The 144,179-nt window shown below is 41.7% G+C and overlaps 10 protein-coding genes and 4 pseudogenes across 10 annotated transcripts; all 14 read left to right on the top strand.

The window, feature by feature from the left end:
- Positions 1-12,529: 12,529 nt before the first annotated feature.
- Positions 12,530-14,039, top strand: LOC110539160 (interferon a3-like). The gene is made up of 5 exons (XM_021626120.2): positions 12,530-12,714; positions 12,866-12,937; positions 13,423-13,575; positions 13,717-13,815; positions 13,933-14,039. The coding sequence occupies exons 1-5, from the start codon at positions 12,565-12,567 to the stop codon at positions 14,017-14,019; spliced, it is 561 nt and encodes a 186-aa protein (XP_021481795.1). The 5' UTR covers positions 12,530-12,564; the 3' UTR covers positions 14,020-14,039.
- A 2,096-nt stretch (positions 14,040-16,135) lies between these two features.
- Positions 16,136-19,673, top strand: LOC110517705 (interferon a3-like). The gene is made up of 5 exons (XM_036973853.1): positions 16,136-16,270; positions 16,562-16,636; positions 16,767-16,920; positions 19,007-19,121; positions 19,433-19,673. Exons 1-5 carry the CDS (start codon positions 16,136-16,138, stop codon positions 19,506-19,508), a joined length of 555 nt encoding a protein of 184 aa, XP_036829748.1. The 3' UTR covers positions 19,509-19,673.
- An 11,127-nt stretch (positions 19,674-30,800) lies between these two features.
- On the top strand, positions 30,801-32,489 carry LOC118951913 (interferon a3-like). Its single transcript, XM_036973856.1, has 5 exons — positions 30,801-31,144; positions 31,303-31,374; positions 31,536-31,685; positions 31,825-31,923; positions 32,038-32,489. Exons 1-5 carry the CDS (start codon positions 30,995-30,997, stop codon positions 32,125-32,127), a joined length of 561 nt encoding a protein of 186 aa, XP_036829751.1. The 5' UTR covers positions 30,801-30,994; the 3' UTR covers positions 32,128-32,489.
- A 7,737-nt stretch (positions 32,490-40,226) lies between these two features.
- LOC118951915 (interferon a3-like) lies at positions 40,227-41,732 on the top strand. Its single transcript, XM_036973858.1, has 5 exons — positions 40,227-40,419; positions 40,579-40,650; positions 41,136-41,288; positions 41,430-41,528; positions 41,646-41,732. Exons 1-5 carry the CDS (start codon positions 40,270-40,272, stop codon positions 41,730-41,732), a joined length of 561 nt encoding a protein of 186 aa, XP_036829753.1. The 5' UTR covers positions 40,227-40,269.
- Positions 41,733-43,762: 2,030 nt separating this feature from the next.
- Positions 43,763-46,812, top strand: LOC118951911 (annotated as a pseudogene).
- Positions 46,813-58,443: 11,631 nt separating this feature from the next.
- On the top strand, positions 58,444-60,132 carry LOC118951912 (interferon a3-like). Its single transcript, XM_036973855.1, has 5 exons — positions 58,444-58,787; positions 58,946-59,017; positions 59,179-59,328; positions 59,468-59,566; positions 59,681-60,132. Exons 1-5 carry the CDS (start codon positions 58,638-58,640, stop codon positions 59,768-59,770), a joined length of 561 nt encoding a protein of 186 aa, XP_036829750.1. The 5' UTR covers positions 58,444-58,637; the 3' UTR covers positions 59,771-60,132.
- A 12,802-nt stretch (positions 60,133-72,934) lies between these two features.
- Positions 72,935-74,405, top strand: LOC118951916 (interferon a3-like). The gene is made up of 5 exons (XM_036973859.1): positions 72,935-73,127; positions 73,252-73,323; positions 73,809-73,961; positions 74,103-74,201; positions 74,319-74,405. Exons 1-5 carry the CDS (start codon positions 72,978-72,980, stop codon positions 74,403-74,405), a joined length of 561 nt encoding a protein of 186 aa, XP_036829754.1. The 5' UTR covers positions 72,935-72,977.
- A 2,026-nt stretch (positions 74,406-76,431) lies between these two features.
- LOC118951910 lies at positions 76,432-79,481 on the top strand (annotated as a pseudogene).
- An 11,588-nt stretch (positions 79,482-91,069) lies between these two features.
- LOC118951914 (interferon a3-like) lies at positions 91,070-92,645 on the top strand. Its single transcript, XM_036973857.1, has 5 exons — positions 91,070-91,300; positions 91,459-91,530; positions 91,692-91,841; positions 91,981-92,079; positions 92,194-92,645. The coding sequence occupies exons 1-5, from the start codon at positions 91,151-91,153 to the stop codon at positions 92,281-92,283; spliced, it is 561 nt and encodes a 186-aa protein (XP_036829752.1). The 5' UTR covers positions 91,070-91,150; the 3' UTR covers positions 92,284-92,645.
- Positions 92,646-100,447: 7,802 nt separating this feature from the next.
- LOC118951917 (interferon a3-like) lies at positions 100,448-101,910 on the top strand. The gene is made up of 5 exons (XM_036973861.1): positions 100,448-100,597; positions 100,757-100,828; positions 101,314-101,466; positions 101,608-101,706; positions 101,824-101,910. Exons 1-5 carry the CDS (start codon positions 100,448-100,450, stop codon positions 101,908-101,910), a joined length of 561 nt encoding a protein of 186 aa, XP_036829756.1.
- Positions 101,911-103,930: 2,020 nt separating this feature from the next.
- Positions 103,931-106,980, top strand: LOC118951909 (annotated as a pseudogene).
- Positions 106,981-118,452: 11,472 nt separating this feature from the next.
- Positions 118,453-120,163, top strand: LOC110517824 (interferon a3-like). The gene is made up of 5 exons (XM_036973854.1): positions 118,453-118,818; positions 118,977-119,048; positions 119,210-119,359; positions 119,499-119,597; positions 119,712-120,163. The coding sequence occupies exons 1-5, from the start codon at positions 118,669-118,671 to the stop codon at positions 119,799-119,801; spliced, it is 561 nt and encodes a 186-aa protein (XP_036829749.1). The 5' UTR covers positions 118,453-118,668; the 3' UTR covers positions 119,802-120,163.
- A 7,801-nt stretch (positions 120,164-127,964) lies between these two features.
- On the top strand, positions 127,965-129,425 carry LOC110538940 (interferon a3-like). Its single transcript, XM_036973860.1, is given in 6 exon segments — positions 127,965-128,114; positions 128,273-128,344; positions 128,828-128,980; positions 129,122-129,157; positions 129,159-129,221; positions 129,339-129,425. Coding segments are annotated over 6 exon segments (561 nt in total).
- Positions 129,426-131,462: 2,037 nt separating this feature from the next.
- Positions 131,463-134,898, top strand: LOC118951908 (annotated as a pseudogene).
- The last annotated feature ends 9,281 nt before the right edge of the window (positions 134,899-144,179 follow it).

The raw sequence follows: 144,179 nt of genomic DNA, 5'->3' as shown, positions 1-144,179 counted from the left end.
GACATGATTACAGCAATCCTGAATGAATCGTGAATAATGATTAGTGAGAAAGTTAAAGACGCACAATATCATACCCCCCAGACATGTTAACAGCATTACAGTACTGCCGAGGTTTGCATTTTTTTGGAGATGGGTATGATATTTCAAATCAAATCAAACTTTATTTGTCACATGCACCGAATACAACAAGTGTTGAACTTACCGTGAAATGCTTACTTACAAGTCCTTACCAACAGTGCAGTTCAAGAAGAGTTAAGAAAATAGTTACCAAATAAACAAGTAACAAATAATTTCAAAGCAACACAATAAAAATAACAATAACTAGGAAATTTACAGGGGTACCGTTTCTGAGTCAGTGTGCCGGGGTACAGGTTAGTTGAAGTAATTTGTACATGTAGGTAGGGGTGAAGTGACTATGCATAGATATTAAACAGCGAGTAGCAGCAGTGTACAAAACAAATGGAGAGTGGGTGTCAATGTTCTGGCCATTTGATTAATTGTTCAGCAGTCTCATGGCTTGGGGTAAAAGCTGTTAAGGAGCCTTTTGGTCCTAGACTTGGCGCTCTGGTACCGCTTGCAGTGCGGTAGCAGTGAAACAGTCGATGACTTGAGCGACTGGCGTCTCGGACAATTTCATAGGCTTTCCTCTGATACTGTCTATTATTATATAGTTCTCGAAAGGCAGAAAGCTTTGCCCCAGTGATGTTCTGGGCCGTACCACTACTTCTGTAGCGTCTTACGGTTAGATAAAGACCAGTTGCCATACCAGGCGGTGATGCAACGGTCAGAATGCTCTCGATAGTGCAGCTGTAGAAATGATTGAGGATCTGGGGACACATGCCAAATCCTTTCAGTCTCCTTAGGGAGAAAAGGTTTTGTCGTGCCTCTTCACGACTGTCTTTGTGTATTTGAACATGATAGTTTTCTGGTGATCTGGACACCAAGGAATTTGAAACTCTCGACCCCGCTCCAATACAGACCATAGATTTAATGGGGCCTGTTTGGCCCGTGTCAGTGATTGGGTGCAGAGATTAGCGGAGTCAGGCGCAGGACACAGTTTTGAGCAACACAACTGAGTTTACTCACAAAAATTCTAGCAATATTTCAATAGGAAATACATACAACTAAACCTACAAAAACCACTAAGACACCAACAATCATGGACAGAACAGAAATGTATGCCAGAGGGATAATAAGGAACCTGATATGGGAATTGAAACTAGGTGTGTGTAATACAGAAAAAGAAAAAGAAAATGAAACATGGATCGTGGTAACTAGAAAGCCGTGACGTCGACCGCTGAACACCATCGAAAAATGAGAGTTGCCGGTTTCGGCAGAAGTCGTGACAGTACCGCCCCCAGACTCTAGATGTGAATTGGGGACCCCAATCAGAAACTATATCCTCAGGCGCCCCGTAGTGCCGATTACGTGGGTTTAACAGGGCCTCCGCAGTTTGTAGAGCCATTGGGAGACCGGGCAAAGGAAGGAGGCGGCAGGACTTAGAAAACCGATCCACATGACCCGGATCGTGGTGTTTCCCCGCGGCGGGGGAAGATCCGTCATGAATCCACCATAGGTGTGACCGCGGTCGGTGTGGAATGGGAAGGGTTGTAATTTTCCCTCGGGGCAGATGTCTAGGTGCCTTGCAAATGTGCGCATCCGAACAAGAGAAAACATAAACCCTCACGTCCTTATCTGAAGTGGGCCACCAGTACTTCCCAGCAAGGCAGCACCCCGTCCGACCATGCCAGGAATACCAAGGAGGGTGACACGTGAGCCCAACAGATCAAACGATCGAAGACATCAAACGGAACGTACAGACCCCAGCTGGACACTCAGGGAATGGGCTCTGCATGTGACTTCCGCTCGATGTTCTCGTCCACCTCAACAGCCAACAGCTCCCGGTCCCCCACATCATAGTTTCGCTCCGCCGGGCTGAGCTTCTTCGAAAAGAAGGGGCGGAGCTTTGGTGGCGTACCCGAGCGCTGAGACAGCTCAGCTCCTATCCCACCTCGGACGCGTCCCACCTTTACTATGAATGCCAAGGGATCAGGATGAGGCAGTACGGGAGCCGAAGTAAACAGAGCCTTCAGGTGACCAAAGCCCTGTCCGCCCCAGCTGACCACTGCAGTTGCACCGGTCCCCTTCCACAAGAGGTAATGTGAGCCACTCCTGACCAAAACCCTGATAACTCCGGTAGTAGTTGGCAAACCCTAAGAACTGCAGCACCTCCTTTACCGTGGTTGGAGTCGGCCAATTACGCATGGCTGAAATGCGGTTATTTTTCCATCTCCACCCTGACGTGGAAAAGAGGTACCCTAGGAAGGAGACGGACTGTTGGAAGAACAGACATTTCTCCCCTTGACGTATAGGTCATGTTCCAACAGTCGACCAGCACCCTGCGCACAAGGGACACATGCTTGGCGCGAGTAGCAAGTATATTAGAATGTCATCTATATACACCACTACACCCCTGTCCGTGCAGGTCCTGAAATCTCATCCACAAAGGATTGGAAGACTGATGAGCATTCATTAACCCATAACGGCATGACGAGGTACTCATAGTGCCCAGAATGGTACTAAGTGCCGTCTTCCACTCATCCCCCTCCCCCCGGATACGCACCATGTTTAACGCTCCCGAGATCCAATTTTGTGAAGAAGCGCGCCTCGTGCAATGACTCTGTCATACTGGCGATGAGAGGTAGCGGGTAACTGTATTTTCACCTAATCTGATTTAAACCTCGATAGTCAATACCGGGCGTAAACCTCCATCCTTCTTCTTCACAAAAATACACTCGAGGAGGCAGGTGAAGTGGAAGGCCGAATGCATCCCTGTCCCAAGAGATTCAGCGACAACGTTTTCATAGCCGGCGTCTCCTCCTGTGACAGAGGATACAACTCACTCCTGGAAGTGCGCACCTACCAGGAGATTTATCGCACAATCCCCTGTCGATGGGGTGGTAATTGAGTCGCCTCTTTTTACAGAAGGCGAGTGCCAAATTGCATATTCGGGGGAATGTGCATGGTGGAAACCTGGTTTGGACTTAGTTCACCTAAGAAACATAGTGGCACCTAAGGAAACACCTACACACCTCCCTGAACACTGACAGGCCAATCCCTTGAGAGCCCTCTGTTGCCACGAAATCTAGTATCATGAGAGGCCAACCAGGGAAGGCCCAACAAACAGGAAACGCAGGAGAGTCCTCGTTTCTCTCGTGACCCCCTGTGTTCCATAGCAATGGGAGCTGTGACCTCCTTAATTAGCCACAACCCCAAATGACGACTATCTAAGGCATGTACAGGTAAGGGAACATCAACATGAACAATAGGATCCTAATCTATGTCCAAGTAGAGGTCAATAAAGTTCCTAGCTGCGCCTGAATCTACTAGCGCCTTATGCTGGAATGAGGGGAAACTCGTAGTCATCCAGAGTCGGTGTTATGGTGAGTGAATGAGACCCCAAAGCGAACTAACTTAAACAGAGCTTCTTTAATAACCAAACATAGGTAGGCTCAGATAGACCGGCAGATTCCGACAGGACAGGACAAGGTTACAGCAAACATGACGATAGTCTGGCTCAGGCATGAATGACCAAACAAACAAGAATCCGACAAGGACAGGAGCAGAAACAGAGAGAGATATTGACCTAATCAGAGGAAAAAAGGGAACAGGTGGGGAACGGTGAATGGGTAGTTAGAGGAGCAAGGGACAGCTGGGGGAAGGCGGGGAGAAAAGGTAACCTAACACGACCAGCAGAGGACAGGGTGAAGGGAAAGGACAGAGACAAGACAACATGACAGTAACATGACAGTACCCCCCCCACTCACCGAGCGCCTTCCTGGCGCACTCGAGGAGGAAACCTGGCGGCAACGGAGGAAACATCATCAGCGCACGGTCCACACGTCCCGAGAGGGAACCCAACTCCTCTCCTCAGGACCGTACCCCTCCCAGTCAACTAGGTACTGATGACCACGGCCCCGGGACGCATGTCCAGATTTTACGGACCCTGTATATAGGTGCGCCCTCGACAAGGATGGGGGGGGGGGGGGAAGGACGAGCGGGGGCGCGAAGACGGGCTTAACCAGGAGACTGGAGACCGGGTGGACCGACGAAGATTCGCGGAGAAGAAGTCGCACTGCGACAGGATTAATGACCTGAGAGATCGGAATGGACCAATGAACCGCGGGGTCAACTTGCGAGAAGCCGTCTTAAGGGAAGGTTCTGAGTGGAGAGCCAAACTCTCTGCCGCACAATATCTAGGGCTCTAGTTCTACGCTTATTAGCAGCTCTCACAGTCTGCGCCCTATAACGGAAAGTGCAGACCTGACCCTCTTCCAGGTGCGTTCGCAACGTTGGACAAAAGCCTGAGCGGAGGGGACGCTGGACTTCGGCGAACTGAGATGAGAACAACGGAGGCTGGTACCCGAGGCTACTCTGAAAAGGAGATAGCCCGGTCGCAGACGAGGAAGCGAGTTGTGGGCTATTCTGCCCAGGGGAGCTGTTCTGACCAAGACGCAGGGTTGGCAAAAGAAAACTGCGTAAGATGCGACCAATAGTCTGATTGGCCCGTTCTGCTTGACCGTTAGACTGGGGTGAAAGCCGGAAGAGAGACTGACGGAAGCCCCAATCAAACGGCAAAAACTCACTCCAAAATTGAGACGTGAATTGCGGACCTCTGTCCGAAACGACGTCTGACGGAAGGCCATGAATTCCTGGAAACATTCTCGATGATGATTTGTGCCGTCTCTTAGCAGAAGGAAGCTTAGCAAGGGGAATGAAATGAGCCGCCTTAGAGAACCTATCGACAACCGTAAGAATAACAGTCCTTCCCCGCTGACGAAGGCAGTCCGGTGACAAAATCTAAGGCGATGTGAGACCACGGTCGAGAGGGAATAGGAAGCGGCCTGAGACGGCCGGCAGGAGGAGAGTTTACCGACTTAGTCCTGCGCGCAGACCGAACAAGCAGCCACGAAACGACGCGTGTCATGCTCCCGGGTGGGCCACCAGAAACGCTGGCGAATGGAAGCAAGCTTACCCCGAACGCCAGGGTGGCCGGCTAACTTGGGCAGAGTGAGCCCACTGAAGAACGGCCAGACGAGTAGTGAACCGGGAACGAAAAGAAGGTTCCTAGGACAAGCGTCGCGGCGACGGAGTTTGAGTGAGTGCTTGCTTTAACCTGCCTCTCATTCCCCAGACAGTCAACCCGACAACACGCCCCTCAGGGGAATCCCCTCGGGGTCAGTGGAGGCTACTGAAGAACTGAAGAGACGAGACAAAGCATCAGGCTTGGTGTTCTTAGAGCCCGGACGATAAGAAATCACCGAACTCGAAACGAGCGAAAAAACAGCGCCCAACGCGCCTGACGCGCATTAAGTCGTTTGGCAGAACGGATGTACTCAAGGTTCCTATGGTCAGTCCAAACGACAAAAGGAACGGTCGCCCCCTCCAACCACTGTCGCCATTCGCCTAGGGCTAACCGGATGGCGAGCAGTTCGCGGTTACCCACATCATAGTTACGTTCCGACGGCGACAGGCGATGAGAAAAATACGCGCATGGGTGGACCTTGTTCGTCAGAGAGGGAGCGCTGAGAAAGGATGGCTCCCACTCCACTCTGACGCGTCAACCTCGACAACGAACTGTCTAGAGACGTCAGGTGTAACAAGGATAGGAGCGGATGTAAAACGATTCTTGAGGAGATCAAAAGCTCCCTGGTCGGAACGGACCACTTAAAGCACGTCTTGACAGAAGTAAGGCTGTGAGAGGAGCTGCCCCCTGACCGGAAATTACGGATGAAACGACGATAGAAGTTCGCGAAGCCGAGAAGAAGCGCTGCAGCTCGACGCGTGACTTAGGGACGGGCCAAATCAATGACAGCTTGGACCTTAGGGGATCCATCTTAATGCTTCAGCGGAAATAACAGAACCGAGAAATGTGACGGAGGAGGCATGAAAAGTGCCTTCTCAGCCTTCACAAAAAGACAATTCTCTAAAAGGCGCTGGAGGACACGTCGAACGTGCTGAACATGAATCTGGAGTGACGGTGAAAAAAATCAGGATATCGTCAAGGTAAACGAAAACAAAGATGTTCAGCATGTCTCTCAGGACATCATTGACTAATGCCTGAAAGACAGCTGGAGCGTTAGCGAGGCCGAAAGGAAGAACCCGGTATTCAAAGTGCCCTAACGGAGTGTTAAACGCCGTCTTCCACTCGTCCCCCTCCCTGATGCGCACGAGATGGTAAGCGTTACGAAGGTCCAACTTAGTGAAAAACCTGGCTCCCTGCAGGATCTCGAAGGCTGAGACATAAGAGGAAGCGGATAACGATTCTTCACTGTTATGTCATTCAGCCCTCGATAATCTATGCAGGGGCGCAGAGACCCGTCCTTCTTCTTGACAAAAAAAAAAACCCGCTCCGGCGGGAGAGGAGGAGGGGACTATGGTACCGGCGTCAAGAGCTACAGACAAATAATCTTCGAGAGCCTTACGTTCGGGAGCCGACAGAGAGTATAGGTCTACCCCGGGGGTGGGGTGGTTCCCGGAAGGAGATCAATACTACAATCATACGACCGGTGTGGAGGAAGAGAGGTGGCCCTGGACCGACTGAACACCGTGCGCAGATCGTGATATTCCTCCGGCACCCCTGTCAAATCACCAGGCTCCTCCTGTGAAGAAGAGACAGAGGAAACAGGAGGGATAGCAGACATTAAACATTTCACATGACAAGAGACGTTCCAGGAGAGGATAGAATTACTAGACCAATTAATGGAAGGATTATGACAAAACTAGCCAGGGATGGCCCAAAACAACAGGTTGTAAAAGGTGAACGAAAAATTAAAAAAGAAATGGTTTCACTATGATTACCAGAAACAGTGAGGGTTAAAAGGTAGCGTCTCACGCTGAATCCTGGGGAGAGGACTACCATCCAGGGCGAACAAGGCCGTGGGCTCTTTAACTGTCTGAGAGGAATGTCATGTTCCCGAGCCCAGGTCTCGTCCATAAAACAGCCCTCCGCCCCAGAGTCTATTAAGGCACTGCAGGAAGCTGACGAACCGGTCCAGCGTAGATGGACCGACAAGGTAGTGCAGGATCTTGAAGGAGAGACAGGAGTAGTAGCGCTCACCAGTAGCCCTCCGCTTACTGATGAGCTCTGGCTTTTACTGGACATGAAGTGACAAAATGACCAGCAGAACCGCAATAGAGACAGAGGCGGTTGGTGATTCTCCGTTCCCTCTCCTTAGTCGAGATGCGGATACCTCCCAGCTGCATAGGCTCAGCTCCCGAGCCGGCAGAGGAAGATGGTAGTGATGCGGAGAGGGGGGCAACGGAGAACGCGAGCTCCTTTCCACGAGCTCGGTGACGAAGATCAACCCGTCGCTCAATGCGAATAGCGAGTTCAATCAGGGAATCCACGCTGGAAGGGACCTCCCGGGAGAGAATCTCATCCTTTACCTCTGCGCGGAGACCCTCCAGAAAACGAGCGAGCAAAGCCGGCTCGTTCCAGCCACTGGAGGCAGCAAGAGTGCGAAACTCAATAGAGTAGTCTGTTATGGATCGATTACCTTGACATAGGGAAGACAGGGCCCTGGAAGCCTCCTCCCCAAAAACAGATCGATCAAAACCCGTATCATCTCCTCCTTAAAGTCCTGATACTGGTTAGTACACTCAGCCCTTGCCTCCCAGATTGCCGTGCCCCACTCACGAGCCCGTCCAATAAGGAGAGATATGACGTAGGCGACACGAGCAGTGCTCCTGGAGTAAGTGTTGGGCTGGAGAGAAAACACAATTCACACTGGGTGAGGAACGAGCGGCATTCAGTGGGCTCCCCAGAGTAACACGGCGGGTTATTGATTCTGGGCTCCGGAGATTCGAAAGCCCTGAAGTGGCCGGTGGATCGAGGCGGAGATGGTGAACCTGTTCTGTGAGGTTGGAGACTTGGGTGGCCAGGGTCTCAACGGCATGTCGAGCAGCAGACAATTCCTGCTTGTGTCTGCCTAGCATCGCTCCCTGGATCTCGACGGCTGAGTGGAGAGGATCCGAAGTCGCTGGGTCCATTCTTGGTCGGATTCTTCTGTTATGGTGAGTGAATGAGGACCCAAAAGCGAACTAACTTAAACAGAGCTTCTTTAATAACCAAACATAGGTAGGCTCAGATAGACCGGCAGATTCCGACAGAACAGGACAAGGTTACAGCAAACATGACGATAGTCTGGCTCAGGCATGAATGACACAAACAAACAAGAATCCGACAAGGACAGGAGCAGAAACAGAGAGAGATATTGGGACCTAATCAGAGGGAAAAAAGGGAACAGGTGGGAACGGGGTGAATGGGTAGTTAGAGGAGACAAGGGACAGCTGGGGGAAAGCGGGGGAGAAAAGGTAACCTAACACGACCAGCAGAGGGAGACAGGGTGAAGGGAAAGGACAGAGACAAGACAACATGACAGTACATGACAGTCGGGCCTTCCCTTCCGCAGATGGTGTTGGCCCACTCCAGGTCTTTTCCAGTCAGGCAGGAGATGAAGGAGCTCACGTCCCAAAGAGGCCGGCTGAACAGCTGTCAGGTAGAGCTCCAGCTGGAGTAGGAACCCCTGGCACCCGGCAGCTGTTCCGTGATACACTCCGGGGGCGAGAACCCAGGTGTGTGTAATACAGACAAAACAAAATGAAAATGAAACATGGATCGGTGGTGATTAGAAAGCCGGTGACCACACTGCCAGTTCTCTGACCTCCTCCTTAGACTGGTCGTTGTGGGTGATCAGGCCAACCACTTTGTGTTGTCAGCAAACTTAATGATGGTGTTGGAGTCGTTTTGGCCACGCAGTTATTGGGTGAACAGGGAGTACAGGAGGGGACTAAGTACACACCCCTGAGGGGCCCCAGTGTTGAGGATCAGCGTGACAGATGTTTTGTTGCCTACCCTTACCACCTGGGGGCGGCCCATCAGGAAGTCCAGGATCCAGTTGCGGAGGGAGATGTTTAATCTCAGGGTCCTTAGCTTAGTGATGAGTTCCTGGGAAATCAGTATGTCTTTCTCGTCAGACTTGTAAAGAAAAAAGCTTCTTCCAGTTCGTTGTGAGTAATCGCTGTTCTGATGTCCAGTAGATATTTCCGGTCGTAAGAGATGGTAGGGAGAGGGAGAGGGAGAGGTGTGGTGCCAAGACAAGTAAAAAAATAAATGACAAACAACGCAAAAAAACAATCTATTTGTGCATCTGGGTAGGCATATAACGTGAACGTCTAGCAAACGAAAGGCAGCGAGTTTGTATCTCATCACAGACAACCTTATCATTTTAAGTAACGTTGTAATGGTAAGAGTTTATTTTGTCCTTGTGGTATAATATTTTAGCTTCTGTAACTTTCTCACTTATTATTCAAAGATTCATACACGATTATCAAAAATTATTGTAGAATCCACATAAATGTAGAAGTGCTTAGAAGCATATTCTTCTTTTGTTTACAGTAAAAGTGACTCCAAAATGACACAAAACATGATCTACCATTAATTTCTATTGGACACAAAATAAATCTGAAACTTAACCAAACAAACAGCAAATGCATCCAACTAGTTTGTAGAGTCGCAAACTGGATTTAGTCATTGGGAGCTATCAAAATGGGACCAAATACGTGTTACTACTTCAATACACATATAAGTTCATTTCTCCCAATACTTTTGGTCCCCTAAAATGGAGGGGGTATCTACAAAAAGTGTTGTAATTTCAGAAAATATGTCAGATCTCCCCAAGGAGATGTGGGTGTGGAGTCAGGCGCAGGAAAAACAAGTTCCGAAAGAAAAGGGCGTTTCATTTAACAAGTTCAAAATAACAGGACTCCGGACTACAACAGTAGCCACAAACCATACTAAAACACCTGTTAAAAAATGAACAAGAGAAAACGCAACCCAAAACTTACTGACAGTCAAACAAAAACAATCCCGCACATAACCCAAAGGAAATGGCGAGATTAAATATCCCCTCTAATTAACCAAAATGAAACCAGGTGAAACACAAAACAAACATAACCAAAAGAAAAGGAAAAAAAAAGGATCGGTGGCAGCTAGTAGACCGGTGACGACGACCTGCCGAGCGCCGCCCGAACAGAGAGAGGAGCCACCTTTGGTGGACGTTGACGCAGGCCTCGAGGACGACCCAGAGGGCGAGGTGCAGGGCTATCAGGATGGAGGCGGTGGAACTCACCCAGCAGAGATGGGTCCAAGATGCCCCCCACCGGTACCCAACACCTCTCCTCCGGACCGTAAACACGCACTGAAACGGCGACAGGTCCGTGGAGGAGTGGCGAAGTGAATTCTGGCCATCTCGGCCCATGGAACGAACCTCGCCCATTCTCCAGGCCGGTCCTGTCAATACGACCGCAGAAACCTGCCCAGATCCTGGTTCACTCTCTCCACCTGCCCATTACACTCAGGGTGAAAACCAGAGGTCAGGCTGATCGAGACCCCCAGACGCTTCATGAACGCCTTCCAAACCCGGGAAGTGAACTGGGGACCCCGATCAGAAACTATATCCTCAGGCACCCCGTAGTGCCGGAAGACTTCTGTAAACAGGGCCTTGCAGTCTGTAGGACCTTAGGGACACCGGGCAAAGGGAGGAGACTTGGTGATGTTGTATTTGTTCATTGCATTGGACAGTAGGCTATTACCTTATTAATCATATTATCCGTGTAATTCATTGTATTAATATTATTCACAAGGAAATTCATATTCAAGTTATTTGTTATGTTTACTATTTTTCCCGGGTTAGAAACATGAGTGTGCATCTTAACCCTCGCATTGGAGACAAGGTGAAGAACTACTTCAAACAGCTGGATGACTTTATTTCACATGAGGTAAAACATCTCCTATGTTTACTTTTTTGTTTGTTTTTGGGTCCCTATACCTATGATGTAACCCTGTGTGTGCCATGTTTAATTTTAAAATAAAATAAAATATATTCGTTTCCTGCTTTTTCTTTCAGAAATCAGTTCGTGCGCAGAGAGTTGAAATAGAGGGCATCCTGAGACATTCTCAGAAGAATTTAACAAAAATGCCAAGAATGTACGTGTCATGGTAGCATGTTGTAGTTACATTTTGCATAAGTTTATTAAAACATGTTTTATAAGTAATAGTGTTCTTTATAAGTAAAAAGTTCTAGATACAACCAAAAAATGTTTTATTGATTGTTTCATATATATCACCCCTGAAGGTTCTATATAGAACCCTTTTCTAGAGTGTGTATAATATTTGAATAAACACACGCACACACAGCTTATATTTGTTAGAAATGTGCTAGTAATTTTGTAAAGATGTGTGACCTGAATGAACCGATTAATGAAGACGAATTTCTCAATGAAATGTTACCATAATACCATACCAACATCATCTTCAATGAAAAACAACAAACGCCTTTACAATACACTTTTAAAAAAGACATCAAATAATTGTGGCATTTTATCACTGTTAAAAATGGTTTATTCATGTAGTTATTAATAATATAAAGTATATACTGCAACATAATCATTATTATATTTTGAATGTTAGTTCAATGGAGAGTACCAATCGCTCTTAAAACAAAGCCTATACTCTTCAGTCGCTGGGGAGGAAAGGTAATAGATGCAGAGGTCCCATCAACTTACATAACCGGAGGAATAAATAAAATATGTATTTACAAGCCCATTAAAGACAAGACTATTGAATACAGAGACAGATTATCTACGTGAAAGACCTATCATACGCACACATTCCTAATGGCCCAGATTCAAAAGCCCCCGCAATATAGGCTCAAATGTAAGCAGTATTCCCAAGGTCAGTACTGCCTGTGCACTTCATAGGCTACCAGTGTCTTTTTCTGAAAACCGGGAGCATATAGAATATATATCAAAATATTTCAGACCACCCAAACCTGTTTCTAAAACGAAATAAAGTAATGTTGAGTGTGTAATTCATACAACCCATACAAGGTTGATCTGTATCTTTACATAGACAGTTGGGGTCCACAAACCACAATTACCCTATAAGCAGGTGGTTACAACGTAGTTGACACCAAAGTTTCTGTGTGCAACTGAAAAGGTGTTGCGTTTTCAAACATTAAATACTTTGGTTTTCGAAGTGAAAGGCCAAACTAAATGTGTTCTATATGGTGATATTTATTTCGGCCATAGTCGAATCACATGTTTATTTTTTTCATCAAAATAATCCTGGTTGAAAGGTCAAAATTTCGTGATAAAATAGCAAATAGCTCAAGATGTAACAATTAGTCGAGCGATGCACCTGTCCTTTCGATGCATTTTCTCCACACGTACAACAACACTTAGGTATGAAAGTGTAAGGGAACTTCCACCTTTCACTTTTGGAACACCTTGCAGACTCGTTGAATAAAGGATCGACACAGGTTGGAGCATGGGAGAACTTGGGTGGCAGAACTGGTATTGATCAGTCAGGAAGAACACGTTATATCTTTATCCGTTGCGGACAACTTACTTTTGTCGGAATTATAGGAAGTAGTCTATCTTTCGGAAGTGCACCAACGTTGATTGCGGACAGACCGAGAACTACAGTAGACCTACGCTAAAATGGGTTCAATCAGCTTTTGGATGTGCTTGGTCATGACGATTTGCACCTGGAATAAAACCATCGGATGCACATGGATGAAGACACTGCCTCGGTCTCCGAGCATGTTCCAAGTGTTCAGCAACAACACCATAACGATGCTTCAGAAAATGGTAGAAAATGTTTAATCACTTGTTCCTGGTCATTGAGCTCTTGTCATCTTTTCAACATTTCATGAGCTGCTGTGTTTCATTGAAATTACCTGACTCCTTTTTGTACAATAATAATAATGCAATATTTTGTTTATATTTTTTGGCATCTCAGGGTCATGAAGTCTCTCGAGGACCTCAGATCACTTTCCCTGACAAACAATACAGACAAGTCAATAATTTCAAGGTAAGAAATATGCATAAAAAATGTTTTGTTCTATCCATAACTCTTTTTTTTCTAAGAGTGGATTAAACACTGAATTCGGGAAGTATTCAGACCCCTTCACCTTTTCAACATTTTGTTATGTTACAGACCACTTCTAAAATGGATTACAAATAAATAAAAAACCATCATCAATGTCCACACAATATCCCATAATGAAGAAGCAAAAAACAGTTTTTGTTTTTCATAAATTAGAAAAAATGTCGAAAAACATGTTTTGGCTTTGTCATTATGGGTTATTGTGTGTAGATTGATGAATTAAATCATATTTATTACATTTTAAATTGAGGCTGTAACGTAACAAAATGTACAGATAGTGAAGTGTTCTGAACACTTTCCGAATGCACTGTATATAATTAGGTTATAACGAATTTACAATTTGCTATAATTTTTCGATATTTGCCATCAATTCATAAGGCATATACTAATACAAATCACTCTTCTTCTAGGCTGACGAACAGATTGCCTTCATTTCGCATACTCTGAACGCTATAAAGAAATTGTACAGCAGTGGTAAATATGAGTCCACCGCCTGGGACCAGAAAGGAGTTGACAAGTTTATGAATGACCTCTATCGCCAGACCTCGGAGCTGGACCAATGCGTATGTCATTTGTGATTTTCGCCTCTTTAACAGTAATGCAAAAAGGAAAACATTATACTATCCTTCTTGATTATAATATAAGTAGCTACATGTTAATCAAAACATAATATTAAATGAATGATTTGTATTTTGTTCTAACAGGTAAAGGCTATGAAAACTAGACTGTCAAAATCTGTCAACAGAGTGAACAAAAAGATGAGCCTTCACTTCAAGTTCCTGAAGCATTTCTTGAAACGCGAGGTATGTTGATCCAGTTGTCTTACAAAGAGAGTACATTCACCAAATCTGGATGTTTTTATGTGATGATACAATATGTGTCTATTCTAAAAAATGAACAAGTGTATTTCGTTTATGCAGGATTACAGCGCGAGCGGCTGGGAAGACATAAGGACAGTGGTGCTGGCACACCTACAAAGACTAGACACAACATTAAGTAGCAAATGAGCGTTATGTGTGTGTTGTGTAGATATTTGTTATTTATATATCTATGTATCTATTCATATATCTAACTATATCTTTTTACATGTTTACTTATTTGCTTTTTTAACGTATTTATTTATTGTGTAGTCATGTATTCACAACTCCGAGGAGTAAATATTGTTTTATTCTGAATAGTTATGTGATTGACTTAGGCTATACATAGCCTAATGTATCAATGTTTCCGTGCATTTTTTTTTTATTCATGAAGGCCATTGCATACTGTATTTATTATTGCAACCTGATAGGAAATGTTTGTTATTGTAATAATGAAATATATTAAAATTAAATAAATGTGTCCTCTACAGCTGTAATCTTTTTTAATCAAATAAATTGTAATTTATCGCATACACACATTTAGCAGATATTTTAACGGCTGTAGCTATATGCTTGTTTTTCTAGCTCTACCACTGCAGTAATATCTGACAATACAAAACAATACACACACATCTAAAAGAAAATGAATGGACATAAGAAACATAGAAATATGTCGGAGTCCGGAGTATATATACACAGTACCAGTCAAAAGTTTGGACACACCTCAGGGTTTTTCTTTATCTTTACTATTTTCTACATTGTATAATAATAGTGAAGACATCAACACTATGAAATAACACATATGGAATCATGTAGTAACCAAAACATTGTTAAACAAATCCAAATATATGTTATATTTGAGATTATTCAAAGTACCCACCCAGCTTTGATGTCTGCTTTGCACACTCTTGGCATTCTCTGAACCAGCTTCAGGAGGTAGTCACCTGGAATGCATTTCAATTAACAGGTGTGCCTTGTTAAACGTAAATTTGTGGAATTTCTTTCCTTCTTAATGCGTTTTAGCCAATCAGTTGTGTTGTGACAAGGTAGGGGTGGTATACAAAAGATAGCACTATTTGCTAAAATACCAAGGCCATATTTCTGTCAGGAACAGCTCAAATAAGCAAGGAGAAGTGACAGTCCATCATTACTTTAAGACATGAATGTCAGTCAATGCGGGAAATTTCTAGAACATTGAATGTTTCTTTAAGTGCAGTTGCAAAATCCATCAAGCACTATGATGAAACTGGCTCTCACGAGGACAGCCACAGGAAAGGAAGACAGAGTTTATTAAGACCCTGATGGAACAGGTGTTTTCGAACTGGGTTGGAAAAAAGCCTGCACCTTCTCCTGCTGGTCTCCAGGGCCGTGCAGACAGTTTTGGTGACCACTTCCCTACAGTATAATATACTATGATCTTTACAGTTAAACAGACTTTGAAAATTATTTGAATTAATCCCAATATCAGACTTCCCAATCCCAATCCCAGACTTTGAATTAATCCCAATATTATTTAGAAAAAGGGAGAAATGAACCAATGCCAAGTTTTGACCTTGCAGAGTCAAAAACGTGCACAGCACTATGACACACACACACACACACACCCACACACACACACACACACACACACACACACACACACACACACACACACACACACACACACACACACACACACACACACACACAAAGAAAATAGAAAGTTCCAACAAATCATGTTGTCGTTGCTTGTCAACATTGCATACATAGCAGACAACAGTAAATTGAAAGTTGGTTACGTCATTGTGAAAATGAAAGTTGGGAGATGTGGGTATTGACGCTGACGTTTCCCATTCACTTTTCCGTTGTAGCGCAACAGCAGAGGACTACGGAACAATATTTCGGACTAACTTTGATCGAAAACCACTAAATGAATGTCTTATATGGCTACATTTCTTAAGAAGTTTGGGTTTTCGCCTTCGACGATATTATCATACTTTTTTTTCGTTTCAAGCGAAGTTATTAGCAGTTGAAAGCAAAGCTCGCGAATAGCCTATAGTCGCTAGTAATAGTCAAGCCGATATCTATCTATTTAAAGCTGATTTCAAGGAGAATGTGAATAGATTTTCTTGTTTTTTTTTTCGGAAGTCACCGCCTCCGGTAGGTTGATCGGTGGGAAATTCTCCATACAGTTTTCCCTTTCCCAATTCCACATAAAACTACTTAACACAATTAACATGTTCAAACTTATCTGGAACACTAACAGCGAAACAAATAGCTGTTTACAATGTATACAATGCAGAGCTGGACTTGTATTTGTCTTATTATTTGCAGTATGCAGAGCGTGTGTCATTGCTGTGACTGGAGCCGACACCACTACGGTCACTTGAGCGCAGAATACCTTTCCCTGCTGGACCAGATGGTGAGTTATTAGCACACTGTAAGATGAGACTGAATGCATGTATTAAGGACAGCAAAACAACCAACCAAGTAAAATAGTCATATGTTTCATGTTTAGCATCTGTGTTAGAAAACTGTTAGCCTATATTTGAATATACATACTAAAAGGGCGCTAAGGCTATAATGACAGAGATATCAAGAGACGCTATCTACATTAGGCCTACTGTACTTGCAGTATAAGCTATACTTTATGTCTGTCTTGATTGCTCTTGAAGTACACGTGACTTAACACCCTATATTGATTGTTTTCCAGGGAGGAGATATAACAAAGCAGAATGCCCCAGTCTTTTTCCCAACATCACTTTACAGACACATAGATGATGCCGAGGTAAAGGCTAGAATTTTTACTAATCATGTTCTGATATGCTTTGGTTTTGCGGTCTTGACCCAATGTTATATTGATGCCATAACGGAAGCCTATACTGTTTATAATCTTCTTTTTATATCTTCCTGTGTAGGTTGAGGACAAAGTCAGATTCCGGAACGAGGCCATCTATAAAATCACAAAACTGTTTGATGGGAATATGAAGTCCGTCACCTGGAACAAGAAAAACCTGGACGATTTCCTCAAAATTCTAGAAAACCAATTTGAGAACCTCAATTCCTGCGTAAGTAACGGGTCTATTTAAAGTATAATCCCTGTTCAGGTCAGGGTTCTCCAATCCCGTTTATGTCGAGGTACCCTCCTGTAAGTTTTCACTCCAACCCCAGTTGTAACTAACCTGGTTAAGTTGATCAACTACCTAATTAATCAGGTGTGGTAGATTAGGGTTGGAGTGAAAACCTAAAGCTAACAAGCTAAAAACCTAATGCAGTTCTCCAGGAACAGGGTTGGAGAGCCCTGGTTTAGCTGTAGCCTACTAACTCTACAAGTGGAGAAATTGACATGTAAAGTACACATATGTTCAACTTTTTCCACATTTTGTTACCTTACAGACGTTTTCTAAAATTGATCAAATTGATTTTTCCCCTCTTCAGCTTATACACAATACCCCATAATGACAAAGCAAAAACCGTGTTTTAGATATTTTGTCAAACATAATAACAATACAAAACTGAAATATCACATTTACGTAGGTATTCAGACCCTTTACTCAGAACTTTGTTGAAGCACCTTTGGAAGTGATTACAGGCTTGAGTCTTCTTGGCTATCATGCTACAAGCTTGGCACATCTGTATTTGAGGAGTTTCTGCCATTCTTCTCTGCAGATCCTCTCAAGTTCTATTCGGTTGGATAGGGAGCGTCGCTGCACAGCTATTTTCAGGTCACTCTAGAGATGTTCGATCATTTTAGCGTAAGTCCGGGCTCTTGCTGGGACACTCAAGGACATTCAGAGACTTGTCCCAAAGCAACTTCTGCGTTGTCTTGGCTGTATGCTTAGGGTCGTTGTCCTGATGGAAGGTGAACCCTCGCCCCAGTCTGAGGTCCTGTATGCTCTGGAGCAGGTTTTCATCAAGGATATCTCTGTTCTTTGCTCTGTTCATCTTTCCCTTGATCCTGACTAGTCGCCCAGTCCCTGCCAATGAAAAACATCCACAGCATGATGCTGCCACCACCATGCTTAACCGTAGGGATGGTGCAAGGTTTCCTCCAGACGTAATGCTTGGCATTCAGGCCAAATATATTTCATAAGACCAGAGACACTTGTTTCTCATGGTCTGAGAGTCCTTTTGTCAGGGAGGTGCCTTTTGGCAAACTCCAATCCGGCTGCAATGTGCCTTTTACTGAGGAGTGTCATCCGTCTGGTCATTCTACCAGAGATGGTTGTCTTTCTGGAAGGCTCTCCTATCCCCACAGTAGAAATCTGAAGCTCTGTCAGAGTGACCATCGGGTTCTTCGTCACCTCCCTGACCAAGGCCTTTCTCCCCCGATTGCTCAGTTGTGCCAGGCGGCCAGCTCTGGGAAGAGTCTTGGTGGTTACAAAGTTCTTCAATTTAAGAATGATGGAGCCCACTGTTTTCTTGGGGACCTTCAATGCTGCAGAAATGTTTTGGTACCCTACCCCAGATCTGTGCCTCGACACAATCTTGTCTCAGAGCTCTACGGACAATTTCTTCAACTTCATGTCCTGGTTTTTGCTCTGACATGAACTTTCAACTATAGGACCTTAAATAGCAGGGTGTGACTTTCTAAATCATGTCCAATCAGGTGATTTTACCTCCAATCAAATTGTAGAAACACCTCAAGGCTGATCAGTGGAAACAGGATGCACCTGAGCTGAATTTTGAGTCTCATAGCAAAGGGTCTGAATTCTTATGTAAATAAGGTATTTCTGTTTTTCCATTGTCATTATTGGGTATTGTGTGTAGGTTGATGAATCATTTTTTTCTTTAATCCATTTTAGAATAAGGCTGTAACGTAACAACATTTGGAAAAAGGGAAGGGGTATGAATACTTTCTAAACGCACTGGATATGGGTTATTACAGATTTTGAGCCCGTTTGCCACATCACATAAATAATATTGCAGCAATGAGAAATGTAAATTATTGTGGATTATAATTCATGGAACGTTTTCATGGGCTTTGATGCATTTTTCATTATGGCAAATCAAGTTTGATATTTTAAAGTGGAAATTACAATCTTTAGAATCCTTTTCAAACATTGAATACACATTAAATTTCAATTTCCTGCCGTGCAGAAAAATTCTCAGAAAAAAAGGGATCAAATGAAGATCCTACATCTGTATGATGCTAAAGTATTGTTTCATTTTGTCCGACATGTATCACCTGCCATGAAACCTGAGAGGAGACTGAAACGGTACTTCAAGAAGTTGAATAGGAAGGTTCTGAGAAAAATGGTGAGTTTGATTTCGTATGGAAATGTGTTTAATACATGTAATCATGAATATAAACTAGGGTAAACAGGGGCAGTGTTCTTTAAAAAAAATAGTGAGTACTGGGGACATATGTATTAAGCATCTCAGAAGTGCTGATCTTGTATCAGGTCTCCTCTGTACTTATTTATAGTGATCTTGAAGACAAAACTGATCCTAAATCAGCTCTCCTACTCCGAGAAGCTTAATGCATATGGCACCAGTTCATTCTATGTTGTTCAAGACAATATGGTCACTATTTTGCCAAGAAAGTTCACCCCACTAATATTTGAAATGTTCTGTTTTTCAGAACTACAGTGCTCATCAGGAAAGAGATGAAACGTCATCTGCAAATATTGGATATCCTTATGGCACAATTGTACTGACAATCCAGACTCATTTCAGAAGCTACACCCTTACCAGTTTATAAAGCATGAATACAATCATGTGGGACCCTGTCAGTCTATTTATTATATTTAAATAATAAATTATCGTTTTTTATTTTAATAATTTATTATTTATATTTTGTATTTCCGGCGACAAAAGCCTGCCATGGAAACAGGCGGCGGCAGATGGAGAGATCAGGAGTTACGGCAGAGACGGGAGCACGAGAGCCAACCCCCCCCCCCCCCAAAAAAAATTGGGGAGGGACACAGGTTGGCGAGCGGAGTTGGTCACGGTTCCAGTGCCATGTTTTACGCACTATTTCTTTGTTTTTGGCCGAGTGTGGCTCCCAATCAGCGGCAGCTGTCTATCGTTTTCTCTGATTGGGAATCATACTTATGCAGCCTTTTTTCCCACCTGTGTTTTTGGGGTATTTAGTTTCTGTTCAGTGTCTGCACCTGACAGAACTGTTTCGGTTTTTCACTTTGTTCGAGTGTTTTTTGAGAAATAAAATATGAACACTTACCATGCTGCGCTTTGGTCCGATCCTCATTCTGACGAAAGTCGTGACAGAACTACCCACCACAAAATGACCAAGCAGCATGGCCAGGCGGAGAAGGGATCCTGGGCACGGGAGAGAAGGGAGTTTAGGTCATCGTGGACATGGGAGGAGATCATGGCAGGCGACAAAAGCCTGCCCTGGAAACAGGCGGAGGCAGATGGAGAGATCAGGAGTTACGGCAGAGACGAGAGCACGAGAGGCAACCCCCCCCCCCCCCCAAAAAAAAAAAATTGGGGAGGGACACAGGTTGGCGAGCGGAGTTGGTCACGGTTCCAGTGCCATGTTTTACGCACCGTGCCTTCAGTGCACAGTCACAGCTCGGTGCGTGCAGTACATGCTCTCCGTACCTGCCCCGTAAAGAGGGGTATCCAGCCAGGAAAGGTGGTGCCGGCTCAGCGCTCCTGGTCTCCAGTGCGCCTCCTCGGGTCAGGATAACCTGCGCCTGCTCTGCGCAAGGTGTTTCCAGTGCACCTGCACAGCCCAGTGCATCCTGTACCAGCGCCTCGAACATGCCGGGCTAAAGTGGGGATTCAGCCAGGAGGGGTTGTGCTTGCTCTAAGCTCCAGACCTCAGTGTGCTTTCACAGCCCAATGCGTCCTGTGCTGGTCCCCTGCACTTGCTGGATTGAAGTGGGTATCCAGCCAGGATGGGTTGTGCTTGCTCCACAAACCAGGCCTCCAGTGTGTCTCTCCAGCCCGGTGAGTCCTGTGCCTGCTCCACGGACCAGGCCTCCGGTGTGTCTCTCCAGCCCGGTGAGTCCTAGTGAGTCCTACTAATGGTCAATAGTGAATTGTAAATTGGAGTTGGGTTTCAGTTCAACATCTGTTCGGATTCTGTGGAATGCCACTCCTGAACTCAGTGCCATATTGTCATAGGTCTGTACATTGAGTCGGGGGCAGGATGTGGCCATTGGCCACGTTGTACTGCAAGGACTTCTGATTGGTCAACCCCAGGCTGGGGAGGGGGGTTATAAAAGGCATCCTGTTCCTATGTTCAGTGGGGAAAAGCTGAGGACAGGGGAGATTGAACATCTACCTCCCAGCATAACATATTGATTTGTCGTCTCACAATAAACCAATTTTCTCCCCTGATTTGCTTTGGAGTTTCCGTTATTGAAGAAAAACATAAATTGCTAACAGATGCTGCCATAGAGTTACATTAGAAGTGCCCATCCAAGAAGGCTCAAGGTCATTGGCCACAGCTAAATGACCTTAAATCAAGATATATCTGCAAAAGCTTTGACTGGACTGATTTAGTCAACATCCAGCGTTCAAAATCTTAGCTCGCAAGCTAGACAAGCAGTCATCATCATGACTCACGTTGACAATCTACTGTCAAATGCTTTTCAAGCCTTGTCATATGAAGAGATGCTGTAGATAAAACGTATAAGTGCTCATCTGCCATTAGACATGAACATTACACAACAAGTTGGAAATTGCAAATTCAACAATGAGGTTTGTAAGGAATCAGTGGCTAATTTCAAATAACTAGCCTGCTATTCAGTAAACTTGTGTGTGTGGTCCAAGTATGGGTTTAAGGGTCTCTTTCCAAGATTAAAATTATAAACTTTCAACACCACGGGCCAGAAAAGGTTGAATACATTGGCCTTGCTGTCAATCCAGCATGACTTTTGCAGTGTTCAAAACAATTGGAAACTAGGAACTGGGAAATCTCAGACTTCAGTGAGTTCAAACAACTAGGAATTCTGTAGAGAAAAAGAGCTCCGACAGAGAAAATACGTTTTGAACAGTCATCCAGCTCGGAATTCCAAGTCGGGATCTCTAGAATTCCTACCTGAAGATTACTGACGTCATGATTCGACCAGTTTTTTCTTGAGTTCCCAGTGGTCTTGGAAGCACCATAAATCCAGAGAATGCCAGACTTTGATGACAAGATGTGCCCAAAAGATGGACCGCAGCGCCTCCTTCCTGTTCAAGTGAACGTAGCACGACAAGGTGAGTCCAGAAAAGTTTTGCATGCTGCTGCATAAATTATGTAATATGCCAGGGTGATATGTATACTAGTAGCCCATATGCCTCACCCTAATAAGTTTGTCCATTTCCTGTTCTGATCTGACGTGGTGGTGCATATGTAGCCTATAGCCTGTTGTAGAGAAATGTAATCATTGAATATTGTAAGAGCTTTCAATGTCTCCTCACATTCCCTTCTTTTTTATACTACGGTTCTGACTTGGTGCACAGGGAGAATACTGTAAGCATGGCCCATGTTCTGAATTCTGTCACTGTACATTTCAAAAGTGCTGAACAAATAGTTATATTGACTACGTCCCTCCTAGCTCGCTCATGAATGTCTTCATCAAAATTATGGATTGCCTCTTATCCGCTCATAGTCCCCTTATGCCGTAGTTTGCACATCTCAATTATCAGTAGAAATCACATTTGTTTAGGCAAGTCAGCCATATTAGCTATGTTATTTTAAGGCAGTAAATGAGGCTGAATGATCTGTTTCCCTGCTAGACAAGGCTCCGCTGATAGCCAGGTGTAGCAGCGTCATGGATTCACTCCATGGTGCTGAAAAGAGAGCTCTGCTGTTGGGACAGCTTTATGTAGGACCTAGCAGTTTGTCGGCACCATTTGTCATCGTTATTGTGCAAATATTGTACTCTTTAGTGTTATGTTGTATTCCTTTTGCTGACATGCATAAACATTTTTGGGGGAGTTTGCCCCACCAAGATTTAGATGCTAAAAGCCGACTGTCATGATAACCAGTTTGACATGGTGGAGTGGTCCATGTTGCATATATATGATTGGATGAACATGGAAGGACGCTCCTCTAAAAATCATAAATAACTTCTTATGCGCAGGTGGGATGCTAGCGTCCCACTGGGCAACATCCGGTGAAATTGCAGAGCGCCAAATTCAAAATAGTGAAATACTCAAAATGAACATTCATAAAATGTTACCATCTGAGGACAGCATACCATCTGAGAACAGCCCTCCGCTTACAAAAGCATACAAACATTTTAAAACCAAGTAAAGGAATTACAAAAGTCAGAAATGTCGATAAAATGAATCACTTACCTTTGATGATCTTCATATGTTTGTAGTCACAAGAGTTCATGTTACACATTAAATGTTTGTTTTGTTCGATAAAGTCCCTCTATGTCCCAAAAACTCAGTTTTCTTGGCTCGTTTTGTTCAGTAATCCACTGGCTCAAAGGCAGTCACGACATGCAGACGAAAACATCCTAATAGTACCTGTAAAGTTCGTTGAAACATGTCAAACGATGTTTGTAATTAATCCTCAGGTTGTCTATTGTCTAAATAATTGATATAATTTCAACGGGACAATAGCGTCTTCAATAGAAAGGAAAAACAACAAACGGTGCGCAATCAGTCACGCGCTCAAAGCTCTGGTTCATTTAGAGTCCACTGAAAGAATGGTCTAATTCTTCCTCGTATTTCAGAATATGAGCCAGAAACAATGTCTAAAGACTGTTGACATATAGTGGAAGCTGTAGGAACTGCAATTGGGGTCCTATCCAAATTCATACTGTATAGGCATTCAATAGAAAAGTACCCAGATCAAAAATATCCCACTTCCTGGATGGATTTTGCTCAGGTTGTCGCCTGCCATATGACTTCTGTTATACTCAGACATTATATTAACAGTTCTGGAAACTTTAGAATGTTTTCTATCCAATACTACCATGCATATGCATATCCCTGCTTCTGGGCCTGAGTAACAGGCAGATTACATTGGGCACCTCATTAATCCAAAATTCAAAATACTGCCCACAACCCAAGAGAGGATAAGCACAACATCAAACTTATTCAGGATTTGGTGAGTGGGCTGACATAAACCATTGATTATTGTTTCCGAGCATGAAATGTAGGCTCATTTCTCAATCTGGACACAATTGACAACTTGCATAACTATATATATATATTTTTTAAATACCTACAGGGGTCATTTTCGGGTGCAGTGCTTGCAAGAGAATGTGTACATCAACATTCAATAGTAATTTGTTATTTGAAGACACCCATTATCAACAGGTAGGTTAGTCTGTAACTTTTAAAGTAGCCAAAGAATCTCCTCTAACGGAATGATTGTGTAGCACATTGATTTACATTAATTTATTTTTCACAACAGAGAGAGATGATTTTTCATTTTAGGTCAAGTGAGAAAGATGCTGAATTTGCTAAACCTTGTCAGCCTCTGCATTCAAGTTGAAATGTCTTCCCTGATATGGCAATACCACCTACTACATTGAATTGTTTCGCACAGTTGAATGCAGATGTTAACTCTACCATTGGAAAGTCTGTTGGGTAGCCACATCTAACGCAGCCAAAGCGTGCAGTTTAACCTCGGTTTCCCCGGGAGCAATCAGTAAGCGGAGTTAGCCATCCCGTCCTTGTCGCCAAATTGCTAGAGAAATTCTATAAGAAGAGTGCAGATTCTTTCAAACAATTTTATAAGATTTGCAAAAATGAAGCAATCAATAACAACCACTTAATCAATGCATCATTAGGAAAGCCCAACAAGCAGAGATGTCTCTGCTTTAATAGAAAAAGTACAACCTATTTTGTCGAAGTGGCAGTTTAGCAGATTGGTGGAAAGAGAGACGCAACGTGGTGTGTAAAAGCTGAATTAGCTTGTCTTTTCACATTTAGATAGCTGACGTTGCCACCAATGTCTGTTCCTTTCTGCATGTTTCCACACATCTAAGTTCCTGTAGATTGTGGAAACAGTATGTCACATACTGAGGTCGCACCCAAACAACTCTTATTTGTACACACAGACTCACAGACTGAGTAAGATGTGGCTACCCAACAGTTATTGACTTGAATATTCGCATCATTCTTAACTTGGCTAAACAGTATAGTCGTTGTGCGTCCGGAGGCTTCGTAAATTCGCCCTGGCTATCTGCTCCGATTTCAGATCCCTGGCGGAGTGATGCCAGGAAAATATCATCTCCCTCATGGTCAACAAAACAAAGGAGCTGATCGTGGACTTCAGGAGACAGCAGAGGGAGCACGCCCCCATCCACATTGACAGGCCCTCAGTGAAGGTAACCAGCTTCAAGTTCCTCGGAGTACACATCACTGATGTTCCATCCATACCCACAGTGTGGCGAATAAGATTAGCCTGTATCAGCAAAATACTAACATATAACAATGGAAAATTATCTAACCAAAAACAGCATAGTAAGTCTAATTAAACAGTATAGTATGTCATGAATTTTACATTTCCACCACATAATGACGCAGTATAACAGTGGCGAGCAGAACGGCATCTCAGAAATAACCATTTGTGGCTCCTTGTCATGGATGGTCTATTGCAACAGACGACCAAAATGGGTTCTACTCCTACCAGCTATAAACAAGAAGCGGCTCCACTGGGAAAGCAATCACCAAAACTGGACAATTGAGAAGTGGAAAAAGGTTGCTTGGTCCGATGAATCCCGGTTCCTTTTGCATCATGCTGATGGCAGTCAGGATTGGTGTACCTAATTAACTGACCGCTGAGTGTATTTTACATGTTGATTACTGTGAGGGTGGGGGCATCTCTAAATATAATGTCCAAAAATATAAAACAATATTTTTTTTTTTTTTTTTATTGCTTAATATTGTTATTATTATTATTTGTTTTAAATAAATATTTGACCACTTTCCATAATGTCTGTGTTGTCATTAATTCTTATTAAACAAAGGTCCAAAGTTATGTTTTGATTTAGAGCTTTACACTTTAGTGGGATTCACACTAAAATGTTAAATAGTGCTTCCCTCTGGTTGATATTTGGGGTACATGAAATACTGGGAAAATAAATTCAATGTATTCCGTAGCTTAACTAAACAGCTTTAGTGAACTAATCATCTGGCAACCACAGCAAGGTGTCCGCAGAAGGAAGGCCAGAGAACACATACTTGGACTAGCTAAGGAGCAACACCAGACTGGAGGAGGAAGATGTATCTGCAGTGTAGGACAGGCACCTCCGGAGGACCCACCTTTCATCCGGTCGACCCAAATCCATAAGGTGAAGACTGTGTGTGTGTGTGTGTGTGTGTGGTGTGTGTGTATGTATATATATATATATACAATGTTGTTGGAGAAGAAAGGATGATGTTTTTTTTTAATCACACTGATTAATCATAAGTGGTTTGAATGATTTATATTACACAGATGTAGGACATTGAAATAAATGAGGCACACACCCATCTTTTAAACCCCCTGTGACAACGATTATGAAGCACTTGACTAACAAACCAATGGTTTAGCAGTGGAGAGATGTAAAATTCCCTATTTCTACATACAGTAGATTCCATCTATAGATTTGTAAGTCAGACAAGGCACAGCGGTGGGTTGAATTCCATTAGGGGGGAAAGGGCAGGTGGAAATGGCAGTCCTGTCCAGAAACAACCCCTACCCACTACAAACATATAGATCTGAAAGGCTTGGATAGGTAATTAACGTTAATTAATTAATTGGATCGGTACAAGCAATGTTCCCTCAAATCTGAGCACAGCTTCCCTTGGGCTGCCGAGCAGAATAAATATAAGCCTGCTCAGAGAAGTACTAGATTGAACATCACTCAACCTTCTAGAATTTTCCCTTTTAGTGACCTCTATTAACGTTTCACTCTACTGTGGGAATGCTCGAATCAACGGACTATGCAGAATCTAGACTGTCCGTTGCCTTTAATCTGAGTGCCTTTATAAACTGTCAAGTTGAGAAGCCACTTTCAATGTAACATACCGAAACAAAACGAACTATGCAAGACTTAGTATGCAAAACTAACTGTGCAATATATTTTCTTGTAGGCAGAGCGCATTGGAGTATGAATCTATTGTATTGACAGGCACGACGCAGGACCATACACTACGCAGACCAGTGCACCATAACCAATCAGAGCTGCATTAGACATATTTGCAAAAAGCCATTGCCATACATGGCTCTGAGCCATTCACTTTGAACTAGGGAAAATGCGCTTGCTTTGATATCGACGTGAGAGCTGCATGTAGCCACCTGTGTACATTTGTTCATATTCTTTGCTAGTTATTGAGCGATTATCCCAGTTTTAGCCAATGTCTGGTCAACAATGGGGGAGTAGTTGCTTCCTACAAGAGCACACAATGTGTGCATTTCTATCCATCTTTGAAAAGCCAGTCAGGTTCAGAGATTTTTGTATTCCTTAAAGGGGCAGTGTTGCATTTTGTTGCATTTTGAATGCGTCTTGAATAAGCTAAGTAGCCAATAGGTGGAGGGTAGCATAATGTGCATATTTCTCTCTAATAATGGTATGGGAATAATAATGCATTTTATTTTTTATGTAACAACACAACATTTTCAGTCACCTCCTTGTCTGATGGACAAGTGGATTAACCTTAACCTAAAGCCTTGCATGCTTTTTTCAAAATGTAGGCCTACTTTGAACACCACCCATTGGCTGCTATTAACAGAACATGCAATAAGCATGTAATAATGTTGAGTGAGCTAGCCTTGCACGCAAACAATGTTGTACCTGCTGGGAAAGATAGATGACGAAATGCAGTAATATGTAAAAACGTTGGTTTTCGAAAGTGAAAGCAATTACCTGCTACGTTAATTATCCTAACCTGCTGCGTAATTTCGGTTAAACCTGCTAAGAAAAATCAAAATTGACGTTAACGTTAACTTGGCCAAAGCTGGATCCCTTCTAGTCATGACCCTGTCCCACGTGCAGTCATACAAAATAACAAAGGACTTTAATCTGTATAGTAGCTCGCTGACAGTGAGCACTGAGCAGTCATTGTTCATGTTATTTTATTTGGCCTATAGAAACTGTAAGGAAAACACCTTCATGGCATTGTATCTAGCTCTTAACAATAGATTTACCTTTTTATACTCCAATGTCACTCTGTTTTACAATAAATAATGAAATGCCATGGATGCTACATGTAGTATATTAAGATAACTGCATTGGAGCAGCTGTGTGGAGTCCAACTATTATAATCATGTTCTTCTTTCTGAAACAGAGTAGCTATGCAAATAGTTACACGTTCCATCCCTTGAGAGAAGGGATGTTAAAAAAGTATGCTTTTAAACGCTTATACTGTAGGCTATCAACCCTACTCAATAAATATAAAATTGAAGTACAAAATGGATAGGCTACTGTGTTGAAAATACATTGCGTGATGCACAATGTGTATATACACACAGAAGACAAGAACGCAAAATGTCGTCAACAGCTTTGCAAGGTAGAGGAATGGAATTTTCAATGCTCTTTCACTTTCCCCAGTTGAACTTTCCTTGTTTAACAAATTACCTCATCCATGGCATATCAATGGGGGAGGCTATGAAGGTAGGGTAGGTAGCCGAACGTTTAGAAGCAGTGTTCAGGGATTTATCAACTCACCGGACACATGGCCACTCTTAATGTCTCCTTTGTGGTACATCTTCTGTGTGTTATTGTTATTTACCCGGTTGTTTATGCTAAATGCAGTGACCAAAAAGAGCAAATGCATTATCTTCATCAAACTCGCCAGACCCTCAATGATCTTTCCATGGTAGGTCAATTTATGTAACCTGTTACAAAGTGACCTTATAGGCAGACATATTTAGAAATATGGGTCTGAATATAGGCTTTAGCATACTGTGATATCACAATTTATTTATTCTAGATGAAAATTGATTATTGGAGCTTAATTCATTCATATATTTTGTTATTTTATTGAGATATGTGTATTATGTGTGTGGTATAGGAGAGGAGACCAAGAGGCTATATCCCAGAGGAGGAAATGATAATGGTCCAAAGTCCAACGCTTTCAAAAGAGGTGATGCTCAGGAGATCATGAGTGTCTACAATGTCTGTGTTAGTCACGTTCAATCGCATGGTTACACGAAGTGTTATTCTGATTACAGGAGGGGGAAAGGTTTAGACACGAGACTTGCGTTTCAACTAGCCAGCGAGCTCTTCCAACAAAACCTAACTCTTGTGAGTTAATCTCAGGGAGCTCCAAGACCTTCTCGCTCGACAATATATGACCTATTCGGAATGTGTACGTTCTTGGTTATGTTTCATTTGTTAACTGTAACTTGTTGCACAATAATTTTTTTATTTCTACTATTATTATTCAAGTAATCACATGGATATTGATTTGAATGTTGTTTGTTGTTTACTATTTCAGGTCAGAGACATGCTACTGCGTCAAAACATTCCAATTGGTGATATGGTTAAGAACTACTTCAAACAGCTGGACGACTTTTTTTCACCTGAGGTAAAGCATCTTATAGGTTGCATTTTACTGAGAGGGCTGGAGTGGGCCTAGCCTATACCTATGGTGTATAATGTATTATTTTCACTTAAGCGTTTTTCATTTCAGCGCTTCAGCTTGTGCTCGTGGGAGGTCGTGCGAGCTGAAATGTGGAGCATCCCGAGGGATTTTTACAAAGAAATAAAAAATGCCAAGAACACACGTGTGATTTTGATGATTAAATTAAATGTACCACTGTAAGCTTCATATGTTTATGTTATTTATCCGTGATGCAAATTATTTCCATGTAGGCTATGCTATTTAAATTAAGATACAAACACGCCTTACATTGGTTGAAATTGTGCTAGCAATTTTGTAAAATTCAATGGTGTGAAGCAACCTTGAAATACAACGACTTTTTCGTTTAAATGTTATACTAAATGAGATGTTATTCCTACTAACAATTGCATATCAACATCATCTTCAATGAAAAACAATAAACTCCTTTACAATACTCTGAATTCCAGCCATACTTTCCCGCCCTTTCAGACATCATCATATCACTGTAAAACATTGTTGATTCAGATAGTTATTACTTCTAGCAAGTGCATGATATCCAGTAAATATGTAACATAATTATAACTCCACATTCTGAATGTTAGTTCAATGGAGTATAGCAATCGCTAACCGTGCTGTTACTCTTCAGTCTCTACAGTGGAAAGATAATAGATGCAGAGGTAACATAAACTCACATATCTGGATAAAAGTCCAATAAAAACACATGAATACGGAATACTTTGACAAATGATCTACGTGATAGACATATTTTACTCACAAGTGCGTGTAGGCCCAGATTCAAAAGCACCCGAAATACAGTCTCCAATTTAAGCACTAATGTCAAGGTAAGCAGTATTGTCAAGGTCTATACTGCCTGTGCACTGCATAGGCTACCAGTGTCTTATTCTGAAAACCGGGTGCAGAAAGGAGCTCGTCTACGAAATTAAATAAGACCACTAAAACCCGTTTCTAAAACGAAATATAGTAATGTTGAATGTGTAGTTGATATAACCCATACAACGTTGATCTGTATCTTTAAAAAGGAAGTCGAGGTCCAGAAACCACGTTCACCCTTTAAGCAAGTGGTTCCAACGTAGTTGGATACCATAGTTTCCGTGTGTAAATGAAAAGGTGATGCGTTTGCGAAGACGAGATTTAAACACAAGGGTTTCCGAAGTGAAAGGACAACGAAATGTTTGAAAAGAAATGCATATTAATTTACGCTGTCGTCTGACTAAAATTGATTCACAAGTAAATGTTTTTAATCTAAAACATGTTCCTGGTTGGTAATCCAATATTTCAAAATAAAATAACAAATCAGTCAAGAATTGAACAAGTCTTCGAGAGATGCACCTGTCCTTTCGGTGCGTTGTCTCCAGGCCGAAAAATATACTGTCAGGTATGAAAGCGCCTGTCTACCGGGACTTCCACCTTTCACTTTCGGAACACCTTTCAAAATCTTTGTATAAAATATCGACACAGATTGCAGCATGACAGAACTCTGGATTTCGAGAAGAGGGTCGATCAGGAAGGACACTTTATCTCTTTGTCCTTTGAGGAAAACGTATTTTTTTCCGGAATTATACAAAGTATAGGCTGTCTTTCGGAAGTCTGCCTAATTTTGCACCTCGGTTGATAGCGAACAGTCAGCGAACTACAGTACACCTACGATAAAATGGGTTCAATAAGCTTTTGGATGTGCTTGATCCTGACGATTTGCACCTGGCATAAAACCTTCGGATGCACTTGGATGAGGACACTTCCTAAGTCTCGGAGCATGTTCCAAGTGTTCAGCAACAACACCATAACGGTGCTTCGGGAAATGGTAGGATACTGTAATGTTTATTAACTTGTTCCTGGTCATTGAGCAGTTGTCATCTATTCAACATTTAATGTGCTGCTGTGTTTCATTTGATTCAGTTACTCGTTTATGTATACAATAATAATATTGCAATCATTTGATTCTATTTTTTGCCATCTCAGGGTCATGTGGTCTCTCGAGAACCTCATATTACTTTCCCTTACGAGGAATACAGACATGTCGATCATTTCAAGGTAAGACATATGCATAGCCTACACTATTTAAAAAGGGTTTTGGTTCAACGTTTTTTCTCATAGTGTAGGCCATATAATTAGGTATTAACGAATAAGCTAAATTTGCTATACTTTTCTGATATTCATAAGGCATGTACTAAAACAAATCACTCTTCTTCTAGGATGACGACAAGATTGTCTTCATTTCGCAAACTCTGAACGCTATAGAGAAATTGTACAGAAGTGATAACTATGATTCTTTCTGGGACCAGGAAGTAGTTGACGAGTTTATGATTGACCTGCATCGCCAGACCTTGGAGCTGGACCAATGTGTAAGTCTATGTGATTTGTGATTTTCTATTAACATTAATGCCAAAAGGCAAACATTATCCTATATTTTTTAGATTGCCGTATAATGTGATTTAAACGAATCATAACATAACATTAATGACTTATATTTTGTTCCAACAGGTAAAGGCTATAAGAGCTACACTACCAACATCTGACAAAGGAGTGAACAAAAATATGAGCCTTCACTTCAAATTCCTGAAGAATTACTTGAAACGCGAGGTATGTCAATTTGTCTTACCAAGAGAGTGCATTCACCAAATAAGGATATATTCATATGTGATGACACAACATGTGTCTATTCTAAAATATTACATGTGTGTTTCGTTCATGCAGGAATACAGCGCAAGCGGCTGGGAAGGCATAAGGAACGTGGTGCTGAAACACATGCTAAGACTAGTCACAATAATATTGACTAACCAATGAGCCTCGTGTGTGTGTAGAGATTATTTATTTATACTTCTATTTTTTCAACTATTTATTTACACGGTTATTTTTATATATGTTTTATTTATTTATTATGTGAATTCACAACTCGCGAAGTAAAACACATTTTATACTGAATAATGTATTATGTGCTAGGTATTTTTAGGCTATAGAAAATGTAACAACGTTTTCATGCATTGACTTTTGTATTTATGAAGACCATTGCATACTGTATTTATTATTGCAACAATATTGGAAACGTTCGTTATTGTAACGATTAAATACATTTGAAATAAACTAATGTGACCTCTAACAGCTGAAATATATTTTTAATCTAACATATTTACATATGGGCCTAATAAAAAGGTCCTTAGATAGGCCTGATAATGTCACACAGTGTTGTTGTGTCTTAACTTGAAGACTGATGATATCACACAACCCGTGCATAATGGCTGGGAAACCCTTTAAATGCGTCCACAGTGGAGGCAAGATAAGAAGACATTTCAGCACCATGGCAAACAAACAGACAGGAACGGACATGATTACAGCAATCCTGAATGAATCGTGAATAATGATTAGTGAGAAAGTTAAAGACGCACAAATATCATACCCCCAAGACATGTTAACAGCATTACAGTAACTGCCGAGGTTTGCATTTTTTTGGAGATGGGGTATGATATTTCAAATCAAATCAAACTTTATTTGTCACATGCACCGAATACAACAAGTGTTGAACTTACCGTGAAATGCTTACTTACAAGTCCTTACCAACAGTGCAGTTCAAGAAGAGTTAAGAAAATAGTTACCAAATAAACAAGTAACAAATAATTCAAAGCAACACAATAAAAATAACAATAACTAGGAAATTTACAGGGGTACCGGTTCTGAGTCAGTGTGCCGGGGGTACAGGTTAGTTGAAGTAATTTGTACATGTAGGTAGGGGTGAAGTGACTATGCATAGATATTAAACAGCGAGTAGCAGCAGTGTACAAAACAAATGGAGGAGTGGGTGTCAATGTTCTGGCCATTTGATTAATTGTTCAGCAGTCTCATGGCTTGGGGGTAAAAGCTGTTAAGGAGCCTTTTGGTCCTAGACTTGGCGCTCTGGTACCGCTTGCAGTGCGGTAGCAGTGAAAACAGTCGATGACTTGAGCGACTGGCGTCTCGGACAATTTCATAGGCTTTCCTCTGATACTGTCTATTATTATATAGTTCTCGAAAGGCAGAAAGCTTTGCCCCAGTGATGTTCTGGGCCGTACCAACTACCTTCTGTAGCGTCTTACGGTTAGATAAAGACCAGTTGCCATACCAGGCGGTGATGCAAACGGTCAGAATGCTCTCGATAGTGCAGCTGTAGAAATGATTGAGGATCTGGGGACACATGCCAAATCCTTTCAGTCTCCTTAGGGAGAAAAGGTTTTGTCGTGGCCTCTTCACGACTGTCTTTGTGTATTTGAACCATGATAGTTTTCTGGTGATCTGGACACCAAGGAATTTGAAACTCTCGACCCGCTCCAATACAGCACCATAGATGTTAATGGGGGCCTGTTTGGCCCGTGTCAGTGATTGGGTGCAGAGATTAGCGGAGTCAGGCGCAGGACACAGGTTTGAGCAACACAACTGAGTTTACTCACAAAAATTCTAGCAATATTTCAAATAGGAAAATACATACAAACTAACACCTACAACAACCACTAAGACACCAACAATCATGGACAGAACAGAAATGTATGCCAGAGGGATAAATAAGGAACCTGATATGGGAATTGAAACTAGGTGTGTGTAATACAGACAAAAGAAAAAGAAAATGAAACATGGATCGGTGGTAACTAGAAAGCCGGTGACGTCGACCGCTGAACACCATCGGAAAAAGGAGAGTTGCCGGTTTCGGCAGAAGTCGTGACAGTACCGCCCCCAGACTCTAGATGTGAATTGGGGACCCCAATCAGAAACTATATCCTCAGGCGCCCCGTAGTGCCGGATTACGTGGGTGAACAGGGCCTCCGCAGTTTGTAGAGCCATTGGGAGACCGGGCAAAGGAAGGAGGCGGCAGGACTTAGAAAACCGATCCACAATGACCAGGATCGTGGTGTTTCCCCGCGGCGGGGGAAGATCCGTCATGAAATCCACCGATAGGTGTGACCGCGGTCGGTGTGGAATGGGAAGGGGTTGTAATTTCCCTCGGGGCAGATGTCTAGGTGCCTTGCACTGTGCGCATACCGAACAAGAGAAAACATAAACCCTCACGTCCTTAGCTGAAGTGGGCCACCAGTACTTCCCAGCAAGGCAGCACCCCGTCCGACCAATGCCAGGAATACCAGAGGAGGGTGACACGTGAGCCCAACAGATCAAACGATCGAAGACATCAAACGGAACGTACAGACGCCCAGCTGGACACTCAGGGGAATGGGCTCTGCATGTGACTTCCGCTCGATGTCTGCGTCCACCTCAACAGCCAACAGCTCCCGGTCCCCCACATCATAGTTTCGCTCCGCCGGGCTGAGCTTCTTCGAAAAGAAGGGGCGGAGCTTTGGTGGCGTACCCGAGCGCTGAGACAGCTCAGCTCCTATCCCAGCCTCGGACGCGTCCACCTTTACTATGAATGCCAAGGAGGGATCAGGATGAGGCAGTACGGGAGCCGAAGTAAACAGAGCCTTCAGGTGACCAAAAGCCCTGTCCGCCCCAGCTGACCACTGCAGTTGCACCGGTCCCCCCTTCCACAAGGAGGTAATGTGAGCCACTACCTGACCAAAACCCCTGATAAACCTCCGGTAGTAGTTGGCAAACCCTAAGAACTGCAGCACCTCCTTTACCGTGGTTGGAGTCGGCCAATTACGCATGGCTGAAATGCGGTTATTTTCCATCTCCACCCCTGACGTGGAAAAGAGGTACCCTAGGAAGGAGACGGACTGTTGGAAGAACAGACATTTCTCCGCCTTGACGTATAGGTCATGTTCCAACAGTCGACCAAGCACCCTGCGCACAAGGGACACATGCTTGGCGCGAGTAGCAGAGTATATTAGAATGTCATCTATATACACCACTACACCCTGTCCGTGCAGGTCCCTGAAAATCTCATCCACAAAGGATTGGAAGACTGATGGAGCATTCATTAACCCATACGGCATGACGAGGTACTCATAGTGCCCAGAAGTGGTACTAAGTGCCGTCTTCCACTCATCCCCCTCCCCCCGGATACGCACCAGGTTGTAAGCGCTCCCGAGATCCAATTTTGTGAAGAAGCGCGCCTCGTGCAATGACTCTGTCATACTGGCGATGAGAGGTAGCGGGTAACTGTATTTTACCGTAATCTGATTTAAACCTCGATAGTCAATACACGGGCGTAAACCTCCATCCTTCTTCTTCACAAAAAATACACTCGAGGAGGCAGGTGAAGTGGAAGGCCGAATGCATCCCTGTCCCAGAGATTCAGCGACATACGTTTTCATAGCCGGCGTCTCCTCCTGTGACAGAGGATACACGTCACTCCTGGAAGTGCAGCACCTACCAGGAGATTTATCGCACAATCCCCTGTCGATGGGGTGGTAATTGAGTCGCCCTCTTTTTACAGAAGGCGAGTGCCAAATTGGCATATTCGGGGGGAATGTGCATGGTGGAAACCTGGTTTGGACTTAGTGGCACCTAAGGAAACATAGTGGCACCTAAGGAAACACCTACACACCTCCCTGAACACTGACAGGCCAATCCCTTGAGAGCCCTCTGTTGCCACGAAATAATAGGATCATGAGAGGCCAACCAGGGAAGGCCCAACACAACAGGAAACGCAGGAGAGTCCTCGTTTCTCCTCGTGACCCCCCTGTGTTCCCATAGCAATGGGAGCTGTGACCTCCTTAATTAGCCACAACCCCAAATGACGACTATCTAAGGCATGTACAGGTAAGGGAACATCAACAGGAACAATAGGGATCCCTAATCTATGTGCCAAGGAGAGGTCAATAAAGTTCCTAGCTGCGCCTGAATCTACTAGCGCCTTATGCTGGGAATGAGGGGAAAACTCGTAGTCATCCAGAGTCGGGCCTTCCCTTCCGCAGATGGTGTTGGCCCACTCCAGGTCTTTTCCAGTCAGGCAGGAGATGAAGGAGCTCACGTCCCAAAGGGGCCGGCTGAACAGCTGTCAGGTAGAGCTCCAGCTGGAGTAGGAACCCCTGGCACCCGGCAGCTGTTCCGTGATACACTCCGGGGGCGAGAACCCAGGTGTGTAATACAGACAAAACAAAATGAAAATGAAACATGGATCGGTGGTGATTAGAAAGCCGGTGACCACACTGCCAGTTCTCTGACCTCCTCCTTAGACTGGTCGTTGTGGGTGATCAGGCCAACCACTTTGTGTTGTCAGCAAACTTAATGATGGTGTTGGAGTCGTTTTTGGCCACGCAGTTATTGGGTGAACAGGGAGTACAGGAGGGGACTAAGTACACACCCCTGAGGGGCCCCAGTGTTGAGGATCAGCGTGACAGATGTTTTGTTGCCTACCCTTACCACCTGGGGGCGGCCCATCAGGAAGTCCAGGATCCAGTTGCGGAGGGAGATGTTTAATCTCAGGGTCCTTAGCTTAGTGATGAGTTCCTGGGAAATCAGTATGTCTTTCTCGTCAGACTTGTAAAGAAAAAAGCTTCTTCCAGTTCGTTGTGAGTAATCGCTGTTCTGATGTCCAGTAGATATTTCCAGTCGTAAGAGATGGTAGGGAGAGGGAGAGGGAGAGGTGTGGTGCCAAGACAAGTAAAAAAATAAATGACAAACAACGCAAAAAAACAATCTATTTGTGCATCTGGGTAGGCATATAACGTGAACGTCTAGCAAACGAAAGGCAGCGAGTTTGTATCTCATCACAGACAACCTTATCATTTTAAGTAACGTTGTAATGGTAAGAGTTTATTTTGTCCTTGTGGTATAATATTTTAGCTTCTGTAACTTTCTCACTTATTATTCAAAGATTCATACACGATTATCAAAAATTATTGTAGAATCCACATAAATGTAGAAGTGCTTAGAAGCATATTCTTCTTTTGTTTACAGTAAAAGTGACTCCAAAATGACACAAAACATGATCTACCATTAATTTCTATTGGACACAAAATAAATCTGAAACTTAACCAAAACAAACAGCAAATGCATCCAACTAGTTTGTAGAGTCGCAAACTGGATTTAGTCATTGGGAGCTATCAAAATGGGACCAAATACGTGTTACTACTTCAATACACATATAAGTTCATTTCTCCCAATACTTTTGGTCCCCTAAAATGGAGGGGGTATCTACAAAAAGTGTTGTAATTTCAGAAAATATGTCAGATCTCCCCAAGGAGATGTGGGTGTGGAGTCAGGCGCAGGAAAAACAAGTTCCGAAAGAAAAGGGCGTTTCATTTAACAAGTTCAAAATAACAGGACTCCGGACTACAACAGTAGCCACAAACCATACTAAAACACCTGTTAAAAAATGAACAAGAGAAAACGCAACCCAAAACTTACTGACAGTCAAACAAAAACAATCCCGCCCAAAGGAAATGGCGAGATTAAATATCCCCTCTAATTAACCAAAATGAAACCAGGTGAAACACAAAACAAACATAACCAAAAGAAAAGGAAAAAAAAAAGGATCGGTGGCAGCTAGTAGACCGGTGACGACGACCTGCCGAGCGCCGCCCGAACAGAGAGAGGAGCCACCTTTGGTGGACGTTGACGCAGGCCTCGAGGACGACCCAGAGGGCGAGGTGCAGGGCTATCAGGATGGAGGCGGTGGAACTCACCCAGCAGAGATGGGTCCAAGATGCCCCCCACCGGTACCCAACACCTCTCCTCCGGACCGTAAACACGCACTGAAACGGCGACAGGTCCGTGGAGGAGTGGCGAAGTGAATTCTGGGCCATCTCGGCCCATGGAACGAACCTCGCCCATTCTCCAGGCCGGTCCTGTCCAGAAACCTGCCCAGATCCTGGTTCACTCTCTCCACCTGCCCATTACACTCAGGGTGAAAACCAGAGGTCAGGCTGATCGAGACCCCCAAACGCTTCATGAACGCCTTCCAAACCCGGGAAGTGAACTGGGGACCCCGATCAGAAACTATATCCTCAGGCACCCCGTAGTGCCGGAAGACTTCTGTAAACAGGGCCTCGCAGTCTGTAGGACCTTAGGGACACCGGGCAAAGGGAGGAGACTTGGTGATGTTGTATTTGTTCATTGCATTGCACAGTAGGCTATTACCTTATTAATCATAGTATCCGTGTAATTCATTGTATTAATATTATTCACAAGGAAATTCATATTAAAGTTATTTGTTATGTTTACTATTTTTCCCGGGTTAGAAACATGAGTGTGCATCTTAACCCTCGCATTGGAGACAAGGTGAAGAACTACTTCAAACAGCTGGATGACTTTCTTTCACATGAGGTAAAACATCTCCTATGTTTACTTTTTTGTTTGTTTTTGGGTCCCTATACCTATGATGTAAGCCTATGTGTGCCATGTTTCTTTTTAAAATAAAATAAAATATATTCGTTTCCTGCTTTTTCTTTCAGAAATCAGTTCGTGCGCACGGGAGGTCTTGAGAGTTGAAATAGAGGGCATCCTGAGACATTTTCAGAAGAATTTAAAAATGCCAAGAATGTACGTGTCATGGTAGCATGTTGTAGTTACATTTTGCATAAGTTTATTAAAACATGTTTTATAAGTAATAGTGTTCTTTATAAGTAAAAAGTTCTAGATACAACCAAAAAGGGTTTTATTGATTGTTTCATATATATCACCCCTGAAGGTTCTATATAGAACCCTTTTCTAGAGTGTGTATAATATTTGAATAAACACACGCACACACAGCTTATATTTTTTAGAAATGTGCTAGTAATTTTGTAAAGATGTGTGACCTGAATGAACCGATTAATGAAGACGAATTTCTCAATGAAATGTTACCATAATACCATACCAACATCATCTTCAATGAAAAACAACAAAAGCCTTTACAATACACTTTTAAACAAGACATCATATAATTGTGGCATGTTATCACTGTAAAAAATGGTTTATTCATGTAGTTATTAATAATATAAAGTATATACTGCAACATAATCATTATTATATTTTGAATGTTAGTTCAATGGAGAGTACCAATCGCTCTTAAAACAAAGCCTATACTCTTCAGTCGCTGGGGAGGAAAGGTAATAGATGCAGAGGTCCCATCAACTTACATAACCGGAGGAATAAATAAAATATGTATTTACAAGCCCATTAAAGACAAGACTATTGAATACAGAGACAGATTATCTACGTGAAAGAAGTATCATACGCACACATTCCAAATGGCCCAGATTCAAAAGCCCCGCAATATAGGCTCAAATTTAAGCAGTATTCCCAAGGTCAATTCTACCTGTGCACTTCATAGGCTACCAGTGTCTTTTTCTGAAAACCGGGAGCATATAGAAGGGGGTCTATCAAAATATTTCAGACCACCCAAACCTGTTTCTAAAACGAAATAAAGTAATGTTGAGTGTGTAATTCATACAACCCATACAAGGTTGATCTGTATCTTTACATAGACAGTTGGGGTCCACAAACCACAATTACCCTATAAGCAGGTGGTTACAACGTAGTTGACACCAAAGTTTCTGTGTGCAACTGAAAAGGTGTTGCGTTTTCAAACATTAAATACTTTGGTTTTCGAAGTGAAAGGCCAAACTAAATGTGTTCTATATGGTGATATTTATTTCGGCCATAGTCCGATGGATTCACATGTTTATTTTTTTCATCAAAATAATCCTGGTTGAAAGGTCAAAATTTCATGATAAAATAGCAAATAGCTGAAGATGTAACAATTATTCGAGCGATGCACCTGTCCTTTCGATGCATTTTCTCCACACGTACAACAACACTCAGGTATGAAAGTGTAAGGGAACTTCCACCTTTCACTTTTGGAACACTTTGCAGACTCGTTGTATAAAGGATCGACACAGGTTGGAGCATGGAAGAACTTGGGTGGCAGAACTGGTATTGATCAGTCAGGAAGAACACGTTATATCTTTATCCGTTGCGGACAACTTACTTTTGTCGGAATTATACGAAGTAGTCTATCTTTCGGAAGTGCACCAACGTTGATTGCGGACAGACCGAGAACTACAGTAGACCTACGCTAAAATGGGTTCAATCAGCTTTTGGATGTGCTTGGTCATGACGATTTGCACCTGGAATAAAACCATCGGATGCACATGGATGAAGACACTGCCTCGGTCTCCGAGCATGTTCCAAGTGTTCAGCAACAACACCATAACGATGCTTCAGAAAATGGTAGGATATAGGGTCATGTTTAATCACTTGTTCCTGGTCATTGAGCTCTTGTCATCTTTTCAACATTTCATGAGCTGCTGTGTTTCATTGAAATTACCTGACTCCTTTTTGTACAATAATAATAATGCAATATTTTGTTTATATTTTTTGGCATCTCAGGGTCATGAAGTCTCTCGAGGACCTCAGATCACTTTCCCTGACAAACAATACAGACAAGTCAATAATTTCAAGGTAAGAAATATGCATAAAAAATGTTTTGTTCTATCCATAACTCTTTTTTTTCTAAGAGTGGATTAAACACTGAATTCGGGAAGTATTCAGACCCCTTCACCTTTTCAACATTTTGTTATGTTACAGACCACTTCTAAAATGGATTACAAATAAATAAAAAACCATCATCATTGTCCACACAATATCCCATAATGAAGAAGCAAAAAACAGTTTTTGTTTTTCATAAATTAGCAAAAATGTCGAAAAACATGTTTTGGCTTTGTCATTATGGGTTATTGTGTGTAGATTGATGAATGAAATCATATTTATTACATTTTAAAATAAGGCTGTAACGTAACAAAATGTACAGATAGTGAAGTGTTCTGAACACTTTCTGAATGCAAAGTATATAATTAGGTTATAACGAATTTACAATTTGCTATAATTTTTCGATATTTGCCATCAATTCATAAGGCATACACTAATACAAATCACTCTTCTTCTAGGCTGACGAACAGATTGCCTTCATTTCGCATACTCTGAACGCTATAAAGAAATTGTACAGCAGTGGTAAATATGAGTCCACCGCCTGGGACCAGAAAGGAGTTGACAAGTTTATGAATGACCTCTATCGCCAGACCTCGGAGCTGGACCAATGCGTATGTCATTTGTGATTTTCGCCTCTTTAACAGTAATGCAAAAAGGAAAACATTATACTATCCTTCTTAATTATAATATAAGTGGTTACATGTTATTCAAAACATAATATTAAATGAATGATTTGTATTTTGTTCTAACAGGTAAAGGCTATGAAAACTAGACTGTCCAAATCTGTCAACAGAGTGAACAAAAAGATGAGCCTTCACTTCAAGTACCTGAAGCATTTCTTGAAACGCGAGGTAGGTTGATCCATTTGTCTTACAAAGAGAGTACATTCACCAAATCTGGATGTTTTTATGTGATGATACAATATGTGTCTATTCTAAAATATTAACAAGTGTATTTCGTTTATGCAGGATTACAGCGCGAGCGGCTGGGAAGACATAAGGACAGTGGTGCTGACACACCTACAAAGACTAGACACAACATTAAGTAGCAAATGAGCGTTATGTGTGTGTTGTGTAGATATTTGTTATTTATATATCTATGTATCTATTCATATATCTAACTATATATTTTTACATGTTTACTTATTTGCTTTTTTAACGTATTTATTTATTGTGTAGTCATGTATTCACAACTCCGAGGAGTAAATATTGTTTTATTCTGAATAGTTATGTGATTGACTTAGGCTATACATAGCCTAATGTATCAATGTATCCGTGCATTTTTTTTTATTCATGAAGGCCATTGCATACTGTATTTATTATTGACACCTGATAGGAAATGTTTGTTATTGTAATAATGAAATATATTAAAATTAAATAAATGTGTCCTCTACAGCTGTAATCTTTTTTAATCAAATAAATTGTAATTTATCGCATACACACATTTAGCAGATATTTTAACGGCTGTAGCTATATGCTTGTTTTTCTAGCTCTATCACTGCAGTAATATCTGACAATACAAAACAATACACACACATCTAAAAGAAAATGAATGGACATAAGAAACATAGAAATATGTCGGAGTCCGGAGTATATATACACAGTACCAGTCAAAAGTTTGGACACACCTCAGGGTTTTTCTTTATCTTTACTATTTTATACATTGTATAATAATAGTGAAGACATCAACACTATGAAATAACACATATGGAATCATGTAGTAACCAAAACATTGTTAAACAAATCCAAATATATGTTATATTTGAGATTATTCAAAGTACCCACCCAGCTTTGATGTCTGCTTTGCACACTCTTGGCATTCTCTGAACCAGCTTCAGGAGGTAGTCACCTGGAATGCATTTCAATTAACAGGTGTGCCTTGTTAAAAGTTCATTTGTGGAATTTCTTTCCTTCTTAATGCGTTTTAGCCAATCAGTTGTGTTGTGACAAGGTAGGGGTGGTATACAAAAGATAGCACTATTTGCTAAAATACCAAGGCCATATTTCTGTCAGGAACAGCTCAAATAAGCAAGGAGAAGTGACAGTCCATCATTACTTTAAGACATGAATGTCAGTCAATGCGGGAAATTTCTAGAACATTGAATGTTTCTTTAAGTGCAGTTGCAAAATCCATCAAGCACTATGATGAAACTGGCTCTCACGAGGACAGCCACAGGAAAGGAAGACAGAGTTTATTAAGACCCTGATGGAACAGGTGTTTTCGAACTGGGTTGGAAAAAAGCCTGCACCTTCTCCTGCTGGTCTCCAGGACCGTGCAGACAGTTTTGGTGACCACTTCCCTACAGGATAATATACTATGATCTTTACAGTTAAACAGACTTTGAATATTATGAATTAATCCCAACATTATTTAGAAAAAGGGAGAAATGAACCAATGCCAAGTTTTGACCTTGCAGAGTCAAAAACGTGCACAGCACTATGACACACACACACACACACACACACACACACACAAAGAAAATAGAAAGTTCCAACAAATCATGTTGTCGTTGCTTGTCAACATTGCATACATAGCAGACAACAGTAAGCTGAAAGTTGGTTACGTCATTGTGAAAATGAAAGTTGGGAGATGTGGGTATTGACGCTGACGTTTCCCATTCACTTTTCCGTTGTAGCGCAACAGCAGAGGACTACGGAACAATATTTCGGACTAACTTTGATCGAAAACCACTAAATGAATGTCTTATATGGATGGCTACATTTCTTAAGAAGTTTGGGTTTTCGCCTTCGACGATATTATCGGACTTTTTTTTCGGTTCAAGCGAAGTTATTAGCAGTTGAAAGCAAAGCTCGCGAATAGCCTATAGTCGCTAGTAATAGTCAAGCCGATATCTAAAATGAATAATCTTACCTTGTGATTCAATTATAATTTAAAGCTGATTTCAAGGAGAATGTGAATAGATTTACTTGGGGTTTTTTTCGGAAGTCACCGCCTCCGGTAGGTTGATCGGTGGGAAATTCTCCATACAGTTTTCCCTTTCCCAATTCCACATAAAACTACTTAACACAATGAATATGTTCAAACTCATATGGAAAACTAACAGCGAAACAAATAGCTGTTTACAATGTATACAATGCAGAGCTGGACTTGTATTTGTCTTATTATTTGCAGTATGCAGAGCGTGTGTCATTGCTGTGACTGGAGCCGACACCACTACGGTCACTTGAGCGCAGAATACCTTTCCCTGCTGGACCAGATGGTGAGTTATCAGCACACTGTAAAAGGAGACTGAATGCATGTATTAAGGACAGCAAAACAACCAACCAAGTAAAATAGTCATATGTTTCATGTTTAGCATCTGTGTTAGAAAACTGTTAGCCTATATTTGAATATACATACTAAAAGGGCGCTAAGGCTATAATGACAGAGATATCAAGAGACGCTATCTACATTAGGCCTACTGTACTTGCAGTATAAGCTATACTTTATGTCTGTCTTGATTGCTCTTGAAGTACACGTGACTTAACACCCTATATTGATTGTTTTCCAGGGAGGAGATATAACAAAGCAGAATGCCCCAGTCTTTTTCCCAACATCACTTTACAGACACATAGATGATGCCGAGGTAAAGGCTAGAATTTTTACTAATCATGTTCTGATATGCTTTGGTTTTGCGGTCTTGACCCAATGTTATATTGATGCCATAACGGAAGCCTATACTGTTTATAATCTTCTTTTAATATCTTCCTGTGTAGGTTGAGGACAAAGTCAGATTCCGGAACGAGGCCATCTATAAAATCACAAAACTGTTTGATGGGAATATGAAGTCCGTCACCTGGAACAAGAAAAACCTGGACGATTTCCTCAAAATTCTAGAAAACCAATTTGAGAACCTTAATTCCTGCGTAAGTAACGGGTCTATTTAAAGTATAATCCCTGTTCAGGTCAGGGTTCTCCAATCCCGTTTATGTCGAGGTACCCTCCTGTAAGTTTTCGCTCCAACCCCAGTTGTAACTAACCTGGTTAAGTTGATCAACTACCTAATTAATCAGGTGTGGTAGATTAGGGTTGGAGTGAAAACCTAAAGGAATGCAGTTCTCCAGGAACAGGGTTGGAGAGCCCTGGTTTAGCTGTAGCCTACTAACTCTACAAGTGGAGAAATTGACTTATAAAGTACACATATGTTCAACTTTTTCCACATTTTGTTACCTTACAGACTTTTTCTAAAATTGATCAAATTGATTTTTCCCCTCTTCAGTTTATACACAATACCCCATAATGACAAAGCAAAAACCATGTTTTAGATATTTTGTCAAACATAATAACAATACAAAACTGAAATATCACATTTACGTAGGTATTCAGACCCTTTACTCAGAACTTTGTTGAAGCACCTTTGGAAGTGATTACAGGCTTGAGTCTTCTTGGCTATCATGCTACAAGCTTGGCACATCTGTATTTGAGGAGTTTCTGCCATTCTTCTCTGCAGATCCTCTCAAGTTCTATTCGGTTGGATAGGGAGCGTCGCTGCACAGCTATTTTCAGGTCACTCTAGAGATGTTCGATCATTTTAGCGTAAGTCCGGGCTCTTGCTGGGACACTCAAGGACATTCAGAGACTTGTCCCAAAGCCACTTCTGCGTTGTCTTGGCTGTATGCTTAGGGTCGTTGTCCTGATGGAAGGTGAACCCTCGCCCCAGTCTGAGGTCCTGTACGCTCTGGAGCAGGTTTTCATCAAGGATATCTCTGTACTCTGCTCTGTTCATCTTTCCCTTGATCCTGACTAGTCGCCCAGTCCCTGCCAATGAAAAACATCCACAGCATGATGCTGCCACCACCATGCTTTACCGTAGGGATGGTGCAAGGTTTCCTCCAGACGTAATGCTTGGCATTCAGGCCAAATATATTTCATAAGACCAGAGACACTTGTTTCAGTAGAAATCAGTAGAAATCTGAAGCTCTGTCAGAGTGACCATCGGGTTCTTCGTCACCTCCCTGACCAAGGCCTTTCTCCCCCGATTGCTCAGTTGTGCCAGGCGGCCAGCTCTGGGAAGAGTCTTGGTGGTTACAAAGTTCTTCAATTTAAGAATGATGGAGCCCACTGTTTTCTTGGGGACCTTCAATGCTGCAGAAATGTTTTGGTACGCTACCCCAGATCTGTGCCTCGACACAATCTTGTCTCAGAGCTCTACGGACAATTTCTTCAACTTCATGTCCTGGTTTTTGCTCTGACATGAACTTTCAACTATAGGACCTTAAATAGCAGGGTGTGACTTTCTAAATCATGTCCAATCATTTGATTTTACCTCAGGTGGACTCCAATCAAATTGTAGAAACACCTCAAGGATGACCAGTGGAAACAGGATGCACCTGAGCTGAATTTTGAGTCTCATAGCAAAGGGTCTGAATTCTTATGTAAATAAGGTATTTCTGTTTTTCCATTGTCATTATTGGGTATTGTGTGTAGATTGATGAATCATTTTTTTCTTTAATCCATTTTAGAATAAGGCTGTAACGTAACAACATTTGGAAAAAGGGAAGGGGTATGAATACTTTCCAAACGCACTGGATATGGGTTATTACAGATTTTGAGCCCGTTTGCCACATCACATAAATAATATTGCAGCAATGAGAAATGTAAATTATTGTGGATTATAATTAATGGAAAGTTTTCATGGGCTTTGATGCATTTTTCATTATGGCAAATCAAGTTTGATATTTTAAAGTGGAAATTACAATCTTTAGAATCCTTTTCAAACATTGAATACACATTAAATTTCAATTTCCTGCCGTGCAGAAAAATTCTCAGAAAAAAAGGGATCAAATGAAGATCCTACATCTGTATGATGCTAAAGTATTGTTTCATTTTGTCCGACATGTATCACCTGCCATGAAACCTGAGAGGAGACTGAAACTTCAAGAAGTTGAATAGGAAGGTTCTGAGAAAAATGGTGAGTTTGATTTCGTATGGAAATGTGTTTAATACATGTAATCATGAATATAAACTAGGGTAAACAGGGGCAGTGTTCTTTAAAAAAAATAGTGAGTACTGGGGACATATGTATTAAGCATCTCAGAAGTGCTGATCTTGTATCAGGTCTCCTCTGTACTTATTTATAGTGATCTTGAAGACAAAACTGATCCTAAATCAGCTCTCCTACTCCGAGAAGCTTAATGCATATGGCACCAGTTCATTCTATGTTGTTCAAGACAATATGGTCACTATTTTGCCAAGAAAGTTCACCCCACTAATATTTGAAATGTTCTGTTTTTCAGAACTACAGTGCTCATCAGGAAAGAGATGAAACGTCATCTGCAAATATTGGATATCCTTATGGCACAATTGTACTGACAATCCAGACTCATTTCAGAAGCTACACCCTTACCAGTTTATAAAGCATGAATACAATCATGTGGGACCCTGTCAGTCTATTTATTATATTTAAATAATAAATTATCGTTTTTTATTTTAATAATTTATTATTTATATTTTGTATTTCCGGCGACAAAAGCCTGCCATGGAAACAGGCGGCGGCAGATGGAGAGATCAGGAGTTACGGCAGAGACGGGAGCACGAGAGCCAACCCCCCCCCCCCCAAAAAAAAATTGGGGAGGGACACAGGTTGGCGAGCGGAGTTGGTCACGGTTCCAGTGCCATGTTTTACGCACTATTTCTTTGTTTTTGGCCGAGTGTGGCTCCCAATCAGCGGCAGCTGTCTATCGTTTTCTCTGATTGGGAATCATACTTATGCAGCCTTTTTTCCCACCTGTGTTTTTGGGGTATTTAGTTTCTGTTCAGTGTCTGCACCTGACAGAACTGTTTCGGTTTTTCACTTTGTTCGAGTGTTTTTTGAGAAATAAAATATGAACACTTACCATGCTGCGCTTTGGTCCGATCCTCATTCTGACGAAAGTCGTGACAGAACTACCCACCACAAAATGACCAAGCAGCATGGCCAGGCGGAGAAGGGATCCTGGGCACGGGAGAGAAGGGAGTTTAGGTCATCGTGGACATGGGAGGAGATCATGGCAGGCGACAAAAGCCTGCCCTGGAAACAGGCGGAGGCAGATGGAGAGATCAGGAGTTACGGCAGAGACGAGAGCACGAGAGGCAACCCCCCCCCCCCCCCAAAAAAAAAAAATTGGGGAGGGACACAGGTTGGCGAGCGGAGTTGGTCACGGTTCCAGTGCCATGTTTTACGCACCGTGCCTTCAGTGCACAGTCACAGCTCGGTGCGTGCAGTACATGCTCTCCGTACCTGCCCCGTAAAGAGGGGTATCCAGCCAGGAAAGGTGGTGCCGGCTCAGCGCTCCTGGTCTCCAGTGCGCCTCCTCGGGTCAGGATAACCTGCGCCTGCTCTGCGCAAGGTGTTTCCAGTGCACCTGCACAGCCCAGTGCATCCTGTACCAGCGCCTCGAACATGCCGGGCTAAAGTGGGGATTCAGCCAGGAGGGGTTGTGCTTGCTCTAAGCTCCAGACCTCAGTGTGCTTTCACAGCCCAATGCGTCCTGTGCTGGTCCCCTGCACTTGCTGGATTGAAGTGGGTATCCAGCCAGGATGGGTTGTGCTTGCTCCACAAACCAGGCCTCCAGTGTGTCTCTCCAGCCCGGTGAGTCCTGTGCCTGCTCCACGGACCAGGCCTCCGGTGTGTCTCTCCAGCCCGGTGAGTCCTAGTGAGTCCTACTAATGGTCAATAGTGAATTGTAAATTGGAGTTGGGTTTCAGTTCAACATCTGTTCGGATTCTGTGGAATGCCACTCCTGAACTCAGTGCCATATTGTCATAGGTCTGTACATTGAGTCGGGGGCAGGATGTGGCCATTGGCCACGTTGTACTGCAAGGACTTCTGATTGGTCAACCCCAGGCTGGGGAGGGGGGTTATAAAAGGCATCCTGTTCCTATGTTCAGTGGGGAAAAGCTGAGGACAGGGGAGATTGAACATCTACCTCCCAGCATAACATATTGATTTGTCGTCTCACAATAAACCAATTTTCTCCCCTGATTTGCTTTGGAGTTTCCGTTATTGAAGAAAAACATAAATTGCTAACAGATGCTGCCATAGAGTTACATTAGAAGTGCCCATCCAAGAAGGCTCAAGGTCATTGGCCACAGCTAAATGACCTTAAATCAAGATATATCTGCAAAAGCTTTGACTGGACTGATTTAGTCAACATCCAGCGTTCAAAATCTTAGCTCGCAAGCTAGACAAGCAGTCATCATCATGACTCACGTTGACAATCTACTGTCAAATGCTTTTCAAGCCTTGTCATATGAAGAGATGCTGTAGATAAAACGTATAAGTGCTCATCTGCCATTAGACATGAACATTACACAACAAGTTGGAAATTGCAAATTCAACAATGAGGTTTGTAAGGAATCAGTGGCTAATTTCAAATAACTAGCCTGCTATTCAGTAAACTTGTGTGTGTGGTCCAAGTATGGGTTTAAGGGTCTCTTTCCAAGATTAAAATTATAAACTTTCAACACCACGGGCCAGAAAAGGTTGAATACATTGGCCTTGCTGTCAATCCAGCATGACTTTTGCAGTGTTCAAAACAATTGGAAACTAGGAACTGGGAAATCTCAGACTTCAGTGAGTTCAAACAACTAGGAATTCTGTAGAGAAAAAGAGCTCCGACAGAGAAAATACGTTTTGAACAGTCATCCAGCTCGGAATTCCAAGTCGGGATCTCTAGAATTCCTACCTGAAGATTACTGACGTCATGATTCGACCAGTTTTTTCTTGAGTTCCCAGTGGTCTTGGAAGCACCATAAATCCAGAGAATGCCAGACTTTGATGACAAGATGTGCCCAAAAGATGGACCGCAGCGCCTCCTTCCTGTTCAAGTGAACGTAGCACGACAAGGTGAGTCCAGAAAAGTTTTGCATGCTGCTGCATAAATTATGTAATATGCCAGGGTGATATGTATACTAGTAGCCCATATGCCTCACCCTAATAAGTTTGTCCATTTCCTGTTCTGATCTGACGTGGTGGTGCATATGTAGCCTATAGCCTGTTGTAGAGAAATGTAATCATTGAATATTGTAAGAGCTTTCAATGTCTCCTCACATTCCCTTCTTTTTTATACTACGGTTCTGACTTGGTGCACAGGGAGAATACTGTAAGCATGGCCCATGTTCTGAATTCTGTCACTGTACATTTCAAAAGTGCTGAACAAATAGTTATATTGACTACGTCCCTCCTAGCTCGCTCATGAATGTCTTCATCAAAATTATGGATTGCCTCTTATCCGCTCATAGTCCCCTTATGCCGTAGTTTGCACATCTCAATTATCAGTAGAAATCACATTTGTTTAGGCAAGTCAGCCATATTAGCTATGTTATTTTAAGGCAGTAAATGAGGCTGAATGATCTGTTTCCCTGCTAGACAAGGCTCCGCTGATAGCCAGGTGTAGCAGCGTCATGGATTCACTCCATGGTGCTGAAAAGAGAGCTCTGCTGTTGGGACAGCTTTATGTAGGACCTAGCAGTTTGTCGGCACCATTTGTCATCGTTATTGTGCAAATATTGTACTCTTTAGTGTTATGTTGTATTCCTTTTGCTGACATGCATAAACATTTTTGGGGGAGTTTGCCCCACCAAGATTTAGATGCTAAAAGCCGACTGTCATGATAACCAGTTTGACATGGTGGAGTGGTCCATGTTGCATATATATGATTGGATGAACATGGAAGGACGCTCCTCTAAAAATCATAAATAACTTCTTATGCGCAGGTGGGATGCTAGCGTCCCACTGGGCAACATCCGGTGAAATTGCAGAGCGCCAAATTCAAAATAGTGAAATACTCAAAATGAACATTCATAAAATGTTACCATCTGAGGACAGCATACCATCTGAGAACAGCCCTCCGCTTACAAAAGCATACAAACATTTTAAAACCAAGTAAAGGAATTACAAAAGTCAGAAATGTCGATAAAATGAATCACTTACCTTTGATGATCTTCATATGTTTGTAGTCACAAGAGTTCATGTTACACATTAAATGTTTGTTTTGTTCGATAAAGTCCCTCTATGTCCCAAAAACTTAGTTTTCTTGGCTCGTTTTGTTCAGTAATCCACTGGCTCAAAGGCAGTCACGACATGCAGACGAAAACATCCTAATAGTACCTGTAAAGTTCGTTGAAACATGTCAAACGATGTTTGTAATTAATCCTCAGGTTGTCTATTGTCTAAATAATTGATATAATTTCAACGGGACAATAGCGTCTTCAATAGAAAGGAAAAACAACAAACGGTGCGCAATCAGTCACGCGCTCAAAGCTCTGGTTCATTTAGAGTCCACTGAAAGAATGGTCTAATTCTTCCTCGTATTTCAGAATATGAGCCAGAAACAATGTCTAAAGACTGTTGACATATAGTGGAAGCTGTAGGAACTGCAATTGGGGTCCTATCCAAATTCATACTGTATAGGCATTCAATAGAAAAGTACCCAGATCAAAAATATCCCACTTCCTGGATGGATTTTGCTCAGGTTGTCGCCTGCCATATGACTTCTGTTATACTCAGACATTATATTAACAGTTCTGGAAACTTTAGAATGTTTTCTATCCAATACTACCATGCATATGCATATCCCTGCTTCTGGGCCTGAGTAACAGGCAGATTACATTGGGCACCTCATTAATCCAAAATTCAAAATACTGCCCACAACCCAAGAGAGGATAAGCACAACATCAAACTTATTCAGGATTTGGTGAGTGGGCTGACATAAACCATTGATTATTGTTTCCGAGCATGAAATGTAGGCTCATTTCTCAATCTGGACACAATTGACAACTTGCATAACTATATATATATATTTTTTAAATACCTACAGGGGTCATTTTCGGGTGCAGTGCTTGCAAGAGAATGTGTACATCAACATTCAATAGTAATTTGTTATTTGAAGACACCCATTATCAACAGGTAGGTTAGTCTGTAACTTTTAAAGTAGCCAAAGAATCTCCTCTAACGGAATGATTGTGTAGCACATTGATTTACATTAATTTATTTTTCACAACAGAGAGAGATGATTTTTCATTTTAGGTCAAGTGAGAAAGATGCTGAATTTGCTAAACCTTGTCAGCCTCTGCATTCAAGTTGAAATGTCTTCCCTGATATGGCAATACCACCTACTACATTGAATTGTTTCGCACAGTTGAATGCAGATGTTAACTCTACCATTGGAAAGTCTGTTGGGTAGCCACATCTAACGCAGCCAAAGCGTGCAGTTTAACCTCGGTTTCCCCGGGAGCAATCAGTAAGCGGAGTTAGCCATCCCGTCCTTGTCGCCAAATTGCTAGAGAAATTCTATAAGAAGAGTGCAGATTCTTTCAAACAATTTTATAAGATTTGCAAAAATGAAGCAATCAATAACAACCACTTAATCAATGCATCATTAGGAAAGCCCAACAAGCAGAGATGTCTCTGCTTTAATAGAAAAAGTACAACCTATTTTGTCGAAGTGGCAGTTTAGCAGATTGGTGGAAAGAGAGACGCAACGTGGTGTGTAAAAGCTGAATTAGCTTGTCTTTTCACATTTAGATAGCTGACGTTGCCACCAATGTCTGTTCCTTTCTGCATGTTTCCACACATCTAAGTTCCTGTAGATTGTGGAAACAGTATGTCACATACTGAGGTCGCACCCAAACAACTCTTATTTGTACACACAGACTCACAGACTGAGTAAGATGTGGCTACCCAACAGTTATTGACTTGAATATTCGCATCATTCTTAACTTGGCTAAACAGTATAGTCGTTGTGCGTCCGAAGGCTTCGTAAATTCGCCCTGGCTATCTGCTCCGATTTCAGATCCCTGGCGGAGTGATGCCAGGAAAATATCATCTCCCTCATGGTCAACAAAACAAAGGAGCTGATCGTGGACTTCAGGAGACAGCAGAGGGAGCACGCCCCCATCCACATTGACAGGCCCTCAGTGAAGGTAACCAGCTTCAAGTTCCTCGGAGTACACATCACTGATGTTCCATCCATACCCACAGTGTGGCGAATAAGATTAGCCTGTATCAGCAAAATACTAACATATAACAATGGAAAATTATCTAACCAAAAACAGCATAGTAAGTCTAATTAAACAGTATAGTATGTCATGAATTTTACATTTCCACCACATAATGACGCAGTATAACAGTGGCGAGCAGAACGGCATCTCAGAAATAACCATTTGTGGCTCCTTGTCATGGATGGTCTATTGCAACAGACGACCAAAATGGGTTCTACTCCTACCAGCTATAAACAAGAAGCGGCTCCACTGGGAAAGCAATCACCAAAACTGGACAATTGAGAAGTGGAAAAAGGTTGCTTGGTCCGATGAATCCCGGTTCCTTTTGCATCATGCTGATGGCAGTCAGGATTGGTGTACCTAATTAACTGACCGCTGAGTGTATTTTACATGTTGATTACTGTGAGGGTGGGGGCATCTCTAAATATAATGTCCAAAAATATAAAACAATATTATTATACTTTTTTTTTATTGCTTAATATTGTTATTATTATTATTTGTTTTAAATAAATATTTGACCACTTTCCATAATGTCTGTGTTGTCATTAATTCTTATTAAACAAAGGTCCAAAGTTATGTTTTGATTTAGAGCTTTACACTTTAGTGGGATTCACACTAAAATGTTAAATAGTGCTTCCCTCTGGTTGATATTTGGGGTACATGAAATACTGGGAAAAGAAATGAAATGTATTCCGTAGCTTAACTAAACAGCTTTAGTGAACTAATCATCTGGCAACCACAGCAAGGTGTCCGCAGAAGGAAGGCCAGAGAACACATACTTGGACTAGCTAAGGAGCAACACCAGACTGGAGGAGGAAGATGTATCTGCAGTGTAGGACAGGCACCTCCGGAGGACCCACCTTTCATCCGGTCGACCCAAATCCATAAGGTGAAGACTGTGTGTGTGTGTGTGTGTGTGTGTGGTGTGTGTGTATGTATATATATATATATACAATGTTGTTGGAGAAGAAAGGATGATGTTTTTTTTTAATCACACTGATTAATCATAAGTGGTTTGAATGATTTATATTACACAGATGTAGGACATTGAAATAAATGAGGCACACACCCATCTTTTAAACCCCCTGTGACAACGATTATGAAGCACTTGACTAACAAACCAATGGTTTAGCAGTGGAGAGATGTAAAATTCCCTATTTCTACATACAGTAGATTCCATCTATAGATTTGTAAGTCAGACAAGGCACAGCGGTGGGTTGAATTCCATTAGGGGGGAAAGGGCAGGTGGAAATGGCAGTCCTGTCCAGAAACAACCCCTACCCACTACAAACATATAGATCTGAAAGGCTTGGATAGGTAATTAACGTTAATTAATTAATTAATTGGATCGGTACAAGCAATGTTCCCTCAAATCTGAGCACAGCTTCCCTTGGGCTGCCGAGCAGAATAAATATAAGCCTGCTCAGAGAAGTACTAGATTGAACATCACTCAACCTTCTAGAATTTTCCCTTTTAGTGACCTCTATTAACGTTTCACTCTACTGTGGGAATGCTCGAATCAACGGACTATGCAGAATCTAGACTGTCCGTTGCCTTTAATCTGAGTGCCTTTATAAACTGTCAAGTTGAGAAGCCACTTTCAATGTAACATACCGAAACAAAACGAACTATGCAAGACTTAGTATGCAAAACTAACTGTGCAATATATTTTCTTGTAGGCAGAGCGCATTGGAGTATGAATCTATTGTATTGACAGGCACGACGCAGGACCATACACTACGCAGACCAGTGCACCATAACCAATCAGAGCTGCATTAGACATATTTGCAAAAAGCCATTGCCATACATGGCTCTGAGCCATTCACTTTGAACTAGGGAAAATGCGCTTGCTTTGATATCGACGTGAGAGCTGCATGTAGCCACCTGTGTACATTTGTTCATATTCTTTGCTAGTTATTGAGCGATTATCCCAGTTTTAGCCAATGTCTGGTCAACAATGGGGGAGTAGTTGCTTCCTACAAGAGCACACAATGTGTGCATTTCTATCCATCTTTGAAAAGCCAGTCAGGTTCAGAGATTTTTGTATTCCTTAAAGGGGCAGTGTTGCATTTTGTTGCATTTTGAATGCGTCTTGAATAAGCTAAGTAGCCAATAGGTGGAGGGTAGCATAATGTGCATATTTCTCTCTAATAATGGTATGGGAATAATAATGCATTTTATTTTTTATGTAACAACACAACATTTTCAGTCACCTCCTTGTCTGATGGACAAGTGGATTAACCTTAACCTAAAGCCTTGCATGCTTTTTTCAAAATGTAGGCCTACTTTGAACACCACCCATTGGCTGCTATTAACAGAACATGCAATAAGCATGTAATAATGTTGAGTGAGCTAGCCTTGCACGCAAACAATGTTGTACCTGCTGGGAAAGATAGATGACGAAATGCAGTAATATGTAAAAACGTTGGTTTTCGAAAGTGAAAGCAATTATGGTGTGTAATCACCGATGTCATCATCTGCCGAGACAGAGGCTGGCCCACGGTCATGGCTATAAGGGTTCCTAATTGTCAAATTAATGTACAACGTTTTGGGGGGCATTTTACCTATCCCTAACTCTTTTCCTAAATTGAACCTAAAAATCCTAACCTGCTACGTTAATTATCCTAACCTGCTGCGTAATTTCGGTTAAACCTGCTAAGAAAAATCAAAATTGACGTTAACGTTAACTTGGCCAAAGCTGGATCCCTTCTAGTCATGACCCTGTCCCACGTGCAGTCATACAAAATAACAAAGGACTTTAATCTGTATAGTAGCTCGCTGACAGTGAGCACTGAGCAGTCATTGTTCATGTTATTTTATTTGGCCTATAGAAACTGTAAGGAAAACACCTTCATGGCATTGTATCTAGCTCTTAACAATAGATTTACCTTTTTATACTCCAATGTCACTCTGTTTTACAATAAATAATGAAATGCCATGGATGCTACATGTAGTATATTAAGATAACTGCATTGGAGCAGCTGTGTGGAGTCCAACTATTATAATCATGTTCTTCTTTCTGAAACAGAGTAGCTATGCAAATAGTTACACGTTCCATCCCTTGAGAGAAGGGATGTTAAAAAAGTATGCTTTTAAACGCTTATACTGTAGGCTATCAACCCTACTCAATAAATATAAAATTGAAGTACAAAATGGATAGGCTACTGTGTTGAAAATACATTGCGTGATGCACAATGTGTATATACACACAGAAGACAAGAACGCAAAATGTCGTCAACAGCTTTGCAAGGTAGAGGAATGGAATTTTCAATGCTCTTTCACTTTCCCCAGTTGAACTTTCCTTGTTTAACAAATTACCTCATCCATGGCATATCAATGGGGGAGGCTATGAAGGTAGGGTAGGTAGCCGAACGTTTAGAAGCAGTGTTCAGGGATTTATCAACTCACCGGACACATGGCCACTCTTAATGTCTCCTTTGTGGTACATCTTCTGTGTGTTATTGTTATTTACCCGGTTGTTTATGCTAAATGCAGTGACCAAAAAGAGCAAATGCATTATCTTCATCAAACTCGCCAGACCCTCAATGATCTTTCCATGGTAGGTCAATTTATGTAACCTGTTACAAAGTGACCTTATAGGCAGACATATTTATAAATATGGGTCTGAATATAGGCTTTAGCATACTGTGATATCACAATTTATTTATTCTAGATGAAAATTGATTATTGGAGCTTAATTCATTCATATATTTTGTTATTTTATTGAGATATGTGTATTATGTGTGTGGTATAGGAGAGGAGACCAAGAGGCTATATCCCAGAGGAGGAAATGATAATGGTCCAAAGTCCAACGCTTTCAAAAGAGGTGATGCTCAGGAGATCATGAGTGTCTACAATGTCTGTGTTAGTCACGTTCAATCGCATGGTTACACGAAGTGTTATTCTGATTACAGGAGGGGGAAAGGTTTAGACACGAGACTTGCGTTTCAACTAGCCAGCGAGCTCTTCCAACAAAACCTAACTCTTGTGAGTTAATCTCAGGGAGCTCCAAGACCTTCTCGCTCGACAATATATGACCTATTCGGAATGTGTACGTTCTTGGTTATGTTTCATTTGTTAACTGTAACTTGTTGCACAATAATTTTTTTATTTCTACTATTATTATTCAAGTAATCACATGGATATTGATTTGAATGTTGTTTGTTGTTTACTATTTCAGGTCAGAGACATGCTACTGCGTCAAAACATTCCAATTGGTGATATGGTTAAGAACTACTTCAAACAGCTGGACGACTTTTTTTCACCTGAGGTAAAGCATCTTATAGGTTGCATTTTACTGAGAGGGCTGGAGTGGGCCTAGCCTATACCTATGGTGTATAATGTATTATTTTCACTTAAGCGTTTTTCATTTCAGCGCTTCAGCTTGTGCTCGTGGGAGGTCGTGCGAGCTGAAATGTGGAGCATCCCGAGGGATTTTTACAAAGAAATAAAAAATGCCAAGAACACACGTGTGATTTTGATGATTAAATTAAATGTACCACTGTAAGCTTCATATGTTTATGTTATTTATCCGTGATGCAAATTATTTCCATGTAGGCTATGCTATTTAAATTAAGATACAAACACGCCTTACATTGGTTGAAATTGTGCTAGCAATTTTGTAAAATTCAATGGTGTGAAGCAACCTTGAAATACAACGACTTTTTCGTTTAAATGTTATACTAAATGAGATGTTATTCCTACTAACAATTGCATATCAACATCATCTTCAATGAAAAACAATAAACTCCTTTACAATACTCTGAATTCCAGCCATACTTTCCCGCCCTTTCAGACATCATCATATCACTGTAAAACATTGTTGATTCAGATAGTTATTACTTCTAGCAAGTGCATGATATCCAGTAAATATGTAACATAATTATAACTCCACATTCTGAATGTTAGTTCAATGGAGTATAGCAATCGCTAACCGTGCTGTTACTCTTCAGTCTCTACAGTGGAAAGATAATAGATGCAGAGGTAACATAAACTCACATATCTGGATAAAAGTCCAATAAAAACACATGAATACGGAATACTTTGACAAATGATCTACGTGATAGACATATTTTACTCACAAGTGCGTGTAGGCCCAGATTCAAAAGCACCCGAAATACAGTCTCCAATTTAAGCACTAATGTCAAGGTAAGCAGTATTGTCAAGGTCTATACTGCCTGTGCACTGCATAGGCTACCAGTGTCTTATTCTGAAAACCGGGTGCAGAAAGGAGCTCGTCTACGAAATTAAATAAGACCACTAAAACCCGTTTCTAAAACGAAATATAGTAATGTTGAATGTGTAGTTGATATAACCCATACAACGTTGATCTGTATCTTTAAAAAGGAAGTCGAGGTCCAGAAACCACGTTCACCCTTTAAGCAAGTGGTTCCAACGTAGTTGGATACCATAGTTTCCGTGTGTAAATGAAAAGGTGATGCGTTTGCGAAGACGAGATTTAAACACAAGGGTTTCCGAAGTGAAAGGACAACGAAATGTTTGAAAAGAAATGCATATTAATTTACGCTGTCGTCTGACTAAAATTGATTCACAAGTAAATGTTTTTAATCTAAAACATGTTCCTGGTTGGTAATCCAATATTTCAAAATAAAATAACAAATCAGTCAAGAATTGAACAAGTCTTCGAGAGATGCACCTGTCCTTTCGGTGCGTTGTCTCCAGGCCGAAAAATATACTGTCAGGTATGAAAGCGCCTGTCTACCGGGACTTCCACCTTTCACTTTCGGAACACCTTTCAAAATCTTTGTATAAAATATCGACACAGATTGCAGCATGACAGAACTCTGGATTTCGAGAAGAGGGTCGATCAGGAAGGACACTTTATCTCTTTGTCCTTTGAGGAAAACGTATTTTTTTCCGGAATTATACAAAGTATAGGCTGTCTTTCGGAAGTCTGCCTAATTTTGCACCTCGGTTGATAGCGAACAGTCAGCGAACTACAGTACACCTACGATAAAATGGGTTCAATAAGCTTTTGGATGTGCTTGATCCTGACGATTTGCACCTGGCATAAAACCTTCGGATGCACTTGGATGAGGACACTTCCTAAGTCTCGGAGCATGTTCCAAGTGTTCAGCAACAACACCATAACGGTGCTTCGGGAAATGGTAGGATACTGTAATGTTTATTAACTTGTTCCTGGTCATTGAGCAGTTGTCATCTATTCAACATTTAATGTGCTGCTGTGTTTCATTTGATTCAGTTACTCGTTTATGTATACAATAATAATATTGCAATCATTTGATTCTATTTTTTGCCATCTCAGGGTCATGTGGTCTCTCGAGAACCTCATATTACTTTCCCTTACGAGGAATACAGACATGTCGATCATTTCAAGGTAAGACATATGCATAGCCTACACTATTTAAAAAGGGTTTTGGTTCAACGTTTTTTCTCATAGTGTAGGCCATATAATTAGGTATTAACGAATAAGCTAAATTTGCTATACTTTTCTGATATTCATAAGGCATGTACTAAAACAAATCACTCTTCTTCTAGGATGACGACAAGATTGTCTTCATTTCGCAAACTCTGAACGCTATAGAGAAATTGTACAGAAGTGATAACTATGATTCTTTCTGGGACCAGGAAGTAGTTGACGAGTTTATGATTGACCTGCATCGCCAGACCTTGGAGCTGGACCAATGTGTAAGTCTATGTGATTTGTGATTTTCTATTAACATTAATGCCAAAAGGCAAACATTATCCTATATTTTTTAGATTGCCGTATAATGTGATTTAAACGAATCATAACATAACATTAATGACTTATATTTTGTTCCAACAGGTAAAGGCTATAAGAGCTACACTACCAACATCTGACAAAGGAGTGAACAAAAATATGAGCCTTCACTTCAAATTCCTGAAGAATTACTTGAAACGCGAGGTATGTCAATTTGTCTTACCAAGAGAGTGCATTCACCAAATAAGGATATATTCATATGTGATGACACAACATGTGTCTATTCTAAAATATTACATGTGTGTTTCGTTCATGCAGGAATACAGCGCAAGCGGCTGGGAAGGCATAAGGAACGTGGTGCTGAAACACATGCTAAGACTAGTCACAATAATATTGACTAACCAATGAGCCTCGTGTGTGTGTAGAGATTATTTATTTATACTTCTATTTTTTCAACTATTTATTTACACGGTTATTTTTATATATGTTTTATTTATTTATTATGTGAATTCACAACTCGCGAAGTAAAACACATTTTATACTGAATAATGTATTATGTGCTAGGTATTTTTAGGCTATAGAAAATGTAACAACGTTTTCATGCATTGACTTTTGTATTTATGAAGACCATTGCATACTGTATTTATTATTGCAACAATATTGGAAACGTTCGTTATTGTAACGATTAAATACATTTGAAATAAACTAATGTGACCTCTAACAGCTGAAATATATTTTTAATCTAACATATTTACATATGGGCCTAATAAAAAGGTCCTTAGATAGGCCTGATAATGTCACACAGTGTTGTTGTGTCTTAACTTGAAGACTGATGATATCACACAACCCGTGCATAATGGCTGGGAAACCCTTTAAATGCGTCCACAGTGGAGGCAAGATAAGAAGACATTTCAGCACCATGGCAAACAAACAGACAGGAACGGACATGATTACAGCAATCCTGAATGAATCGTGAATAATGATTAGTGAGAAAGTTAAAGACGCACAAATATCATACCCCCAAGACATGTTAACAGCATTACAGTAACTGCCGAGGTTTGCATTTTTTTGGAGATGGGGTATGATATTTCAAATCAAATCAAACTTTATTTGTCACATGCACCGAATACAACAAGTGTTGAACTTACCGTGAAATGCTTACTTACAAGTCCTTACCAACAGTGCAGTTCAAGAAGAGTTAAGAAAATAGTTACCAAATAAACAAGTAACAAATAATTCAAAGCAACACAATAAAAATAACAATAACTAGGAAATTTACAGGGGTACCGGTTCTGAGTCAGTGTGCCGGGGGTACAGGTTAGTTGAAGTAATTTGTACATGTAGGTAGGGGTGAAGTGACTATGCATAGATATTAAACAGCGAGTAGCAGCAGTGTACAAAACAAATGGAGGAGTGGGTGTCAATGTTCTGGCCATTTGATTAATTGTTCAGCAGTCTCATGGCTTGGGGGTAAAAGCTGTTAAGGAGCCTTTTGGTCCTAGACTTGGCGCTCTGGTACCGCTTGCAGTGCGGTAGCAGTGAAAACAGTCGATGACTTGAGCGACTGGCGTCTCGGACAATTTCATAGGCTTTCCTCTGATACTGTCTATTATTATATAGTTCTCGAAAGGCAGAAAGCTTTGCCCCAGTGATGTTCTGGGCCGTACCAACTACCTTCTGTAGCGTCTTACGGTTAGATAAAGACCAGTTGCCATACCAGGCGGTGATGCAAACGGTCAGAATGCTCTCGATAGTGCAGCTGTAGAAATGATTGAGGATCTGGGGACACATGCCAAATCCTTTCAGTCTCCTTAGGGAGAAAAGGTTTTGTCGTGGCCTCTTCACGACTGTCTTTGTGTATTTGAACCATGATAGTTTTCTGGTGATCTGGACACCAAGGAATTTGAAACTCTCGACCCGCTCCAATACAGCACCATAGATGTTAATGGGGGCCTGTTTGGCCCGTGTCAGTGATTGGGTGCAGAGATTAGCGGAGTCAGGCGCAGGACACAGGTTTGAGCAACACAACTGAGTTTACTCACAAAAATTCTAGCAATATTTCAAATAGGAAAATACATACAAACTAACACCTACAACAACCACTAAGACACCAACAATCATGGACAGAACAGAAATGTATGCCAGAGGGATAAATAAGGAACCTGATATGGGAATTGAAACTAGGTGTGTGTAATACAGACAAAAGAAAAAGAAAATGAAACATGGATCGGTGGTAACTAGAAAGCCGGTGACGTCGACCGCTGAACACCATCGGAAAAAGGAGAGTTGCCGGTTTCGGCAGAAGTCGTGACAGTACCGCCCCCAGACTCTAGATGTGAATTGGGGACCCCAATCAGAAACTATATCCTCAGGCGCCCCGTAGTGCCGGATTACGTGGGTGAACAGGGCCTCCGCAGTTTGTAGAGCCATTGGGAGACCGGGCAAAGGAAGGAGGCGGCAGGACTTAGAAAACCGATCCACAATGACCAGGATCGTGGTGTTTCCCCGCGGCGGGGGAAGATCCGTCATGAAATCCACCGATAGGTGTGACCGCGGTCGGTGTGGAATGGGAAGGGGTTGTAATTTCCCTCGGGGCAGATGTCTAGGTGCCTTGCACTGTGCGCATACCGAACAAGAGAAAACATAAACCCTCACGTCCTTAGCTGAAGTGGGCCACCAGTACTTCCCAGCAAGGCAGCACCCCGTCCGACCAATGCCAGGAATACCAGAGGAGGGTGACACGTGAGCCCAACAGATCAAACGATCGAAGACATCAAACGGAACGTACAGACGCCCAGCTGGACACTCAGGGGAATGGGCTCTGCATGTGACTTCCGCTCGATGTCTGCGTCCACCTCAACAGCCAACAGCTCCCGGTCCCCCACATCATAGTTTCGCTCCGCCGGGCTGAGCTTCTTCGAAAAGAAGGGGCGGAGCTTTGGTGGCGTACCCGAGCGCTGAGACAGCTCAGCTCCTATCCCAGCCTCGGACGCGTCCACCTTTACTATGAATGCCAAGGAGGGATCAGGATGAGGCAGTACGGGAGCCGAAGTAAACAGAGCCTTCAGGTGACCAAAAGCCCTGTCCGCCCCAGCTGACCACTGCAGTTGCACCGGTCCCCCCTTCCACAAGGAGGTAATGTGAGCCACTACCTGACCAAAACCCCTGATAAACCTCCGGTAGTAGTTGGCAAACCCTAAGAACTGCAGCACCTCCTTTACCGTGGTTGGAGTCGGCCAATTACGCATGGCTGAAATGCGGTTATTTTCCATCTCCACCCCTGACGTGGAAAAGAGGTACCCTAGGAAGGAGACGGACTGTTGGAAGAACAGACATTTCTCCGCCTTGACGTATAGGTCATGTTCCAACAGTCGACCAAGCACCCTGCGCACAAGGGACACATGCTTGGCGCGAGTAGCAGAGTATATTAGAATGTCATCTATATACACCACTACACCCTGTCCGTGCAGGTCCCTGAAAATCTCATCCACAAAGGATTGGAAGACTGATGGAGCATTCATTAACCCATACGGCATGACGAGGTACTCATAGTGCCCAGAAGTGGTACTAAGTGCCGTCTTCCACTCATCCCCCTCCCCCCGGATACGCACCAGGTTGTAAGCGCTCCCGAGATCCAATTTTGTGAAGAAGCGCGCCTCGTGCAATGACTCTGTCATACTGGCGATGAGAGGTAGCGGGTAACTGTATTTTACCGTAATCTGATTTAAACCTCGATAGTCAATACACGGGCGTAAACCTCCATCCTTCTTCTTCACAAAAAATACACTCGAGGAGGCAGGTGAAGTGGAAGGCCGAATGCATCCCTGTCCCAGAGATTCAGCGACATACGTTTTCATAGCCGGCGTCTCCTCCTGTGACAGAGGATACACGTCACTCCTGGAAGTGCAGCACCTACCAGGAGATTTATCGCACAATCCCCTGTCGATGGGGTGGTAATTGAGTCGCCCTCTTTTTACAGAAGGCGAGTGCCAAATTGGCATATTCGGGGGGAATGTGCATGGTGGAAACCTGGTTTGGACTTAGTGGCACCTAAGGAAACATAGTGGCACCTAAGGAAACACCTACACACCTCCCTGAACACTGACAGGCCAATCCCTTGAGAGCCCTCTGTTGCCACGAAATAATAGGATCATGAGAGGCCAACCAGGGAAGGCCCAACACAACAGGAAACGCAGGAGAGTCCTCGTTTCTCCTCGTGACCCCCCTGTGTTCCCATAGCAATGGGAGCTGTGACCTCCTTAATTAGCCACAACCCCAAATGACGACTATCTAAGGCATGTACAGGTAAGGGAACATCAACAGGAACAATAGGGATCCCTAATCTATGTGCCAAGGAGAGGTCAATAAAGTTCCTAGCTGCGCCTGAATCTACTAGCGCCTTATGCTGGGAATGAGGGGAAAACTCGTAGTCATCCAGAGTCGGTGTTATGGTGAGTGAATGAGGACCCAAAAGCGAACTAACTTAAACAGAGCTTCTTTAATAACCAAACATAGGTAGGCTCAGATAGACCGGCAGATTCCGACAGGACAGGACAAGGTTACAGCAAACATGACGATAGTCTGGCTCAGGCATGAATGACACAAACAAACAAGAATCCGACAAGGACAGGAGCAGAAACAGAGAGAGATATTGGGACCTAATCAGAGGGAAAAAAGGGAACAGGTGGGGAACGGGGTGAATGGGTAGTTAGAGGAGACAAGGGACAGCTGGGGGAAGGCGGGGGAGAAAAGGTAACCTAACACGACCAGCAGAGGGAGACAGGGTGAAGGGAAAGGACAGAGACAAGACAACATGACAGTACATGACAGTACCCCCCCACTCACCGAGCGCCTCCTGGCGCACTCGAGGAGGAAACCTGGCGGCAACGGAGGAAATCATCAATCAGCGCACGGTCCAGCACGTCCCGAGAGGGAACCCAACTCCTCTCCTCAGGACCGTACCCCTCCCAGTCAACTAGGTACTGATGACCACGGCCCCGGGGACGCATGTCCAAGATTTTACGGACCCTGTAGATAGGTGCGCCCTCGACAAGGATGGGGGGGGGGGGGGGAAGACGAGCGGGGGCGCGAAGAACGGGCTTAACACAGGAGACATGGAAGACCGGGTGGACGCGACGAAGATATCGCGGAAGAAGAAGTCGCACTGCGACAGGATTAATGACCTGAGAGATACGGAATGGACCAATGAACCGCGGGGTCAACTTGCGAGAAGCCGTCTTAAGGGGAAGGTTCTGAGTGGAGAGCCAAACTCTCTGACCGCGACAATATCTAGGGCTCTTAGTTCTACGCTTATTAGCAGCTCTCACAGTCTGCGCCCTATAACGGCAAAGTGCAGACCTGACCCTCTTCCAGGTGCGCTCGCAACGTTGGACAAAAGCCTGAGCGGAGGGGACGCTGGACTCGGCGAACTGAGATGAGAACAACGGAGGCTGGTACCCGAGGCTACTCTGAAAAGGAGATAGCCCGGTCGCAGACGAAGGAAGCGAGTTGTGGGCGTATTCTGCCCAGGGGAGCTGTTCTGACCAAGACGCAGGGTTGCGAAAAGAAAGACTGCGTAAGATGCGACCAATAGTCTGATTGGCCCGTTCTGCTTGACCGTTAGACTGGGGGTGAAAGCCGGAAGAGAGACTGACGGAAGCCCCAATCAAACGGCAAAACTCCCTCCAAAATTGAGACGTGAATTGCGGACCTCTGTCCGAAACGACGTCTGACGGAAGGCCATGAATTCTGAAAACATTCTCGATGATGATTTGTGCCGTCTCTTTAGCAGAAGGAAGCTTAGCAAGGGGAATGAAATTAGCCGCCTTAGAGAACCTATCGACAACCGTAAGAATAACAGTCTTCCCCGCTGACGAAGGCAGTCCGGTGACAAAATCTAAGGCGATGTGAGACCACGGTCGAGAGGGAATAGGAAGCGGCCTGAGACGGCCGGCAGGAGGAGAGTTACCGGACTTAGTCTGCGCGCAGACCGAGCAAGCAGCCACGAAACGACGCGTGTCATGCTCCCGGGTGGGCCACCAGAAACGCTGGCGAATGGAAGCAAGCGTACCCCGAACGCCAGGGTGGCCGGCTAACTTGGCAGAGTGAGCCCACTGAAGAACGGCCAGACGAGTAGGAACGGGAACGAAAAGAAGGTTCCTAGGACAAGCGCGCGGCGACGGAGTTTGAGTGAGTGCTTGCTTTACCTGCCTCTCAATTCCCCAGACAGTCAACCCGACAACACGCCCCTCAGGGAGAATCCCCTCGGGGTCAGTGGAGGCTACTGAAGAACTGAAGAGACGAGACAAAGCATCAGGCTTGGTGTTCTTAGAGCCCGGACGATAAGAAATCACGAACTCGAAACGAGCGAAAAACAGCGCCCAACGCGCCTGACGCGCATTAAGTCGTTTGGCAGAACGGATGTACTCAAGGTTCCTATGGTCAGTCCAAACGACAAAAGGAACGGTCGCCCCCTCCAACCACTGTCGCCATTCGCCTAGGGCTAACCGGATGGCGAGCAGTTCGCGGTTACCCACATCATAGTTACGTTCCGACGGCGACAGGCGATGAGAAAAATACGCGCATGGGTGGACCTTGTCGTCAGAGAGGGAGCGCTGAGAAAGGATGGCTCCCACTCCCACCTCTGACGCGTCAACCTCGACAACGAACTGTCTAGAGACGTCAGGTGTAACAAGGATAGGAGCGGATGTAAAACGATTCTTGAGGAGATCAAAAGCTCCCTGGGCGGAAACGGACCACTTAAAGCACGTCTTGACAGAAGTAAGGGCTGTGAGAGGAGCTGCCACCTGACCGAAATTACGGATGAAACGACGATAGAAGTTCGCGAAGCCGAGAAAGCGCTGCAGCTCGACGCGTGACTTAGGGACGGGCCAATCAATGACAGCTTGGACCTTAGCGGGATCCATCTTAATGCCTTCAGCGGAAATAACAGAACCGAGAAATGTGACGGAGGAGGCATGAAAAGTGCACTTCTCAGCCTTCACAAAAAGACAATTCTCTAAAAGGCGCTGGAGGACACGTCGAACGTGCTGAACATGAATCTGGAGTGACGGTGAAAAAATCAGGATATCGTCAAGGTAAACGAAAACAAAGATGTTCAGCATGTCTCTCAGGACATCATTGACTAATGCCTGAAAGACAGCTGGAGCGTTAGCGAGGCCGAAAGGAAGAACCCGGTATTCAAAGTGCCCTAACGGAGTGTTAAACGCCGTCTTCCACTCGTCCCCCTCCCTGATGCGCACGAGATGGTAAGCGTTACGAAGGTCCAACTTAGTGAAAAACCTGGCTCCCTGCAGGATCTCGAAGGCTGAAGACATAAGAGGAAGCGGATAACGATTCTTCACTGTTATGTCATTCAGCCCTCGATAATCTATGCAGGGGCGCAGAGACCCGTCCTTCTTCTTGACAAAAAAAAACCCCGCTCCGGCGGGAGAGGAGGAGGGGACTATGGTACCGGCGTCAAGAGCTACAGACAAATAATCCTCGAGAGCCTTACGTTCGGGAGCCGACAGAGAGTATAGTCTACCCCGGGGGGGGGGTGGTTCCCGGAAGGAGATCAATACTACAATCATACGACCGGTGTGGAGGAAGAGAGGTGGCCCTGGACCGACTGAACACCGTGCGCAGATTGTGATATTCCTCCGGCACCCCTGTCAAATCACCAGGCTCCTCCTGTGAAGAAGAGACAGAGGAAACAGGAGGGATAGCAGACATTAAACATTTCACATGACAAGAGACGTTCCAGGAGAGGATAGAATTACTAGACCAATTAATGGAAGGATTATGACAAACTAGCCAGGGATGGCCCAAAACAACAGGTGTAAAAGGTGAACGAAAAATTAAAAAAGAAATGGTTTCACTATGATTACCAGAAACAGTGAGGGTTAAAGGTAGCGTCTCACGCTGAATCCTGGGGAGAGGACTACCATCCAGGGCGAACAAGGCCGTGGGCTCCTTTAACTGTCTGAGAGGAATGTCATGTTCCCGAGCCCAGGTCTCGTCCATAAAACAGCCCTCCGCCCCAGAGTCTATTAAGGCACTGCAGGAAGCTGACGAACCGGTCCAGCGTAGATGGACCGACAAGGTAGTGCAGGATCTTGAAGGAGAGACAGGAGTAGTAGCGCTCACCAGTAGCCCTCCGCTTACTGATGAGCTCTGGCTTTTACTGGACATGAAGTGACAAAATGACCAGCAGAACCGCAATAGAGACAGAGGCGGTTGGTGATTCTCCGTTCCCTCTCCTTAGTCGAGATGCGGATACCTCCCAGCTGCATAGGCTCAGCTCCCGAGCCGGCAGAGGAAGATGGTAGTGATGCGGAGAGGGGGGCAACGGAGAACGCGAGCTCCTTTCCACGAGCTCGGTGACGAAGATCAACCCGTCGCTCAATGCGAATAGCGAGTTCAATCAGGGAATCCACGCTGGAAGGGACCTCCCGGGAGAGAATCTCATCCTTTACCTCTGCGCGGAGACCCTCCAGAAAACGAGCGAGCAAAGCCGGCTCGTTCCAGCCACTGGAGGCAGCAAGAGTGCGAAACTCAATAGAGTAGTCTGTTATGGATCGATTACCTTGACATAGGGAAGACAGGGCCCTGGAAGCCTCCTCCCCAAAAACAGATCGATCAAAAACCCGTATCATCTCCTCCTTAAAGTCCTGATACTGGTTAGTACACTCAGCCCTTGCCTCCCAGATTGCCGTGCCCCACTCACGAGCCCGTCCAATAAGGAGAGATATGACGTAGGCGACACGAGCAGTGCTCCTGGAGTAAGTGTTGGGCTGGAGAGAAAACACAATATCACACTGGGTGAGGAACGAGCGGCATTCAGTGGGCTCCCCAGAGTAACACGGCGGGTTATTGATTCTGGGCTCCGGAGATTCGAAAGCCCTGGAAGTGGCCGGTGGATCGAGGCGGAGATGGTGAACCTGTTCTGTGAGGTTGGAGACTTGGGTGGCCAGGGTCTCAACGGCATGTCGAGCAGCAGACAATTCCTGCTTGTGTCTGCCTAGCATCGCTCCCTGGATCTCGACGGCTGAGTGGAGAGGATCCGAAGTCGCTGGGTCCATTCTTGGTCGGATTCTTCTGTTATGGTGAGTGAATGAGGACCCAAAAGCGAACTAACTTAAACAGAGCTTCTTTAATAACCAAACATAGGTAGGCTCAGATAGACCGGCAGATTCCGACAGAACAGGACAAGGTTACAGCAAACATGACGATAGTCTGGCTCAGGCATGAATGACACAAACAAACAAGAATCCGACAAGGACAGGAGCAGAAACAGAGAGAGATATTGGGACCTAATCAGAGGGAAAAAAGGGAACAGGTGGGGAACGGGGTGAATGGGTAGTTAGAGGAGACAAGGGACAGCTGGGGGAAAGCGGGGGAGAAAAGGTAACCTAACACGACCAGCAGAGGGAGACAGGGTGAAGGGAAAGGACAGAGACAAGACAACATGACAGTACATGACAGTCGGGCCTTCCCTTCCGCAGATGGTGTTGGCCCACTCCAGGTCTTTTCCAGTCAGGCAGGAGATGAAGGAGCTCACGTCCCAAAGAGGCCGGCTGAACAGCTGTCAGGTAGAGCTCCAGCTGGAGTAGGAACCCCTGGCACCCGGCAGCTGTTCCGTGATACACTCCGGGGGCGAGAACCCAGGTGTGTGTAATACAGACAAAACAAAATGAAAATGAAACATGGATCGGTGGTGATTAGAAAGCCGGTGACCACACTGCCAGTTCTCTGACCTCCTCCTTAGACTGGTCGTTGTGGGTGATCAGGCCAACCACTTTGTGTTGTCAGCAAACTTAATGATGGTGTTGGAGTCGTTTTTGGCCACGCAGTTATTGGGTGAACAGGGAGTACAGGAGGGGACTAAGTACACACCCCTGAGGGGCCCCAGTGTTGAGGATCAGCGTGACAGATGTTTTGTTGCCTACCCTTACCACCTGGGGGCGGCCCATCAGGAAGTCCAGGATCCAGTTGCGGAGGGAGATGTTTAATCTCAGGGTCCTTAGCTTAGTGATGAGTTCCTGGGAAATCAGTATGTCTTTCTCGTCAGACTTGTAAAGAAAAAAGCTTCTTCCAGTTCGTTGTGAGTAATCGCTGTTCTGATGTCCAGTAGATATTTCCGGTCGTAAGAGATGGTAGGGAGAGGGAGAGGGAGAGGTGTGGTGCCAAGACAAGTAAAAAAATAAATGACAAACAACGCAAAAAAACAATCTATTTGTGCATCTGGGTAGGCATATAACGTGAACGTCTAGCAAACGAAAGGCAGCGAGTTTGTATCTCATCACAGACAACCTTATCATTTTAAGTAACGTTGTAATGGTAAGAGTTTATTTTGTCCTTGTGGTATAATATTTTAGCTTCTGTAACTTTCTCACTTATTATTCAAAGATTCATACACGATTATCAAAAATTATTGTAGAATCCACATAAATGTAGAAGTGCTTAGAAGCATATTCTTCTTTTGTTTACAGTAAAAGTGACTCCAAAATGACACAAAACATGATCTACCATTAATTTCTATTGGACACAAAATAAATCTGAAACTTAACCAAAACAAACAGCAAATGCATCCAACTAGTTTGTAGAGTCGCAAACTGGATTTAGTCATTGGGAGCTATCAAAATGGGACCAAATACGTGTTACTACTTCAATACACATATAAGTTCATTTCTCCCAATACTTTTGGTCCCCTAAAATGGAGGGGGTATCTACAAAAAGTGTTGTAATTTCAGAAAATATGTCAGATCTCCCCAAGGAGATGTGGGTGTGGAGTCAGGCGCAGGAAAAACAAGTTCCGAAAGAAAAGGGCGTTTCATTTAACAAGTTCAAAATAACAGGACTCCGGACTACAACAGTAGCCACAAACCATACTAAAACACCTGTTAAAAAATGAACAAGAGAAAACGCAACCCAAAACTTACTGACAGTCAAACAAAAACAATCCCGCACATAACCCAAAGGAAATGGCGAGATTAAATATCCCCTCTAATTAACCAAAATGAAACCAGGTGAAACACAAAACAAACATAACCAAAAGAAAAGGAAAAAAAAAAGGATCGGTGGCAGCTAGTAGACCGGTGACGACGACCTGCCGAGCGCCGCCCGAACAGAGAGAGGAGCCACCTTTGGTGGACGTTGACGCAGGCCTCGAGGACGACCCAGAGGGCGAGGTGCAGGGCTATCAGGATGGAGGCGGTGGAACTCACCCAGCAGAGATGGGTCCAAGATGCCCCCCACCGGTACCCAACACCTCTCCTCCGGACCGTAAACACGCACTGAAACGGCGACAGGTCCGTGGAGGAGTGGCGAAGTGAATTCTGGGCCATCTCGGCCCATGGAACGAACCTCGCCCATTCTCCAGGCCGGTCCTGTCAATACGACCGCAGAAACCTGCCCAGATCCTGGTTCACTCTCTCCACCTGCCCATTACACTCAGGGTGAAAACCAGAGGTCAGGCTGATCGAGACCCCCAGACGCTTCATGAACGCCTTCCAAACCCGGGAAGTGAACTGGGGACCCCGATCAGAAACTATATCCTCAGGCACCCCGTAGTGCCGGAAGACTTCTGTAAACAGGGCCTTGCAGTCTGTAGGACCTTAGGGACACCGGGCAAAGGGAGGAGACTTGGTGATGTTGTATTTGTTCATTGCATTGCACAGTAGGCTATTACCTTATTAATCATAGTATCCGTGTAATTCATTGTATTAATATTATTCACAAGGAAATTCATATTAAAGTTATTTGTTATGTTTACTATTTTTCCCGGGTTAGAAACATGAGTGTGCATCTTAACCCTCGCATTGGAGATAAGGTGAGGAACTACTTCAAACAGCTGGATGACTTTCTTTCACATGAGGTAAAACATCTCCTATGTTTACTTTTTTGTTTGTTTTTGGGTCCCTATACCTATGATGTAAGCCTATGTGTGCCATGTTTCTTTTTAAAATAAAATAAAATATATTCGTTTCCTGCTTTTTCTTTCAGAAATCAGTTCGTGCGCACGGGAGGTCTTGAGAGTTGAAATAGAGGGCATCCTGAGACATTTTCAGAAGAATTTAAAAATGCCAAGAATGTACGTGTCATGGTAGCATGTTGTAGTTACATTTTGCATAAGTTTATTAAAACATGTTTTATAAGTAATAGTGTTCTTTATAAGTAAAAAGTTCTAGATACAACCAAAAAGGGTTTTATTGATTGTTTCATATATATCACCCCTGAAGGTTCTATATAGAACCCTTTTCTAGAGTGTGTATAATATTTGAATAAACACACGCACACACAGCTTATATTTTTTAGAAATGTGCTAGTAATTTTGTAAAGATGTGTGACCTGAATGAACCGATTAATGAAGACGAATTTCTCAATGAAATGTTACCATAATACCATACCAACATCATCTTCAATGAAAAACAACAAAAGCCTTTACAATACACTTTTAAACAAGACATCATATAATTGTGGCATGTTATCACTGTAAAAAATGGTTTATTCATGTAGTTATTAATAATATAAAGTATATACTGCAACATAATCATTATTATATTTTGAATGTTAGTTCAATGGAGAGTACCAATCGCTCTTAAAACAAAGCCTATACTCTTCAGTCGCTGGGGAGGAAAGGTAATAGATGCAGAGGTCCCATCAACTTACATAACCGGAGGAATAAATAAAATATGTATTTACAAGCCCATTAAAGACAAGACTATTGAATACAGAGACAGATTATCTACGTGAAAGAAGTATCATACGCACACATTCCAAATGGCCCAGATTCAAAAGCCCCGCAATATAGGCTCAAATTTAAGCAGTATTCCCAAGGTCAATTCTACCTGTGCACTTCATAGGCTACCAGTGTCTTTTTCTGAAAACCGGGAGCATATAGAAGGGGGTCTATCAAAATATTTCAGACCACCCAAACCTGTTTCTAAAACGAAATAAAGTAATGTTGAGTGTGTAATTCATACAACCCATACAAGGTTGATCTGTATCTTTACATAGACAGTTGGGGTCCACAAACCACAATTACCCTATAAGCAGGTGGTTACAACGTAGTTGACACCAAAGTTTCTGTGTGCAACTGAAAAGGTGTTGCGTTTTCAAACATTAAATACTTTGGTTTTCGAAGTGAAAGGCCAAACTAAATGTGTTCTATATGGTGATATTTATTTCGGCCATAGTCCGATGGATTCACATGTTTATTTTTTTCATCAAAATAATCCTGGTTGAAAGGTCAAAATTTCATGATAAAATAGCAAATAGCTGAAGATGTAACAATTATTCGAGCGATGCACCTGTCCTTTCGATGCATTTTCTCCACACGTACAACAACACTCAGGTATGAAAGTGTAAGGGAACTTCCACCTTTCACTTTTGGAACACCTTGCAGACTCGTTGTATAAAGGATCGACACAGGTTGGAGCATGGAAGAACTTGGGTGGCAGAACTGGTATTGATCAGTCAGGAAGAACACGTTATATCTTTATCCGTTGCGGACAACTTACTTTTGTCGGAATTATACGAAGTAGTCTATCTTTCGGAAGTGCACCAACGTTGATTGCGGACAGACCGAGAACTACAGTAGACCTACGCTAAAATGGGTTCAATCAGCTTTTGGATGTGCTTGGTCATGACGATTTGCACCTGGAATAAAACCATCGGATGCACATGGATGAAGACACTGCCTCGGTCTCCGAGCATGTTCCAAGTGTTCAGCAACAACACCATAACGATGCTTCAGAAAATGGTAGGATATAGGGTCATGTTTAATCACTTGTTCCTGGTCATTGAGCTCTTGTCATCTTTTCAACATTTCATTTTTGTACAATAATAATAATGCAATATTTTGTTTATATTTTTTGGCATCTCAGGGTCATGAAGTCTCTCGAGGACCTCAGATCACTTTCCCTGACAAACAATACAGACAAGTCAATAATTTCAAGGTAAGAAATATGCATAAAAAATGTTTTGTTCTATCCATAACTCTTTTTTTTCTAAGAGTGGATTAAACACTGAATTCGGGAAGTATTCAGACCCCTTCACCTTTTCAACATTTTGTTATGTTACAGACCACTTCTAAAATGGATTACAAATAAATAAAAAACCATCATCAATGTCCACACAATATCCCATAATGAAGAAGCAAAAAACAGTTTTTGTTTTTCATAAATTAGCAAAAATGTCGAAAAACATGTTTTGGCTTTGTCATTATGGGTTATTGTGTGTAGATTGATGAATGAAATCATATTTATTACATTTTAAAATAAGGCTGTAACGTAACAAAATGTACAGATAGTGAAGTGTTCTGAACACTTTCTGAATGCAAAGTATATAATTAGGTTATAACGAATTTACAATTTGCTATAATTTTTCGATATTTGCCATCAATTCATAAGGCATACACTAATACAAATCACTCTTCTTCTAGGCTGACGAACAGATTGCCTTCATTTCGCATACTCTGAACGCTATAAAGAAATTGTACAGCAGTGGTAAATATGAGTCCACCGCCTGGGACCAGAAAGGAGTTGACAAGTTTATGAATGACCTCTATCGCCAGACCTCGGAGCTGGACCAATGCGTATGTCATTTGTGATTTTCGCCTCTTTAACAGTAATGCAAAAAGGAAAACATTATACTATCCTTCTTAATTATAATATAAGTGGTTACATGTTATTCAAAACATAATATTAAATGAATGATTTGTATTTTGTTCTAACAGGTAAAGGCTATGAAAACTAGACTGTCCAAATCTGTCAACAGAGTGAACAAAAAGATGAGCCTTCACTTCAAGTACCTGAAGCATTTCTTGAAACGCGAGGTAGGTTGATCCATTTGTCTTACAAAGAGAGTACATTCACCAAATCTGGATGTTTTTATGTGATGATACAATATGTGTCTATTCTAAAATATTAACAAGTGTATTTCGTTTATGCAGGATTACAGCGCGAGCGGCTGGGAAGACATAAGGACAGTGGTGCTGACACACCTACAAAGACTAGACACAACATTAAGTAGCAAATGAGCGTTATGTGTGTGTTGTGTAGATATTTGTTATTTATATATCTATGTATCTATTCATATATCTAACTATATATTTTTACATGTTTACTTATTTGCTTTTTTAACGTATTTATTTATTGTGTAGTCATGTATTCACAACTCCGAGGAGTAAATATTGTTTTATTCTGAATAGTTATGTGATTGACTTAGGCTATACATAGCCTAATGTATCAATGTATCCGTGCATTTTTTTTTATTCATGAAGGCCATTGCATACTGTATTTATTATTGACACCTGATAGGAAATGTTTGTTATTGTAATAATGAAATATATTAAAATTAAATAAATGTGTCCTCTACAGCTGTAATCTTTTTTAATCAAATAAATTGTAATTTATCGCATACACACATTTAGCAGATATTTTAACGGCTGTAGCTATATGCTTGTTTTTCTAGCTCTATCACTGCAGTAATATCTGACAATACAAAACAATACACACACATCTAAAAGAAAATGAATGGACATAAGAAACATAGAAATATGTCGGAGTCCGGAGTATATATACACAGTACCAGTCAAAAGTTTGGACACACCTCAGGGTTTTTCTTTATCTTTACTATTTTATACATTGTATAATAATAGTGAAGACATCAACACTATGAAATAACACATATGGAATCATGTAGTAACCAAAACATTGTTAAACAAATCCAAATATATGTTATATTTGAGATTATTCAAAGTACCCACCCAGCTTTGATGTCTGCTTTGCACACTCTTGGCATTCTCTGAACCAGCTTCAGGAGGTAGTCACCTGGAATGCATTTCAATTAACAGGTGTGCCTTGTTAAAAGTTCATTTGTGGAATTTCTTTCCTTCTTAATGCGTTTTAGCCAATCAGTTGTGTTGTGACAAGGTAGGGGTGGTATACAAAAGATAGCACTATTTGCTAAAATACCAAGGCCATATTTCTGTCAGGAACAGCTCAAATAAGCAAGGAGAAGTGACAGTCCATCATTACTTTAAGACATGAATGTCAGTCAATGCGGGAAATTTCTAGAACATTGAATGTTTCTTTAAGTGCAGTTGCAAAATCCATCAAGCACTATGATGAAACTGGCTCTCACGAGGACAGCCACAGGAAAGGAAGACAGAGTTTATTAAGACCCTGATGGAACAGGTGTTTTCGAACTGGGTTGGAAAAAAGCCTGCACCTTCTCCTGCTGGTCTCCAGGACCGTGCAGACAGTTTTGGTGACCACTTCCCTACAGGATAATATACTATGATCTTTACAGTTAAACAGACTTTGAATATTATGAATTAATCCCAACATTATTTAGAAAAAGGGAGAAATGAACCAATGCCAAGTTTTGACCTTGCAGAGTCAAAAACGTGCACAGCACTATGACACACACACACACACACACACACACACACACAAAGAAAATAGAAAGTTCCAACAAATCATGTTGTCGTTGCTTGTCAACATTGCATACATAGCAGACAACAGTAAGCTGAAAGTTGGTTACGTCATTGTGAAAATGAAAGTTGGGAGATGTGGGTATTGACGCTGACGTTTCCCATTCACTTTTCCGTTGTAGCGCAACAGCAGAGGACTACGGAACAATATTTCGGACTAACTTTGATCGAAAACCACTAAATGAATGTCTTATATGGCTACATTTCTTAAGAAGTTTGGGTTTTCGCCTTCGACGATATTATCGGACTTTTTTTTCGGTTCAAGCGAAGTTATTAGCAGTTGAAAGCAAAGCTCGCGAATAGCCTATAGTCGCTAGTAATAGTCAAGCCGATATCTAAAATGAATAATCTTACCTTGTGATTCAATTATAATTTAAAGCTGATTTCAAGGAGAATGTGAATAGATTTACTTGGGGTTTTTTTCGGAAGTCACCGCCTCCGGTAGGTTGATCGGTGGGAAATTCTCCATACAGTTTTCCCTTTCCCAATTCCACATAAAACTACTTAACACAATGAATATGTTCAAACTCATATGGAAAACTAACAGCGAAACAAATAGCTGTTTACAATGTATACAATGCAGAGCTGGACTTGTATTTGTCTTATTATTTGCAGTATGCAGAGCGTGTGTCATTGCTGTGACTGGAGCCGACACCACTACGGTCACTTGAGCGCAGAATACCTTTCCCTGCTGGACCAGATGGTGAGTTATCAGCACACTGTAAAAGGAGACTGAATGCATGTATTAAGGACAGCAAAACAACCAACCAAGTAAAATAGTCATATGTTTCATGTTTAGCATCTGTGTTAGAAAACTGTTAGCCTATATTTGAATATACATACTAAAAGGGCGCTAAGGCTATAATGACAGAGATATCAAGAGACGCTATCTACATTAGGCCTACTGTACTTGCAGTATAAGCTATACTTTATGTCTGTCTTGATTGCTCTTGAAGTACACGTGACTTAACACCCTATATTGATTGTTTTCCAGGGAGGAGATATAACAAAGCAGAATGCCCCAGTCTTTTTCCCAACATCACTTTACAGACACATAGATGATGCCGAGGTAAAGGCTAGAATTTTTACTAATCATGTTCTGATATGCTTTGGTTTTGCGGTCTTGACCCAATGTTATATTGATGCCATAACGGAAGCCTATACTGTTTATAATCTTCTTTTAATATCTTCCTGTGTAGGTTGAGGACAAAGTCAGATTCCGGAACGAGGCCATCTATAAAATCACAAAACTGTTTGATGGGAATATGAAGTCCGTCACCTGGAACAAGAAAAACCTGGACGATTTCCTCAAAATTCTAGAAAACCAATTTGAGAACCTTAATTCCTGCGTAAGTAACGGGTCTATTTAAAGTATAATCCCTGTTCAGGTCAGGGTTCTCCAATCCCGTTTATGTCGAGGTACCCTCCTGTAAGTTTTCGCTCCAACCCCAGTTGTAACTAACCTGGTTAAGTTGATCAACTACCTAATTAATCAGGTGTGGTAGATTAGGGTTGGAGTGAAAACCTAAAGGAATGCAGTTCTCCAGGAACAGGGTTGGAGAGCCCTGGTTTAGCTGTAGCCTACTAACTCTACAAGTGGAGAAATTGACTTATAAAGTACACATATGTTCAACTTTTTCCACATTTTGTTACCTTACAGACTTTTTCTAAAATTGATCAAATTGATTTTTCCCCTCTTCAGTTTATACACAATACCCCATAATGACAAAGCAAAAACCATGTTTTAGATATTTTGTCAAACATAATAACAATACAAAACTGAAATATCACATTTACGTAGGTATTCAGACCCTTTACTCAGAACTTTGTTGAAGCACCTTTGGAAGTGATTACAGGCTTGAGTCTTCTTGGCTATCATGCTACAAGCTTGGCACATCTGTATTTGAGGAGTTTCTGCCATTCTTCTCTGCAGATCCTCTCAAGTTCTATTCGGTTGGATAGGGAGCGTCGCTGCACAGCTATTTTCAGGTCACTCTAGAGATGTTCGATCATTTTAGCGTAAGTCCGGGCTCTTGCTGGGACACTCAAGGACATTCAGAGACTTGTCCCAAAGCCACTTCTGCGTTGTCTTGGCTGTATGCTTAGGGTCGTTGTCCTGATGGAAGGTGAACCCTCGCCCCAGTCTGAGGTCCTGTACGCTCTGGAGCAGGTTTTCATCAAGGATATCTCTGTACTCTGCTCTGTTCATCTTTCCCTTGATCCTGACTAGTCGCCCAGTCCCTGCCAATGAAAAACATCCACAGCATGATGCTGCCACCACCATGCTTTACCGTAGGGATGGTGCAAGGTTTCCTCCAGACGTAATGCTTGGCATTCAGGCCAAATATATTTCATAAGACCAGAGACACTTGTTTCAGTAGAAATCAGTAGAAATCTGAAGCTCTGTCAGAGTGACCATCGGGTTCTTCGTCACCTCCCTGACCAAGGCCTTTCTCCCCCGATTGCTCAGTTGTGCCAGGCGGCCAGCTCTGGGAAGAGTCTTGGTGGTTACAAAGTTCTTCAATTTAAGAATGATGGAGCCCACTGTTTTCTTGGGGACCTTCAATGCTGCAGAAATGTTTTGGTACGCTACCCCAGATCTGTGCCTCGACACAATCTTGTCTCAGAGCTCTACGGACAATTTCTTCAACTTCATGTCCTGGTTTTTGCTCTGACATGAACTTTCAACTATAGGACCTTAAATAGCAGGGTGTGACTTTCTAAATCATGTCCAATCATTTGATTTTACCTCAGGTGGACTCCAATCAAATTGTAGAAACACCTCAAGGATGACCAGTGGAAACAGGATGCACCTGAGCTGAATTTTGAGTCTCATAGCAAAGGGTCTGAATTCTTATGTAAATAAGGTATTTCTGTTTTTCCATTGTCATTATTGGGTATTGTGTGTAGATTGATGAATCATTTTTTTCTTTAATCCATTTTAGAATAAGGCTGTAACGTAACAACATTTGGAAAAAGGGAAGGGGTATGAATACTTTCCAAACGCACTGGATATGGGTTATTACAGATTTTGAGCCCGTTTGCCACATCACATAAATAATATTGCAGCAATGAGAAATGTAAATTATTGTGGATTATAATTAATGGAAAGTTTTCATGGGCTTTGATGCATTTTTCATTATGGCAAATCAAGTTTGATATTTTAAAGTGGAAATTACAATCTTTAGAATCCTTTTCAAACATTGAATACACATTAAATTTCAATTTCCTGCCGTGCAGAAAAATTCTCAGAAAAAAAGGGATCAAATGAAGATCCTACATCTGTATGATGCTAAAGTATTGTTTCATTTTGTCCGACATGTATCACCTGCCATGAAACCTGAGAGGAGACTGAAACTTCAAGAAGTTGAATAGGAAGGTTCTGAGAAAAATGGTGAGTTTGATTTCGTATGGAAATGTGTTTAATACATGTAATCATGAATATAAACTAGGGTAAACAGGGGCAGTGTTCTTTAAAAAAAATAGTGAGTACTGGGGACATATGTATTAAGCATCTCAGAAGTGCTGATCTTGTATCAGGTCTCCTCTGTACTTATTTATAGTGATCTTGAAGACAAAACTGATCCTAAATCAGCTCTCCTACTCCGAGAAGCTTAATGCATATGGCACCAGTTCATTCTATGTTGTTCAAGACAATATGGTCACTATTTTGCCAAGAAAGTTCACCCCACTAATATTTGAAATGTTCTGTTTTTCAGAACTACAGTGCTCATCAGGAAAGAGATGAAACGTCATCTGCAAATATTGGATATCCTTATGGCACAATTGTACTGACAATCCAGACTCATTTCAGAAGCTACACCCTTACCAGTTTATAAAGCATGAATACAATCATGTGGGACCCTGTCAGTCTATTTATTATATTTAAATAATAAATTATCGTTTTTTATTTAAATAATTTATTATTTATATTTTGTATTTCCGGCGACAAAAGCCTGCCATGGAAACAGGCGGAGGCAGATGGAGAGATCAGGAGTTACGGCAGAGACGGGAGCACGAGAGCCAACCCCCCCCCCCCCAAAAAAAAAAAATTGGGGAGGGACACAGGTTGGCGAGCGGAGTTGGTCACGGTTCCAGTGCCATGTTTTACGCACTATTTCTTTGTTTTTGGCCGAGTGTGGCTCCCAATCAGCGGCAGCTGTCTATCGTTGTCTCTGATTGGGAATCATACTTATGCAGCCTTTTTCCCACCTGTGTTTTTGGGGTATTTAGTTTCTGTTCAGTGTCTGCACCTGACAGAACTGTTTCGGTTTTTCACTTTGTTCGAGTGTTTTTTGAGAAATAAAATATGAACACTTACCATGCTGCGCTTTGGTCCGATCCTCATTCTGACGAAAGTCGTGACAGAACTACCCACCACAAAATGACCAAGCAGCATGGCCAGGCGGAGAAGGGATCCTGGGCACGGGAGAGAAGGGAGTTTAGGTCATCGTGGACATGGGAGGAGATCATGGCAGGCGACAAAAGCCTGCCCTGGAAACAGGCGGAGGCAGATGGAGAGATCAGGAGTTACGGCAGAGACGAGAGCACGAGAGGCAACCCCCCCCCCCCCCCCCCCCCAAAAAAAAAAAAAAAATGGGGAGTGACACAGGTTGGCGAGCGGAGTTGGTCACGGTTCCAGTGCCATGTTTCACGCACCGTGCCTTCAGTGCACAGTCACAGCTCGGTGCGTGCAGTACATGCTCTCCGTACCTGCCCCGTAAAGAGGGGTATCCAGCCAGGAAAGGTGGTGCCGGCTCAGCGCTCCTGGTCTCCAGTGCGCCTCCTCGGGTCAGGATAACCTGCGCCTGCTCTGCGCAAGGTGTTTCCAGTGCACCTGCACAGCCCAGTGCATCCTGTACCAGCGCCTCGAACATGCCGGGCTAAAGTGGGGATTCAGCCAGGAGGGGTTGTGCTTGCTCTAAGCTCCAGACCTCAGTGTGCTTTCACAGCCCAATGCGTCCTGTGCTGGTCCCCTGCACTTGCTGGATTGAAGTGGGTATCCAGCCAGGATGGGTTGTGCTTGCTCCACAAACCAGGCCTCCAGTGTGTCTCTCCAGCCCGGTGAGTCCTGTGCCTGCTCCACGGACCAGGCCTCCGGTGTGTCTCTCCAGCCCGGTGAGTCCTAGTGAGTCCTACTAATGGTCAATAGTGAATTGTAAATTGGAGTTGGGTTTCAGTTCAACATCTGTTCGGATTCTGTGGAATGCCACTCCTGAACTCAGTGCCATATTGTCATAGGTCTGTACATTGAGTCGGGGGCAGGATGTGGCCATTGGCCACGTTGTACTGCAAGGACTTCTGATTGGTCAACCCCAGGCTGGGGAGGGGGGTTATAAAAGGCATCCTGTTCCTATGTTCAGTGGGGAAAAGCTGAGGACAGGGGAGATTGAACATCTACCTCCCAGCATAACATATTGATTTGTCGTCTCACAATAAACCAATTTTCTCCCCTGATTTGCTTTGGAGTTTCCGTTATTGAAGAAAAACATAAATTGCTAACAGATGCTGCCATAGAGTTACATTAGAAGTGCCCATCCAAGAAGGCTCAAGGTCATTGGCCACAGCTAAATGACGTTAAATCAAGATATATCTGCAAAAGCTTTGACTGGACTGATTTAGTCAACATCCAGCGTTCAAAATCTTAGCTCGCAAGCTAGACAAGCAGTCATCATCATGACTCACGTTGACAATCTACTGTCAAATGCTTTTCAAGCCTTGTCATATGAAGAGATGCTGTAGATAAAACGTATAAGTGCTCATCTGCCATTAGACATGAACATTACACAACAAGTTGGAAATTGCAAATTCAACAATGAGGTTTGTAAGGAATCAGTGGCTAATTTCAAATAACTAGCCTGCTATTCAGTAAACTTGTGTGTGTGGTCCAAGTATGGGTTTAAGGGTCTCTTTCCAAGATTAAAATTATAAACTTTCAACACCACGGGCCAGAAAAGGTTGAATACATTGGCCTTGCTGTCAATCCAGCATGACTTTTGCAGTGTTCAAAACAATTGGAAACTAGGAACTGGGAAATCTCAGACTTCAGTGAGTTCAAACAACTAGGAATTCTGTAGAGAAAAAGAGCTCCGACAGAGAAAATACGTTTTGAACAGTCATCCAGCTCGGAATTCCAAGTCGGGATCTCTAGAATTCCTACCTGAAGATTACTGACGTCATGATTCGACCAGTTTTTTCTTGAGTTCCCAGTGGTCTTGGAAGCACCATAAATCCAGAGAATGCCAGACTTTGATGACAAGATGTGCCCAAAAGATGGACCGCAGCGCCTCCTTCCTGTTCAAGTGAACGTAGCACGACAAGGTGAGTCCAGAAAAGTTTTGCATGCTGCTGCATAAATTATGTAATATGCCAGGGTGATATGTATACTAGTAGCCCATATGCCTCACCCTAATAAGTTTGTCCATTTCCTGTTCTGATCTGACGTGGTGGTGCATATGTAGCCTATAGCCTGTTGTAGAGAAATGTAATCATTGAATATTGTAAGAGCTTTCAATGTCTCCTCACATTCCCTTCTTTTTTATACTACGGTTCTGACTTGGTGCACAGGGAGAATACTGTAAGCATGGCCCATGTTCTGAATTCTGTCACTGTACATTTCAAAAGTGCTGAACAAATAGTTATATTGACTACGTCCCTCCTAGCTCGCTCATGAATGTCTTCATCAAAATTATGGATTGCCTCTTATCCGCTCATAGTCCCCTTATGCCGTAGTTTGCACATCTCAATTATCAGTAGAAATCACATTTGTTTAGGCAAGTCAGCCATATTAGCTATGTTATTTTAAGGCAGTAAATGAGGCTGAATGATCTGTTTCCCTGCTAGACAAGGCTCCGCTGATAGCCAGGTGTAGCAGCGTCATGGATTCACTCCATGGTGCTGAAAAGAGAGCTCTGCTGTTGGGACAGCTTTATGTAGGACCTAGCAGTTTGTCGGCACCATTTGTCATCGTTATTGTGCAAATATTGTACTCTTTAGTGTTATGTTGTATTCCTTTTGCTGACATGCATAAACATTTTTGGGGGAGTTTGCCCCACCAAGATTTAGATGCTAAAAGCCGACTGTCATGATAACCAGTTTGACATGGTGGAGTGGTCCATGTTGCATATATATGATTGGATGAACATGGAAGGACGCTCCTCTAAAAATCATAAATAACTTCTTATGCGCAGGTGGGATGCTAGCGTCCCACTGGGCAACATCCGGTGAAATTGCAGCGCGCCAAATTCAAAATACTGAAATACTCAAAATTAACATTCATAAAATGTTACCATCTGAGGACAGCATACCATCTGAGAACAGCCCTCCACTTACAAAAGCATACAAACATTTTAAAACCAAGTAAAGGAATTACAAAAGTCAGAAATGTCGATAAAATGAATCACTTACCTTTGATGATCTTCATATGTTTGTAGTCACAAGAGTTCATGTTACACATTAAATGTTTGTTTTGTTCGATAAAGTCCCTCTATGTCCCAAAAACTCAGTTTTCTTGGCTCGTTTTGTTCAGTAATCCACTGGCTCAAAGGCAGTCACGACATGCAGACGAAAACATCCTAATAGTACCTGTAAAGTTCGTTGAAACATGTCAAACGATGTTTGTAATTAATCCTCAGGTTGTCTATTGTCTAAATAATTGATATAATTTCAACGGGACAATAGCGTCTTCAATAGAAAGGAAAAACAACAAACGGTGCGCAATCAGTCACGCGCTCAAAGCTCTGGTTCATTTAGAGTCCACTGAAAGAATGGTCTAATTCTTCCTCGTATTTCAGAATATGAGCCAGAAACAATGTCTAAAGACTGTTGACATATAGTGGAAGCTGTAGGAACTGCAATTGGGGTCCTATCCAAATTCATACTGTATAGGCATTCAATAGAAAAGTACCCAGATCAAAAATATCCCACTTCCTGGATGGATTTTGCTCAGGTTGTCGCCTGCCATGTCACTTCTGTTATACTCAGACATTATATTAACAGTTCTGGAAACTTTAGAATGTTTTCTATCCAATACTACCATGCATATGCATATCCCTGCTTCTGGGCCTGAGTAACAGGCAGATTACATTGGGCACCTCATTAATCCAAAATTCAAAATACTGCCCACAACCCAAGAGAGGATAAGCACAACATCAAACTTATTCAGGATTTGGTGAGTGGGCTGACATAAACCATTGATTATTGTTTCCGAGCATGAAATGTAGGCTCATTTCTCAATCTGGACACAATTGACAACTTGCATAACTATATATATTTTTTTTTTAAATACCTACAGGGGTCATTTTCGGGTGCAGTGCTTGCAAGAGAATGTGTACATCAACATTCAATAGTAATTTGTTATTTGAAGACACCCATTATCAACAGGTAGGTTAGTCTGTAACTTTTAAAGTAGCCAAAGAATCTCCTCTAACGGAATGATTGTGTAGCACATTGATTTACATTAATTTATTTTTCACAACAGAGAGAGATGATTTTTCATTTTAGGTCAAGTGAGAAAGATGCTGAATTTGCTAAACCTTGTCAGCCTCTGCATTCAAGTTGAAATGTCTTCCCTGATATGGCAATACCACCTACTACATTGAATTGTTTCGCACAGTTGAATGCAGATGTTAACTCTACCATTGGAAAGTCTGTTGGGTAGCCACATCTAACGCAGCCAAAGCGTGCAGTTTAACCTCGGTTTCCCCGGGAGCAATCAGTAAGCGGAGTTAGCCATCCCGTCCTTGTCGCCAAATTGCTAGAGAAATTCTATAAGAAGAGTGCAGATTCTTTCAAACAATTTTATAAGATTTGCAAAAATGAAGCAATCAATAACAACCACTTAATCAATGCATCATTAGGAAAGCCCAACAAGCAGAGATGTCTCTGCTTTAATAGAAAAAGTACAACCTATTTTGTCGAAGTGGCAGTTTAGCAGATTGGTGGAAAGAGAGACGCAACGTGGTGTGTAAAAGCTGAATTAGCTTGTCTTTTCACATTTAGATAGCTGACGTTGCCACCAATGTCTGTTCCTTTCTGCATGTTTCCACACATCTAAATTCCTGTAGATTGTGGAAACAGTATGTCACATACTGAGGTCGCACCCAAACAACTCTTATTTGTACACACAGACTCACAGACTGAGTAAGATGTGGCTACCCAACAGTTATTGACTTGAATATTCGCATCATTCTTAACTTGGCTAAACAGTATAGTCGTTGTGCGTCCGGAGGCTTCGTAAATTCGCCCTGGCTATCTGCTCCGATTTCAGATCCCTGGCGGAGTGATGCCAGGAAAATATCATCTCCCTCATGGTCAACAAAACAAAGGAGCTGATCGTGGACTTCAGGAGACAGCAGAGGGAGCACGCCCCCATCCACATTGACAGGCCCTCAGTGAAGGTAACCAGCTTCAAGTTCCTCGGAGTACACATCACTGATGTTCCATCCATACCCACAGTGTGGCGAATAAGATTAGCCTGTATCAGCAAAATACTAACATATAACAATGGAAAATTATCTAACCAAAAACAGCATAGTAAGTCTAATTAAACAGTATAGTATGTCATGAATTTTACATTTCCACCACATAATGACGCAGTATAACAGTGGCGAGCAGAACGGCATCTCAGAAATAACAATTTGTGGCTCCTTGTCATGGATGGTCTATTGCAACAGACGACCAAAATGGGTTCTACTCCTACCAGCTATAAACAAGAAGCGGCTCCACTGGGAAAGCAATCACCAAAACTGGACAATTGAGAAGTGGAAAAAGGTTGCTTGGTCCGATGAATCCCGGTTCTGATGGCAGTCAGGATTTGTGTACCTAATTAACTGACCGCTGAGTGTATTTTACATGTTGATTACTGTGAGGGTGGGGGCATCTCTAAATATAATGTCCAAAAATATAAAACAATATTATTATACTTTTTTTTATTGCTTAATATTGTTATTATTATTATTTGTTGTAAATAAATATTTGACCACTTTCCATAATGTCTGTGTTGTCATTAATTCTTATTAAACAAAGGTCCAAAGTTATGTTTTGATTTAGAGCTTTACACTTTAGTGGGATTCACACTAAAATGTTAAATAGTGCTTCCCTCTGGTTGATATTTGGGGTACATGAAATACTGGGAAAAGAAATGAAATGTATTCCGTAGCTTAACTAAACAGCTTTAGTGAACTAATCATCTGGCAACCACAGCAAGGTGTCAGCAGAAGGAAGGCCAGAGAACACATACTTGGACTAGCTAAGGAGCAACACCAGACTGGAGGAGGAAGATGTATCTGCAGTGTAGGACAGGCACCTCCGGAGGACCCACCTTTCATCCGGTCGACCCAAATCCATAAGGTGAAGACTGTGTGTGTGTGTGTGTGTGTGTGTGTGTGTGTGTGTGTGTGTATATATACAATGTTGTTGGAGAAGAAAGGATGATGTTTTTTTTTAATCACACTGATGAATCATAAGTGGTTTGAATGATTTATATTACACAGATGTAGGACATTGAAATAAATGAGGCACACACCCATCTTTTAAACCCCCTGTGACAACGATTATGAAGCACTTGACTAACAAACCAATGGTTTAGCAGTGGAGAGATGTAAAATTCCCTATTTCTACATACAGTAGATTCCATCTATAGATTTGTAAGTCAGACAAGGCACAGCGGTGGGTTGAATTCCATTAGGGGGGAAAGGGCAGGTGGAAATGGCAGTCCTGTCCAGAAACAACCCCTACCCACTACAAACATATAGATCTGAAAGGCTTGGATAGGTAATTAACGTTAATTAATTAATTAATTGGATCGGTACAAGCAATGTTCCCTCAAATCTGAGCACAGCTTCCCTTGGGCTGCCGAGCAGAATAAATATAAGCCTGCTCAGAGAAGTACTAGATTGAACATCACTCAACCTTCTAGAATTTTCCCTTTTAGTGACCTCTATTAACGTTTCACTCTACTGTGGGAATGCTCGAATCAACGGACTATGCAGAATCTAGACTGTCCGTTGCCTTTAATCTTACTTCACTGAGTGCCTTTATAAACTGTCAAGTTGAGAAGCCACTTTCAATGTAACATACCGAAACAAAACGAACTATGCAAGACTTAGTATGCAAAACTAACTGTGCAATATATTTTCTTGTAGGCAGAGCGCATTGGAGTATGAATCTATTGTATTGACAGGCACGACGCAGGACCATACACTACGCAGACCAGTGCACCATAACCAATCAGAGCTGCATTAGACATATTTGCAAAAAGCCATTGCCATACATGGCTCTGAGCCATTCACTTTGAACTAGGGAAAATGCGCTTGCTTTGATATCGACGTGAGAGCTGCATGTAGCCACCTGTGTACATTTGTTCATATTCTTTGCTAGTTATTGAGCGATTATCCCAGTTTTAGCCAATGTCTGGTCAACAATGGGGGAGTAGTTGCTTCCTACAAGAGCACACAATGTGTGCATTTCTATCCATCTTTGAAAAGCCAGTCAGGTTCAGAGATTTTTGTATTCCTTAAAGGGGCAGTGTTGCATTTTGTTGCATTTTGAATGCGTCTTGAATAAGCTAAGTAGCCAATAGGTGGAGGGTAGCATAATGTGCATGTTTCTCTCTAATAATGGTATGGGAATAATAATGCATTTTATTTTTTATGTAACAACACAACATTTTCAGTCACCTCCTTGTCTGATGGACAAGTGGATTAACCTTAACCTAAAGCCTTGCATGCTTTTTTCAAAATGTAGGCCTACTTTGAACACCACCCATTGGCTGCTATTAACAGAACATGCAATAAGCATGTAATAATGTTGAGTGAGCTAGCCTTGCACGCAAACAATGTTGTACCTGCTGGGAAAGATAGATGACGAAATGCAGTAATATGTAAAAACGTTGGTTTTCGAAAGTGAAAGCAATTACCTGCTACGTTAATTATCCTAACCTGCTGCGTAATTTCGGTTAAACCTGCTAAGAAAAATCAAAATTGACGTTAACGTTAACTTGGCCAAAGCTGGATCCCTTCTAGTCATGACCCTGTCCCACGTGCAGTCATACAAAATAACAAAGGACTTTAATCTGTATAGTAGCTCGCTGACAGTGAGCACTGAGCAGTCATTGTTCATGTTATTTTATTTGGCCTATAGAAACTGTAAGGAAAACACCTTCATGGCATTGTATCTAGCTCTTAACAATAGATTTACCTTTTTATACTCCAATGTCACTCTGTTTTACAATAAATAATGAAATGCCATGGATGCTACATGTAGTATATTAAGATAACTGCATTGGAGCAGCTGTGTGGAGTCCAACTATTATAATCATGTTCTTCTTTCTGAAACAGAGTAGCTATGCAAATAGTTACACGTTCCATCCCTTGAGAGAAGGGATGTTAAAAAAGTATGCTTTTAAACGCTTATACTGTAGGCTATCAACCCTACTCAATAAATATAAAATTGAAGTACAAAATGGATAGGCTACTGTGTTGAAAATACATTGCGTGATGCACAATGTGTATATACACACAGAAGACAAGAACGCAAAATGTCGTCAACAGCTTTGCAAGGTGGAGGAATGGAATTTTCAATGCTCTTTCACTTTCCCCAGTTGAACTTTCCTTGTTTAACAAATTACCTCATCCATGGCATATCAATGGGGGAGGCTATGAAGGTAGGGTAGGTAGCCGAACGTTTAGAAGCAGTGTTCAGGGATTTATCAACTCACCGGACACATGGCCACTCTTAATGTCTCCTTTGTGGTACATCTTCTGTGTGTTATTGTTATTTACCCGGTTGTTTATGCTAAATGCAGTGACCAAAAAGAGCAAATGCATTATCTTCATCAAACTCGCCAGACCCTCAATGATCTTTCCATGGTAGGTCAATTTATGTAACCTGTTACAAAGTGACCTTATAGGCAGAAATATTTAGAAATATGGGTCTGAATATAGGCTTTAGCATACTGTGATATCACAATTTATTTATTCTAGATGAAAATTGATTATTGGAGCTTAATTCATTCATATATTTTGTTATTTTATTGAGATATGTGTATTATGTGTGTGGTATAGGAGAGGAGACCAAGAGGCTATATCCCAGAGGAGGAAATGATAATGGTCCAAAGTCCAACGCTTTCAAAAGAGGTGATGCTCAGGAGATCATGAGTGTCTACAATTTCTGTGTTAGTCACGTTCAATCGCATGGTTACACGAAGTGTTATTCTGATTACAGGAGGGGGAAAGGTTTAGACACGAGACTTGTGTTTCAACTAGCCAGCGAGCTCTTCCAACAAAACATAACTCTTGTGAGTTAATCTCAGGGAGCTCCAAGACCTTCTCGCTCGACAATATATGACCTATTCGGAATGTGTACGTTCTTGGTTATGTTTCATTTGTTAACTGTAACTTGTTGCACAATAATTTTTTATTTATACTATTATTATTCAAGTAATCACATGGATATTGATTTTAATGTTGTTTGTTGTTTACTATTTCAGGTCAGAGACATGCTACTGCGTCAAAACATTCCAATTGGTGATATGGTTAAGAACTACTTCAAACAGCTGGACGACTTTTTTTCACCTGAGGTAAAGCATCTTATAGGTTGCATTTTACTGAGAGGGCTGGAGTGGGCCTAGCCTATACCTATGGTGTATAATGTATTATTTTCACTTAAGCGTTTTTCATTTCAGCGCTTCAGCTTGTGCTCGTGGGAGGTCGTGCGAGCTGAAATGTGGAGCATCCCGAGGGATTTTTACAAAGAAATAAAAAATGCCAAGAACACACGTGTGATTTTGATGATTAAATTAAATGTACCACTGTAAGCTTCATATGTTTATGTTATTTATCCGTGATGCAAATTATTTCCATGTAGGCTATGCTATTTAAATTAAGATACAAACACGCCTTACATTGGTTGAAATTGTGCTAGCAATTTTGTAAAATTCAATGGTGTGAAGCAACCTTGAAATACAACGACTTTTTCGTTTAAATGTTATACTAAATGAGATGTTATTCCTACTAACAATTGCATATCAACATCATCTTCAATGAAAAACAATAAACTCCTTTACAATACTCTGAATTCCAGCCATACTTTCCCGCCCTTTCAGACATCATCATATCACTGTAAAACATTGTTGATTCAGATAGTTATTACTTCTAGCAAGTGCATGATATCCAGTAAATATGTAACATAATTATAACTCCACATTCTGAATGTTAGTTCAATGGAGTATAGCAATCGCTAACCGTGCTGTTACTCTTCAGTCTCTACAGTGGAAAGATAATAGATGCAGAGGTAACATAAACTCACATATCTGGATAAAAGTCCAATAAAAACACATGAATACGGAATACTTTGACAAATGATCTACGTGATAGACATATTTTACTCACAAGTGCGTGTAGGCCCAGATTCAAAAGCACCCGAAATACAGTCTCCAATTTAAGCACTAATGTCAAGGTAAGCAGTATTGTCAAGGTCTATACTGCCTGTGCACTGCATAGGCTACCAGTGTCTTATTCTGAAAACCGGGTGCAGAAAGGAGCTCGTCTACGAAATTAAATAAGACCACTAAAACCCGTTTCTAAAACGAAATATAGTAATGTTGAATGTGTAGTTGATATAACCCATACAACGTTGATCTGTATCTTTAAAAAGGAAGTCGAGGTCCAGAAACCACGTTCACCCTTTAAGCAAGTGGTTCCAACGTAGTTGGATACCATAGTTTCCGTGTGTAAATGAAAAGGTGATGCGTTTGCGAAGACGAGATTTAAACACAAGGGTTTCCGAAGTGAAAGGACAACGAAATGTTTGAAAAGAAATGCATATTAATTTACGCTGTCGTCTGACTAAAATGGATTCACAAGTAAATGTTTTTAATCTGAAACATGTTCCTGGTTGGTAATCCAATATTTCAAAATAAAATAACAAATCAGTCAAGAATTGAACAAGTCTTCGAGAGATGCACCTGTCCTTTCCGTGCGTTGTCTCCAGGCCGAAAAATATACTGTCAGGTATGAAAGCGCCTGTCTACCGGGACTTCCACCTTTCACTTTCGGAACACCTTTCAAAATCTTTGTATAAAATATCGACACAGATTGCAGCATGACAGAACTCTGGATTTCGAGAAGAGGGTCGATCAGGAAGGACACTTTATCTCTTTGTCCTTTGAGGATAACGTATTTTTTTCCGGAATTATACAAAGTATAGGCTGTCTTTCGGAAGTCTGCCTAATTTTGCACCTCGGTTGATAGCGAACAGTCAGCGAACTACAGTACACCTACGATAAAATGGGTTCAATAAGCTTTTGGATGTGCTTGATCCTGACGATTTGCACCTGGCATAAAACCTTCGGATGCACTTGGATGAGGACACTTCCTAAGTCTCGGAGCATGTTCCAAGTGTTCAGCAACAACACCATAACGGTGCTTCGGGAAATGGTAGGATACTGTAATGTTTATTAACTTGTTCCTGGTCATTGAGCAGTTGTCATCTATTCAACATTTAATGTGCTGCTGTGTTTCATTTGATTCAGTTACTCGTTTATGTATACAATAATAATATTGCAATCATTTGATTCTATTTTTTGCCATCTCAGGGTCATGTGGTCTCTCGAGAACCTCATATTACTTTCCCTTACGAGGAATACAGACATGTCGATCATTTCAAGGTAAGACATATGCATAGCCTACACTATTTAAAAAGGGTTTTGGTTCAACGTTTTTTCTCATAGTGTAGGACATATAATTAGGTATTAACGAATATGCTAAATTTGCTATACTTTTCTGATATTCATAAGGCATGTACTAAAACAAATCACTCTTCTTCTAGGATGACGACAAGATTGTCTTCATTTCGCAAACTCTGAACGCTATAGAGAAATTGTACAGAAGTGATAACTATGATTCTTTCTGGGACCAGGAAGTAGTTGACGAGTTTATGATTGACCTGCATCGCCAGACCTTGGAGCTGGACCAATGTGTAAGTCTATGTGATTTGTGATTTTCTATTAACATTAATGCCAAAAGGCAAACATTATCCTATATTTTTTAGATTGCCGTATAATGTGATTTAAACGAATCATAACATAACATTAATGACTTATATTTTGTTCCAACAGGTAAAGGCTATAAGAGCTACACTACCAACATCTGACAAAGGAGTGAACAAAAATATGAGCCTTCACTTCAAATTCCTGAAGAATTACTTGAAACGCGAGGTATGTCAATTTGTCTTACCAAGAGAGTGCATTCACCAAATAAGGATATATTCATATGTGATGACACAACATGTGTCTATTCTAAAATATTACATGTGTGTTTCGTTCATGCAGGAATACAGCGCAAGCGGCTGGGAAGGCATAAGGAACGTGGTGCTGAAACACATGCTAAGACTAGTCACAATAATATTGACTAACCAATGAGCCTCGTGTGTGTGTAGAGATTATTTATTTATACTTCTATTTTTTCAACTATTTATTTACACGGTTATTTTTATATATGTTTTATTTATTTATTATGTGAATTCACAACTCGCGAAGTAAAACACATTTTATACTGAATAATGTATTATGTGCTAGGTATTTTTAGGCTATAGAAAATGTAACAACGTTTTCATGCATTGACTTTTGTATTTATGAAGACCATTGCATACTGTATTTATTATTGCAACAATATTGGAAACGTTCGTTATTGTAACGATTAAATACATTTGAAATAAACTAATGTGACCTCTAACAGCTGAAATATATTTTTAATCTAACATATTTACATATGGGCCTAATAAAAAGGTCCTTAGATAGGCCTGATAATGTCACACAGTGTTGTTGTGTCTTAACTTGAAGACTGATGATATCACACAACCCGTGCATAATGGCTGGGAAACCCTTTAAATGCGTCCACAGTGGAGGCAAGATAAGAAGACATTTCAGCACCATGGCAAACAAACAGACAGGAACGGACATGATTACAGCAATCCTGAATGAATCGTGAATAATGATTAGTGAGAAAGTTAAAGACGCACAAATATCATACCCCCAAGACATGTTAACAGCATTACAGTAACTGCCGAGGTTTGCATTTTTTTGGAGATGGGGTATGATATTTCAAATCAAATCAAACTTTATTTGTCACATGCACCGAATACAACAAGTGTTGAACTTACCGTGAAATGCTTACTTACAAGTCCTTACCAACAGTGCAGTTCAAGAAGAGTTAAGAAAATAGTTACCAAATAAACAAGTAACAAATAATTCAAAGCAACACAATAAAAATAACAATAACTAGGAAATTTACAGGGGTACCGGTTCTGAGTCAGTGTGCCGGGGGTACAGGTTAGTTGAAGTAATTTGTACATGTAGGTAGGGGTGAAGTGACTATGCATAGATATTAAACAGCGAGTAGCAGCAGTGTACAAAACAAATGGAGGAGTGGGTGTCAATGTTCTGGCCATTTGATTAATTGTTCAGCAGTCTCATGGCTTGGGGGTAAAAGCTGTTAAGGAGCCTTTTGGTCCTAGACTTGGCGCTCTGGTACCGCTTGCAGTGCGGTAGCAGTGAAAACAGTCGATGACTTGAGCGACTGGCGTCTCGGACAATTTCATAGGCTTTCCTCTGATACTGTCTATTATTATATAGTTCTCGAAAGGCAGAAAGCTTTGCCCCAGTGATGTTCTGGGCCGTACCAACTACCTTCTGTAGCGTCTTACGGTTAGATAAAGACCAGTTGCCATACCAGGCGGTGATGCAAACGGTCAGAATGCTCTCGATAGTGCAGCTGTAGAAATGATTGAGGATCTGGGGACACATGCCAAATCCTTTCAGTCTCCTTAGGGAGAAAAGGTTTTGTCGTGGCCTCTTCACGACTGTCTTTGTGTATTTGAACCATGATAGTTTTCTGGTGATCTGGACACCAAGGAATTTGAAACTCTCGACCCGCTCCAATACAGCACCATAGATGTTAATGGGGGCCTGTTTGGCCCGTGTCAGTGATTGGGTGCAGAGATTAGCGGAGTCAGGCGCAGGACACAGGTTTGAGCAACACAACTGAGTTTACTCACAAAAATTCTAGCAATATTTCAAATAGGAAAATACATACAAACTAACACCTACAACAACCACTAAGACACCAACAATCATGGACAGAACAGAAATGTATGCCAGAGGGATAAATAAGGAACCTGATATGGGAATTGAAACTAGGTGTGTGTAATACAGACAAAAGAAAAAGAAAATGAAACATGGATCGGTGGTAACTAGAAAGCCGGTGACGTCGACCGCTGAACACCACCGGAAAAAGGAGAGTTGCCGGTTTCGGCAGAAGTCGTGACAGTACCGCCCCCAGACTCTAGATGTGAATTGGGGACCCCAATCAGAAACTATATCCTCAGGCGCCCCGTAGTGCCGGATTACGTGGGTGAACAGGGCCTCCGCAGTTTGTAGAGCCATTGGGAGACCGGGCAAAGGAAGGAGGCGGCAGGACTTAGAAAACCGATCCACAATGACCAGGATCGTGGTGTTTCCCCGCGGCGGGGGAAGATCCGTCATGAAATCCACCGATAGGTGTGACCGCGGTCGGTGTGGAATGGGAAGGGGTTGTAATTTCCCTCGGGGCAGATGTCTAGGTGCCTTGCACTGTGCGCATACCGAACAAGAGAAAACATAAACCCTCACGTCCTTAGCTGAAGTGGGCCACCAGTACTTCCCAGCAAGGCAGCACCCCGTCCGACCAATGCCAGGATGACCAGAGGAGGGTGACACGTGAGCCCAACAGATCAAACGATCGAAGACATCAAACGGAACGTACAGACGCCCAGCTGGACACTCAGGGGGAATGGGCTCTGCATGTGACTTCCGCTCGATGTCTGCGTCCACCTCAACAGCCAACAGCTCCCGGTCCCCCACATCATAGTTTCGCTCCGCCGGGCTGAGCTTCTTCGAAAAGAAGGGGCGGAGCTTTGGTGGCGTACCCGAGCGCTGAGACAGCTCAGCTCCTATCCCAGCCTCGGACGCGTCCACCTTTACTATGAATGCCAAGGAGGGATCAGGATGAGGCAGTACGGGAGCCGAAGTAAACAGAGCCTTCAGGTGACCAAAAGCCCTGTCCGCCCCAGCTGACCACTGCAGTTGCACCGGTCCCCCCTTCCACAAGGAGGTAATGTGAGCCACTACCTGACCAAAACCCCTGATAAACCTCCGGTAGTAGTTGGCAAACCCTAAGAACTGCAGCACCTCCTTTACCGTGGTTGGAGTCGGCCAATTACGCATGGCTGAAATGCGGTTATTTTCCATCTCCACCCCTGACGTGGAAAAGAGGTACCCTAGGAAGGAGACGGACTGTTGGAAGAACAGACATTTCTCCGCCTTGACGTATAGGTCATGTTCCAACAGTCGACCAAGCACCCTGCGCACAAGGGACACATGCTTGGCGCGAGTAGCAGAGTATATTAGAATGTCATCTATATACACCACTACACCCTGTCCGTGCAGGTCCCTGAAAATCTCATCCACAAAGGATTGGAAGACTGATGGAGCATTCATTAACCCATACGGCATGACGAGGTACTCATAGTGCCCAGAAGTGGTACTAAGTGCCGTCTTCCACTCATCCCCCTCCCCCCGGATACGCACCAGGTTGTAAGCGCTCCCGAGATCCAATTTTGTGAAGAAGCGCGCCTCGTGCAATGACTCTGTCATACTGGCGATGAGAGGTAGCGGGTAACTGTATTTTACCGTAATCTGATTTAAACCTCGATAGTCAATACACGGGCGTAAACCTCCATCCTTCTTCTTCACAAAAAAATAAACTTGAGGAGGCAGGTGAAGTGGAAGGCCGAATGCATCCCTGTCCCAGAGATTCAGCGACATACGTTGTCATAGCCGCCGTCTCCTCCTGTGACAGAGGATACACGTCACTCCTGGAAGTGCAGCACCTACCAGGAGATTTATCGCACAATCCCCTGTCGATGGGGTGGTAATTGAGTCGCCCTCTTTTTACAGAAGGCGAGTGCCAAATTGGCATATTCGGGGGGAATGTGCATGGTGGAAACCTGGTTTGGACTTAGTGGCACCTAAGGAAACATAGTGGCACCTAAGGAAACACCTACACACCTCCCTGAACACTGACAGGCCAATCCCTTGAGAGCCCTCTGTTGCCACGAAATAATAGGATCATGAGAGGCCAACCAGGGAAGGCCCAACACAACAGGAAACGCAGGAGAGTCCTCGTTTCTCCTCGTGACCCCCCTGTGTTCCCATAGCAATGGGAGCTGTGACCTCCTTAATTAGCCACAACCCCAAATGACGACTATCTAAGGCATGTACAGGTAAGGGAACATCAACAGGAACAATAGGGATCCCTAATCTATGTGCCAAGGAGAGGTCAATAAAGTTCCTAGCTGCGCCTGAATCTACTAGCGCCTTATGCTGGGAATGAGGGGAAAACTCGTAGTCATCCAGAGTCGGGCCTTCCCTTCCGCAGATGGTGTTGGCCCACTCCAGGTCTTTTCCAGTCAGGCAGGAGATGAAGGAGCTCACGTCCCAAAGGGGCCGGCTGAACAGCTGTCAGGTAGAGCTCCAGCTGGAGTAGGAACCCCTGGCACCCGGCAGCTGTTCCGTGATACACTCCGGGGGCGAGAACCCAGGTGTGTGTAATACAGACAAAACAAAATGAAAATGAAACATGGATCGGTGGTGATTAGAAAGCCGGTGACCACACTGCCAGTTCTCTGACCTCCTCCTTAGACTGGTCGTTGTGGGTGATCAGGCCAACCACTTTGTGTTGTCAGCAAACTTAATGATGGTGTTGGAGTCGTTTTGGCCACGCAGTTATTGGGTGAACAGGGAGTACAGGAGGGGACTAAGTACACACCCCTGAGGGGCCCCAGTGTTGAGGATCAGCGTGACAGATGTTTTGTTGCCTACCCTTACCACCTGGGGGCGGCCCATCAGGAAGTCCAGGATCCAGTTGCGGAGGGAGATGTTTAATCTCAGGGTCCTTAGCTTAGTGATGAGTTCCTGGGAAATCAGTATGTCTTTCTCGTCAGACTTGTAAAGAAAAAAGCTTCTTCCAGTTCGTTGTGAGTAATCGCTGTTCTGATGTCCAGTAGATATTTCCGGTCGTAAGAGATGGTAGGGAGAGGGAGAGGGAGAGGTGTGGTGCCAAGACAAGTAAAAAAATAAATGACAAACAACGCAAAAAAACAATCTATTTGTGCATCTGGGTAGGCATATAACGTGAACGTCTAGCAAACGAAAGGCAGCGAGTTTGTATCTCATCACAGACAACCTTATCATTTTAAGTAACGTTGTAATGGTAAGAGTTTATTTTGTCCTTGTGGTATAATATTTTAGCTTCTGTAACTTTCTCACTTATTATTCAAAGATTCATACACGATTATCAAAAATTATTGTAGAATCCACATAAATGTAGAAGTGCTTAGAAGCATATTCTTCTTTTGTTTACAGTAAAAGTGACTCCAAAATGACACAAAACATGATCTACCATTAATTTCTATTGGACACAAAATAAATCTGAAACTTAACCAAAACAAACAGCAAATGCATCCAACTAGTTTGTAGAGTCGCAAACTGGATTTAGTCATTGGGAGCTATCAAAATGGGACCAAATACGTGTTACTACTTCAATACACATATAAGTTCATTTCTCCCAATACTTTTGGTCCCCTAAAATGGAGGGGGTATCTACAAAAAGTGTTGTAATTTCAGAAAATATGTCAGATCTCCCCAAGGAGATGTGGGTGTGGAGTCAGGCGCAGGAAAAACAAGTTCCGAAAGAAAAGGGCGTTTCGTTTAACAAGTTCAAAATAACAGGACTCCGGACTACAACAGTAGCCACAAACCATACTAAAACACAGTCCAGGGAAAAAACACCTGTTAAAAAATGAACAAGAGAAAACGCAACCCAAAACTTACTGACAGTCAAACAAAAACAATCCCGCACATAACCCAAAGGAAATGGCGAGATTAAATATCCCCTCTAATTAACCAAAATGAAACCAGGTGAAACACAAAACAAACATAACCAAAAGAAAAGGGGAAAAAAAAGGATCGGTGGCAGCTAGTAGACCGGTGACGACGACCTGCCGAGCGCCGCCCGAACAGAGAGAGGAGCCACCTTTGGTGGACGTGGACGCAGGCCTCGAGGACGACCCAGAGGGCGAGGTGCAGGGCTATCAGGATGGAGGCGGTGGAACTCACCCAGCAGAGATGGGTCCAAGATGCCCCCCACCGGTACCCAACACCTCTCCTCCGGACCGTAAACACGCACTGAAACGGCGACAGGTCCGTGGAGGAGTGGCGAAGTGAATTCTGGAACGAACCTCGCCCATTCTCCAGGCCGGTCCTGTCAATACGACCGCAGAAACCTGCCCAGATCCTGGTTCACTCTCTCCACCTGCCCATTACACTCAGGGTGAAAACCAGAGGTCAGGCTGATCGAGACCCCCAGACGCTTCATGAACGCCTTCCAAACCCGGGAAGTGAACTGGGGACCCCGATCAGAAACTATATCCTCAGGCACCCCGTAGTGCCGGAAGACTTCTGTAAACAGGGCCTTGCAGTCTGTAGGACCTTAGGGACACCGGGCAAAGGGAGGAGACTTGGTGATGTTGTATTTGTTCATTGCATTGCACAGTAGGCTATTACCTTATTAATCATAGTATCCGTGTAATTCATTGTATTAATATTATTCACAAGGAAATTCATATTAAAGTTATTTGTTATGTTTACTATTTTTCCCGGGTTAGAAACATGAGTGTGCATCTTAACCCTCGCATTGGAGATAAGGTGAAGAACTACTTCAAACAGCTGGATGACTTTCTTTCACATGAGGTAAAACATCTCCTATGTTTACTTTTTTGTTTGTTTTTGGGTCCCTATACCTATGATGTAAGCCTATGTGTGCCATGTTTCTTTTTAAAATAAAATAAAATATATTCGTTTCCTGCTTTTTCTTTCAGAAATCAGTTCGTGCGCACGGGAGGTCTTGAGAGTTGAAATAGAGGGCATCCTGAGACATTTTCAGAAGAATTTAAAAATGCCAAGAATGTACGTGTCATGGTAGCATGTTGTAGTTACATTTTGCATAAGTTTATTAAAACATGTTTTATAAGTAATAGTGTTCTTTATAAGTAAAAAGTTCTAGATACAACCAAAAAGGGTTTTATTGATTGTTTCATATATATCACCCCTGAAGGTTCTATATAGAACCCTTTTCTAGAGTGTGTATAATATTTGAATAAACACACGCACACACAGCTTATATTTGTTAGAAATGTGCTAGTAATTTTGTAAAGATGTGTGACCTGAATGAACCGATTAATGAAGACGAATTTCTCAATGAAATGTTACCATAATACCATACCAACATCATCTTCAATGAAAAACAACAAAAGCCTTTACAATACACTTTTAAACAAGATATCATATAATTGTGGCATGTTATCACTGTAAAAAATGGTTTATTCATGTAGTTATTAATAATATAAAGTATATACTGCAACATAATCATTATTATATTTTGAATGTTAGTTCAATGGAGAGTACCAATCGCTCTTAAAACAAAGCCTATACTCTTCAGTCGCTGGGGAGGAAAGGTAATAGATGCAGAGTTCCCATCAACTTACATAACCGGAGGAATAAATAAAATATGTATTTACAAGCCCATTAAAGACAAGACTATTGAATACAGAGACAGATTATCTACGTGAAAGAAGTATCATACGCACACATTCCTAATGGCCCAGATTCAAAAGCCCCCGCAATATAGGCTCAAATTTAAGCAGTATTCCCAAGGTCAATTCTACCTGTGCACTTCATAGGCTACCAGTGTCTTTTTCTGAAAACCGGGAGCATATAGAAGGGGGTCTATCAAAATATTTCAGACCACCCAAACCTGTTTCTAAAACGAAATAAAGTAATGTTGAGTGTGTAATTCATACAACCCATACAAGGTTGATCTGTATCTTTACATAGACAGTTGGGGTCCACAAACCACAATTACCCTATAAGCAGGTGGTTACAACGTAGTTGACACCAAAGTTTCTGTGTGCAACTGAAAAGGTGTTGCGTTTTCAAACATTAAATACTTTGGTTTTCGAAGTGAAAGGCCAAACTAAATGTGTTCTATATGGTGATATTTATTTCGGCCATAGTCCGATGGATTCACATGTTTATTTTTTTCATCAAAATAATCCTGGTTGAAAGGTCAAAATTTCATGATAAAATAGCAAATAGCTGAAGATGTAACAATTATTCGAGCGATGCACCTGTCCTTTCGATGCATTTTCTCCACACGTACAACAACACTCAGGTATGAAAGTGTAAGGGAACTTCCACCTTTCACTTTTGGAACACCTTGCAGACTCGTTGTATAAAGGATCGACACAGGTTGGAGCATGGAAGAACTTGGGTGGCAGAACTGGTATTGATCAGTCAGGAAGAACACGTTATATCTTTATCCGTTGCGGACAACTTACTTTTGTCGGAATTATACGAAGTAGTCTATCTTTCGGAAGTGCACCAACGTTGATTGCGGACAGACCGAGAACTACAGTAGACCTACGCTAAAATGGGTTCAATCAGCTTTTGGATGTGCTTGATCATGACGATTTGCACCTGGAATAAAACCATCGGATGCACATGGATGAAGACACTGCCTCGGTCTCCGAGCATGTTCCAAGTGTTCAGCAACAACACCATAACGATGCTTCAGAAAATGGTAGGATATAGGGTCATGTTTAATCACTTGTTCCTGATCATTGAGCTCTTGTCATCTTTTCAACATGTCATGAGCTGCTGTGTTTCATTGAAATTACCTGACTCCTTTTTGTACAATAATAATAATGCAATATTTTGTTTATATTTTTTGGCATCTCAGGGTCATGAAGTCTCTCGAGGACCTCAGATCACTTTCCCTGACAAACAATACAGACAAGTCAATAATTTCAAGGTAAGAAATATGCATAAAAAATGTTTTGTTCTATCCATAACTCTTTTTTTTCTAAGAGTGGATTAAACACTGAATTCGGGAAGTATTCAGACCCCTTCACCTTTTCAACATTTTGTTATGTTACAGACCACTTCTAAAATGGATTACAAATAAATAAAAAAACATCATCAATGTACACACAATATCCCAAAATGAAGAAGCAAAAAACTGTTTTTGTTTTTCATAAATTAGCAAAAATGTCGAAAAACATGTTTTGGCTTTGTCATTATGGGTTATTGTGTGTAGATTGATGAATGAAATCATATTTATTACATTTTAAAATAAGGCTGTAACGTAACAAAATGTACAGATAGTGAAGTGTTCTGAACACTTTCCGAATGCAAAGTATATAATTAGGTTATAACGAATTTACAATTTGCTATAATTTTTCGATATTTGCCATCAATTCATAAGGCATATACTAATACAAATCACTCTTCTTCTAGGCTGACGAACAGATTGCCTTCATTTCGCATACTCTGAACGCTATAAAGAAATTGTACAGCAGTGGTAAATATGAGTCCACCGCCTGGGACCAGAAAGGAGTTGACAAGTTTATGAATGACCTCTATCGCCAGACCTCGGAGCTGGACCAATGCGTATGTCATTTGTGATTTTCGCCTCTTTAACAGTAATGCAAAAAGGAAAACATTATACTATCCTTCTTAATTATAATATAAGTGGTTACATGTTATTCAAAACATAATATTAAATGAATGATTTGTATTTTGTTCTAACAGGTAAAGGCAATGAAAACTAGACTGTCCAAATCTGTCAACAGAGTGAACAAAAAGATGAGCCTTCACTTCAAGTACCTGAAGCATTTCTTGAAACGCGAGGTAGGTTGATCCATTTGTCTTACAAAGAGAGTACATTCACCAAATCTGGATGTTTTTATGTGATGATACAATATGTGTCTATTCTCAAATATTAACAAGTGTATTTCGTTTATGCAGGATTACAGCGCGAGCGGCTGGGAAGACATAAGGACAGTGGTGCTGACACACCTACAAAGACTAGACACAACATTAAGTAGCAAATGAGCGTTATGTGTGTGTTGTGTAGATATTTGTTATTTATATATCTATGTATCTATTCATATATCTAACTATATATTTTTACATGTTTACTTATTTGTTTTTTTAACGTATTTATTTATTGTGTAGTCATGTATTCACAACTCCGAGGAGTAAATATTTTTTTATTCTGAATAGTTATGTGATTGACTTAGGCTATACATAGCCTAATGTATCAATGTATCCGTACATTTTTTTTTATTCATGAAGGCCATTGCATACTGTATTTATTATTGACACCTGATAGGAAATGTTTGTTATTGTAATAATGAAATATATTAAAATTAAATAAATGTGTCCTCTACAGCTGTAATCTTTTTTAATCAAATAAATTGTAATTTATCGCATACACACATTTAGCAGATATTTTAACGGCTGTAGCTATATGCTTGTTTTTCTAGCTCTATCACTGCAGTAATATCTGACAATACAAAACAATACACACACATCTAAAAGAAAATGAATGGACATAAGAAACATAGAAATATGTCGGAGTCCGGAGTATATATACACAGTACCAGTCAAAAGTTTGGACACACCTCAGGGTTTTTCTTTATCTTTACTATTTTATACATTGCAGAATAATAGTGAAGACATCAACACTATGAAATAACACATATGGAATCATGTAGTAACCAAAACATTGTTAAACAAATCCAAATATATGTTATATTTGAGATTATTCAAAGTACCCACCCAGCTTTGATGTCTGCTTTGCACACTCTTGGCATTCTCTGAACCAGCTTCAGGAGGTAGTCACCTGGAATGCATTTCAATTAACAGGTGTGCCTTGTTAAAAGTTCATTTGTGGAATTTCTTTCCTTCTTAATGCGTTTTAGCCAATCAGTTGTGTTGTGACAAGGTAGAGGTGGTATACAAAAGATAGCACTATTTGCTAAAATACCAAGGCCATATTTCTGTCAGGAACAGCTCAAATAAGCAAGGAGAAGTGACAGTCCATCATTACTTTAAGACATGAATGTCAGTCAATGCGGGAAATTTCTAGAACATTGAATGTTTCTTTAAGTGCAGTTGCAAAATCCATCAAGCACTATGATGAAACTGGCTCTCACGAGGACAGCCACAGGAAAGGAAGACAGAGTTTATTAAGACCCTGATGGAACAGGTGTTTTCGAACTGGGTTGGAAAAAAGCCTGCACCTTCTCCTGCTGGTCTCCAGGACCGTGCAGACAGTTTTGGTGACCACTTCCCTACAGGATAATATACTATGATCTTTACAGTTAAACAGACTTTGAATATTATGAATTAATCCCAACATTATTTAGAAAAAGGGAGAAATGAACCAATGCCAAGTTTTGACCTTGCAGAGTCAAAAACGTGCACAGCACTATGACACACACACACACACACACACACACAAAGAAAATAGAAAGTTCCAACAAATCATGTTGTCGTTGCTTGTCAACATTGCATACATAGCAGACAACAGTAAGCTGAAAGTTGGTTACGTCATTGTGAAAATGAAAGTTGGGAGATGTGGGTATTGACGCTGACGTTTCCCATTCACTTTTCCGTTGTAGCGCAACAGCAGAGGACTACGGAACAATATTTCGGACTAACTTTGATCGAAAACCACTAAATGAATGTCTTATATGGCTACATTTCTTAAGAAGTTTGGGTTTTCGCCTTCGACGATATTATCGGACTTTTTTTTCGGTTCAAGCGAAGTTATTAGCAGTTGAAAGCAAAGCTCGCGAATAGCCTATAGTCGCTAGTAATAGTAAAGCCGATATCTAAAATGAATAATCTTACCTTGTGATTCAATTATAATTTAAAGCTGATTTCAAGGAGAATGTGAATAGATTTACTTGGGGTTTTTTTCGGAAGTCACCGCCTCCGGTAGGTTGATCGGTGGGAAATTCTCCATTCAGTTTTCCCTTTCCCAATTCCACATAAAACTACTTAACACAATGAATATGTTCAAACTCATATGGAAAACTAACAGCGAAACAAATAGCTGTTTACAATGTATACAATGCAGAGCTGGACTTGTATTTGTCTTATTATTTGCAGTATGCAGAGCGTGTGTCATTGCTGTGACTGGAGCCGACACCACTACGGTCACTTGAGCGCAGAATACCTTTCCCTGCTGGACCAGATGGTGAGTTATCAGCACACTGTAAAAGGAGACTGAATGCATGTATTAAGGACAGCAAAACAACCAACCAAGTAAAATAGTCATATGTTTCATGTTTAGCATCTGTGTTAGAAAACTGTTAGCCTATATTTGAATATACATACTAAAAGGGCGCTAAGGCTATAATGACAGAGATATCAAGAGACGCTATCTACATTAGGCCTACTGTACTTGCAGTATAAGCTATACTTTATGTCTGTCTTGATTGCTCTTGAAGTACACGTGACTTAACACCCTATATTGATTGTTTTCCAGGGAGGAGATATAACAAAGCAGAATGCCCCAGTCTTTTTCCCAACATCACTTTACAGACACATAGATGATGCCGAGGTAAAGGCCAGAATTTTTACTAATCATGTTCTGATATGCTTTGGTTTTGCGGTCTTGACCCAATGTTATATTGATGCCATAACGGAAGCCTATACTGTTTATAATCTTCTTTTAATATCTTCCTGTGTAGGTTGAGGACAAAGTCAGATTCCGGAACGAGGCCATCTATAAAATCACAAAACTGTTTGATGGGAATATGAAGTCCGTCACCTGGAACAAGAAAAACCTGGACGATTTCCTCAAAATTCTAGAAAACCAATTTGAGAACCTTAATTCCTGCGTAAGTAACGGGTCTATTTAAAGTATAATCCCTGTTCAGGTCAGGGTTCTCCAATCCCGTTTATGTCGAGGTACCCTCCTGTAAGTTTTCGCTCCAACCCCAGTTGTAACTAACCTGGTTAAGTTGATCAACTACCTAATTAATCAGGTGTGGTAGATTAGGGTTGGAGTGAAAACCTAAAGGAATGCAGTTCTCCAGGAACAGGGTTGGAGAGCCCTGGTTTAGCTGTAGCCTACTAACTCTACAAGTGGAGAAATTGACTTATAAAGTACACATATGTTCAACTTTTTCCACATTTTGTTACCTTACAGACTTTTTCTAAAATTGATCAAATTGATTTTTCCCCTCTTCAGTTTATACACAATACCCCATAATGACAAAGCAAAAACCATGTTTTAGATATTTTGTCAAACATAATAACAATACAAAACTGAAATATCACATTTACGTAGGTATTCAGACCCTTTACTCAGAACTTTGTTGAAGCACCTTTGGAAGTGATTACAGGCTTGAGTCTTCTTGGCTATCATGCTACAAGCTTGGCACATCTGTATTTGAGGAGTTTCTGCCATTCTTCTCTGCAGATCCTCTCAAGTTCTATTCGGTTGGATAGGGAGCGTCGCTGCACAGCTATTTTCAGGTCACTCTAGAGATGTTCGATCATTTTAGCGTAAGTCCGGGCTCTTGCTGGGACACTCAAGGACATTCAGAGACTTGTCCCAAAGCCACTTCTGCGTTGTCTTGGCTGTATGCTTAGGGTCGTTGTCCTGATGGAAGGTGAACCCTCGCCCCAGTCTGAGGTCCTGTACGCTCTGGAGCAGGTTTTCATCAAGGATATCTCTGTACTTTGCTCTGTTCATCTTTCCCTTGATCCTGACTAGTCGCCCAGTCCCTGCCAATGAAAAACATCCACAGCATGATGCTGCCACCACCATGCTTTACCGTAGGGATGGTGCAAGGTTTCCTCCAGACGTAATGCTTGGCATTCAGGCCAAATATATTTCATAAGACCAGAGACACTTGTTTCAGTAGAAATCAGTAGAAATCTGAAGCTCTGTCAGAGTGACCATCGGGTTCTTCGTCACCTCCCTGACCAAGGCCTTTCTCCCCCGATTGCTCAGTTGTGCCAGGCGGCCAGCTCTGGGAAGAGTCTTGGTGGTTACAAAGTTCTTCAATTTAAGAATGATGGAGCCCACTGTTTTCTTGGGGACCTTCAATGCTGCAGAAATGTTTTGGTACGCTACCCCAGATCTGTGCCTCGACACAATCTTGTCTCAGAGCTCTACGGACAATTTCTTCAACTTCATGTCCTGGTTTTTGCTCTGACATGAACTTTCAACTATAGGACCTTAAATAGCAGGGTGTGACTTTCTAAATCATGTCCAATCATTTGATTTTACCTCAGGTGGACTCCAATCAAATTGTAGAAACACCTCAAGGATGACCAGTGGAAACAGGATGCACCTGAGCTGAATTTTGAGTCTCATAGCAAAGGGTCTGAATTCTTATGTAAATAAGGTATTTCTGTTTTTCCATTGTCATTATTGGGTATTGTGTGTAGATTGATGAATCATTTTTTTCTTTAATCCATTTTAGAATAAGGCTGTAACGTAACAACATTTGGAAAAAGGGAAGGGGTATGAATACTTTCCAAACGCACTGGATATGGGTTATTACAGATTTTGAGCCCGTTTGCCACATCACATAAATAATATTGCAGCAATGAGAAATGTAAATTATTGTGGATTATAATTAATGGAACGTTTTCATGGGCTTTGATGCATTTTTCATTATGGCAAATCAAGTTTGATATTTTAAAGTGGAAATTACAATCTTTAGAATCCTTTTCAAACATTGAATACACATTAAATTTCAATTTCCTGCCGTGCAGAAAAATTCTCAGAAAAAAAGGGATCAAATGAAGATCCTACATCTGTATGATGCTAAAGTATTGTTTCATTTTGTCCGCCATGTATCACCTGCCATGAAACCTGAGAGGAGACTGAAACTTCAAGAAGTTGAATAGGAAGGTTCTGAGAAAAATGGTGAGTTTGATTTCGTATGGAAATGTGTTTAATACATGTAATCATGAATATAAACTAGGGTAAACAGGGGCAGTGTTCTTTAAAAAAAATAGTGAGTACTGGGGACATATGTATTAAGCATCTCAGAAGTGCTGATCTTGTATCAGGTCTCCTCTGTACTTATTTATAGTGATCTTGAAGACAAAACTGATCCTAAATCAGCTCTCCTACTCCGAGAAGCTTAATGCATATGGCACCAGTTCATTCTATGTTGTTCAAGACAATATGGTCACTATTTTGCCAAGAAAGTTCACCCCACTAATATTTGAAATGTTCTGTTTTTCAGAACTACAGTGCTCATCAGGAAAGAGATGAAACGTCATCTGCAAATATTGGATATCCTTATGGCACAATTGTACTGACAATCCAGACTCATTTCAGAAGCTACACCCTTACCAGTTTATAAAGCATGAATACAATCATGTGGGACCCTGTCAGTCTATTTATTATATTTAAATAATAAATTATCGTTTTTTATTTAAATAACTTATTATTTATATTTTGTATTTCCGGCGACAAAAGCCTGCCATGGAAACAGGCGGAGGCAGATGGAGAGATCAGGAGTTACGGCAGAGACGGGAGCACGAGAGCCAACCCCCCCCCCCCCCCCCCCCCAAAAAAAAATTGGGGAGGGACACAGGTTGGCGAGCGGAGTTGGTCACGGTTCCAGTGCCATGTTTTACGCACTATTTCTTTGTTTTTGGCCGAGTGTGGCTCCCAATCAGCGGCAGCTGTCTATCGTTGTCTCTGATTGGGAATCATACTTATGCAGCCTTTTTTCCCACCTGTGTTTTGGGGTATTTAGTTTCTGTTCAGTGTCTGCACCTGACAGAACTGTTTCGGTTTTTCACTTTGTTCGAGTGTTTTTTGAGAAATAAAATATGAACACTTACCATGCTGCGCTTTGGTCCGATCCTCATTCTGACGAAAGTCGTGACAGAACTACCCACCACAAAATGACCAAGCAGCATGGCCAGGCGGAGAAGGGATCCTGGGCACGGGAGAGAAGGGAGTTTAGGTCATCGTGGACATGGGAGGAGATCATGGCAGGCGACAAAAGCCTGCCCTGGAAACAGGCGGAGGCAGATGGAGAGATCAGGAGTTACGGCAGAGACGAGAGCACGAGAGGCAACCCCCCCCCCCCCCCCCCAAAAAAAAAAAAAAATGGGGAGGGACACAGGTTGGCGAGCGGAGTTGGTCACGGTTCCAGTGCCATGTTTCACGCACCGTGCCTTCAGTGCACAGTCACAGCTCGGTGCGTGCAGTACATGCTCTCCGTACCTGCCCCGTAAAGAGGGGTATCCAGCCAGGAAAGGTGGTGCCGGCTCAGCGCTCCTGGTCTCCAGTGCGCCTCCTCGGGTCAGGATAACCTGCGCCTGCTCTGCGCAAGGTGTTTCCAGTGCACCTGCACAGCCCAGTGCATCCTGTACCAGCGCCTCGAACATGCCGGGCTAAAGTGGGGATTCAGCCAGGAGGGGTTGTGCTTGCTCTAAGCTCCAGACCTCAGTGTGCTTTCACAGCCCAATGCATCCTGTGCTGGTCCCCTGCACTTGCTGGATTGAAGTGGGTATCCAGCCAGGATGGGTTGTGCTTGCTCCACAAACCAGGCCTCCAGTGTGTCTCTCCAGCCCGGTGAGTCCTGTGCCTGCTCCACGGACCAGGCCTCCGGTGTGTCTCTCCAGCCCGGTGAGTCCTAGTGAGTCCTACTAATGGTCAATAGTGAATTGTAAATTGGAGTTGGGTTTCAGTTCAACATCTGTTCGGATTCTGTGGAATGCCACTCCTGAACTCAGTGCCATATTGTCATAGGTCTGTACATTGAGTCGGGGGCAGGATGTGGCCATTGGCCACGTTGTACTGCAAGGACTTCTGATTGGTCAACCCCAGGCTGGGGAGGGGGGTTATAAAAGGCATCCTGTTCCTATGTTCAGTGGGGAAAAGCTGAGGACAGGGGAGATTGAACATCTACCTCCCAGCATAACATATTGATTTGTCGTCTCACAATAAACCAATTTTCTCCCCTGATTTGCTTTGGAGTTTCCGTTATTGAAGAAAAACATAAATTGCTAACAGATGCTGCCATAGAGTTACATTAGAAGTGCCCATCCAAGAAGGCTCAAGGTCATTGGCCACAGCTAAATGACGTTAAATCAAGATATATCTGCAAAAGCTTTGACTGGACTGATTTAGTCAACATCCAGCGTTCAAAATCTTAGCTCGCAAGCTAGACAAGCAGTCATCATCATGACTCACGTTGACAATCTACTGTCAAATGCTTTTCAAGCCTTGTCATATGAAGAGATGCTGTAGATAAAACGCATAAGTGCTCATCTGCCATTAGACATGAACATTACACAACAAGTTGGAAATTGCAAATTCAACAATGAGGTTTGTAAGGAATCAGTGGCTAATTTCAAATAACTAGCCTGCTATTCAGTAAACTTGTGTGTGTGGTCCAAGTATGGGTTTAAGGGTCTCTTTCCAAGATTAAAATTATAAACTTTCAACACCACGGGCCAGAAAAGGTTGAATACATTGGCCTTGCTGTCAATCCAGCATGACTTTTGCAGTGTTCAAAACAATTGGAAACTAGGAACTGGGAAATCTCAGACTTCAGTGAGTTCAAACAACTAGGAATTCTGTAGAGAAAAAGAGCTCCGACAGAGAAAATACGTTTTGAACAGTCATCCAGCTCGGAATTCCAAGTCGGGATCTCTAGAATTCCTACCTGAAGATTACTGACGTCATGATTCGACCAGTTTTTTCTTGAGTTCCCAGTGGTCTTGGAAGCACCATAAATCCAGAGAATGCCAGACTTTGATGACAAGATGTGCCCAAAAGATGGACCGCAGCGCCTCCTTCCTGTTCAAGTGAACGTAGCACGACAAGGTGAGTCCAGAAAAGTTTTGCATGCTGCTGCATAAATTATGTAATATTCCAGGGTGATATGTATACTAGTAGCCCATATGCCTCACCCTAATAAGTTTGTCCATTTCCTGTTCTGATCTGACGTGGTGGTGCATATGTAGCCTATAGCCTGTTGTAGAGAAATGTAATCATTGAATATTGTAAGAGCTTTCAATGTCTCCTCACATTCCCTTCTTTTTTATACTACGGTTCTGACTTGGTGCACAGGGAGAATACTGTAAGCATGGCCCATGTTCTGAATTCTGTCACTGTACATTTCAAAAGTGCTGAACAAATAGTTATATTGACTACGTCCCTCCTAGCTCGCTCATGAATGTCTTCATCAAAATTATGGATTGCCTCTTATCCGCTCATAGTCCCCTTATGCCGTAGTTTGCACATCTCAATTATCAGTAGAAATCACATTTGTTTAGGCAAGTCAGCCATATTAGCTATGTTATTTTAAGGCAGTAAATGAGGCTGAATGATCTGTTTCCCTGCTAGACAAGGCTCCGCTGATAGCCAGGTGTAGCAGCGTCATGGATTCACTCCATGGTGCTGAAAAGAGAGCTCTGCTGTTGGGACAGCTTTATGTAGGACCTAGCAGTTTGTCGGCACCATTTGTCATCGTTATTGTGCAAATATTGTACTCTTTAGTGTTATGTTGTATTCCTTTTGCTGACATGCATAAACATTTTTGGGGGAGTTTGCCCCACCAAGATTTAGATGCTAAAAGCCGACTGTCATGATAACCAGTTTGACATGGTGGAGTGGTCCATGTTGCATATATATGATTGGATGAACATGGAAGGACGCTCCTCTAAAAATCATAAATAACTTCTTATGCGCAGGTGGGATGCTAGCGTCCCACTGGGCAACATCCGGTGAAATTGCAGCGCGCCAAATTCAAAATACTGAAATACTCAAAATTAACATTCATAAAATGTTACCATCTGAGGACAGCATACCATCTGAGAACAGCCCTCCACTTACAAAAGCATACAAACATTTTAAAACCAAGTAAAGGAATTACAAAAGTCAGAAATGTCGATAAAATGAATCACTTACCTTTGATGATCTTCATATGTTTGTAGTCACAAGAGTTCATGTTACACATTAAATGTTTGTTTTGTTCGATAAAGTCCCTCTATGTCCCAAAAACTCAGTTTTCTTGGCTCGTTTTGTTCAGTAATCCACTGGCTCAAAGACAGTCACAACATGCAGACGAAAACATCCTAATAGTACCTGTAAAGTTCGTTGAAACATGTCAAACGATGTTTGTAATTAATCCTCAGGTTGTCTATTGTCTAAATAATTGATATAATTTCAACGGGACAATAGCGTCTTCAATAGAAAGGAAAAACAACAAACGGTGCGCAATCAGTCACGCGCTCAAAGCTCTGGTTCATTTAGAGTCCACTGAAAGAATGGTCTAATTCTTCCTCGTATTTCAGAATATGAGCCAGAAACAATGTCTAAAGACTGTTGACATATAGTGGAAGCTGTAGGAACTGCAATTGGGGTCCTATCCAAATTCATACTGTATAGGCATTCAATAGAAAAGTACCCAGATCAAAAATATCCCACTTCCTGGATGGATTTTGCTCAGGTTGTCGCCTGCCATATGACTTCTGTTATACTCAGACATTATATTAACAGTTCTGGAAACTTTAGAATGTTTTCTATCCAATACTACCATGCATATGCATATCCCTGCTTCTGGGCCTGAGTAACAGGCAGATTACATTGGGCACCTCATTAATCCAAAATTCAAAATACTGCCCACAACCCAAGAGAGGATAAGCACAACATCAAACTTATTCAGGATTTGGTGAGTGGGCTGACATAAACCATTGATTATTGTTTCCGAGCATGAAATGTAGGCTCATTTCTCAATCTGGACACAATTGACAACTTGCATAACTATATATATATTTTTTTTAAATACCTACAGGGGTCATTTTCGGGTGCAGTGCTTGCAAGAGAATGTGTACATCAACATTCAATAGTAATTTGTTATTTGAAGACACCCATTATCAACAGGTAGGTTAGTCTGTAACTTTTAAAGTAGCCAAAGAATCTCCTCTAACGGAATGATTGTGTAGCACATTGATTTACATTAATTTATTTTTCACAACAGAGAGAGATGATTTTTCATTTTAGGTCAAGTGAGAAAGATGCTGAATTTGCTAAACCTTGTCAGCCTCTGCATTCAAGTTGAAATGTCTTCCCTGATATGGCAATACCACCTACTACATTGAATTGTTTCGCACAGTTGAATGCAGATGTTAACTCTACCATTGGAAAGTCTGTTGGGTAGCCACATCTAACGCAGCCAAAGCGTGCAGTTTAACCTCGGTTTCCCCGGGAGCAATCAGTAAGCGGAGTTAGCCATCCCGTCCTTGTCGCCAAATTGCTAGAGAAATTCTATAAGAAGAGTGCAGATTCTTTCAAACAATTTTATAAGATTTGCAAAAATGAAGCAATCAATAACAACCACTTAATCAATGCATCATTAGGAAAGCCCAACAAGCAGAGATGTCTCTGCTTTAATAGAAAAAGTACAACCTATTTTGTCGAAGTGGCAGTTTAGCAGATTGGTGGAAAGAGAGACGCAACGTGGTGTGTAAAAGCTGAATTAGCTTGTCTTTTCACATTTAGATAGCTGACGTTGCCACCAATGTCTGTTCCTTTCTGCATGTTTCCACACATCTAAGTTCCTGTAGATTGTGGAAACAGTATGTCACATACTGAGGTCGCACCCAAACAACTCTTATTTGTACACACAGACTCACAGACTGAGTAAGATGTGGCTACCCAACAGTTATTGACTTGAATATTCGCATCATTCTTAACTTGGCTAAACAGTATAGTCGTTGTGCGTCCGGAGGCTTCGTAAATTCGCCCTGGCTATCTGCTCCGATTTCAGATCCCTGGCGGAGTGATGCCAGGAAAATATCATCTCCCTCATGGTCAACAAAACAAAGGAGCTGATCGTGGACTTCAGGAGACAGCAGAGGGAGCACGCCCCCATCCACATTGACAGGCCCTCAGTGAAGGTAACCAGCTTCAAGTTCCTCGGAGTACACATCACTGATGTTCCATCCATACCCACAGTGTGGCGAATAAGATTAGCCTGTATCAGCAAAATACTAACATATAACAATGGAAAATTATCTAACCAAAAACAGCATAGTAAGTCTAATTAAACAGTATAGTATGTCATGAATTTTACATTTCCACCACATAATGACGCAGTATAACAGTGGCGAGCAGAACGGCATCTCAGAAATAACAATTTGTGGCTCCTTGTCATGGATGGTCTATTGCAACAGACGACCAAAATGGGTTCTACTCCTACCAGCTATAAACAAGAAGCGGCTCCACTGGGAAAGCAATCACCAAAACTGGACAATTGAGAAGTGGAAAAAGGTTGCTTGGTCCGATGAATCCCGGTTCTGATGGCAGTCAGGATTTGTGTACCTAATTAACTGACCGCTGAGTGTATTTTACATGTTGATTACTGTGAGGGTGGGGGCATCTCTAAATATAATGTCCAAAAATATAAAACAATATTATTATACTTTTTTTTATTGCTTAATATTGTTATTATTATTATTTGTTGTAAATAAATATTTGACCACTTTCCATAATGTCTGTGTTGTCATTAATTCTTATTAAACAAAGGTCCAAAGTTATGTTTTGATTTAGAGCTTTACACTTTAGTGGGATTCACACTAAAATGTTAAATAGTGCTTCTCTCTGGTTGATATTTGGGGTACATGAAATACTGGGAAAAGAAATGAAATGTATTCCGTAGCTTAACTAAACAGCTTTAGTGAACTAATCATCTGGCAACCACAGCAAGGTGTCAGCAGAAGGAAGGCCAGAGAACACATACTTGGACTAGCTAAGGAGCAACACCAGACTGGAGGAGGAAGATGTATCTGCAGTGTAGGACAGGCACCTCCGGAGGACCCACCTTTCATCCGGTCGACCCAAATCCATAAGGTGAAGACTGTGTGTGTGTGTGTGTGTGTGTGTGTGTGTGTGTGTGTGTGTGTGTGTGTGTGTGTGTGTGTGTATATATACAATGTTGTTGGAGAAGAAAGGATGATGTTTTTTTTTAATCACACTGATGAATCATAAGTGGTTTGAATGATTTATATTACACAGATGTAGGACATTGAAATAAATGAGGCACACACCCATCTTTTAAACCCCCTGTGACAACGATTATGAAGCACTTGACTAACAAACCAATGGTTTAGCAGTGGAGAGATGTAAAATTCCCTATTTCTACATACAGTAGATTCCATCTATAGATTTGTAAGTCAGACAAGGCACAGCGGTGGGTTGAATTCCATTAGGGGGGAAAGGGCAGGTGGAAATGGCAGTCCTGTCCAGAAACAACCCCTACCCACTACAAACATATAGATCTGAAAGGCTTGGATAGGTAATTAACGTTAATTAATTAATTGGATCGGTACAAGCAATGTTCCCTCAAATCTGAGCACAGCTTCCCTTGGGCTGCCGAGCAGAATAAATATAAGCCTGCTCAGAGAAGTACTAGATTGAACATCACTCAACCTTCTAGAATTTTCCCTTTTAGTGACCTCTATTAACGTTTCACTCTACTGTGGGAATGCTCGAATCAACGGACTATGCAGAATCTAGACTGTCCGTTGCCTTTAATCTTACTTCACTGAGAGCCTTTATAAACTGTCAAGTTGAGAAGCCACTTTCAATGTAACATACCGAAACAAAACGAACTATGCAAGACTTAGTATGCAAAACTAACTGTGCAATATATTTTCTTGTAGGCAGAGCGCATTGGAGTATGAATCTATTGTATTGACAGGCACGACGCAGGACCATACACTACGCAGACCAGTGCACCATAACCAATCAGAGCTGCATTAGACATATTTGCAAAAAGCCATTGCCATACATGGCTCTGAGCCATTCACTTTGAACTAGGGAAAATGCGCTTGCTTTGATATCGACGTGAGAGCTGCATGTAGCCACCTGTGTACATTTGTTCATATTCTTTGCTAGTTATTGAGCGATTATCCCAGTTTTAGCCAATGTCTGGTCAACAATGGGGGAGTAGTTGCTTCCTACAAGAGCACACAATGTGTGCATTTCTATCCATCTTTGAAAAGCCAGTCAGGTTCAGAGATTTTTGTATTCCTTAAAGGGGCAGTGTTGCATTTTGTTGCATTTTGAATGCGTCTTGAATAAGCTAAGTAGCCAATAGGTGGAGGGTAGCTTAATGTGCATATTTCTCTCTAATAATGGTATGGGAATAATAATGCATTTTATTTTTTATGTAACAACACAACATTTTCAGTCACCTCCTTGTCTGATGGACAAGTGGATTAACCTTAACCTAAAGCCTTGCATGCTTTTTTCAAAATGTAGGCCTACTTTGAACACCACCCATTGGCTGCTATTAACAGAACATGCAATAAGCATGTAATAATGTTGAGTGAGCTAGCCTTGCACGCAAACAATGTTGTACCTGCTGGGAAAGATAGATGACGAAATGCAGTAATATGTAAAAACGTTGGTTTTCGAAAGTGAAAGCAATTACCTGCTACGTTAATTATCCTAACCTGCTGCGTAATTTCGGTTAAACCTGCTAAGAAAAATCAAAATTGACGTTAACGTTAACTTGGCCAAAGCTGGATCCCTTCTAGTCATGACCCTGTCCCACGTGCAGTCATACAAAATAACAAAGGACTTTAATCTGTATAGTAGCTCGCTGACAGTGAGCACTGAGCAGTCATTGTTCATGTTATTTTATTTGGCCTATAGAAACTGTAAGGAAAACACCTTCATGGCATTGTATCTAGCTCTTAACAATACATTTACCTTTTTATACTCCAATGTCACTCTGTTTTACAATAAATAATGAAATGCCATGGATGCTACATGTAGTATATTAAGATAACTGCATTGGAGCAGCTGTGTGGAGTCCAACTATTATAATCATGTTCTTCTTTCTGAAACAGAGTAGCTATGCAAATAGTTACACGTTCCATCCCTTGAGAGAAGGGATGTTAAAAAAGTATGCTTTTAAACGCTTATACTGTAGGCTATCAACCCTACTCAATAAATATAAAATTGAAGTACAAAATGGATAGGCTACTGTGTTGAAAATACATTGCGTGATGCACAATGTGTATATACACACAGAAGACAAGAACGCAAAATGTCGTCAACAGCTTTGCAAGGTAGAGGAATGGAATTTTCAATGCTCTTTCACTTTCCCCAGTTGAACTTTCCTTGTTTAACAAATTACCTCATCCATGGCATATCAATGGGGGAGGCTATGAAGGTAGGGTAGGTAGCCGAACGTTTAGAAGCAGTGTTCAGGGATTTATCAACTCACCGGACACATGGCCACTCTTAATGTCTCCTTTGTGGTACATCTTCTGTGTGTTATTGTTATTTACCCGGTTGTTTATGCTAAATGCAGTGACCAAAAAGAGCAAATGCATTATCTTCATCAAACTCGCCAGACCCTCAATGATCTTTCCATGGTAGGTCAATTTATGTAACCTGTTACAAAGTGACCTTATAGGCAGAAATATTTAGAAATATGGGTCTGAATATAGGCTTTAGCATACTGTGATATCACAATTTATTTATTCTAGATGAAAATTGATTATTGGAGCTTAATTCATTCATATATTTTGTTATTTTATTGAGATATGTGTATTATGTGTGTGGTATAGGAGAGGAGACCAAGAGGCTATATCCCAGAGGAGGAAATGATAATGGTCCAAAGTCCAACGCTTTCAAAAGAGGTGATGCTCAGGAGATCATGAGTGTCTACAATTTCTGTGTTAGTCAAGTTCAATCGCATGGTTACACGAAGTGTTATTCTGATTACAGGAGGGGGAAAGGTTTAGACACGAGACTTGCGTTTCAACTAGCCAGCGAGCTCTTCCAACAAAACCTAACTCTTGTGAGTTAATCTCAGGGAGCTCCAAGACCTTCTCGCTCGACAATATATGACCTATTCGGAATGTGTACGTTCTTGGTTATGTTTCATTTGTTAACTGTAACTTGTTGCACAATAATTTTTTATTTCTACTATTATTATTCAAGTAATCACATGGATATTGATTTTAATGTTGTTTGTTGTTTACTATTTCAGGTCAGAGACATGCTACTGCGTCAAAACATTCCAATTGGTGATATGGTTAAGAACTACTTCAAACAGCTGGACGACTTTTTTTCACCTGAGGTAAAGCATCTTATAGGTTGCATTTTACTGAGAGGGCTGGAGTGGGCCTAGCCTATACCTATGGTGTATAATGTATTATTTTCACTTAAGCGTTTTTCATTTCAGCGCTTCAGCTTGTGCTCGTGGGAGGTCGTGCGAGCTGAAATGTGGAGCATCCCGAGGGATTTTTACAAAGAAATAAAAAATGCCAAGAACACACGTGTGATTTTGATGATTAAATTAAATGTACCACTGTAAGCTTCATATGTTTATGTTATTTATCCGTGATGCAAATTATTTCCATGTAGGCTATGCTATTTAAATTAAGATACAAACACGCCTTACATTGGTTGAAATTGTGCTAGCAATTTTGTAAAATTCAATGGTGTGAAGCAACCTTGAAATACAACGACTTTTTCGTTTAAATGTTATACTAAATGAGATGTTATTCCTACTAACAATTGCATATCAACATCATCTTCAATGAAAAACAATAAACTCCTTTACAATACTCTGAATTCCAGCCATACTTTCCCGCCCTTTCAGACATCATCATATCACTGTAAAACATTGTTGATTCAGATAGTTATTACTTCTAGCAAGTGCATGATATCCAGTAAATATGTAACATAATTATAACTCCACATTCTGAATGTTAGTTCAATGGAGTATAGCAATCGCTAACCGTGCTGTTACTCTTCAGTCTCTACAGTGGAAAGATAATAGATGCAGAGGTAACATAAACTCACATATCTGGATAAAAGTCCAATAAAAACACATGAATACGGAATACTTTGACAAATGATCTACGTGATAGACATATTTTACTCACAAGTGCGTGTAGGCCCAGATTCAAAAGCACCCGAAATACAGTCTCCAATTTAAGCACTAATGTCAAGGTAAGCAGTATTGTCAAGGTCTATACTGCCTGTGCACTGCATAGGCTACCAGTGTCTTATTCTGAAAACCGGGTGCAGAAAGGAGCTCGTCTACGAAATTAAATAAGACCACTAAAACCCGTTTCTAAAACGAAATATAGTAATGTTGAATGTGTAGTTGATATAACCCATACAACGTTGATCTGTATCTTTAAAAAGGAAGTCGAGGTCCAGAAACCACGTTCACCCTTTAAGCAAGTGGTTCCAACGTAGTTGGATACCATAGTTTCCGTGTGTAAATGAAAAGGTGATGCGTTTGCGAAGACGAGATTTAAACACAAGGGTTTCCGAAGTGAAAGGACAACGAAATGTTTGAAAAGAAATGCATATTAATTTACGCTGTCGTCTGACTAAAATGGATTCACAAGTAAATGTTTTTAATCTAAAACATGTTCCTGGTTGGTAATCCAATATTTCAAAATAAAATAACAAATCAGTCAAGAATTGAACAAGTCTTCGAGAGATGCACCTGTCCTTTCCGTGCGTTGTCTCCAGGCCGAAAAATATACTGTCAGGTATGAAAGCGCCTGTCTACCGGGACTTCCACCTTTCACTTTCGGAACACCTTTCAAAATCTTTGTATAAAATATCGACACAGATTGCAGCATGACAGAACTCTGGATTTCGAGAAGAGGGTCGATCAGGAAGGACACTTTATCTCTTTGTCCTTTGAGGAAAACGTATTTTTTTCCGGAATTATACAAAGTATAGGCTGTCTTTCGGAAGTCTGCCTAATTTTGCACCTCGGTTGATAGCGAACAGTCAGCGAACTACAGTACACCTACGATAAAATGGGTTCAATAAGCTTTTGGATGTGCTTGATCCTGACGATTTGCACCTGGCATAAAACCTTCGGATGCACTTGGATGAGGACACTTCCTAAGTCTCGGAGCATGTTCCAAGTGTTCAGCAACAACACCATAACGGTGCTTCGGGAAATGGTAGGATACTGTAATGTTTATTAACTTGTTCCTGGTCATTGAGCAGTTGTCATCTATTCAACATTTAATGTGCTGCTGTGTTTCATTTGATTCAGTTACTCGTTTATGTATACAATAATAATATTGCAATCATTTGATTCTATTTTTTGCCATCTCAGGGTCATGTGGTCTCTCGAGAACCTCATATTACTTTCCCTTACGAGGAATACAGACATGTCGATCATTTCAAGGTAAGACATATGCATAGCCTACACTATTTAAAAAGGGTTTTGGTTCAACGTTTTTTCTCATAGTGTAGGACATATAATTAGGTATTAACGAATATGCTAAATTTGCTATACTTTTCTGATATTCATAAGGCATGTACTAAAACAAATCACTCTTCTTCTAGGATGACGACAAGATTGTCTTCATTTCGCAAACTCTGAACGCTATAGAGAAATTGTACAGAAGTGATAACTATGATTCTTTCTGGGACCAGGAAGTAGTTGACGAGTTTATGATTGACCTGCATCGCCAGACCTTGGAGCTGGACCAATGTGTAAGTCTATGTGATTTGTGATTTTCTATTAACATTAATGCCAAAAGGCAAACATTATCCTATATTTTTTAGATTGCCGTATAATGTGATTTAAACGAATCATAACATAACATTAATGACTTATATTTTGTTCCAACAGGTAAAGGCTATAAGAGCTACACTACCAACATCTGACAAAGGAGTGAACAAAAATATGAGCCTTCACTTCAAATTCCTGAAGAATTACTTGAAACGCGAGGTATGTCAATTTGTCTTACCAAGAGAGTGCATTCACCAAATAAGGATATATTCATATGTGATGACACAACATGTGTCTATTCTAAAATATTACATGTGTGTTTCGTTCATGCAGGAATACAGCGCAAGCGGCTGGGAAGGCATAAGGAACGTGGTGCTGAAACACATGCTAAGACTAGTCACAATAATATTGACTAACCAATGAGCCTCGTGTGTGTGTAGAGATTATTTATTTATACTTCTATTTTTTCAACTATTTATTTACACGGTTATTTTTATATATGTTTTATTTATTTATTATGTGAATTCACAACTCGCGAAGTAAAACACATTTTATACTGAATAATGTATTATGTGCTAGGTATTTTTAGGCTATAGAAAATGTAACAACGTTTTCATGCATTGACTTTTGTATTTATGAAGACCATTGCATACTGTATTTATTATTGCAACAATATTGGAAACGTTCGTTATTGTAACGATTAAATACATTTGAAATAAACTAATGTGACCTCTAACAGCTGAAATATATTTTTAATCTAACATATTTACATATGGGCCTAATAAAAAGGTCCTTAGATAGGCCTGATAATGTCACACAGTGTTGTTGTGTCTTAACTTGAAGACTGATGATATCACACAACCCGTGCATAATGGCTGGGAAACCCTTTAAATGCGTCCACAGTGGAGGCAAGATAAGAAGACATTTCAGCACCATGGCAAACAAACAGACAGGATCGGACATGATTACAGCAATCCTGAATGAATCGTGAATAATGATCAGTGAGAAAGTTAAAGACGCACAAATATCATACCCCCAAGACATGTTAACAGCATTACAGTAACTGCCGAGGTTTGCATTTTTTTGGAGATGGGGTATGATATTTCAAATCAAATCAAACTTTATTTGTCACATGCACCGAATACAACAAGTGTTGAACTTACCGTGAAATGCTTACTTACAAGTCCTTACCAACAGTGCAGTTCAAGAAGAGTTAAGAAAATAGTTACCAAATAAACAAGTGACAAATAATTCAAAGCAACACAATAAAAATAACAATAACTAGGAAATTTACAGGGGTACCGGTTCTGAGTCAGTGTGCCGGGGGTACAGGTTAGTTGAAGTAATTTGTACATGTAGGTAGGGGTGAAGTGACTATGCATAGATATTAAACAGCGAGTAGCAGCAGTGTACAAAACAAATGGAGGAGTGGGTGTCAATGTTCTGGCCATTTGATTAATTGTTCAGCAGTCTCATGGCTTGGGGGTAAAAGCTGTTAAGGAGCCTTTTGGTCCTAGACTTGGCGCTCTGGTACCGCTTGCAGTGCGGTAGCAGTGAAAACAGTCGATGACTTGAGCGACTGGCGTCTCGGACAATTTCATAGGCTTTCCTCTGATACTGTCTATTATTATATAGTTCTCGAAAGGCAGAAAGCTTTGCCCCAGTGATGTTCTGGGCCATACCAACTACCTTCTGTAGCGTCTTACGGTTAGATAAAGACCAGTTGCCATACCAGGCGGTGATGCAAACGGTCAGAATGCTCTCGATAGTGCAGCTGTAGAAATGATTGAGGATCTGGGGACACATGCCAAATCCTTTCAGTCTCCTTAGGGAGAAAAGGTTTTGTCGTGGCCTCTTCACGACTGTCTTTGTGTATTTGAACCATGATAGTTTTCTGGTGATCTGGACACCAAGGAATTTGAAACTCTCGACCCGCTCCAATACAGCACCATAGATGTTAATGGGGGCCTGTTTGGCCCGTGTCAGTGATTGGGTGCAGAGATTAGCGGAGTCAGGCGCAGGACACAGGTTTGAGCAACACAACTGAGTTTACTCACAAAAATTCTAGCAATATTTCAAATAGGAAAATACATACAAACTAACACCTACAACAACCACTAAGACACCAACAATCATGGACAGAACAGAAATGTATGCCAGAGGGATAAATAAGGAACCTGATATGGGAATTGAAACTAGGTGTGTGTAATACAGACAAAAGAAAAAGAAAATGAAACATGGATCGGTGGTAACTAGAAAGCCGGTGACGTCGACCGCTGAACACCACCGGAAAAAGGAGAGTTGCCGGTTTCGGCAGAAGTCGTGACAGTACCGCCCCCAGACTCTAGATGTGAATTGGGGACCCCAATCAGAAACTATATCCTCAGGCGCCCCGTAGTGCCGGATTACGTGGGTGAACAGGGCCTCCGCAGTTTGTAGAGCCATTGGGAGACCGGGCAAAGGAAGGAGGCGGCAGGACTTAGAAAACCGATCCACAATGACCAGGATCGTGGTGTTTCCCCGCGGCGGGGGAAGATCCGTCATGAAATCCACCGATAGGTGTGACCGCGGTCGGTGTGGAATGGGAAGGGGTTGTAATTTCCCTCGGGGCAGATGTCTAGGTGCCTTGCACTGTGCGCATACCGAACAAGAGAAAACATAAACCCTCACGTCCTTAGCTGAAGTGGGCCACCAGTACTTCCCAGCAAGGCAGCACCCCGTCCGACCAATGCCAGGATGACCAGAGGAGGGTGACACGTGAGCCCAACAGATCAAACGATCGAAGACATCAAACGGAACGTACAGACGCCCAGCTGGACACTCAGGGGGAATGGGCTCTGCATGTGACTTCCGCTCGATGTCTGCGTCCACCTCAACAGCCAACAGCTCCCGGTCCCCCACATCATAGTTTCGCTCCGCCGGGCTGAGCTTCTTCGAAAAGAAGGGGCGGAGCTTTGGTGGCGTACCCGAGCGCTGAGACAGCTCAGCTCCTATCCCAGCCTCGGACGCGTCCACCTTTACTATGAATGCCAAGGAGGGATCAGGATGAGGCAGTACGGGAGCCGAAGTAAACAGAGCCTTCAGGTGACCAAAAGCCCTGTCCGCCCCAGCTGACCACTGCAGTTGCACCGGTCCCCCCTTCCACAAGGAGGTAATGTGAGCCACTACCTGACCAAAACCCCTGATAAACCTCCGGTAGTAGTTGGCAAACCCTAAGAACTGCAGCACCTCCTTTACCGTGGTTGGAGTCGGCCAATTACGCATGGCTGAAATGCGGTTATTTTCCATCTCCACCCCTGACGTGGAAAAGAGGTACCCTAGGAAGGAGACGGACTGTTGGAAGAACAGACATTTCTCCGCCTTGACGTATAGGTCATGTTCCAACAGTCGACCAAGCACCCTGCGCACAAGGGACACATGCTTGGCGCGAGTAGCAGAGTATATTAGAATGTCATCTATATACACCACTACACCCTGTCCGTGCAGGTCCCTGAAAATCTCATCCACAAAGGATTGGAAGACTGATGGAGCATTCATTAACCCATACGGCATGACGAGGTACTCATAGTGCCCAGAAGTGGTACTAAGTGCCGTCTTCCACTCATCCCCCTCCCCCCGGATACGCACCAGGTTGTAAGCGCTCCCGAGATCCAATTTTGTGAAGAAGCGCGCCTCGTGCAATGACTCTGTCATACTGGCGATGAGAGGTAGCGGGTAACTGTATTTTACCGTAATCTGATTTAAACCTCGATAGTCAATACACGGGCGTAAACCTCCATCCTTCTTCTTCACAAAAAATACACTCGAGGAGGCAGGTGAAGTGGAAGGCCGAATGCATCCCTGTCCCAGAGATTCAGCGACATACGTTTTCATAGCCGGCGTCTCCTCCTGTGACAGAGGATACACGTCACTCCTGGAAGTGCAGCACCTACCAGGAGATTTATCGCACAATCCCCTGTCGATGGGGTGGTAATTGAGTCGCCCTCTTTTTACAGAAGGCGAGTGCCAAATTGGCATATTCGGGGGGAATGTGCATGGTGGAAACCTGGTTTGGACTTAGTGGCACCTAAGGAAACATAGTGGCACCTAAGGAAACACCTACACACCTCCCTGAACACTGACAGGCCAATCCCTTGAGAGCCCTCTGTTGCCACGAAATAATAGGATCATGAGAGGCCAACCAGGGAAGGCCCAACACAACAGGAAACGCAGGAGAGTCCTCGTTTCTCCTCGTGACCCCCCTGTGTTCCCATAGCAATGGGAGCTGTGACCTCCTTAATTAGCCACAACCCCAAATGACGACTATCTAAGGCATGTACAGGTAAGGGAACATCAACAGGAACAATAGGGATCCCTAATCTATGTGCCAAGGAGAGGTCAATAAAGTTCCTAGCTGCGCCTGAATCTACTAGCGCCTTATGCTGGGAATGAGGGGAAAACTCGTAGTCATCCAGAGTCGGGCCTTCCCTTCCGCAGATGGTGTTGGCCCACTCCAGGTCTTTTCCAGTCAGGCAGGAGATGAAGGAGCTCACGTCCCAAAGGGGCCGGCTGAACAGCTGTCAGGTAGAGCTCCAGCTGGAGTAGGAACCCCTGGCACCCGGCAGCTGTTCCGTGATACACTCCGGGGGCGAGAACCCAGGTGTGTGTAATACAGACAAAACAAAATGAAAATGAAACATGGATCGGTGGTGATTAGAAAGCCGGTGACCACACTGCCAGTTCTCTCACCTCCTCCTTAGACTGGTCGTTGTGGGTGATCAGGCCAACCACTTTGTGTTGTCAGCAAACTTAATGATGGTGTTGGAGTCGTTTTGGCCACGCAGTTATTGGGTGAACAGGGAGTACAGGAGGGGACTAAGTACACACCCCTGAGGGGCCCCAGTGTTGAGGATCAGCGTGACAGATGTTTTGTTGCCTACCCTTACCACCTGGGGGCGGCCCATCAGGAAGTCCAGGATCCAGTTGCGGAGGGAGATGTTTAATCTCAGGGTCCTTAGCTTAGTGATGAGTTCCTGGGAAATCAGTATGTCTTTCTCGTCAGACTTGTAAAGAAAAAAGCTTCTTCCAGTTCGTTGTGAGTAATCGCTGTTCTGATGTCCAGTAGATATTTCCGGTCGTAAGAGATGGTAGGGAGAGGGAGAGGGAGAGGTGTGGTGCCAAGACAAGTAAAAAAATAAATGACAAACAACGCAAAAAAACAATCTATTTGTGCATCTGGGTAGGCATATAACGTGAACGTCTAGCAAACGAAAGGCAGCGAGTTTGTATCTCATCACAGACAACCTTATCATTTTAAGTAACGTTGTAATGGTAAGAGTTTATTTTGTCCTTGTGGTATAATATTTTAGCTTCTGTAACTTTCTCACTTATTATTCAAAGATTCATACACGATTATCAAAAATTATTGTAGAATCCACATAAATGTAGAAGTGCTTAGAAGCATATTCTTCTTTTGTTTACAGTAAAAGTGACTCCAAAATGACACAAAACATGATCTACCATTAATTTCTATTGGACACAAAATAAATCTGAAACTTAACCAAAACAAACAGCAAATGCATCCAACTAGTTTGTAGAGTCGCAAACTGGATTTAGTCATTGGGAGCTATCAAAATGGGACCAAATACGTGTTACTACTTCAATACACATATAAGTTCATTTCTCCCAATACTTTTGGTCCCCTAAAATGGAGGGGGTATCTACAAAAAGTGTTGTAATTTCAGAAAATATGTCAGATCTCCCCAAGGAGATGTGGGTGTGGAGTCAGGCGCAGGAAAAACAAGTTCCGAAAGAAAAGGGCGTTTCGTTTAACAAGTTCAAAATAACAGGACTCCGGACTACAACAGTAGCCACAAACCATACTAAAACACAGTCCAGGGAAAAAACACCTGTTAAAAAATGAACAAGAGAAAACGCAACCCAAAACTTACTGACAGTCAAACAAAAACAATCCCGCACATAACCCAAAGGAAATGGCGAGATTAAATATCCCCTCTAATTAACCAAAATGAAACCAGGTGAAACACAAAACAAACATAACCAAAAGAAAAGGGAGAAAAAAAAGGATCGGTGGCAGCTAGTAGACCGGTGACGACGACCTGCCGAGCGCCGCCCGAACAGAGAGAGGAGCCACCTTTGGTGGACGTGGACGCAGGCCTCGAGGACGACCCAGAGGGCGAGGTGCAGGGCTATCAGGATGGAGGCGGTGGAACTCACCCAGCAGAGATGGGTCCAAGATGCCCCCCACCGGTACCCAACACCTCTCCTCCGGACCGTAAACACGCACTGAAACGGCGACAGGTCCGTGGAGGAGTGGCGAAGTGAATTCTGGAACGAACCTCGCCCATTCTCCAGGCCGGTCCTGTCAATACGACCGCAGAAACCTGCCCAGATCCTGGTTCACTCTCTCCACCTGCCCATTACACTCAGGGTGAAAACCAGAGGTCAGGCTGATCGAGACCCCCAGACGCTTCATGAACGCCTTCCAAACCCGGGAAGTGAACTGGGACCCCGATCAGAAACTATATCCTCAGGCACCCCGTAGTGCCGGAAGACTTCTGTAAACAGGGCCTTGCAGTCTGTAGGACCTTAGGGACACCGGGCAAAGGGAGGAGACTTGGTGATGTTGTATTTGTTCATTGCATTGCACAGTAGGCTATTACCTTATTAATCATAGTAGCCGTGTAATTCATTGTATTAATATTATTCACAAGGAAATTCATATTAAAGTTATTTGTTATGTTTACTATTTTTCCCGGGTTAGAAAACATGAGTGTGCATCTTAACCCTCGCATTGGAGATAAGGTGAAGAACTACTTCAAACAGCTGGATGACTTTCTTTCACATGAGGTAAAACATCTCCTATGTTTACTTTTTTGTTTGTTTTTGGGTCCCTATACCTATGATGTAAGCCTATGTGTGCCATGTTTCTTTTTAAAATAAAATAAAATATATTCGTTTCCTGCTTTTTCTTTCAGAAATCAGTTCGTGCGCACGGGAGGTCTTGAGAGTTGAAATAGAGGGCATCCTGAGACATTTTCAGAAGAATTTAAAAATGCCAAGAATGTACGTGTCATGGTAGCATGTTGTAGTTACATTTTGCATAAGTTTATTAAAACATGTTTTATAAGTAATAGTGTTCTTTATAAGTAAAAGTTATAGATACAACCAAAAAGGGTTTTATTGATTGTTTCATATATATCACCCCTGAAGGTTCTATATAGAACCCTTTTCTAGAGTGTGTATAATATTTGAATAAACACACGCACACACAGCTTATATTTGTTAGAAATGTGCTAGTAATTTTGTAAAGATGTGTGACCTGAATGAACCGATTAATGAAGACGAATTTCTCAATGAAATGTTACCATAATACCATACCAACATCATCTTCAATGAAAAACAACAAAAGCCTTCACAATACACTTTTAAACAAGATATCATATAATTGTGGCATGTTATCACTGTAAAAAATGGTTTATTCATGTAGTTATTAATAATATAAAGTATATACTGCAACATAATCATTATTATATTTTGAATGTTAGTTCAATGGAGAGTACCAATCGCTCTTAAAACAAAGCCTATACTCTTCAGTCGCTGGGGAGGAAAGGTAATAGATGCAGAGGTCCCATCAACTTACATAACCGGAGGAATAAATAAAATATGTATTTACAAGCCCATTAAAGACAAGACTATTGAATACAGAGACAGATTATCTACGTGAAAGAAGTATCATACGCACACATTCCTAATGGCCCAGATTCAAAAGCCCCCGCAATATAGGCTCAAATTTAAGCAGTATTCCCAAAGTCAATTCTACCTGTGCACTTCATAGGCTACCAGTGTCTTTTTCTGAAAACCGGGAGCATATAGAAGGGGGTCTATCAAAATATTTCAGACCACCCAAACCTGTTTCTAAAACGAAATAAAGTAATGTTGAGTGTGTAATTCATACAACCCATACAAGGTTGATCTGTATCTTTACATAGACAGTTGGGGTCCACAAACCACAATTACCCTATAAGCAGGTGGTTACAACGTAGTTGACACCAAAGTTTCTGTGTGCAACTGAAAAGGTGTTGCGTTTTCAAACATTAAATACTTTGGTTTTCGAAGTGAAAGGCCAAACTAAATGTGTTCTATATGGTGATATTTATTTCGGCCATAGTCCGATGGATTCACATGTTTATTTTTTTCATCAAAATAATCCTGGTTGAAAGGTCAAAATTTCATGATAAAATAGCAAATAGCTGAAGATGTAACAATTATTCGAGCGATGCACCTGTCCTTTCGATGCATTTTCTCCACACGTACAACAACACTCAGGTATGAAAGTGTAAGGGAACTTCCACCTTTCACTTTTGGAACACCTTGCAGACTCGTTGTATAAAGGATCGACACAGGTTGGAGCATGGAAGAACTTGGGTGGCAGAACTGGTATTGATCAGTCAGGAAGAACACGTTATATCTTTATCCGTTGCGGACAACTTACTTTTGTCGGAATTATACGAAGTAGTCTATCTTTCGGAAGTGCACCAACGTTGATTGCGGACAGACCGAGAACTACAGTAGACCTACGCTAAAATGGGTTCAATCAGCTTTTGGATGTGCTTGATCATGACGATTTGCACCTGGAATAAAACCATCGGATGCACATGGATGAAGACACTGCCTCGGTCTCCGAGCATGTTCCAAGTGTTCAGCAACAACACCATAACGATGCTTCAGAAAATGGTAGGATATAGGGTCATGTTTAATCACTTGTTCCTGGTCATTGAGCTCTTGTCATCTTTTCAACATGTCATGAGCTGCTGTGTTTCATTGAAATTACCTGACTCCTTTTGTACAATAATAATAATGCAATATTTTGTTTATATTTTTTGGCATCTCAGGGTCATGAAGTCTCTCGAGGACCTCAGATCACTTTCCCTGACAAACAATACAGACAAGTCAATAATTTCAAGGTAAGAAATATGCATAAAAAATGTTTTGTTCTATCCATAACTCTTTTTTTCTAAGAGTGGATTAAACACTGAATTCGGGAAGTATTCAGACCCCTTCACCTTTTCAACATTTTGTTATGTTACAGACCACTTCTAAAATGGATTACAAATAAATAAAAAAACATCATCAATGTACACACAATATCCCAAAATGAAGAAGCAAAAAACTGTTTTTGTTTTTCATAAATTAGCAAAAATGTCGAAAAACATGTTTTGGCTTTGTCATTATGGTTATTGTGTGTAGATTGATGAATGAAATCATATTTATTACATTTTAAAATAAGGCTGTAACGTAACAAAATGTACAGATAGTGAAGTGTTCTGAACACTTTCCGAATGCAAAGTATATAATTAGGTTATAACGAATTTACAATTTGCTATAATTTTTCGATATTTGCCATCAATTCATAAGGCATATACTAATACAAATCACTCTTCTTCTAGGCTGACGAACAGATTGCCTTCATTTCGCATACTCTGAACGCTATAAAGAAATTGTACAGCAGTGGTAAATATGAGTCCACCGCCTGGGACCAGAAAGGAGTTGACAAGTTTATGAATGACCTCTATCGCCAGACCTCGGAGCTGGACCAATGCGTATGTCATTTGTGATTTTCGCCTCTTTAACAGTAATGCAAAAAGGAAAACATTATACTATCCTTCTTAATTAAAATATAAGTGGTTACATGTTATTCAAAACATAATATTAAATGAATGATTTGTATTTTGTTCTAACAGGTAAAGGCTATGAAAACTAGACTGTCAAAATCTGTCAAACAGAGTGAACAAAAAGATGAGCCTTCACTTCAAGTTCCTGAAGCATTTCTTGAAACGCGAGGTAGGTTGATCCATTTGTCTTACAAAGAGAGTACATTCACCAAATCTGGATGTTTTTATGTGATGATACAATATGTGTCTATTCTAAAATATTAACAAGTGTATTTCGTTTATGCAGGATTACAGCGCGAGCGGCTGGGAAGACATAAGGACAGTGGTGCTGACACACCTACAAAGACTAGACACAACATTAAGTAGCAAATGAGCGTTATGTGTGTGTTGTGTAGATATTTGTTATTTATATATCTATTTATCTATTCATATATCTAACTATATCTTTTTACATGTTTACTTATTTGTTTTTTTAACGTATTTATTTATTGTGTAGTCATGTATTCACAACTCCGAGGAGTAAATATTTTTTTATTCTGAATAGTTATGTGATTGACTTAGGCTATACATAGCCTAATGTATCAATGTATCCGTACATTTTTTTTTTATTCATGAAGGCCATTGCATACTGTATTTATTATTGCAACCTGATAGGAAATGTTTGTTATTGTAATAATGAAATATATTAAAATTAAATAAATGTGTCCTCTACAGCTGTAATCTTTTTTAATCAAATAAATTGTAATTTATCGCATACACACATTTAGCAGATATTTTAACGGCTGTAGCTATATGCTTGTTTTTCTAGCTCTACCACTGCAGTAATATCTGACAATACAAAAACAATACACACACATCTAAAAGAAAATGAATGGACATAAGAAACATAGAAATATGTCGGAGTCCGGAGTATATATACACAGTACCAGTCAAAAGTTTGGACACACCTCAGGGTTTTTTCTTTATCTTTACTATTTTCTACATTGCAGAATAATAGTGAAGACATAAACACTATGAAATAACACATATGGAATCATGTAGTAACCAAAACATTGTTAAACAAATCCAAATATATGTTATATTTGAGATTATTCAAAGTACCCACCCAGCTTTGATGTCTGCTTTGCACACTCTTGGCATTCTCTGAACCAGCTTCAGGAGGTAGTCACCTGGAATGCATTTCAATTAACAGGTGTGCCTTGTTAAAAGTTCATTTGTGGAATTTCTTTCCTTCTTAATGCGTTTTAGCCAATCAGTTGTGTTGTGACAAGGTAGGGGTGGTATACAAAAGATAGCACTATTTGCTAAAATACCAAGGCCATATTTCTGTCAGGAACAGCTCAAATAAGCAAGAAGTGACAGTCCATCATTACTTTAAGACATGAATGTCAGTCAATGCGGGAAATTTCTAGAACATTGAATGTTTCTTTAAGTGCAGTTGCAAAATCCATCAAGCACTATGATGAAACTGGCTCTCACGAGGACAGCCACAGGAAAGGAAGACAGAGTTTATTAAGACCCTGATGGAACAGGTGTTTTCGAACTGGGTTGGAAAAAAGCCTGCACCTTCTCCTGCTGGTCTCCAGGACCGTGCAGACAGTTTTGGTGACCACTTCCCTACAGGATAATATACTATGATCTTTACAGTTAAACAGACTTTGAATATTATGAATTAATCCCAACATTATTTAGAAAAAGGGAGAAATGAACCAATGCCAAGTTTTGACCTTGCAGAGTCAAAAACGTGCACAGCACTATGACACACACACACACACACACACACACACACACACACACACACACAAAGAAAATAGAAAGTTCCAACAAATCATGTTGTCGTTGCTTGTCAACATTGCATACATAGCAGACAACAGTAAGTTGAAAGTTGGTTACGTCATTGTGAAAATGAAAGTTGGGAGATGTGGGTATTGACGCTGACGTTTCCCATTCACTTTTCCGTTGTAGCGCAACAGCAGAGGACTACGGACAATATTTCGGACTAACTTTGATCGAAAACCACTAAATGAATGTCTTATATGGCTACATTTCTTAAGAAGTTTGGGTTTCGCCTTCGACGATATTATCGGACTTTTTTTTCGTTTCAAGCGAAGTTATTAGCAGTTGAAAGCAAAGCTCGCGAATAGCCTATAGTCGCTAGTAATAGTCAAGCCGATATCTAAAATGAATAATCTTACCTGTGATTCAATTATAATTTAAAGCTGATTTCAAGGAGAATGTGAATAGATTTACTTGGGTTTTTTTTCGGAAGTCACCGCCTCCGGTAGGTTGATCGGTGGGAAAATTCTCCATACAGTTTTCCCTTTCCCAATTCCACATAAAAACTACTTAACACAATGAATATGTTCAAACTCATATGGAAAACTAACAGCGAAACAAATAGCTGTTTACAATGTATACAATGCAGAGCTGGACTTGTATTTGTCTTATTATTTGCAGTATGCAGAGCGTGTGTCATTGCTGTGACTGGAGCCGACACCACTACGGTCACTTGAGCGCAGAATACCTTTCCCTGCTGGACCAGATGGTGAGTTATCAGCACACTGTAAAAGGAGACTGAATGCATGGTATTAAGGACAGCAAAACAACCAACCAAGTAAAATAGTCATATGTTTCATGTTTAGCAGCTGTGTTAGAAAACTGTTAGCCTATATTTGAATATACATACTAAAAGGGCGCTAAGGCTATAATGACAGAGATTATCAAGAGACGCTATCTACATTAGGCCTACTGTACTTGCAGTATAAGCTATACTTTATGTCTGTCTTGATTGCTCTTGAAGTACACGTGACTTAACACCCTATATTGATTGTTTTCCAGGGAGGAGATATAACAAAGCAGAATGCCCAGTCTTTTTCCCAACATCACTTTACAGACACATAGATGATGCCGAGGTAAAGGCTAGAATTTTTACTAATCATGTTCTGATATGCTTTGGTTTTGCGGTCTTGACCCAATGTTATATTGATGCCATAACGGAAGCCTATACTGTTTATAATCTTCTTTTAATATCTTCCTGTGTAGGTTGAGGACAAAGGCAGATTCCGGAAACGAGGCCATCTATAAAATCACAAAACTGTTTGATGGGAATATGAAGTCCGTCACCTGGAACAAGAAAAAACCTGGACGATTTCTCAAAATTCTAGAAAAACCAATTTGAGAACCTTAATTCCTGCGTAAGTAACGTGTCTATTTAAAGTATAATCCCTGTTCGGTCAGGGTTCTCCAATCCCGTTTATGTCGAGGTACCCTCCTGTAAGTTTTCGCTCCAACCCCAGTTGTAACTAACCTGGGTTAAGTTGATCAACGACCTAATTAATCAGGTGGTGGTAGATTAGGGTTGGAGTGAAAACCTAAAGGAATGCAGTTCTCCAGGAACAGGGTTGGAGAGCCCTGGTTTAGCTGTAGCCTACTAAACTCTACAAGTGGAGAAATTGACTTATAAGTACACATATGTTCAACTTTTTCCACATTTTGTTACCTTACAGACTTTTTCTAAAATTGATCAAATTGATTTTTCCCCTCTTCAGTTTATACACAATACCCCATAATGACAAAGCAAAAAACCATGTTTTAGATATTTTGTCAAACATAATAACAATACAAAACTGAAATATCACATTTACGTAGGTATTCAGACCCTTTACTCAGAACTTTGTTGAAGCACCTTTGGAAGTGATTACAGGCTTGAGTCTTCTTGGCTATCATGCTACAAGCTTGGCACATCTGTATTTGAGGAGTTTCTGCCATTCTTCTCTGCAGATCCTCTCAAGTTCTATTCGGTTGGATAGGGAGCGTCGCTGCACAGCTATTTTCAGGTCACTCTAGAGATGTTCGATCATTTTAGCGTAAGTCCGGGCTCTTGCTGGGACACTCAAGGACATTCAGAGACTTGTCCCAAAGCCACTTCTGCGTTGTCTTGGCTGTATGCTTAGGGTCGTTGTCCTGATGGAAGGTGAACCCTCGCCCCAGTCTGAGGTCCTGTACGCTCTGGAGCAGGTTTTCATCAAGGATATCTCTGTACTTTGCTCTGTTCATCTTTCCCTTGATCCTGACTAGTCGCCCAGTCCCTGCCAATGAAAAACATCCACAGCATGATGCTGCCACCACCATGCTTTACCGTAGGGATGGTGCAAGGTTTCCTCCAGACGTAATGCTTGGCATTCAGGCCAAATATATTTCATAAGACCAGAGACACTTGTTTCAGTAGAAATCAGTAGAAATCTGAAGCTCTGTCAGAGTGACCATCGGGTTCTTCGTCACCTCCCTGACCAAGGCCTTTCTCCCCCGATTGCTCAGTTGTGCCAGGCGGCCAGCTCTGGGAAGAGTCTTGGTGGTTACAAAGTTCTTCAATTTAAGAATGATGGAGCCCACTGTTTTCTTGGGGACCTTCAATGCTGCAGAAATGTTTTGGTACGCTACCCCAGATCTGTGCCTCGACACAATCTTGTCTCAGAGCTCTACGGACAATTTCTTCAACTTCATGTCCTGGTTTTTGCTCTGACATGAACTTTCAACTATAGGACCTTAAATAGCAGGGTGTGACTTTCTAAATCATGTCCAATCATTTGATTTTACCTCAGGTGGACTCCAATCAAATTGTAGAAACACCTCAAGGATGACCAGTGGAAACAGGATGCACCTGAGCTGAATTTTGAGTCTCATAGCAAAGGGTCTGAATTCTTATGTAAATAAGGTATTTCTGTTTTTCCATTGTCATTATTGGGTATTGTGTGTAGATTGATGAATCATTTTTTTCTTTAATCCATTTTAGAATAAGGCTGTAACGTAACAACATTTGGAAAAAGGGAAGGGGTATGAATACTTTCCAAACGCACTGGATATGGGTTATTACAGATTTTGAGCCCGTTTGCCACATCACATAAATAATATTGCAGCAATGAGAAATGTAAATTATTGTGGATTATAATTAATGGAACGTTTTCATGGGCTTTGATGCATTTTTCATTATGGCAAATCAAGTTTGATATTTTAAAGTGGAAATTACAATCTTTAGAATCCTTTTCAAACATTGAATACACATTAAATTTCAATTTCCTGCCGTGCAGAAAAATTCTCAGAAAAAAAGGATCAAATGAAGATCCTACATCTGTATGATGCTAAAGTATTGTTTCATTTTGTCCGCCATGTATCACCTGCCATGAAACCTGAGAGGAGACTGAAACTTCAAGAAGTTGAATAGGAAGGTTCTGAGAAAAATGGTGAGTTTGATTTCGTATGGAAATGTGTTTAATACATGTAATCATGAATATAAACTAGGGTAAACAGGGGCAGTGTTCTTTAAAAAAAATAGTGAGTACTGGGGACATATGTATTAAGCATCTCAGAAGTGCTGATCTTGTATCAGGTCTCCTCTGTACTTATTTATAGTGATCTTGAAGACAAAACTGATCCTAAATCAGCTCTCCTACTCCGAGAAGCTTAATGCATATGGCACCAGTTCATTCTATGTTGTTCAAGACAATATGGTCACTATTTTGCCAAGAAAGTTCACCCCACTAATATTTGAAATGTTCTGTTTTTCAGAACTACAGTGCTCATCAGGAAAGAGATGAAACGTCATCTGCAAATATTGGATATCCTTATGGCACAATTGTACTGACAATCCAGACTCATTTCAGAAGCTACACCCTTACCAGTTTATAAAGCATGAATACAATCATGTGGGACCCTGTCAGTCTATTTATTATATTTAAATAATAAATTATCGTTTTTTATTTAAATAATTTATTATTTATATTTTGTATTTCCGGCGACAAAAGCCTGCCATGGAAACAGGCGGAGGCAGATGGAGAGATCAGGAGTTACGGCAGAGACGGGAGCACGAGAGCAACCCCCCCCCCCCCCAAAAAAAAATTGGGGAGGGACACAGGTTGGCGAGCGGAGTTGGTCACGGTTCCAGTGCCATGTTTTACGCACCGTGCCTTCAGTGCACAGTCACAGCTCGGTGCGTGCAGTACATGCTCTCCGTACCTGCCCCGTAAAGAGGGGTATCCAGCCAGGAAGGTGGTGCCGGCTCAGCGCTCCTGGTCTCCAGTGCGCCTCCTCGGGTCAGGATATCCTGCGCCTGCTCTGCGCAAGGTGTTTCCAGTGCACCTGCACAGCCCAGTGCATCCTGTACCAGCACCTCGAACATGCCGGGCTAAAGTGGGGATTCAGCCAGGAGGGGTTGTGCTTGCTCTAAGCTCCAGACCTCAGTGTGCTTTCACAGCCCAATGCGTCCTGTGCTGGTCCCCTGCACTTGCTGGATTGAAGTGGGTATCCAGCCAGGATGGGTTGTGCTTGCTCCACAAACCAGGCCTCCAGTGTGTCTCTCCAGCCCGGTGAGTCCTGTGCCTGCTCCACGGACCAGGCCTCCGGTGTGTCTCTCCAGCCCGGTGAGTCCTAGTGAGTCCTACTAATGGTCAATAGTGAATTGTAAATTGGAGTTGGGTTTCAGTTCAACATCTGTTCGGATTCTGTGGAATGCCACTCCTGAACTCAGTGCCATATTGTCATAGGTCTGTACATTGAGTCGGGGGCAGGATGTGGCCATTGGCCACGTTGTACTGCAAGGACTTCTGATTGGTCAACCCCAGGCTGGGGAGGGGGGTTATAAAAGGCATCCTGTTCCTATGTTCAGTGGGGAAAAGCTGAGGACAGGGGAGATTGAACATCTACCTCCCAGCATAACATATTGATTTGTCGTCTCACAATAAACCAATTTTCTCCCCTGATTTGCTTTGGAGTTTCCGTTATTGAAGAAAAACATAAATTGCTAACAGATGCTGCCATAGAGTTACATTAGAAGTGCCCATCCAAGAAGGCTCAAGGTCATTGGCCACAGCTAAATGACAATCAAGATATATCTGCAAAAGCTTTGACTGGACTGAGTCAACATCCAGCGTTCAAAATCTTAGCTCGCAAGCTAGACAAGCAGTCATCATCATGACTCACGTTGACAATCTACTGTCAAATGCTTTTCAAGCCTTGTCATATGAAGAGATGCTGTAGATAAAACGTATAAGTGCTCATCTGCCATTAGACATGAACATTACACAACAAGTTGGAAATTGCAAATTCAACAATGAGGTTTGTAAGGAATCAGTGGCTAATTTCAAATAACTAGCCTGCTATTCAGTAAACTTGTGTGTGTGGTCCAAGTATGGGTTTAAGGGTCTCTTTCCAAGATTAAAATTATAAACTTTCAACACCACGGGCCAGAAAAGGTTGAATACATTGGCCTTGCTGTCAATCCAGCATGACTTTTGCAGTGTTCAAAACAATTGGAAACTAGGAACTGGGAAATCTCAGACTTCAGTGAGTTCAAACAACTAGGAATTCTGTAGAGAAAAAGAGCTCCGACAGAGAAAATACGTTTTGAACAGTCATCCAGCTCGGAATTCCAAGTCGGGATCTCTAGAATTCCTACCTGAAGATTACTGACGTCATGATTCGACCAGTTTTTTCTTGAGTTCCCAGTGGTCTTGGAAGCACCATAAATCCAGAGAATGCCAGACTTTGATGACAAGATGTGCCCAAAAGATGGACCGCAGCGCCTCCTTCCTGTTCAAGTGAACGTAGCACGACAAGGTGAGTCCAGAAAAGTTTTGCATGCTGCTGCATAAATTATGTAATATGCCAGGGTGATATGTATACGTGGTGGTGCATATGTAGCCTATAGCCTTTTGTAGAGAAATGTAATCATTGAATATTGTAAGAGCTTTCAATGTCTCCTCACATTCCCTTCTTTTTTATACTACGGTTCTGACTTGGTGCACAGGGAGAATACTGTAAGCATGGCCCATGTTCTGAATTCTGTCACTGTACATTTCAAAAGTGCTGAACAAATAGTTATATTGACTACGTCCCTCCTAGCTCGCTCATGAATGTCTTCATCAAAATTATGGATTGCCTCTTATCCGCTCATAGTGCCGTAGTTTGCACATCTCAATTATCAGTAGAAATCACATTTGTTTAGGCAAGTCAGCCATATTAGCTATGTTATTTTAAGGCAGTAAATGAGGCTGAATGATCTGTTTCCCTGCTAGACAAGGCTCCGCTGATAGCCAGGTGTAGCAGCGTCATGGATTCACTCCATGGTGCTGAAAAGAGAGCTCTGCTGTTGGGACAGCTTTATGTAGGACCTAGCAGTTTGTCGGCACCATTTGTCATCGTTATTGTGCAAATATTGTACTCTTTAGTGTTATGTTGTATTCCTTTTGCTGACATGCATAAACATTTTTGGGGGAGTTTGCCCCACCAAGATTTAGATGCTAAAAGCCGACTGTCATGATAACCAGTTTGACATGGTGGAGTGGTCCATGTTGCATATATATGATTGGATGAACATGGAAGGACGCTCCTCTAAAAATCATAAATAACTTCTTATGCGCAGGTGGGATGCTAGCGTCCCACTGGGCAACATCCGGTGAAATTGCAGCGCGCCAAATTCAAAATACTGAAATACTCAAATTAACATTCATAAAATGTTACCATCTGAGGACAGCATACCATCTGAGAACAGCCCTCCACTTACAAAAGCATACAAACATTTTAAAACCAAGTAAAGGAATTACAAAAGTCAGAAATGTCGATAAAATGAATCACTTACCTTTGATGATCTTCATATGTTTGTAGTCACAAGAGTTCATGTTACACATTAAATGTTTGTTTTGTTCGATAAAGTCCCTCTATGTCCCAAAAACTCAGTTTTCTTGGCTCGTTTTGTTCAGTAATCCACTGGCTCAAAGGCAGTCACGACATGCAGACGAAAACATCCTAATAGTACCTGTAAAGTTCGTTGAAACATGTCAAACGATGTTTGTAATTAATCCTCAGGTTGTCTATTGTCTAAATAATTGATATAATTTCAACGGGACAATAGCGTCTTCAATAGAAAGGAAAAACAACAAACGGTGCGCAATCAGTCACGCGCTCAAAGCTCTGGTTCATTTAGAGTCCACTGAAAGAATGGTCTAATTCTTCCTCGTATTTCAGAATATGAGCCAGAAACAATGTCTAAAGACTGTTGACATATAGTGGAAGCTGTAGGAACTGCAATTGGGGTCCTATCCAAATTCATACTGTATAGGCATTCAATAGAAAAGTACCCAGATCAAAAATATCCCACTTCCTGGATGGATTTTGCTCAGGTTGTCGCCTGCCATATGACTTCTGTTATACTCAGACATTATATTAACAGTTCTGGAAACTTTAGAATGTTTTCTATCCAATACTACCATGCATATGCATATCCCTGCTTCTGGGCCTGAGTAACAGGCAGATTACATTGGGCACCTCATTAATCCAAAATTCAAAATACTGCCCACAACCCAAGAGAGGATAAGCACAACATCAAACTTATTCAGGATTTGGTGAGTGGGCTGACATAAACCATTGATTATTGTTTCCGAGCATGAAATGTAGGCTCATTTCTCAATCTGGACACAATTGACAACTTGCATAACTATATATATATTTTTTTTAAATACCTACAGGGGTCATTTTCGGGTGCAGTGCTTGCAAGAGAATGTGTACATCAACATTCAATAGTAATTTGTTATTTGAAGACACCCATTATCAACAGGTAGGTTAGTCTGTAACTTTTAAAGTAGCCAAAGAATCTCCTCTAACGGAATGATTGTGTAGCACATTGATTTACATTAATTTATTTTTCACAACAGAGAGAGATGATTTTTCATTTTAGGTCAAGTGAGAAAGATGCTGAATTTGCTAAACTTGTCAGCCTCTGCATTCAAGTTGAAATGTCTTCCCTGATATGGCAATACCACCTACTACATTGAATTGTTTCGCACAGTTGAATGCAGATGTTAACTCTACCATTGGAAAGTCTGTTGGGTAGCCACATCTAACGCAGCCAAAGCGTGCAGTTTAACCTCGGTTTCCCCGGGAGCAATCAGTAAGCGGAGTTAGCCATCCCGTCCTTGTCGCCAAATTGCTAGAGAAATTCTATAAGAAGAGTGCAGATTCTTTCAAACAATTTTATAAGATTTGCAAAAATGAAGCAATCAATAACAACCACTTAATCAATGCATCATTAGGAAAGCCCAACAAGCAGAGATGTCTCTGCTTTAATAGAAAAAGTACAACCTATTTTGTCGAAGTGGCAGTTTAGCAGATTGGTGGAAAGAGAGACGCAACGTGGTGTGTAAAAGCTGAATTAGCTTGTCTTTTCACATTTAGATAGCTGACGTTGCCACCAATGTCTGTTCCTTTCTGCATGTTTCCACACATCTAAGTTCCTGTAGATTGTGGAAACAGTATGTCACATACTGAGGTCGCACCCAAACAACTCTTATTTGTACACACAGACTCACAGACTGAGTAAGATGTGGCTACCCAACAGTTATTGACTTGAATATTCGCATCATTCTTAACTTGGCTAAACAGTATAGTCGTTGTGCGTCCGGAGGCTTCGTAAATTCGCCCTGGCTATCTGCTCCGATTTCAGATCCCTGGCGGAGTGATGCCAGGAAAATATCATCTCCCTCATGGTCAACAAAACAAAGGAGCTGATCGTGGACTTCAGGAGACAGCAGAGGGAGCACGCCCCCATCCACATTGACAGGCCCTCAGTGAAGGTAACCAGCTTCAAGTTCCTCGGAGTACACATCACTGATGTTCCATCCATACCCACAGTGTGGCGAATAAGATTAGCCTGTATCAGCAAAATACTAACATATAACAATGGAAAATTATCTAACCAAAAACAGCATAGTAAGTCTAATTAAACAGTATAGTATGTCATGAATTTTACATTTCCACCACATAATGACGCAGTATAACAGTGGCGAGCAGAACGGCATCTCAGAAATAACATTTGTGGCTCCTTGTCATGGATGGTCTATTGCAACAGACGACCAAAATGGGTTCTACTCCTACCAGCTATAAACAAGAAGCGGCTCCACTGGGAAAGCAATCACCAAACTGGACAATTGAGAAGTGGAAAAAGGTTGCTTGGTCCGATGAATCCCGGTTCTGATGGCAGTCAGGATTTGTGTACCTAATTAACTGACCGCTGAGTGTATTTTACATGTTGATTACTGTGAGGGTGGGGGCATCTCTAAATATAATGTCCAAAAATATAAAACAATATTATTATACTTTTTTTTATTGCTTAATATTGTTATTATTATTATTTGTTGTAAATAAATATTTGACCACTTTCCATAATGTCTGTGTTGTCATTAATTCTTATTAAACAAAGGTCCAAAGTTATGTTTTGATTTAGAGCTTTACACTTTAGTGGGATTCACACTAAAATGTTAAATAGTGCTTCTCTCTGGTTGATATTTGGGTACATGAAATACTGGGAAAAGAAATGAAATGTATTCCGTAGCTTAACTAAACAGCTTTAGTGAACTAATCATCTGGCAACCACAGCAAGGTGTCAGCAGAAGGAAGGCCAGAGAACACATACTTGGACTAGCTAAGGAGCAACACCAGACTGGAGGAGGAAGATGTATCTGCAGTGTAGGACAGGCACCTCCGGAGGACCCACCTTTCATCCGGTCGACCCAAATCCATAAGGTGAAGACTGTGTGTGTGTGTGGTGTGTGTGTGTGTGTGTGGGTGTGTGTGTGTGTGTATATATACAATGTTGTTGGAGAAGAAAGGATGATGTTTTTTTTTAATCACACTGATGAATCATAAGTGGTTTGAATGATTTATATTACACAGATGTAGGACATTGAAATAAATGAGGCACACACCCATCTTTTAAACCCCCTGTGACAACGATTATGAAGCACTTGACTAACAAACCAATGGTTTAGCAGTGGAGAGATGTAAAATTCCCTATTTCTACATACAGTAGATTCCATCTATAGATTTGTAAGTCAGACAAGGCACAGCGGTGGGTTGAATTCCATTAGGGGGGAAGGGCAGGTGGAAATGGCAGTCCTGTCCAGAAACAACCCCTACCCACTACAAACATATAGATCTGAAAGGCTTGGATAGGTAATTAACGTTAATTAATTATTAATTGGATCGGTACAAGCAATGTTCCCTCAAATCTGAGCACAGCTTCCTTGGGCTGCCGAGCAGAATAAATATAAGCCTGCTCAGAGAAGTACTAGATTGAACATCACTCAACTTCTAGAATTTTCCCTTTTAGTGACCTCTATTAACGTTTCACTCTACTGTGGGAATGCTCGAATCAACGGACTATGCAGAATCTAGACTGTCCGTTGCCTTTAATCTTACTTCACTGAGAGCCTTTATAACTGTCAAGTTGAGAAGCCACTTTCAATGTAACATACCGAAACAAAACGAACTATGCAAGACTTAGTATGCAAAACTAACTGTGCAATATATTTTCTTGTAGGCAGAGCGCATTGGGTATGAATCTATTGTATTGACAGGCACGACGCAGGACCATACACTACGCAGACCAGTGCACCATAACCAATCAGAGCTGCATTAGACATATTTGCAAAAAGCCATTGCCATACATGGCTCTGAGCCATTCACTTTGAACTAGGGAAAATGCGCTTGCTTTGATATCGACGTGAGAGCTGCATGTAGCCACCTGTGTACATTTGTTCATATTCTTTGCTAGTTATTGAGCGATTATCCCAGTTTTAGCCAATGTCTGGTCAACAATGGGGAAGTAGTTGCTTCCTACAAGAGCACACAATGTGTGCATTTCTATCCATCTTTGAAAAGCCAGTCAGGTTCAGAGATTTTTGTATTCCTTAAAGGGGCAGTGTTGCATTTTGTTGCATTTTGAATGCGTCTTGAATAAGCTAAGTAGCCAATAGGTGGAGGGTAGCTTAATGTGCATATTTCTCTCTAATAATGGTATGGGAATAATAATGCATTTTATTTTTTATGTAACAACACAACATTTTCAGTCACCTCCTTGTCTGATGGACAAGTGGATTAACCTTAACCTAAAGCCTTGCATGCTTTTTTCAAATGTAGGCCTACTTTGAACACCACCCATTGGCTGCTATTAACAGAACATGCAATAAGCATGTAATAATGTTGAGTGAGCTAGCCTTGCACGCAAACAATGTTGTACCTGCTGGGAAAGATAGATGACGAAATGCAGTAATATGTAAAAACGTTGGTTTTCGAAAGTGAAAGCAATTACCTGCTACGTTAATTATCCTAACCTGCTGCGTAATTTCGGTAAACCTGCTAAGAAAAAATCAAAATTGACGTTAAGGTTAACTTGGCCAAAGCTGGATCCCTTCTAGTCATGACCCTGTCCCACGTGCAGTCATACAAAATAACAAAGGACTTTAATCTGTATAGTAGCTCGCTGACAGTGAGCACTGAGCAGTCATTGTTCATGTTATTTTATTTGGCCTATAGAAACTGTAAGGAAAACACCTTCATGGCATTGTATCTAGCTCTTAACAATAGATTTACCTTTTTATACTCCAATGTCACTCTGTTTTACAATAAATAATGAAATGCCATGGATGCTACATGTAGTATATTAAGATAACTGCATTGGAGCAGCTGTGTGGAGTCCAACTATTATAATCATGTTCTTCTTTCTGAAACAGAGTAGCTATGCAAATAGTTACACGTTCCATCCCTTGAGAGAAGGGATTTTAAAAAAGTATGCTTTTAAACGCTTTATACTGTAGGCTATCAACCCTACTCAATAAATATAAAATTGAAGTACAAATGGATAGGCTACTGTGTTGAAAATACATTGCGTGATGCACAATGTGTATATACACACAGAAGACAAGAACGCAAAATGTCGTCAACAGCTTTGCAAGGTGGAGGAATGGAATTTTCAATGCTCTTTCACTTTCCCCAGTTGAACTTTCCTTGTTTAAACAATTACCTCATCCATGGCATATCAATGGGGAGGCTATGAAGGTAGGGTAGGTAGCCGAACGTTTAGAAGCAGTGTTCAGGGATTTATCAACTCACCGGACACATGGCCACTCTTAATGTCTCCTTTGTGGTACATCTTCTGTGTGTTATTGTTATTTACCCGTTGTTTATGCTAAATGCAGTGACCAAAAAGAGCAAATGCATTATCTTCATCAAACTCGCCAGACCCTCAATGATCTTTCCATGGTAGGTCAATTTATGTAACCTGTTACAAAGTGACCTTATAGGCAGACATATTTAGAAATATGGGTCTGAATATAGGCTTTAGCATACTGTGATATCACAATTTATTTATTCTAGATGAAAATTGATTATTGGAGCTTAATTCATTCATATATTTTGTTATTTTATTGAGATATGTGTATTATGTGTGTGGTATAGGAGAGGAGACCAAGAGGCTATATCCCAGAGGAGGAAATGATAATGGTCCAAAGTCCAACGCTTTCAAAAGAGGTGATGCTCAGGAGATCATGAGTGTCTACAATTTCTGTGTTAGTCACGTTCAATCGCATGGTTACACGAAGTGTTATTCTGATTACAGGAGGGGGAAAGGTTTAGACACGAGACTTGCGTTTCAACTAGCCAGCGAGCTCTTCCAACAAAACCTAACTCTTGTGAGTTAATCTCAGGGAGCTCCAAGACCTTCTCGCTCGACAATATATGACCTATTCGGAATGTGTACGTTCTTGGTTATGTTTCATTTGTTAACTGTAACTTGTTTGCACAATAATTTTTTATTTCTACTATTATTATTCAAGTAATCACATGGATATTGATTTTAATGTTGTTTGTTGTTTACTATTTCAGGTCAGAGACATGCTACTGCGTCAAAACATTCCAATTGGTGATATGGTTAAGAACTACTTCAAACAGCTGGACGACTTTTTTTCACCTGAGGTAAAGCATCTTATAGGTTGCATTTTACTGAGAGGGCTGGAGTGGGCCTAGCCTATACCTATGGTGTATAATGTATTATTTTCACTTAACGTTTTTTCATTTCAGCGCTTCAGCTTGTGCTCGTGGGAGGTCGTGCGAGCTGAAATGTGGAGCATCCCGAGGGATTTTTACAAAGAAATAAAAATGCCAAGAACACACGTGTGATTTGGATGATTAAATTAAATGTACACTGTAAGCTTCATATGTTTATGTTATTTATCCGTGATGCAAATTATTTCCATGTAGGCTATGCTATTTAAATTAAGATACAAACACGCCTTACATTGGT

This window comes from Oncorhynchus mykiss, unplaced genomic scaffold, assembly GCF_013265735.2.
Source record: "Oncorhynchus mykiss isolate Arlee unplaced genomic scaffold, USDA_OmykA_1.1 un_scaffold_336, whole genome shotgun sequence".
Lineage (NCBI taxonomy): Eukaryota > Metazoa > Chordata > Actinopteri > Salmoniformes > Salmonidae > Oncorhynchus > Oncorhynchus mykiss.
The sequence above is the reverse complement of the archived record's forward strand: the minus strand, read 5'-3'. Positions and strand labels throughout refer to the sequence as shown.

Excerpts from the sequence above, each read along its gene's own strand:
- LOC118951912 (XM_036973855.1), top strand. The coding sequence starts at position 58,638 with ATGGGTTCAATAAGCTTTTGGATGTGCTTGATCCTGACGATTTGCACC. Across the intron at positions 59,329-59,467 it reads CCTTGGAGCTGGACCAATGT|GTAAAGGCTATAAGAGCTAC; the intron begins GTAAGTCTATGT and ends TTGTTCCAACAG. Across the intron at positions 59,567-59,680 it reads AGAATTACTTGAAACGCGAG|GAATACAGCGCAAGCGGCTG; the intron begins GTATGTCAATTT and ends TCGTTCATGCAG.
- LOC118951913 (XM_036973856.1), top strand. The coding sequence starts at position 30,995 with ATGGGTTCAATAAGCTTTTGGATGTGCTTGATCCTGACGATTTGCACC. Across the intron at positions 31,145-31,302 it reads TAACGGTGCTTCGGGAAATG|GGTCATGTGGTCTCTCGAGA; the intron begins GTAGGATACTGT and ends TTGCCATCTCAG. Across the intron at positions 31,375-31,535 it reads GACATGTCGATCATTTCAAG|GATGACGACAAGATTGTCTT; the intron begins GTAAGACATATG and ends CTCTTCTTCTAG.
- LOC118951915 (XM_036973858.1), top strand. The coding sequence starts at position 40,270 with ATGGGTTCAATCAGCTTTTGGATGTGCTTGGTCATGACGATTTGCACC. Across the intron at positions 40,420-40,578 it reads TAACGATGCTTCAGAAAATG|GGTCATGAAGTCTCTCGAGG; the intron begins GTAGGATATAGG and ends TTGGCATCTCAG. Across the intron at positions 40,651-41,135 it reads GACAAGTCAATAATTTCAAG|GCTGACGAACAGATTGCCTT; the intron begins GTAAGAAATATG and ends CTCTTCTTCTAG.
- LOC110517824 (XM_036973854.1), top strand. The coding sequence starts at position 118,669 with ATGGGTTCAATAAGCTTTTGGATGTGCTTGATCCTGACGATTTGCACC. Across the intron at positions 119,049-119,209 it reads GACATGTCGATCATTTCAAG|GATGACGACAAGATTGTCTT; the intron begins GTAAGACATATG and ends CTCTTCTTCTAG. Across the intron at positions 119,598-119,711 it reads AGAATTACTTGAAACGCGAG|GAATACAGCGCAAGCGGCTG; the intron begins GTATGTCAATTT and ends TCGTTCATGCAG.
- LOC118951917 (XM_036973861.1), top strand. The coding sequence starts at position 100,448 with ATGGGTTCAATCAGCTTTTGGATGTGCTTGATCATGACGATTTGCACC. Across the intron at positions 100,598-100,756 it reads TAACGATGCTTCAGAAAATG|GGTCATGAAGTCTCTCGAGG; the intron begins GTAGGATATAGG and ends TTGGCATCTCAG. Across the intron at positions 101,467-101,607 it reads CCTCGGAGCTGGACCAATGC|GTAAAGGCAATGAAAACTAG; the intron begins GTATGTCATTTG and ends TTGTTCTAACAG.
- LOC110539160 (XM_021626120.2), top strand. The coding sequence starts at position 12,565 with ATGGGTTCAATCAGCTTTTGGATGTGCTTGGTCATGACGATTTGCACC. Across the intron at positions 12,938-13,422 it reads GACAAGTCAATAATTTCAAG|GCTGACGAACAGATTGCCTT; the intron begins GTAAGAAATATG and ends CTCTTCTTCTAG. Across the intron at positions 13,576-13,716 it reads CCTCGGAGCTGGACCAATGC|GTAAAGGCTATGAAAACTAG; the intron begins GTATGTCATTTG and ends TTGTTCTAACAG.
- LOC118951916 (XM_036973859.1), top strand. The coding sequence starts at position 72,978 with ATGGGTTCAATCAGCTTTTGGATGTGCTTGGTCATGACGATTTGCACC. Across the intron at positions 73,324-73,808 it reads GACAAGTCAATAATTTCAAG|GCTGACGAACAGATTGCCTT; the intron begins GTAAGAAATATG and ends CTCTTCTTCTAG. Across the intron at positions 74,202-74,318 it reads AGCATTTCTTGAAACGCGAG|GATTACAGCGCGAGCGGCTG; the intron begins GTAGGTTGATCC and ends TCGTTTATGCAG.
- LOC118951914 (XM_036973857.1), top strand. The coding sequence starts at position 91,151 with ATGGGTTCAATAAGCTTTTGGATGTGCTTGATCCTGACGATTTGCACC. Across the intron at positions 91,301-91,458 it reads TAACGGTGCTTCGGGAAATG|GGTCATGTGGTCTCTCGAGA; the intron begins GTAGGATACTGT and ends TTGCCATCTCAG. Across the intron at positions 91,842-91,980 it reads CCTTGGAGCTGGACCAATGT|GTAAAGGCTATAAGAGCTAC; the intron begins GTAAGTCTATGT and ends TTGTTCCAACAG.
- LOC110517705 (XM_036973853.1), top strand. The coding sequence starts at position 16,136 with ATGTATACAATGCAGAGCTGGACTTGTATTTGTCTTATTATTTGCAGT. Across the intron at positions 16,921-19,006 it reads GAACCTCAATTCCTGCGTAA|TATTGTTTCATTTTGTCCGA; the intron begins GTAACGGGTCTA and ends ATGATGCTAAAG. Across the intron at positions 19,122-19,432 it reads AAAATGGTGAGTTTGATTTC|AACTACAGTGCTCATCAGGA; the intron begins GTATGGAAATGT and ends TCTGTTTTTCAG.